Genomic DNA, 140444 nt, shown 5'->3' on the forward strand with positions numbered 1-140444 from the left:
CCCCCAGATGGGTCTGCTTCCTTTTTTAAAATTGTGGTATAATTCATGCAACATAAAATTCACCATTTTAACCATTTTAAAGCGATCAATTCAGTGGCATTTAGGACATTCAGGATGTTGTACAATCATCACCTCTATCTAGTTCTAGAACTTTCTCATAACCCCAAATGGAAACCCCCTACCCATTAATCAGTCAGTCCCCAATCCCCCTCCTCCCATCCCTTGGTGACCACCAATCTGCTTTCTGTCTCTATGGATTTACCTCTTCTGGACATTTCATACATGGAATCCTACAATATGTGGCCTTTCGTGTCTGGCTTATTTCATTTAGCTTAGTGTTTTCAAGGTTCATCCATGTCATAGCATGTTTCAGAAGTTCATTCCTTTTTATGGCTGAATCATATTTCATCGTGTGAGTAGACCACATTTTGTTTATCCATTCAGCTGTTGATGGATGTATGGGTTGTTTCCCAAATGGATTTTTTTTTTTTTTTTTTTTGGTGAGGAAGGTTAGCCCTGAGCTAATGTCTGTTGCCAGTCCTCCTCCCTTTGCTGAGGAAGATTGGCCCCGGGCTAACGTCTGTGCCCATCTTCCTCTACTTTATATGTGGGACGCCTCCACAGCATGGCTTGATGAGCAGTGCGTAGGTCCACGTCTGGGATCCAGCCAGAGAGTCCTGGGCCACCGGAGCGGAGCATGCGGAATTAACCACTACGCCACCGGGCCGGCCCCACCAGATGGTTTTTAAAATGGTTAAAATGGTGAGTTTTACATTATGTGTATTTTTGCTGTTATGGATAGTGCTGTTGTGAACATGCCCCTGTAAGTACATATTTGTTTGAACGCCTGTTTTCAATGCCTTTGGGTATACGTCTAAGAGCAGAATTGCTGGGTTATGTGCTAACTCCACGTTTCACGTGTTGAGGAACCACCAAACTGTTTTCTCCTCCTTCCTTTTTGATTTTGATGGCAAACTTTCTCAACTTGAAGTGTTTTCAGCTCATTTCTGAAACCCCTCCACTCTCCGCAAAGCAGCCAGGGATTCCTTTAAGACAGACACCTGATTTCTGCCCCTTCCCTGCTTACACCCCTCTGATGGCTTATCCCCAGGGCACAGGAATAAAATTCGGCCTCCTTACGGGGCCTATACGGCCTTGTAAGATCTGGCCCTGCCGGTCCTTCCAACCTCACCCCCACCTTCCTCCCTCTAACCATTCATGTCTTATGTCAAAGTCATTTCCTCAGAGAGACTCCTGGGACTTCTCCCACCCACTCTGTCGCCTCATCACATTTATCAAATTGCTGTTTTTTTAACACATCAAGTTAGTTCAAACTCCCGACGTTTGCACATGCTGTTCCCTCTGCCTGAATGCTTTTCTTTGTCTTCAAGTGGCAGGCTCCTTTTGTCATTCCAGGTCTAGTTGAACTGTCAGCGAGGCCTTCCCTGGCCTCCCAATCCGAGGTGGCCATCTGGTCACTCCTGGCCCCACCGCCCTGTTTTATTTCTTTATTTGACACTTTTCTCTATTTACTTATTGGTGTTTGCTTATCACCCACCTCTTCGGTGTGCTTTAGAAGCAGGGGCCTCGTCTGTCCTTCCCGTGCTGTCTCCTGGTGCCCAGAACAGGGCTTCACAATAGCGGGTACTCAAGAAATATTTGTGGAATAAATACTGAAGGGAATAACAATAATTTTTTTCTATCTTGGGGAGATATTTCTATTACAATGCCAAGTCTTGTTCTCTTCTTGAAACATCCTCTTCATTTAAAAAAATAGTCAGTTCTGAGGATGGAATAATCAGCATGATGTGGGGTAGGGGCATATTTGAGTCTTCAAGTGTGTCAGTAGTACTTCATTTCTTTAAAACAAGTAGAGATACAGAAGACCACACATTGTATGAGTCCATGTATATGAAATGTCCAGAACTGGCGAACCTATAGAGACAGGAAGTAGAACGGTGGTTGCCAGGGGCTGAGAGTCGGGTTGAATGGGGAGTGACTGATGGGTGCAGGGTTTTATTTTGGGGTGATGAAAACGTTTAGGAACTAGACAGAGATGGTGGTTGCACACATTGTCAACGTACTGAATGCCACTGAATTGTTCACTTCAGCACGGTTAATTTTGTGTTATTTCCCCTCAATTAAAAACAAAAATAGGGGCGGGCTCAGTGGCATAGCGGTTAGGTTCATGCTTTCCGCTTCGGCGGCCCTGGGGGTGGGCCTGCGCACCGCTCATCAAGCCGTGCTGAGGCAGCGTCCCACATAGAAGAACTAGAATGATCTACAACTAGGATATACAGCTATGTACTGGGGCTTTGGGAGAAAATAGAAAAAGAGGAAGATTGGCAACAGATGTTAGCGCAGGGCCTGTCTTCCTCAAAATACATAAATAAATAAGCGAGTCACCAGAAGACAAACACCGTATGATTCCACTTATATGAGGTATCTAAAGAAGTGAAATTCATTGAACAGAAAGTAGAATGGTGAGTGCCAGGGGCTGGGGGGCAGGAGGAAGCGGGGAGATGTTATTTATCGGGGACAGAGTTTCACTTTTACAAGATGCAAAAGTTCCAAGGGTGTGTGGTACAACAGCGTGAACGTACTCGACACTGCTGAACTGTGCACTTAAAAAGGGCTAAGATGGTGCATTTTATGTGATATGCATTTTACCACAATTAAAAATGTTTAAAAAGCATTTTCAAAAAACATATCATATTCGTCACAATATTAAGGTTTGTCACAGCTGATGCTAGGTGCACGGTGTTCATTACGCTATTCTCCATCCCTTCACGAATGTGTAAAATAATCCACAATCAGGAAAAAATTCTGAAAGTAATTCCTTAGGATACATGGGTAAAAAACTATGATCTAGAACTTTTTTAGCTTTTATGCAAATCTTTAGACTTTAACAGCAGCAGTAAGGCTTTAATTATCTTTTTATTTATTTATTTATTTATTTTTCCCCCAAAGCCCCAGTAGATAGTTGTATGTCATAGCTGCACATCCTTCTAGTTGCTGTATGTGGGACGCGGCCTCAGCATGGCCAGAGAAGCGGTGCGTCCGTGCGCCCGGGATCTGAAGCCGGGCCGCCAGCAGCGGAGCGCGTGCACTTAACCGCTAAGCCACGGGGCCGGCCCTAATTATCTTTTTAAAATTAAAAGCGTATCTAATACATATACACGATTAAAAAAATTCAACTGTATAGGCCAGCCCAGGTGGCCTAGTGGTTAAGTTTGGTGCGCTCCACTTTGCGGCCCGGGTTTGGTTCCTGGCACGGACCTACACCCCTTGTCAGTAGCCGTGTTGTGGTGGCAGCTCACACACAAAAAGAGGAGGATTGGCAACAGACGTTGGCTCAGGACCGATCTTCCTCAGCAGAAACTAAAATAAAATAAAATAAAAATTCAACAGTATTGTTTTGGTTATCTATGGCTGCTTAAGAAACAATTCCAAACTTAACAGTGGCAAACAACCAGGATCTATCATGATTATCTCGCACGGTTCTGGGGGTGACGGCTCAGCAAGGCAGTTAGTCCTTGGATCTCATGAGCTTGGGGTCAGAAATGGCTGGGGAATCAAGACGGCTTCCTCACTCACACGTCCAGCATTGGAGCTGGTTTTTGGCTGGAACCTCAGTGGAGGTTGTTGCCGGAAAACTACCCAGGGTATCTTCACGTGGTCTAGGCTTCCTCCCTGCCTGGTGGCTGGCTCCAAGAGCAAGCAGCCTGGAGAGCCAGGCGAACAGCGCACCCTTCCATCACGTTCTGTGCAGTAGAAGCAAGTACAGCTAGAAGGTGCAGCACCAAGGGCGCGTTACTAAGAAGGAACCCAGTGCCCTCCACCCTCTCTCTGCCTCTCGCCTTGGGCTGGCATGTGGACAGGGTGCTGGGGAGCCACCTCTGACCCTGGGAGGTGACAGGGCACCACGACAGCTGCCCACCTTCAGGGGGAAGAGAATCAACTTCCCCCTTTAGTTTGGGTTTTTGCTTGTTTTTTTTTTTTCTTATGTGGAACAAAAAAAATAGCATAAAATTTACCATCTTAACCATTTTAAGCGTACAGTTCAGTAGTGTCAAGTATAGGCACATTGTTGTACAACAGACCTCCAGAACGTTCGCATCTTGCAAAACTAAAACTCGTTAAACAACTCCCCTCCCCCTGGCCCCCAGCCCCTGGCACCCACCAGTCTACTCTCCGCCTCTGTGAGTTGACTCCTCTAGGGCCCTCTGTAAGTGGAATCCTACAGTATTTGTGCTTTTGTGACTGGCTTCTTTCACTTCACATAATGTCCTCCAGGTTCATCCATGTTGTAGCATGAGACAGAATTTCTTCCTAACTTTTAAGGCTGAATAATCTTCCACTGTACGTATACACCACGTTTTGTTTTCCCATTCTTCCGTCAACGGACATTTGAGTTGCTTCCACCTCTTGGCCATTATGAATAATGCTGCTATGAACGTGGGTGTGCAAATATCTCTTTGAGATCCTGCTTTGAATTCTTTTGGGTATATACGCCGAAGTGGGATTGCTGGAATATATGGTAGCACTGTATTTTTTTTTTTGGTGAGGAAGATTAGCCCTGGGCTAACATCCGTGCCCATCTTCCTCTACTTTATATGGGACGCCGCCACAGCATGGCATGATTAGCAGTGTGTAGGTCCGCGCCCGGGCTCTGAACCTGCAAACGCTGGGCTGCTGAAGTGGACTGCACGAACTTAACTACTACGCCACTGGGCTGGCCCCTGGTGGTAATATTTTTAATTTTTTGTGGAGCTGCCGTCCTGTCTTCCCTAATGGCTGCACCACTTTACATTCCCACCAATGGTGCACAAGGGTTCCAGTTTCTCCACATCCCTTCCAACGCTTGTTGTTTTCTGTTTTTCGGATAATAGCCATCCCAATGGGTGTGAGGTGATATCTCACTGTGATTTTGATTTGCATTTTTCTGATGGTTAGTGATGCTGAGAATCTTTTCACATGCTTGTTGGCCATCTGTACCTCACCTGTGGAGAAGTTTCTAATCAAGTCCTTCCTCCATTGTTTAATCGGGTTATTTGATGTTTTTTGTTGTGGGGTTGTAGGAGCTCTTTATATATTCTGGCTGTTAACCCCTTATCAGGTATATGATTTGCAAAGCTTTTCTCCCATTCTGTGGGCTGCCTTTGCACTCGTAGGTTGTGTCCTTTGATGCACAATAGGCTCCACCTTTTTATGGAGAAATGTCAAAGAATTCTGATATGTTTTCAAAGCCACCACAGTATAAAAAGGATTTTCGGCAAAAGTGAAGTCTCGCCCCGCTCTGCCGGCCCTCCCCGGAGATGACTTCCATTACCAGTGTCTTGTGTTTCCTGAGGTTTCCTGAGGTTTCCTTTGGGGCTTTGTGCTGTAAAGTTTCCATACAAATTGTGCAGAGTGTGTATTTGTGCAACGTGGCCTGCAAAGCAGGCATGTGACAGGTCTCTCGGGACCTCATGATCCCCGTTTGTGACTTAAGGGAGTTGGGGCAGGACCCTGCTTTCTAACTCTATCTGGAGCTGGGGAGGTACTTCCCACACCCTGCGGGGCCTCCTTCCACACGGTTGACGGAGGTTCGGTTTTGACTGGAAAGGTAATTTCTTAAAGGAGAAAGCGTTTGCTCTGCGCGGTGTCTGAGTTGCTGTTCTGCAGGAATATGCGAGTTTGTGTTTTGACTCACTAAAATAAGAACTGAGTTCCTCTCATCAGCTCTGTGTTTGGTGGAACTCTGATTTCAGTTCTTCATTTCTCAGAAATCCCAAAGAACGTGAAATGTGACAACAGGGAGAAAACAGAACTGTGGTCCCGTGCTCATTCTGCTTCAGTCTGAAATTCCTGTGCACAGGCTCTCAGCCGTGGGTGGAGCGAGGCTGCAGGTGGGAGAGTGCGGCCAGGTTTTTAACTGTTCCCCAATTACCGTTTGTCCCCTTTTCCTTTTAGTGTTGGAGCCCCCAGAGTTTCAGCGGGCATATGGCCACCCAGCTAGAGACGATGCTGCCCAGCCTCTGCTAAAGCCAGTGTGACCTCGAGGTTATGTTCTGGACTATAAGATACAGATGGAGGTGAGGGGTCCGCTTCCAGGCCACGTTGTTGCAGAGGAAGCTGGCTGTCTACTCTCTTTGTCCTGCTTCCTTTGAGCTGGAGTGAGGACAGGGTGCTGCTGAGCCAGCTCCCACCCTGGGCGGTGGCGGAGCGTGGAGACAGCAGGCCGCTGGTCCCTGGGTGGCTGCGTGCAGCAGGCTTTCCTACCTGTCTTGCACCACCAGCCACCTCTGGACTGGTAAGTCCAGAGAAATAAAGTTGTTTTTTTTTTTTTTTTTTTTTTTTTGGTGAGGAGGATCAGCCCTGAGCTAACATCTGTGCCCATCTTCTTCTATTTTGTATATGGGACGCCACCACAGCATGGCCTGATGAGTGGTACATAGGTCCGTGCCCGGGATCCAAACCTACAAACCCCAGGCCACTGAAGCAGAGTGTGCCAACTTAACCACTATGCCACCAGGCCGGCCCCAAAATAAATTTTTTAAGACCCTATTTTCCCTTAAAATTGAAGAGAAATAAATTTCTGATTTGTTAGAGCCACTGTATTTTTGGGTCTCTTCGTGATAGAAGCTTAACTTACACCCTAAGGTAGGGGGCTTTCTCCTGTCTGTACAACTTTAGCTTTTATGTTTTTGAACAATGATCTTTACTGAAACGGGGGTTCTGTGAGAACAGGAATTGTGCCTCCTGTTCTCCATTACCTTCCAGCGCCTGCCAGGCACTGGTAGTTGAATGAAAGTGGTTCTCAGACTTCAGCGTGCATCGTGATGAGCTGGGTCGCGGATCAGCAATGCAGAGTTCTTGAGGTCTCAACCCAAACCTACTGAATCAGTCTTTGGACCTGGCTGTAAATATGCAACTTGACTTTTAATGGAAGAAAAGATCCAACTTACAACAAGCAACCATAATGATAAAATATTTAGCAGCAAATGTCCCAAGAAATGTGGAGGATATAAACGTAAAAAGTATTAAAATTCTACTATGAAATGGAAAAGGAAGCTTGGAGGAGTGGCAAGAAGGTCTTTGTTCTTAGAGAGGAAGAATCCGTTTAGGAAAGATGTCAGAATTCCCTAAATTTAGCCAGCAATCAGTGCAATCTCAATTAAAATGCCAACAGGAAATTTGGGGGAATTTGAGAAAATGATGGCTGAAGTACATCCAGAAAAATCTATGCATGAGAAGTTCAAGGAAAATTCTGGAAGTGAGGAATAATAAGAAAAGACTAGCTTTACCAAATATTACATTGAATTACAAAGGTGGCGTATTAGATACAGTTGGTCCTAGAGAAGGAATGGGCAGATTGAGCAATGTCACAGGAGAGAAAAATCCAGAAAGAGACCCAAGTATACAGAAAAACTGGTGGGTGACAGATGGTCACTCCATTCAGGGGGGAAAGTACTGGAAATACTCTGGGTTGGAATAACTGGATCCCTTTCTTATTCCATAGCTGAAAACAAATTAATTCCAAATAGAGCAGAGATTTAAAAATAAAAACACCTAGAAAACACTAGAAGAGAATGTAGATTAAAAAAAATTTTTGGTCTGGAAGCCTTTTCTGAATATAACATCATACTAAGAAGTTGAAGAAAAAGTAAATCTGACCAGGAGAAAACAAAAGTTCATCTTTTGCAAAATATCAAAAATGAAACCAAATTGGAAAATATATTGGCAGCTCTTATGTCAGGCAAAGAATTGATGTCCTTCATATACAAAGAGTGTTAACAAACCAGCCCATTGAAGAGATGATCCCAAGAGGTCAAAGGCAAGTTCACAGAAGAAAAAATGCAAACGGCCAATAAATAAATGAAAACATGTTCAGCCTCATTGATAATGGCAGTAAGTAATTTTTCACCTATCCAGTTTACAAAAATTAAGAGTTTGATAACACCCAACTGCTGCGGATGCAGCAAAAGGTCCTTGCATATACTGTTGTTGGGAGTATAAATGGAGATGCTCTCTTTGGAGAGTGGCTTGGAAAAGCCTTTCAAAATGAAAAAGGGACATACTTTGGGTCCAGCAGACACACAGCAGGGGGTTTAACCCAATAGAAATGCAGTTGGTGTTGGTGGTTGCCCACCGAGCGTCTTTCTACCCCTTCCTCCTCCCAAGCAGAACCCTCTCCCCTCTTCAGTACAGGCGTCATGGGTGCTGATGGGGCCCACACAGTAGGGTGGTGGAGGGGCCCTCCAACAAGGCCCTAAAACAAGACCTTCTGGTGACTTCTAGACAGAGACCGAAGGATGAGCAGAAATTAGTCAAAAGGAGGCAGAAGCAAAAGGTGGTTGGAGAGTCTTTCCAAGCAGGCGGAACAGCATGTGCAAAGGCCCTTTGCTGGAAGGAGAAGCAGCAACAGGGTGTGTGTGTGTGTGTGTGTGTGTGTGTGTGTGTCAGGGTTATATCAGGTTGAGTGATCTTGGTGGCAAGTAAGTAAAAACCCAATCAAAAGTGACTCTAACGGAGCCGGCCCCGTGGCGTAGTGGTTAAGTGTGCCTGCTCTGCTGCTGGCGGCCCGGGTTCGGATCCCTGGTGTGCACTGATGCACTGCTTGTCAAGCCCTGCTGAGGCCGCGTCCCACATAAAGGAGAGGAAGATTGGCATGGATGTTAGCCCAGGGCCAGTCTTCCTCACAAAAAAAAAAAAAAACAAAAGTGACTCTAACGATGGAAACCTTTGTTATCCTGCATAACAAGAAACTAGAAATAAGGCTGCTCCAGCGCTGGTTAATCGAGCATCTGAACATCACCACAAGGATCCAGGTTCTGGTTTTTTCTGTTGGCCCTCAGAGGCACAGAATTGAATTAACCAAAATCCTTGGTTCACACTGTAATCTCATCATTTGGTCCATGCACAGCCTGCTTCTATTTATTTCTTTAAGATTTAATTAGAGTCCATCTATTTGAGATGTCCAGAATAAGCAAATCCATAGAGACAGAAAGTAACTTGTTAGTTGCCAGGGGCTGGGGGTGGGGAGTGACTGCTAAAGGGGATGGGGTTTCTTTTTGGGATGATGAGAACATTCTGGAATTAGACGGTGGTAATGGTTGTACAACATTATGAAAGTACTAAAAACCAGTCAATTGTATACCTTAAAAGCCTGAATTTTATGGTATGTGACTTATAGGTCAATAAAATTTTCTTTTTAAAGAGTTAATTGGTTATTTTAATTTATTCATTCATTTATTTATTTATTTTTAATTTTTATTTATTTATTATTTTCGTGAGGAAGATCAGCTCTGAGCTAACATCCATGCTAATCCTCCTCTTTTTTGCTGAGGAAGACCGGCTCTGAGCTAACATCTATTGCCAATCCTCCTCCTTTTTCCCCCCCAAAGCCCCAGTAGATAGTTGTATGTCATATCTGCACATCCTTCTAGTTGCTGTATGTGGGACGCGGCCTCAGCATGGCCGGAGAAGCGGTGCGTCAGTGCGTGCCCAGGATCCGAACCCGGGCTGCCAGTAGCGGAGTGCGAGCACTTAACCGCTAAGCCACGGGGTCGGCCCCTTAATTGGTTATTTTTAAATAACCCATTATACTAAACAAAAACTGAATCTTTGACAATGACTTATATCAGACCATATATGATCCCCCATCCATCTTATTTTTCCTCACCTGAGCCCACTATCCTCCTAAATCTGTGTCCAGATTGCTTTTAGAAAAATATACATAATTTGATTGCATCTCTATATTTTTATGGTGCTCTCTCCCAAAGAAGTAATTCAAAATAACCCCACGGCCCAGCAGTAAAGGCAGGTCTAATGCCTTCTGATGACCTTCTCGTGCTGACTCCTTGGTTGTGTTTTTTTTTTTTTGCTGAGGAAGATCAGCCCTGAGCTAACATCTGTTGCCAATCCTCCTCTTTTTGCTGAGGAAGACTGGCCCTGGGCTAACATCCGTGCCCATCTTCCTCTACTTTATATGGGACGCCGCCATAGCATGGCTTGACAAGCAGTACATAAGTCCATGCCCGGGACCCGACCCTGTGAACCCCGGGCTGCCGAAGTGGAGTGCGCGAAATTAACCACTAAACCACCAGCCCGGCCCCTGGATGCGTTTTTAAGACATTAGATACCAAAGCCTTTCCAGAATTCGTAAGAGTGGAACCCATGGCTGGAGACAGGTGAGGGAGGGGACTGACTTTTCGTCAAATATGCCTCTGTTTCTCTTGAATATTGTAGAGCTCAGGCTCTGAGATCTGAAGGCACCGGTTCAAATCCAGGCTCAGTCACTGCCTGGCTGTGTGACCTTGGGCGAGTCACTTCCCTGCTCTGTGCCTCAGTTTCCTCATCTGAAAAGTCAAGATGATACCAGTTCTGACTTCAGAGGGTCATGTCGGGAGTCAGTGAGCTAAGATGTAAAGCCTTTAGAGCAGTGCCCGGCAGGGTCAGGGCTCAATAAACATGAGCTGTGCTTATGAGGGATATCTCCTCGGTTGAACCGTGTCCTCCAGAAGGCTGTGTGGGCCCCCACCTCCAGCACCTCGGCGCGTGACCCCATCTGGAAACAGGGTCGTGGCAGGTTAGTGAAGATGGGGTCACGCTGGGGCAGGCTGGGCCCCTGATCCAACGGGACCGGTGTCCTTACAAGAGACAGGCCACCTTCTGCAGCGCCTGCGGTCAGGGGTCTGGGTGCAGCGCCGCTGGGCGCCTTGCTCAGGGCCTGTGATGACACGGGGAAGACGGCCCTGGGACTGGAGACGTGTCTACAAGCCGTGAACCGCCAAGGACGGCTGGCCCCCGCAGGAGCTGGAGGAGGCAGGAGGGACCCCCGAGAGCCTGCAGGGAGCGCGGCCCTGCCCACCCCACGTGTCAGACCGTCAGCCTCCAGAGCTGTCAGAGGGACATTTCTGCTGTTTCCAGTCGCCCGGTTTGTGGTACTTCGTTCCAGCCGCCCCAGGAAACTCCTACAATATCTTTCAGAATCATTCGATAAATTAAACAAAAGCGCTTCTCCAGAGGGTCTCTTCCTCCTTTCCTTCCTGCGTCCGGGGGCGAGGTGGGGGTGTCTGTGCCGAGACCAGAGGCTGCGGGAGGTTTTAAGCTGGGGAGGCCGGTTTCCCAGGGGAAAGCTCCGTCTGCCCGCAGGTGGAGGGTGGAGGAGACGGTGTAGGCCCGGTAGGGGCCTGCCATCCAGGCAAGGTGACAGCGCCTCTGTGGTTCCCGAAGTGTGGTCCCCAGACCAGCAGCATCAGCGTGCCGGGGAACTTGCTAGAAACGTAAAATTAGGAGCCCACCCAGACCTACTGGATTGGGCACTGGGCGGGGGGACAGGGGGACGCAGCACTGTGATTTCACAAACCCCCCAGGCGATACTGACGAGCCCTCACGTGTGAGAACCCAGGGTCCAATCCAAGGTGGTGGAAATGGTGCATTCGTTTCCTGGGGCGGCCGTAACCAAACACCACAAACTGGGGGGCTTAGAACTACAGAGATGCATTTCTCACAGCTCGGGAGGCCAGAAGGTGGACATCAAGGCGTCGGGAGGGCCAGGCCTCCTCCGCAGGCTCTAGCGGAGGGTCCTTCCTGCCTCCCCCAGCTCCTGGGCCTCCAGCGCCCGGCTCCGAGCTGCAGCTCTCCCGTCTCGGCCTCTGGCTCCACAGGGCCCCTTCCCTCTGTGTCCCTTTGTCCTCTCCTCTTCTAGGACACCAGGCCTATCGGACCAGTGTCCACCCCAATCTCGGATGACCTCGTCTTCACCGATCACACCTGCAGAGACTCTAATTCCAAGCACGCTCAGACTCGCGGGTCTCGGGGCTCAGGACTTGGACGTGTCTTTAGAGGGGACACCATTCTACCCACGGCAGATGCAGCGACATGAAGGATTCGAGAAAGATCCACACAAGAGAAATCTTAGCGCTGAGATGGGGGAGGAGGGTGCGGAAGCAGAATGGAGAGAACACTCCCTCAAGAGCCTGCTATTACCTAAATAACAGGGCTGGGAGTGACGCCGGTGTCCTGTTCCCCTGGGAATGAGCGCCTCAGAGTCGCGTTTCAGGAGCCGGATTCGAATGTCTCGGGAGCAGTAAACAGGGCTGGGGGGAGAGGAGCGCGAAGAGAAGGCGCTGTCTCCCCATGGAGCCCGCAGGCCGCCGCATCGACCCCAGTTCAGGTGACACTTTAGAGCCCAAATCAAGTTCAAGGTCCAGGGGCCAGGGGACCTCTGAAGGGGCTCCAGACGTCAGCCATCTCAAAGGAGCGGCGGGGCCGGCCGGCCTGGGGCGTCTCTCACTGAGCAGGGGCTAGCGGCCCGTCAGCGTGGGAGTCCTCCCTCCCACCCCAGGCCTGGCTCAGAGCACTTGTTCTGGAAGATTCTTCTCCTCCATCCTCCCATCCCCCACCTGAGCTGGCACCAGAATCCCCTGGAGGGCTTGTGGAAACAGATCACTGGGCCTCACCGGAGTGTGTGCTTGGCAGGGCTGGGATGAGGATGAGAATTTGCATTTCTATCACTTTCCCAGGCGGCTGGCTAAGAAGATGAACGGCTCTCAGCTCTGTCGCAGGTGATGATCTCACCGGGAGTTGAAAACGGCACCAACGCCATGCCGGCCCCCTGACCCCAGACTCTCCGAGGATCGGGCCCAAGTGCTGCCATGCGTTACAGCCCCCCTGATTCTAACGGTCTGCCAGGTCTCAGGTCAACAGCCCAATTCCTCCTTGTCCATCAGATGTCACTTCACAAAGCCTTCCTCGGCTGCCCCCGACGGGGTCAGGTCCCTCATTCGTTCCTTCATTCATTCACACCACAAACCATCATCCCCCTTGCATGCATTGGGCCCTGCTCTGAGAACAGGCAAGGTCTTTGCCCTCATGATGCTTTCATACCAGCGGAGGAGACAGACACACAGTCAGGCTGGACAGCGTCAGGATGCCATGAAAATAAAACAGGACCACGTGATAAGGAGCGTTACTTTAGATGGGCTGGCCAGGAGAGGCCTCTCTGAGGAGGTGACATTGAAGCCAGATGGCGAGGGAGCTGCCGTGGAGACCTATGAAGAGTGTTCAAAGCTGTGAACACAGCACGTGCCAAGGTCCTGCGGTGGGCACAGCTGAACACCTTGGAAGATCCACAGAGGCTCAGGGGGCTGCATCTCAGGGAGTGAGCGGGGGAGGGAGGGGAGGTGGCCCAGGGCCAGGGCTGCAGGGCCTTGGGGACCCCGGGGAGGGGTCTGGGCTTTCTGTCTGTGCAACGGGAAGCCAGCGCAGGGTTGAAGCAGGAAGTAACATGATCCAGTTTGCTTTGAAAAGGTCCACTCTGTGATCTCTGTAACACACCCTTGCTGAAGCCGGTTCTCTTCCCTGAGAGCAGTCTTCTCAGGTGTCAGTACAGCCTCACTGGTGGGAAGGAATATCTCCGTCCCTGCTGGCCCGGGGCCTGTACGAGGCCGTGGCTAACGCACCCCGTGCCCCCTTGCCCATAGGAAAAGCCCAGTAAACAGAGTTTAACAAACGACCCTGTGAGCGAGGGCCCCATCCCCGCCCAAACGGGAGTTTCGGCTGCTGGCGGCTGCGTCCCGAATGGTGTTGCCATCCATTGCTTGACAAAGAATATTTCTGGAACTTGCTTCTTCCTGGGTTCCAGCCACCCCTGGCGTCAGCGTCAGCCTGGTGCCCAGGAACACTCTCCACCTCGGGGAAGAAACCGGCAACTTGACTTTTCTGCAGTTGAGGGAATTTTTAAAAGGGCAAAGACCTCTTCCATCCCAAAGGGTTCTTTGTACCAACGCTGGCCGTGAGCACGCTCCTGCCTGGCTGCACGGTGGCCGTCCTCTGGCTCTGATGCTGTGGACCGTGTGCCCAGGCCTCCGGGCCCAGGCAGAGGGGCTGGGTGTGGGAGAGGAGGGGGCGTGACAGGAGCCCAAGTTGTCCGGGCAGGACAGAGGATGTTGCTCTGGCAGGAGAAATAGCAAAACAGATGGGACTTGCCACAAAGGGATCTGTTTCCTTGGGCCGAAACACAAAAACTTGGCTTCCCTTTAAAAAGCCAGTGTGCGTCACGCCCCCACACAGTGAGAGGTTAAGTGGTTCTCTTGAGTTAGGAAGAGAAGCCTGGAAACTCAGCCCAGATTTCAACAAAGCAGAGCTCACACACTTTGGGCCTGGAAACAAAAGCCCCAAGGAAGAGACAGAGAGAGAGAGAGAGAGAGAGAGAGAGAGAGAAATTGGACTGTGGGCCTTTGTATACTTTTAGATACTTCCCTGAAAGTTGCTGACATAGTCATGCCACCCTCCCATTCCACATTTCAGCTCCCAGTTCACTCCCACCTCCCACCTCAGGGCCTTTGCACTTGCTGTGCCTTCTGCCTGGAATCCTTTCCCTGGGTCTTCACATGGTTGACTGTTCTTCAATCAGTTCTCTGCTCAAATGTCACCTTCCCAGAGAAGCCGCCCCCTCGCTCACTCTTGATCACACCACTCTATTTTCCCTCTTTCTCGGCATTTAACATTATCCGAAATTGTTCTGTTTGCTTATTCCTGGACTTGCATTTGTGTCTGTCTCCACCCACTGGAATGCACCTCTACACAGAAGGGACCTCTCTCATGATGCCGGGTGCCCAGAGCTGTCCTGACACACAGAAGCGCTCAGTAAACATTCACTGAATGAATAAGTCAGTGAAGCTTTGATTGTCGCTGCTGGCTACTTGCCAGAGGGCTTCATCTCTGTATCCATTGAGATGCTTTTGGCTGAAAGTGCTAGAAAGCACCAACCTGCGAGGTTGAACAATGAAGATATTTATTATTTCCACATGGGGGGACGTCCTGAGACGAGTGGCTTCAGGGTTCTCAGCTTCAGCAGCCAAGGATGGACATCACTGGGGACCCGGGGTCTTTCCATCTCACTGCTCCAGCACTTTCTGCCCTGCACGATGGCTGCCATCCATGCAGGCATCTCATCCAGTGGCATAACACCCAGCAGAAGTGCAGGGAGCATCTCCTCCTGGCCTCCCCTTTTATCAGTCAGACACTTCCCAGAAGTCCCCCAGCACACCACCCCCATGTCGTATTGGCCAGAATTTGGTCACATGTCCACCTCTAAGCCAATCACAGTGTAGGGACTAGTGTTACCAAGACTGGCTCCTGCCTGCTGGGGGCAGAGCGTCCCCTTTTCCGAGCATCTACGGCTGCTTGGAGGAAGGTCGACACTCTGCCGTCAGAAAGGAAGGGGGTGGAGAGAATAAATTTTGGGAAGGCGCTAACGGTCTCTATCATCGCACAAGTCTAATGATTAATTTCAGCCTCATGAAAACCCTGTCAGCAGTGTACCTAATATGGGACCCCTGAGTGGATCATTTTTTGACACTCCCCTTTAAACAATAATTATTTTCGGTAAGAATCATTATTTTCTGGACTCCTCCTTTAGTTTTAAAATGAACACAAAGAGGAGTACGTTTCTGTTTTAGAGATATTTATTAAACTATTTCCTGTGTGTGCCTGAGTTTGTGTGGGGGGCTCTGGAGCTCCCTGAACTAAGCTCCGCGTAGAATACAGCGTTAGCAAAGGGTAAGGAATACAAATGGGCTCATTCGAAGCTTGCGTACATATTGTTGACACTCAACAGTAACCACAGCAATTGTCCAGTACAGGGATTGGCAAGCTGTTTCTGTGAACGGCCCGATAATAAATATTTTAGGCTTTCTGGCCCATGGGGTCTGTGTCACAACTACTCCACCCTGCCGAGACAGCAGCCAGGCAGCCACAGGGGATAGCTAATGAATGGGCGCGGCCGTGTTCCAATAAAACTTTATTTACAAAAACAGGCTGGGGGCCAGATTTGGCCTGTGGGGCTGTAGTTTGCCAACTCTTGGTTTAGAACTTAGACTCGCAGAGGATTTTTTCCGGGGGACTGTTTTGTCACTGACATATTTTGGTGCCTGGGGATAATAAAAAGCAGACTGACTTTGAGTGGGTTTTAAATTGTCTGCAGACAATGCCTTGGGGGGCACTGCATCCACTGTCTGGCCCTTGGTACACCTCTGATTCCTGTTTGACAGAGGGGGCGCCTGGGCTCGGAGGGGATGCCTGGAGCCCAGAAGGGAGACCTGGGGCTCAGAGGGGCGCCTGGGACCATGAGGGGCACCTGGGGCTCAGAAGAGATGAGCAACTTGTCCAGAATCCAGGCGGGTTGCCCCTTGCCCTTTCCTGTGGCCTGGAAACCAGCAAGCCCCCGTGGCTGGCTGGCGTGTCTCCCCTCCCTGCCTCCCGTCAGGAGGGGCCTCTCTTGGGGACAGATCCTCTATCGGGGTCTGTGTTGCTCTGGGAAGCCAGCGGGCTCCTCCCTCACACTTGGCAGGACTTTCCCTTCTGGTCAAGGACGGGGAGGGGAGGGAAGAAGGCCCTGGGGTGGGCTTGGTGACATTTTGGAGGCCCACAGCCTCCATCGAGGCCTTTATCAGCCCCTCACTTCCCTTTTCCCAAGGCTGCAGAGAACTCTCCAGAGGGCCCGCTGGGACCCGGACCTGCTTTTCTCCCTAGGCCCTCCCCCCCACTTATCTCCTGCCTCCCCAGTTCTTGTTCAAAGACCAGCTCGCAAGTCTGCTTCCTCATAGTTCAGTTTCCCTCAAGTCTCCTGAGAGGTTTCTCGAAGCTCTGGCCACAATACCTGCACTTTGTGGGGGACTCCTCTTCTATCCTCTGTCTGCTCCCGGCTTTTCTTGTTGTACGGATGTCTTTCTTTTTTTAAAACCATTTTTAAGTGTACGGTGCGATGGCATTAAGTGCATTCACACTGTTGTACAACCATCACCACCATCCATCCCCAGATCTTTATCATCTTCCCAAACTGAGACTCTGTCCCACCAAAGAGTAACTCCCCACCCCTCCCCCAGCTCCTGGCCCCACCATTCTACTTCCCTTCTCTGTGAATGTGACTCTTCTGGGCACCTCATACAAATGGATTCATACAGTATTTGTCCTTTTGTGACTGGCTTATTTCACTTAAAATTATGTCCTTAAGCGCCATCCGTGTTGTAGCCTGTATCAGAATTTCCTTCGTTTCTAAGGCGGAATCATATTCCACTGTCTGGATGGCCCACATTTTGCTTATCCGTTCATCCGTGGAGGGACACTTGGGCTGTTTCCACCTTTTGGCTGTCGTGAGTAATGCCGCTGTGACCAGGTGTGTACAAATATCTGTTTGAGTCCCTGCTTTCAACTCTTTTGGGTATGTACCCAGAGGTGGGATCGCTGGATCATATGGTAATTCTGTGTTTAATTTTCTGAGGCATTCTGCCCACTGTTTTCCATTGCGGCTGCACTATTTTATGTTCCCATCAGCAGTGCACAAGGATTCTATTTTCTCCACATCCTCACCAATACTTGTTATTTTCTGTTTTTCTACCAGCAGCCATCCTGATGGGTGTGAAGTGGTACCTCGTTGTGGTTTTGACTTCTACTTCCCTAACAGCTAGTGATGTTGGGGCTCGGCCTTACACAGCCGTCCCGTACCTCATACCCCCACTGGTGAGGGCCCCGCAGTGGGTGGGGTGTCTCTTCTTACAGCATGGAGGAAGTGGCTGCTCTCTCTGGGCAGCAGTTTTCCCATCTGTGCAATGGGAACAGGGATGGCAGCACACGCCTCCCAGTGACGTGAGGATTCGGTGAGCTGACACCTCTACGCCCTCAGGATGGTGCCTGGCACATAGTAAGTGCTCCAAAAATAGTAGCTATTTTTTTAAAATTATTATTACTGTGGTTACAGTCCAGGATGGAAGAAATGGGACAGATGTGCCCAGGATAAGGGCTCTAGGGGGTAGAAGGGGGTGGTTAGAGTTGGTCTCCCGACTCGTCTGCAGATCCTGAGAGTCCCCATCTGCTTGAGGAGTTTGGGGGCTCATGAGCCCTCCAGGCCCCGCCCTTGCTTACTTTTCAGCCTCGCATCTCACATTCTCATCTCTCCCTGTCACCAGTTTGTTTGTTTTCTTTAACAAGCGCTGTTCTAAGGGCTCCACAGGTAGGAACTCACTTCATGCACACCACGACCCTCCGAGACAGATATTACTAGGTCCATTTCACACATGGGGAATCGGGGTCCAGAGAAGTATCACGCCCACGGGAGAGCGGAGACTTGAACCTGGTCGTCTGGGGCCAGACCTGCTGTTTTGATGACTACCCATTCTGACCTCCGGGCTTTTGCCCCCCTGTTCCCCCTGCACGGGACACTGCCACAAGGTCTCCCTTCCTCTTTGATTAATTCCTTTTTCACCGAGGAATCACTTCCTGCACCAGAGTCTGCACAGGAAGCGGCCAGCTCACTCAAAATAGGAGACTTTGTGGGGGGTTTAACAGAGGGGCTCTTTACAAAGGTGCAGGGAAAACAAAAGGGGACGGGGGTGAGGGGAGGGTGAGGCTGGAGGGGAGGGAAGGACGATGGGAACCTGGGAGGAGGGGGGACTGCCATGCCAGGGAAGGGCCCCGGCCGGCTGAGTGTTTCAGTTGTCTGAGCTGCGTGACGAATGGCTCCAAAGTGTAGTGACTTAAAACTACACTTTGGGTATTTCTCTCGATATTGTGGGATGAGTAGGCAGTTCTGGGGTGCTGGATGCCTGGCAGGTCCCGAGTGGCCTCCCTCAGGTGCTGGTGCCAGCCGGGAGCTCAGCTGGGCTGTTGGCTGAGGACTTGGTTCTCCTTCTCGTGGCTTCTCCACACAGCCATGGGGCTTCCTCCCAACGTGGCAGCCGAGTTCAAGAAGGAGTGTTCCAGGAGGCAGAGACAGAAGCTACTGAGCTCTTAAGACCCACTCTTGGAGGCTACATGTTGTCACTTCTGCCACCTTCTAGTGGTTGAAAGGTCACAGTGTCAGTCCAGATTCTGGGGAAGGGGGAATCGATTCTTTTTTTTTTTGTGAGGAAGATCAGCCCTGAGCTAACATCGGTGCTAATCCTCCTCTTTTTGCCGAGGAAGACTGGCTCTGAGCTAACATCTATTGCCAATCCTCCTCCTTTTCCTTCCCTCAAAGCCCCAGTAGATAGTTGTATGTCATAGTTGCACATCCTTCTAGTTGCTGTATGTGGGACGCGGCCTCAGCATGGCCGGAGAAGCGGTGCGTCGGTGCGCGCCCAGGATCCGAACCCGGGCCAGGAGCAGCGGAGCGCGAGCACTTAACCAATAAGCCACGGGGCCAGCCCGAAATGGATTCTTAATAAGAGGAGCAGCAAAGGAAAATTAGCAGGCGTCTTTAGCCTCCCGCGCTAAGAGCACAGCTCAGGGGAAGCTGGGGGCTATCTCATGTTCCCTCACTTTCCTTCCTCAGATCTCCCGCCTCCCGTTGAACAGGGCCAGCTAGAGACCAGAGGAGAAGGGACCTGCTGACCTGGTCCCTGAGGGTCATCTTCTCAGGGAAGATGTTAAGGTGAAGAAGCAGATGATTCTGGAGGGAGAGGACGCTATCCTGGTATAGGACCTCCCACTCTCAAGTGCTTCCAGAACTCTCTATTTTTCCTTTCTCGTGCAATCTGTAATTATAGACCTCTGTGATTATTGTCCGCCTCTCCTTCAAGACCGTGAGCTCCAAGGCGGCTGAGACCACGGCTGCTTTGCCCTCATTGGATCCCCAGGCCCAGCACTGTGCCTGGCACAGGGTAGGTGCTCCATAAATACTTGTTGAATGAGTGAGTCCTTCCTGACATGACCTTCCCTGGATGTCTTCCCCCCTTTACCCCCTACTCCCCATCTATCTTCTGGGGCTGTGGCTTCTGTGTCCCAAATGTACCTCAAATTAGTCCAGCTCTCCCTGGCCCCCCAGCTCAGGTCACCACAACCCAGGCTGCTCAGGACAACTGCATCTCGTCATAGCTAAGCCTCGCTTTACTCTTGACGCCCAAGCAGCCGCTGGGGAGATGCATTTTTATTCTAAAAAGGAAAGGAGATTGTCTTAGTCCGTTCGGGCTGCTATAACAGAATACCACAGATACTCGGGGCTTACAAACAACAGACATTTATTTCTCACAGCTCTGGAGGCTGGAAGTCCGAGATCAAGACACCAGCAGATTCCGTGTCTGGTGAGAGCGCCCGTCCTGGTCCACAGGTGGTTCCTGCGTCCTCGCGTGGTGGAGGGGCGGGGGGGCTCTCTGGGGTCTCTTCATAAGGGCACTAATCCTGTCATGAGGCTCCACCTCACGACCTAATCACCTCCCAGAGGCCCCACCTCCTACACCATCACACTGGGGGTTAGGATTTCACATCTGAATTTTGGGGGACACAGACATTCAGCCTACAGCAGAAACAGACACAAAAGTAGAGAAAATCGTACCGTGACCCTCATACATCTGCTTTTCAGATTCAACAATTATGCTTCATTCCTCTTTTCTCTTTCTTTCTTAGTGAATCATTTTGAAGCCAATCTCAGTCATGGGGGGCTTTCTCCCCTACATCTTGCAGAATGCACCTCTAAAAAGTCTGGACATCGTCTCGTATCACCACAAGACCATTATCACCCCTTCAAAATTAGCAGTCATTGGAAAATATTTTGTTTTAATTTATTTTTTGCTGGGAAAGATTAGCTCTGAGCTAACATCTGTCGCCAATTTTCCTTTTTTTTCTCCTCTCCCCAAAGCCCCAGTACATGGCTGCATACTCTAGTTGTAGGTCCTTCTAGTTCTTGTATGTGAGCCGCCAGCACAGCATGGCTACTGACAGACCAGTGGTGTGGTTCTGTGCCCGGGAACAGAACCCGGGCCGCCGAAGCAGAGCTTGCCAAACTTTAACCACTAGGCCATCAGGGCTGGCTCCGGAAGATATTTTAAAACCTCAATCAGATCAAGTTGCTCTTCTGCTGCAAGACCTCCATGGTTAAATTAGAATTCTTTAACATGGCTTAAGGAAAAGGGGGCAGTATAATTTATTGTACAAACTTTGAGAGTAGACAGGGTGCTATCAGTAATAATGTTGGGACAAGAGGTATAAACTGGGGTGGTCCTGCTATCTAAGGGGCCCTCATGGCCCATCTCTGCTTATCTGTTCCTTGAACAAACCAGACACCTCCCTGCCACAGGGCCTTTGAACTCACTGAGTATTTTGCCAGAAATGCCCCACCTGGCTCTCACCCTTCAGGGCTCACCCTCCACCCCCTTGTTTCTCTGTGGCATTACCTCGTTTGTTTCTCCCATTAGCACTTAGCATCACCTAAAATCCTTATTTATTTGCTTATGTGTTTTTTGGTTTGTTTTGTATTTAAATCTCTCTCCCCCACTAAAAAGCAAGGCCAGAACAGAGGGAACCTGCCTGTCTTGTTCATCATTCTGTCCCCAGCCCCTAGCACACAGTAGGCCTGGCACAGAGTGGGTGCTCGGCAGATAGTTGCTACACGAATGAATGAATGAATGAATGTGTACACCCCTTCTCTGGGCAGGTAGGGCAGGGCCAGGTGACCCCAGAGGAGCCTTCTGGGTCCTAGGACAGGAACCGTCCTCATGTCTCCGGCGGCTGTGGGCTGTGGGAGCGAATGGAAGCTGTTCTCATGACTCCGCAGAAAGGGAGCAGAGTTCATTGCTCCCGGCTGCTGGCTGGGTGCCTCCCGCACGCTCGCACCTTTGTCCTGGAAAGCGGTTCTGTGTTGGAGGCTTTGCTCTCGCAGAGAGGCGACATCTCAAGTCCTGAGAGCCGGGGGCAAAGGTGACGATCAGCTGCCAGCTCTAGAGGAGGAAGATGGCTGGAGATGCACAAGGCGGTGGGTGATTTTGCAGGAAGCTGGGGTTTGTGGGGGCTTGGCTGAGTCTCCTAGGGCACGTTTGGGGGTCCGGAGACCTCCATTAATATTCACAGTACCGTCGGGGGCATTGTCACCTACAGAAGAAAAACAGCTCCTAAGAAGTCATTTGCATCAACATAAGAAACTAGCATCTTAATTAAAATCTATCCAGGCACACTCCTGCCTCAGGAACTCTGCGTCGGCTGTTCCCTCTGCCTGGAACTCTCCCCAGATATCTGCATGGCTCATTCCTGCACTTCCTTTAGGTCTTTGCTCAAAAGTCATCTTCTCAGAGAGGCCTTCCCCAACCGCCCCATTTAAATCACAGCCCTGTCCCCACGGGTGGCACTTACCCTGTTCTCTTATTTTCCCCCTAAAGCAGGCATCGTCCTCTAACACGGCGCCGTCCAACGGAAATGCAATGGGAGACACACACGCAAATAAGATTTTTTTTTTAATAGCCGCATTTTAAAAAGTAAAAAGAAACAGACGTAATTAATTTCAATAGTATATTTCATTTAACCCAACATATCTGAATGTTGTCATTTCAACGTGTAATCAATATAAAAATATTGAGATACTGCACGTTCTTTCTTTCACGCTAAGCCTCTGAAACCCGGCGTGTGTATGACACAGAACCTCTCAGCTGGGACGAGCACCGTTTAGAGGGCCCAGCAGCACTCGTGGCCAGTGGCTACCGTATTGGACAGCACAGCTCTGAGCTGCTGTGAAATTTACCAGTGACTGCGTCCAGCGCTGATTCGTCCCGATCCTCTGCTGTACGTAAGATCCACAGGGCCAGGGAGCTTCGTCCCGTTCACGGCGGAGTCCCCAGCACCTAACAGGGGACGCGGCACACAGTAGGTACTCAGCCCACATTGGCAGAAGGAACAAAACGAGGGACCGTGAGCTCTGCTTCCGGCCTCACCCGAGCCGTGGTCCGGGTGGCCGATGTGGCCAGACTGGATTGTTTCCTCTTCCTCCTCGGCTTTCCCTCTGTTCCCGCGCTTTCTCTCACCGTCGCTGCCCTCCACTCCGCTCACTTCCCCTTTCCCCTCTCCCCTCTTGCCCCTTTTCCTCAGCAGAGAGTCGTGATTCACGTCCAGGCTCTGGAGCCGAGTGACTGGTGAAGTCCCTGCTCTGCCGCTAACCAGCGATGGGTCTTTTTAGTCAAGTCATTTAGCTTCCATGCAATACACCACGGGCCTTGCCCCTGGGGGTCATAATAATTCTCCCCGGGCTGGCGTGGGGCAGACAGTGTGTGGCTGCCTGCACGGAGTGGTGGTCCCGTCTAACGGTGGCACGTTGCTAAGTGTGTAACCAGGATTAACTAATTTAGTGCTCATGACCACCCCAGGAGGGGGGCATGTTGGGGTCATCTCTCTGCATAGATAAGGACGCCGGGGCACAGAGAGGTTAAGCAGCTTGCCCAAGGCCACCCAGCTATGTCGCCTGGCTGGAGAGGCAGGTTCTTAGCCACTGGGCTCTGGTAGCTATTGTTCAACCACACATATGGGTTAAGCACCTACTGTGTGCCGGGCACTGTCCTAGGAGTTGGGGACACAGCAATGGACCACAGAGACAGACTCCTGCTTTTGTGGAGCTTCCTTCATTCTGGAGGGGGAGAGAGCCAATAAAATAAACAAATACATGTATGATGTGGTGTGTTGGACGGTGATAAGCGCTCTGGAGAAAAATAATCGGGGAAGGGAGATAGCGATATTGTGGGTGTGGCTGTAATTTAAAAAAGGGATAGGAAGGAAGTCCTTGCTGAGAAGATGACATTTGAGAAGGACCTGAAGGAAGGGAGGGTGAGCCGCATGGGAGTTGAGAGAAGAGAGGTCCAATAGAGGGACCAGTAAGTGCAAAGGCCCTGAGGCAGAAGCAAGGCTTGAGGAACACCAAGGAGGTGGAGCCAGGAGGGAGAGGGGAGCTCGAGGTCAGGGAGATGGTGGTGACCTCATGGGCTGTGGTGAGGACTTTGGCTTTTACTCTGGGTGAGGTGGGAGCCGTAGGAAAATTTTGTTTATTCTTACACCAGCTTTATTGACATATAATTCATACAGCATACAATTCACTCATTTAAAGTGCACAATTCGAGGGATTTTAGTATATCCACAGAGTTGTGCAACCACCACAATAATCAATTTTAGGACATTTTCATCACCCCTAAAAGAAGCCTGGCACCCCTCAGCAGTCACTCCCCATTCTGCCTCCTCCGCAAACACGCATCTGCTCTCTGCCTCCGTGGATTCGCCTGTTCTGGACACTTCACATCAATGGAATCCTACAACACGTGGTCCTTTGTGACCGGGTTCTTTCACTCAGGGTAATTTTCGAGGTTCCTCCATGCTGTAGCAGGCGACAGTACGTCATTCCTTTTCATGGCGAATACTCCTCCACTGTGTGGTATTCCTTACGTTATTTACCTGCTCGTCAGCGGGGGGACATCTGGGCTGTCTCCACCTTTGGCTGTTGTGACTAGTGCTGCAATGAACACGGGTGTGCAAGTGTGTGTGTGCACAGTTTTCACTTCTCTAGGAGCGTGTACCCAGGAGTGGACCGGCTGTTTCCAGAGCGGCTGCACCGCGTCACAGCCCCACAGCAGCCAGCCAGGGCGGCGGTTTCCCCATGCCCCTGCCCACACTCGGGGGCTGTCTGTGACCGTGGCGGGTTAGAGCCGGGGAGGAACGTCACGTGCCCGGGTTTTTACAGGATCCCTCCGACCTCCACGTGGGTCCTATCTCACCGTCTTTCATCTTTCTCTTCCTCTGCCTCCTTGTCATTCCTCATCCTGGCCAGACCTCTCTCCAAATCATGACGAAGTCTCTTCTCCCACTTCTCAGGTCGCCCCCCCCCATCGGAAGTGACTCCTCTCAGCGAGGTCACAGCTGGCCACATGTGTCAAACATCCTTTCATCTCCGCCCGTCTCTCTTGTCAAGTGACGGCACTGTGCGACGCGAGGTCCCTCCCGCCGTGGCCTTGGGGCTCTCTCGGGTAAGCACCACGTACATTCAGACCTTGAAGACTTGGTAATAAGCACTAGTTAGATTGGATGAGATGACCAAGGCGAGTTGGTCCTTGCCGGGGAGGCCAGGCTTCAAGGATGGGGGGCGTCAGGGCCGGGGCAGACCCCAGATTCTGGTTAATTGGTTAATTCCCAAGAACTACAAAAGGGATTATAAATAAAACAGTCCCCACAGCGATGGCTGCTGAAAACTTCGAGGAATTCAGTCAAATGTATTAATTAATTAATCAAAGAGTTACTTGATGATTAATGCATGAATGAATTAGCTAGTTCATGTACTAGGTACTAGGTATTGTTCCAGGGCTGGGGATACATCCATTAGCAAAAACAGAGTAGTTTCTCTCTCTTGGGAGGAGACGAAGAAGTAAACACATCAATGAATAACACAATTTCAGGAAAAATAGGGTGGTGTCAGGGAGAGCGACTGGTGGGTGGGGACTCCTATTTTGGACAGATTAAACAGTGAAAGCTTCTCTGACGAGTAGGTTTGGAGCTGATTCCTAGGGGAGGAGAAGGAATCAGGCCTGGAAGGATCTGGGGAAGAAAATTCGAGGCAGAGGGAACAGCACGTGCAAAGGCCCAGTGGCATGGAAAAGCTGGGGCTCTTCAAGGAATAGAGAGAGGCTGAGAGTAGAGCAAACAGAGGGAGAGATTGGGGGATGGGGGCAGAAAGGTGGGCAGGAGCCAGCTCATGTACAGCCTTGGGACAACACTACCACCACCAACCAGCTTGTGCTCACACATGCTGGGCACTGCCCTAAGCACTGTCACACTTTCCCGGCTCATTTATTCCTCACAATGGCCCTTGGAGAGAGGGTCTTATCCCCATTGTTTTTAAAAAATCTTTTATTTATTTATTTTTGTGAGGAGATCAGCCCTAAGCTAACATCTGATGCCAATCCTCCTCTTTTTTTGCTGAGGAAGACTGGCCCTGAGCTAACATCCGTGCCCATCTTCCTCCACTCTATATGTGACGCTGCCACAGTATGGCTTGCCAAGCGATGCGTCGGTGCGCGGCCGGGATCTGAACCTGTGAACCCCGGGCTGCGGAAGCAGAGCACGCGCACTTAACCACTTGCACCACCGGGCCGGCCCCTCTTATCCCCTTGACAGAGGAGGAAACTGAGGCACAGAGGACTCTGGGGTGGGAAACCCCAGAGTATGAATTTCTTGGACACTGTTCCCATCTGACACCACAGCTGTGCCCTAGCCACCCCCATCTAGGTCAGGGGTTGGGCCCCTGCTCTGGGGCCCTGGACAAGGCTGGGTCTCCCGAGGGGAAGACAGTGCCAGTTCAGGCTTTCTGGCCAGTACACAGGTGGTGTTCAGTAAATGCTGACTCCAGCCAGGCCGTGCTGCTTAAGGACCAGCCTGGGAGAGGGCTGCTGCCTTCCAGGGTTGAGCGACAGTTTCCGAAGGTGCAGCCCTCAGGGGCTGGCCTCCATACCCAGGCGTTGGGGACACTGCCCTCCCATCCTGTGTAACCCTGGGAGAGACCCTTTGCATGCTCCCTAACCCCACCCAGAGAATGAGGGAACTGGCCTACACTGGGGGTCCAGAATTCCGTGTGTGGGGGCGCTGCAGGCTCCAGGAACCAGGCCAGGTGGGGGCTGTGGAGGGCTGCAGGGGAGTACATGTCCACCTCTCTTATTTCCTTGAAGCACTTGTGGTCTGCAGCTATCCATCCTTCATTGGCTCACTTGCTCGCCATCTGTCTCCCTCTTCATTAGAAAGCAGAAACTTAGTTCTGGCGACTTAACCTCTGTGTGTCTGTTTCCTTGTCTGCAAAATGAGGCGACTGTGCGCGAGGCCCTCACGCAGGGCCCAGCATCTAGAAGGCTCCTCATGGGTTCATTCTACTGTTTCCTGTGAGCAAGCACTCGCCCTGAGACAGTGTTCTCGCTGCCGCGCACAGGGCAGGGGGCCAGAGGCGCAGCTTCCTCTTTCTGGCTGGGGCGACGGTCAGAACGCAGCCAACAAATGAATGTGTGCCATGCCAGGTGGTGCGCGTGATAAGGCGAGGGGCGCACAGGGAGGGCTGGCGCTCTCGTGTTTCAGGCAGGGTGGCGGAGCAGGCCTGCAGGAAGGAGCCAGGCAGACACCGGGGGAACAGAACTCCAAGCCCAGGGTGTACAATAGGCGGGCTTCGGGGAGAACGAGGCTGGAATGGAGAGTGTGTGTGTGTGGTTGGGGGGGTGGGGGGAACGAGGTCGCGGCGGCGGGGGCGCGGGCTCCGGCGCTCCTGAGAGTTGGGGAGCTCCCACTGAACGTGAACGAAGATGGTGGTGACACAGGAAGGGGGGCGGAGGGGCAGGGGCGCAGAAGCGGGAAAGGAGGAGGGGTGAGCAGGGAAAGCCGGTGCGGGTGAGGAGGGGGAGCCGGGGAAGGAGAAGGGGGCCAGGCCCAGCCGGCGCGCTGGGACGTGCAGGCGCGCGGGCCGCGAGGCTCCCTCCCGCCGAAGCGGAAGCGCGCGCGGGCCCGAGACAGCTCCGGGGGCGTGTCCCGGCGGCCTGGCCCCGCCCCTCCGACCGTCCGACCAGCGCCCCGCCCCCGAGCCCGCCCCCATACCGACCCAGGCCCCGCCCCGCCCGCTCAGGCCCCGCCCCATACGGACCCAGGCCCCGCCCATCCCGCTCAGGCCCCGCCCCCATACCGGCCCAGGCCCCGCCCCGCCCGCTCAGGCCGCGCCCCCCTCAGGCCCCGCCCCCGTCCGCTGGCGAGCGCCCGAATCCCGGTGCCCAGGGCGTCCCGGGGGCGGGCCCGCCGCGCGGGCGATGGCGCATAAGAGCCCTGGCCGCCTGCGGGGCCGCTTCTCCGTGCACTGCGTTCCGGGGCTCGCCGTGCCGCTGCGGCCCGCGTCTCCGGAGTCGCCGTCTCTGTCGCCGCCGTCCCGGTCCCCGTTCCCCCCGGGCGCGGAGCCTCGCGAGCGCCGGGCGGGCGCCAGGGCGCGCAGACATGGCCAGCCGCACCAGAGCGCGCCGGGCGGCCGCGGCGCTGGGCTGCACCGGGCTGCTGTGCGCCGTGCTGGGCGCCGTCATGCTGGTGATGGTGCCCTCGATCATGAAGCAGCAGGTGCTCAAGGTGGGTGACGGCGCCGGCCGGGGGCGCGCGCGGCCGGGGCTGGAGGGCTCTGGGCGCCGAGGAGGGCCGGCGCGCAGCTGGTGGGCCGGCGACTCGGAGCCGGGATCGCGCCCTGGGCCGGGCCCCTGAGCGCTGGGGAGACCAGAGCGCTTCGGGAGGGGCAGCTGCCCACCTCCGCAGGACCTCGCCGACCAGGCTGAGGTTGGGCGCGAAGGGGGTACCTAGAGGTTTTGCTGGAGGCGCAGGCCGGGGTTGAGGAGGCCTGAAAGAGAGACCAGCCGGGAGCCTGACCTCACCCTAGGGGAATTGGGGCCCAGGACGGGCCCGGAGTGTGGCCACTTTGTGGTGCTGCCCTGGGGAGCCCTGTTGCCTCTTTTCTACAGCAGCCTGCTGCAGTGTCTGCTAAAATTAGGGCTGCACTTTACCTGTTTTTGTGAGCCCAGGACAGGAACCTTCCATTCTGTGCGTCTGTGAGACTCACACGGGCGCCCAGGCCGTAGCAGGTGCTCAGGAGAGCACACTCCGCTGTCCGGAATCTCCCCAGAGAAACCCCTTCCAGAGGCAGAACGCCTGCTGCGTCCTCCCCACACCGCCTTCCCAAGGCCGGCTGGACACATAAGCTGCTTTTCTCCCCAGATTGAGGCAGAGGCAGGCAGGAGCCCAGGGCTGCAAAAGCAGGGTCCGCTGAGAGCCCCCAGCCCGAGGGCCTTCCTCTGATGCTCACCTTACACACCACTGCCCTTTAAACCTGGGAGACAGAATAAGGCGGTCAGCTAGCCTTCAGACCAGCAGACTCTGCCCTGGGTATGTGGGCGGCTTGTTTCAATGAGCCTGGAGTTACAGAAGGATGGAGATTGCAGAGTATCAAACTCCAGCTAAGAGCGTGTCAGAACTTTAAAGCCACTGAATCACCACCTGCAGTGCCGGGAGGGGAAACTGAGGCTCACCTTTGCCCAAGATCCAGCCAGATACGGAGCTGGGATAAAGACGTGGATGTTGTCACTTGCTAGTTGACTTCTCTTTCCCTAGCTCACTTCTTTACGCTGAGTTAAGAATGCTGCTTGCCCATATTTCATGTTGGTGCCCCATGTCCAGCACAGGGTGCTTGGGAAATGAATGAATGAATGAGTGGAGGAATGAAGGCTCCATCTGCTTAGACCCGGCTGCCACTTCAGGGTCCCTGGTGAGCAGTTGTCTGAGTCCTCGTGGCTGTGCCGTGCCTCTTTTGTTTTGGTTCTCAAATGTTGTCCTGTTAAGTCCTGTAATCTGATTGCAAGGAGATCCTGGCTGATGGTGACACTGAACACTGGGTTCCTCTTCGTGGTTTCTGTTTTTTGCCTCTGGGGATGGCAGGAAAAACTTGTCTGGGGAACCTTTGGCAGAACGGCTCCTTTCTCTCCCAGGGCAGCCAAGGGGTGTATCTCTGTTGCGTTTTTCCAAGCAGCTGCTAGAGCTTATCTCGGGGGAAGCTTTCCGTCAGCGCCTGATGACTGTGGTCTCGGTACCGTGTGCACCCTGGAGAGACTGTCACTCCGGGGGTGTCAGCTCGGTGAGCCACCCTGACCCTGTGCAAAGGGCCTCTTGCTTTGGGGGTGTAGGAGTGGGTGGGATTTATAGCCGATGAAGAATCTTGTCAGCCCAGTCGTTCTTGGATTTATTCCAGGGTGTTTTGTTTCTCAGGCTTTTTGATCAGGTTAAGGATGTCAGTTCTGTGTATGTGTGTGTGTGCGCGCGCGTGTGTGCGTGCATGCACCCCCTAGTGTCCCCCCCTCCTCTGGGCTTCCACAGAGAAAAACGCCCTCGTCCTCAGTTGTCCTGGAGCTAAGATTTCCGGGCTTAAAGCTGAGTGAGAACCACCCAGCATCCTACGAGAATATCCCAAAGGCGATTGGTTTGGGGCCGAGTGGCGTGAAGGCAAGCCCGGCCCGGGACGGCCGCTTCTTGGACAGCCCCTGCTGGGCCGGGCCACGCGCCTTCCCGGGGAAGAAGGCCGCCTGTGTTCAGGGGACCGAGTGGGTGGGACTCCAGGAGAGGGAGCGACGGCCAGCTCGTGTTTTCTTTGGCTGCATGGGTCCATGCGCAGCTTGAGTGGGAGGCCGTGTGCTTCGGTTTCTATTTTTTTAAATACTTTTTGGTTAATTAAAAAGGTCCATATATAAAAGACGTGAATTCTTGCTTGTAAAAAAAATTCAAAGAAAAACCAGAAAGTTCCCCCCGTTTTGTTCCCGTCCTCAGACAGCACCACCACTCTCGGTGTGTATCTTTCTAGACCTTTACCAACACGTACACCTCAAGCACGTATTTATACACGTTAATATATAGCGTTTACATAAATTGAATTGTACTATGTATAAACAACCTGCAGTTTGCTTTTCAGTTCACTGATATCGCTTGAAGAGTTTTTCACATCAGAACATATAAATCTATCACATTTTTTTCACTGCTTCATGCACTTACTTCTTTACCTGTTTCTCTATCGACTGGTAATTTTCTCTGTCAGACGCAGCCGTACATACCTCTCTGTGTACGTGTATGAACACTTCCAGAGGGTGGATTTCCGGAAGAGAAGCCTCTGGAGCGGCAGGTGTGCCCAGTTTGGATTTTTGTAGTTGTGGCCACATTGCCCTCCTGAGAAGGTCTAGCATTTGTCCTTCTGCCGCCAGAGTAGGGAAGTCCCCACTTCCCCCTGCTCTGCCATCGTTGGAGGTTACCGATTTATTGTTGTAATTTGGGGCATTCAGCTGATGGGTTTGATTTAATTTTCAGGTTGCTGATGAAGTTGAGTGGGGATGTAAGGCATTTTGAAACCCGTGCCAGTTTCCGGAGCCCGGGTCGCAGACCTGGCTGTGCTGTGTGCCAGAGGGGACCTCGGGCCGCTGACTTCACCTCGGAGCCAGGGCTGCTTCCTTCAGCTCTGTGACGGGGTCAGATCTCGTGTGCCTCCCGGAGAGGTTATTAAGTGGCAAAGGCAATCATATGCATGCGTGTGGACATGCTCTGCATGCTCTGCATTCAAGTTTCTCGCTTGAATCCTACCGCTGCCTTGGGAAAGAGGCCCAGGCGGGGGTATTTTTCCTTCCTGCGGAGAAGGAGACTGAGGCACAGCCGGGGTCAGCCATGTGCCGGTGTTTACACAGCTTGTGAGTGGTGGGCAGGAATCCTGATCACCGAATCTGGGGCTGCCCTTCAGTGGGGACATGGGAAACGAAGTGGGAGCCCTTCAGCCAATGGATTTGTAGGCAAAAATTAGAAAGAAGGAACTGGATATATATGTTTTAGCATGAATAGGTCACAGAAACACATTACTAATTGGAAAAAGCTCTGGTGCTATTTATGTTTTTAAAATAACTCCACCAAACGGTATTTTGTATTTTCAATAGGTTACCATTCGTGCATGTAAGAGCACAGAAAAAAGTGTGAAAGGGTGTGCACCAGACTGACAAAAGCCGTTACCCTTGGGGGTGGGGGAGGGAGGGCACTGGGGGTGTGGCCAAGGGAAATAGGCTTTGTCTGTCAGGCTCTTACTTTTTTTTTTACAAAGAGAATGTATTCACGTATTATGTATTTAATTAAAAATTAATAGTGAATCCATAGCTTTCCCCAAAGAATGGCCCAATGAATTAGACACCCAAACACGGGAGCACTCAGCGAGGGAGCCCTGCGGACTGAGGTCGCTGGGAGAGGCCTTGGGGAAGAGGTGAGACTCATTTCCTCTCCCTTCCCCCATGGGTAGGATTGGACCAGAGGTGTTCGCTCAGGAGCGTAACCGTGAATTACCGTGTGCCAGGCAGGGTTGGAGCATCTTTATAAATGTCATCTCGTTTAGTCCTGAGAATTCTGTGACAGGTCTCACTGTCGTCATCGACAGTTAGGGAAACAGAGCTTGAGAGTAATTTGCCCCAAGTGACCTTCCTGGGGTGTGTGTGTGTGAGAGAGAGATGTCCGAGAGGACGGGGACTGGTTTATCCACTGCCTGGACCTGAGCCTGGCACACATGGCCGTCTGTGTTTGAATGGATAACGAAGGCACGGTCCAGGTCCCTGGGGTACGTTTCCAAGTTGCAGTGTGTCTCTGGTCCCCAGGGAAGCCCCAGGGGGAGAAGATCCCCTCACTGCAGCTGGGTCACAGGAGAAGGGGCTCGTCTGCAGGGCCACCATGTGGGAAGATGGGCCTCGTGGCCCTTTCCACATCCAGGAGGACGCCAAGTCCCCTCTGCTGTCTTTAAGTGGGTTTTCTCGTTAGATCAGCCTTGAGTGCATTATCCACTAGTTTTGCCAGCTGCTGAAGGCTTCCCCTACCTGTGTCCCCATCTCAATCAGTGACACCTCCATGTGTTCCCCCAAGGTGTAGAGGTGAAAACCTTGGGTCATCCTTGACTGCACACTTTTTTCTGATACCCCTGTATCTGGTGTCTCAGCAAATCCTGTTGGCTTTACCTTCAGAACATATCTGGATTCCCACCCCTTCTCAGCGTCTCCACTACAGCCTCCTCCATCCTCTGCTTGGACTGGTGCAGTAGTCTCATGCCTGGTCTCCATAGACAGCCAGAGAGATCCTTTGAAAACACTTGCCAGATCATGTGCCCTCTCTACTCACACCTCTTCGAGTTTCCCTGTCTCACTCTGAGTGAATACCAAGGTCCTTTCAGTGGCCTGAAGTCCCCCCACGATCTGGCCCTCTTCCCTCTCTCATTCCCCTCCCCTCGGCCCCCCTGCTCACCTGCCACATTCATCTCTTTGATGTCCTTGAGCCCACCAAGGCTGTTCCCACCTCAGAGTATCTGGCTTGCTTTCCCCCGTGCTCAGAAGGCTCATCCCCCAGATATCTGCACAGCTTGCCCCTCACACCCCTAAAAGCTGCCCCCAGGATGTTATAGGTTTATGTGTGTGTTCTCTTTCTCCCTCACGAGTGTGGAGGTCTGCTGGGGCAGGGGCTGTGCTGTCACTGCAGTGTCCCCGGGGGCCAGAGCAGTGCCTGGGCTCATGGTAGGACGGCGGAATGCAGAGCTGGGAGGCGCTCTGAGGTTGTTTCCTTAGCCTCTCTGCACCCCCACACCCAGCCTCTGACTCTGGTTGATCCCCTCGTCCCTCAGCGAGAGCCACCAGGAACGAGAGCCTTCGGAAGGTCGTGCCCTGCCCCTGAATTGCTCTGTGCCTTTTGCAAGTCTCCTTGGCCCACCTGTTACAAGGTGGGGTTGATGATGGATACAGTTAATGCCAGACGCCGTTCTGAGGGTTTTACATGTATTAACTCATTTCGTTTAGTGTCTAAATGGCTACCGTTGCCTCTTTTATTGAAGGAAATGGAAGCAGAGTCGTCAAGTCACTTGCCCCAGGTCACACAGGCAGAACCAGGGTTTCACTGAGCCTGCAGCCCCATAGGCCCCGTGCTCCCCTCTCTCCCCCGCGCTCCCGCTCTGCCCCGTCCTCCCTGCTCTCCCCCCGCGCTCCCCGCTCTCCCCCGTCCTCCCCGCTCTCCCCCGTCCTCCCCGCTCTCCCCGCTCTCCCCCGTCCTCCCCGCTCTCCCCCGCGCTCCCCGCTCTCCCCCGCGCTCCCCGCTCTCCCCCGCGCTCCCCGCTCTCCCCCGTCCTCCCCGCTCTCCCCCGTCCTCCCCGCTCTCCCCCGTCCTCCCCGCTCTCCCCGCTCTCCCCCGTCCTCCCCGCTCTCCCCCGCGCTCCCCGCTCTCCCCCGCGCTCCCCGCTCTCCCCCGTCCTCCCCGCTCTCCCCCGTCCTCCCCGCTCTCCCCCGCGCTCCCCGCTCTCCCCCGTCCTCCCCGCTCTCCCCCGTCCTCCCCGCTCTCCCCCGTCCTCCCCGCTCTCCCCGCTCTCCCCCGTCCTCCCCGCTCTCCCCCGCGCTCCCCGCTCTCCCCCGCGCTCCCCGCTCTCCCCCGCGCTCCCCGCTCTCCCCCGTCCTCCCCGCTCTCCCCCCGCGCTCCCGCTCTGCCCCGTCCTCCCTGCTCTCCCCCGCGCTCCCCGCTCTCCCCCGTCCTCCCCGCTCTCCCCCGTCCTCCCCGCTCTCCCCGCTCTCCCCCGTCCTCCCCGCTCTCCCCCGCGCTCCCCCGCTCTCCCCCGTCCTCCCCGCTCTCCCCCGTCCTCCCTGCTCTCCCCCCGCGCTCCCCGCTCTCCCCCGTCCTCCCCGCTCTCCCCCCGTCCTCCCTGCTCTCCCCCGCGCTCCCCGCTCTCCCCCGTCCTCCCCGCTCTCCCCCGTCCTCCCCGCTCTCCCCGCTCTCCCCCGTCCTCCCCGCTCTCCCCCGTCCTCCCCGCTCTCCCCCGCGCTCCCCGCTCTCCCCCGTCCTCCCCGCTCTCCCCCGTCCTCCCTGCTCTCCCCCGCTCTCCCCGCTCTCCCCCGTCCTCCCCCGCTCTCCCCGCTCTCCCCCGTCCTCCCCGCTCTCCCCCGTCCTCCCCGCTCTCCCCCGTCCTCCCCGCTCTCCCCCGCGCTCCCCGCTCTCCCCCGCGCTCCCCGCTCTCCCCCGTCCTCCCCGCTCTCCCCCGTCCTCCCCGCTCTCCCCCGCTCTCCCCCGTCCTCCCCGCTCTCCCCCGCGCTCCCCCGCTCTCCCCCGTCCTCCCCGCTCTCCCCCGCGCTCCCCGCTCTCCCCCGTCCTCCCCGCTCTCCCCGCTCTCCCCCGTCCTCCCCGCTCTCCCCCCGTCCTCCCCGCTCTCCCCCGCGCTCCCCGCTCTCCCCCGTCCTCCCTGCTCTCCCCCGTCCTCCCTGCTTTCCCCCTGCGCTCCCCGCTCTCCCCCGTCCTCCCCGTTTTCCCCCGTCCTCCCCGCTCTCCCCCGTCCTCCCCGCTCTCCCCCGTCCTCCCCGCTCTCCCCCGTCCTCCCTGCTTTCCGAATTTCCGAGCAGCTCAACTGGGCGTTTGGAGGCAGGGCCCTCCTGTATTCTCTGCTTGGGTCGCCCTTCCCTTGTCCTTCTCCTGCACGGCCAGTGGGCTGCGGGGTCCACTCCCGGCCTTTCTCTGCCTGATCGCCTCCCTCAGAGCTGCTGGTACAGAGAGCCTCCCGACATCTCCCTTCCAGGCAGTCTGAGAGGCCCTGGTGTGTTCTGGAATCGCAGGTGCCGAGGGAGGCTGCGGAGGGCGGCCTCTCCCTCGCCCGTGGTCCCAGCGACCCTCGGGCCGCTCCTGCTCGTCCTGTAGGGTTTGCTCGGCCAGCTCTGTGCCTCTGCCAGCCGTCCATCCCCTCACCACCCCCCCCGCCCCGTCCGGGGCTCCAGAAGCCCCCGGGTCAAATCTCGGAGGGCGTCTCGGTGTCAGGGACTGACCGCTCCTGCGCCCGCACAGCTGGGTGCTCCGCAGGCCCCGCATCTGGCCCGGTGGGCAAAGCCGTGGCATTGCCCGTGGCGGCGGGTGGGGGCGCTCCCTTCTCGGCGGGCAGTGGGCATGGCAGTGCGGCCAGTCTGTTTTGTTTGTCGTCGTCTTTCCTGCCGTGGAGCTTCCTGTTCCTCCCGTGCACGAGAGGGCGACTTCACCGCCCTCCACTGCCGTAGCTGGAAACAGGCTATTTTTAGTTTCCCTGAGTCTGGTCTATTTTTGTTTCCCTCTTTGCTTGCAGTGGATTTGCTTCTCTTTGCTTTACAAGTATGTGTATGTGTGTGCACACGAGTGTTGATGTGTGGACACGTGTGCCAACTGTGCAGGCATGACTGGTGACACGTGAGCCTGTGTGGGCACGTGCACGTGTATGTGTATATGTGACCACATGCCAAAGCATGCACACACACGTTGACATGTGTCAGCACGTGCTGGTGCAGAACACACGTCTCCGTGTTGGTGTATATGTGGATACGTGTGGACACGTGCACACGTGCAACATGTGCCCACACGTGGAGACATGACACACGAGTCCATGTGTGTTGTGGTGTGTGTGTACACACCGGGGCACACATACACGTGTCAGTGTGCGCCCACATGTGTTGGCATGCACACACACAGGTGTGACTCAGCACACACATGTTGACACGTGCTTGCACGTTCACATGCGTGGACACGTGCACACATGTTGATGTGTCGTGTGTGTTGGGGTGTGTGCACACCTGTGGCCGTGTGTCCCACCCTGGTCTGGCCTTCCTGCGGCTGGCCCCAGGGTAGTGTTCAGTGCACCTGGCTCTTCACACCCCATGAACTGGTCCCAGTCCCTTCCCGGAATGACGCATACTTGCTGTGCCTCTGCTGAGCCGCTCGACGTGATTAACTAGAACTTGGTTAAGCTCAGCTACCCGGAACCATCTCGTTTGGCCGTCAGCTCCCAGCAGAGCAGACGGAGGTGGGTCGGTGTTGAGGGCTCTTCATTGACGAGTCTCCCTTGGGCATGTCTGGGTCCTGGTGGAGACCTGGCACGGGCATGTCTGCTCCGTTGATGTCTGTGGGTCCTGGTGATGGTCATTCGGTCATTAGTGCCCAGAAGGGTGATCCCATGTGCTTGGTCAGCAGAAGAGAGGCCCCAGGGGTCATAAGCCATCCCCCAAGGCTCTGGGCGCTGGGATATTTTGAACGGTTTCAGCCACGAGGCTGATGCCGACAGACTTTTCTGGTTCATCATCTTAGAACTAGAGGATTCGGTTAAGGAGTGTTCTGCCCCCAGCCTTCTGTGCCATGAAGATCCAGCAGCTTCCGCCCCATAAACACATTTATTGTGCCGAGAATTCAACTATAGAGCTTGGCCAAAAATAAAAAAACAAAACAAAAGGAGAAGTCCTTTCCTGTACCCCCCCTCCCCCTTGTTCAGGCCGACCTTGGCCCCCGACCTTGGCCCCCACTGGCCTGTGGCTGCCCGCCAGAGCTGAAATGCAAAGAGAAACAAAAACAACACAGAAAAGTGCATTTTTGGCTTTAGGGCCTTACAGGACCCAGGAACTGGTGATTTACCGGTTGTCCGGGGTGATGTGATCCTGATTTGAAGCCACCCAGTCTGCTCAGAACCTCCCAGAACCCAGAGCCCCGGGACCTTGTGGCCCAAGGCACGCCACCTTCACTTCCTTGCTTCCTTCTCCTGCCCTCCACCCCCGTTTCTTCCTGGTCACCGGTGGCCTCGTGCTGGGAAGGGGGAAGGAACAGGAGCGGCCTGACCCCTGTTCGCTTCCTAACATTCTGGGTGAAGTTCCTTCCACCTTTTCTGGAATCTACTAAAAGGAGTTTTGAGACACTTTAAATGTCCATTCTCTTGGTTTCCCTCTTGCCTCGCTGGCTGGCCGCTCTCAGTCTCACTTGCCTCCTTCTTTCCCTGACCTCTCGCCACTGGCGTGTCCCAGGGCTTGGAATCTTCCTCGCTCCCGCATTCCCTGGGTGAGCCATTCAGTCTCACTCATTAAACGCCGTCTTTGTCCTGGCCACTCCCACCTTGGTCTCCTGGGCCCAGATGTTTCCCCTGAATTCCAGCCTGGAGCACCAGGGCCAACTCCTCATCGCTCCCCCTCAAGCGCATTCCTCCGGCCGTATTCCCACCGAGGCTCCTCCGTCCTCCAGCTGCCCAGGCCAGGAGCCTTGGCGTCAGCCTTGACTCTCCTCTCTGTCACTTCGTCCATTGAACCATCGGGAAGTTTTATGGCTTCACCTTCAAAGTATATCCAGAATCCAGCCACTTGTCTCCACACCTCAGGCACCTCCCTGGTCCAGGGTGCCATCACTCTCCCCTGGGTTCCGGCGTCCACCTTTGCTCCCTGGCCAGGCTTTCTCAGCATAGCAGCCAAGGAGATCCTATTAACACTGCGGTCAGATCTCCCTCTTCCTCTCTTCATACCTTGCAGTGGGCCCGCCCCACGCCCTCGGAGTCAAGGCCGAGTCCTCACGTTGGCCCTCGAGGCCTGCGCCGTCGCCACTGACCCTCTCTGCCCTCCCTTCACCTCCACTTGCACACTGGCTTTCTGCCCACTCCTCAGACATCTGGCACCTTCTGCCTCAGCTCCTCCCTCTGCCCACAACTCTTCCTCCTGACATGTGTGTGACTCGCTCCCCCACCTCCTGTGGACCTCACTTGCTCTCAGATGTCCCTTTGTCATATTTCAGGCTCCCTCCTCCTTCCCCCGTGCTCCGAACCCCCCTGACCCTGCCGCTTTTCTGTAGCCTGTCACCCGCTGAGATACGAGGTAATTTACCTGTGCACCATGTTTACTGTTTATTGTCTGTTTCTCCCCTTGAGAATGTGGGGCCCACGACGGCAGAGACCTCGGTTTTTGTTCATTGCTGGGTGTCAAGCACGTGGAGCCGTGCCTAGCACATAATCGCAGGTTCTCAAATATTTATTGAATGGATGTTTAGAAGACAAGGCTGGTTTCCCAGGGAGGTTTGTGACTAGTGGCAGGTTGTGGTCCTGTGCAGGGATGTGGGGCCTGCTTCCCTCCCCTGCGCGGACCCCACTCCAGGCTGAGGGTGCAGGGGCTTCCTCACAGGGCTGTCTGCTCCTGTCTGTTCAAGCCACTCTGCTGTCCATGTTCCCTGCTGCAGCCAGAATGTTCTTTAAAAAATGCAAACTGGATTTTGTTTGACAGCCCTGAATAAATCCTTCTTGCATGTGGTATAAAACCCGTTTGCCCCCAGGGCCTGTAAGTCCCTTCTTCATGGGCCCCTATCTGCCTCAACCCTCAGCACTCTCACCCTGCTCCAGCCTCATGGCCTTTCTTTTCCTCCAACACACCGTGTTCTTTCCTGCCTCAGGGCCTTTGCACGTGCTGTTCCTTCTTTTGTAATGCTTTCCCCCTGGCTCTTATGCTTGGTTCTCCTTTTATGTTTCAGCTCAAATGTGACCTCTTGAAGAAGACGCCTGACCACCAACCCCCCCAATGAATGCCACCCCCACCGTCACCCCATCTGTGTTATAACTACTCCATGTTATTCTCTTCCAAGCCCTCACCATTCCCTGAAATTATATTGTTCACTGGCTTGAGGTTCCATGAGGCAGGGACCTTGTCTGACTTGTTGATGACTGTATTCCATGGTTGGGGACCCTGGTCGGGGCAGAGACCTGGCTGGGGTGGGGCCTTGGCTGAGGCAGGGAGAGAATCCCGGTGGAGATCCTCAAAGCCGTGGACTTTGGAGCCAGACTCTCAGGTGCTGGTACTGGCTCTTCCACTCTGTCTGTGCGCCTGGCACAAGGAGCCCCCGGCAGCCTGGTCTCCAGGATGGGTTCGTGGATTCAGGGTCTGCATCTGAACCAGCCCCGTTTGGATGCCGGTGACTTCTCTGACTCCAGTGACCGGGGGCCTCCCCGGGCTGAGTGTTGGTGTCTCTGACGGACCCCTTCTCCGTCCAGGAGGAAGGGACACAGGTTTACAAAGATGTCATCAGGGCCGTCTGTGGGCGGTGGGTAAAGAAACAGCACCTGTCCTGGCTGAGGGGCCCAGGGAGGCCTGGAGGCTGTTCTGGGCCACCTCCCTGCCCCCGGGGGAGCAGGGGTCCTCACGCTGGATGGTGGCCCCCGCGGGCGGCCTGGATTGGGGTGGGGTGCTGTTTCCCTGCGAGCGCGTTCCAGCCCAAGTTCAGCATTCCAGCGGGACCTTTATGCTTCCCTCTCTTGTCCTCACCCGCAGAAACGCGGGGGCTGGCGTGGGGGCCCCGGGTCCGCTCTGCTGGTGGGTTTACTCGGCCTGGCATCTCGGGCCCGCAAGCCCCTCCGCCTGCGCTCAGTGGCCACAGGCGGGCTGGCTCAGCGTGGCCCGAGGGCGCAGGGGGAGCGCGGGGGCTCTTGCGCCCCGCTCTTCCTCCGCGGGTCCCGGAGCGGAGCGTCTGGCGGGCTGCAGCCCGGAGGTGAAGATGCACGTTTTGTGTGCGTGCTGCCGTGTCACTCGCCAGCCGCTTTGTTAACCTGGGGCTCGGAGAACAAACGGCCACCCGCACCACGTGGCGGAGAAACTGGCCGCTGCGGACTCCCCGGCCGCAGCCCAAGGGAGCCTCGTGGGGGGCCTTGGAGGGTAATCAGAGAATTTTCCCATTGGCTGCGAAAAGCCTGGTGTGAACGCCCCCTCGGCTCTGATTGGCTGGGCCTGTGTCACGTGCTCATCACGGAGCCAATCACTGTGGCTCAGGAAATGGACTACTCTGATTGGTCAGGCTTGGATCACATGCTCATCCCTGGAGCTGGGCCGGGGGGTCCTTTTTCCCCCAAACCACTGGGCCGGAGGTGGGATGGGGTGGTGCCCTCAAGGAAAAGGGAGGAGCTGTTAGAGGAGGAGGAAAGGGTGACAGGCAGCAAAGACGGTCAGTGGGCCCTTTGCCCCGAAATAGCTTCCCCACTTCGTCTCATTGCCTCTCACTGACTCTTTTTTTTTTAATTTCTTTTATTTATTTATTTGTTTTTTCCCCAAAGCCCCAGTAGATAGTTGTATGTCGTAGTTGCACATCCTTCTAGTTGCTGTATGTGGGACGCGGCCTCAGCATGGCCGGAGAAGCGGTGCGTCGGTGCGCGCCCGGGATCTGAACCCGGGACACGGGTAGCGGAGCGCGCGCACTTAACCACTAAGCCACGGGCCGGCCTGCCTCTCACTGACTCTTGATGTTACAGCATTAGAGATTACTTTGTTTGGCTCTATTCAGGACCTTTCGAGGAGGTGGTAGCTTATCAGCTAATTGTGCTATCAGGGAAAGTTTATAAACTCTCCGATCGTTAGATCTGGAACTTGGGTTTTACTCAGTTCCATCATTTGTTTTTCATTTGGGGAAACCAAGACCCAGAGGAAGCAGGGATTCGTGTAGGCCGCGGGGCGGATGAGCGGGAGCGCTGGCGGCGGGTGTCTCGGCGAGCGGGGGGAGTGCGATGCTGGCTGCAGCGGGAGGGTCGGCGCAGCGGGGCCTGGAGGAGGCCGAGCAGTGGCCGGAGGAAGATGTTAATTAGAGTCCTTCAGGCAGAAGGTCCCTGGGGTCCCGCGTCTGCACCCCTCCCCGCCCACGTCCCGGTGGCAGGATTGGGCGGAGGTGTTTGTTATAAACTGGGCGAGATGTTGGGGCCGGGTGTGCAAAAGTTCAGGCTTTGTCTGCCCGGGTTGGGAGGCTCCCGGTGTGTGCTGGGGGTGTGGGGGGAAGGGACGGGACGGGACGGATGGGGGGACGGGGGTATGGGGGGACGGGGGGGGGGGGGGGATGGGGGGGATGGGCCTGAGACTGGGGCCTGCGTCAGAATCTGCCCCTTCAGATGCGCAGGGGTTGATCTGGAAGCGTCGCAGGTGGCGAGTGTATTCTGCTGCAGAACCCAGCACACCTGTCAGCAACATTCCCCGGGCGAGTGGTCGCCAGCCTGCTGGCCCTTTTGCCCCGGGAGGTGGGGCACACCCTTTACCTAGGACAGTGCGGAGGTGTGTGGGGGAGGGCCCACTACGACAGTCCGCCCGGGGCCTCTGGGGGCATCTTCTGTGTGCTGGGAGAGGGCCCCGGTGCCCTCATGAGCACCGTCCACCTGGGTCGGGGGGAGCAGAGTGGCACATGGGGAGCTGGAAGGTGGTATTGAAGGAGGTGTCTCTGGCATGTCACCCTCAAGGTCAGGCATGAGTTCTCAAATCCCCAGGCTTCTCTCCAGCCCTTGGCCAGGGTTTCGGCATCCAGGAGCTTAGGTGGACCCAAGAGTGTGGACTTTGGAGCCAGACAGTCTGGGTTCAAATCCTGGCTCTGCCACTTCCCAGCTGTGTGCCTTCGGGTAAGTGACTTAACCTCTCTGTTTTTGTTTCCTCCTCTGCAAAATGGAGTTAATAGAGGTAGCTCCTGTATAGGGCTCTAGTGGAGGTAGAGCAGTTGGCACATACAAAGCCCTGGGAATAACAGCTTGGCAGGTGTCCCATTAGTGTCTGCTGTTGTCATCATCTTGACCTTATAGACACATAGGCATAGGAGGATTCGTCTGTCATCGTGTCACCCAGAGGGGACCACACGGAGCCCACTTCCTGCACCTTGCTTCTCTCGCTCCCTTGTCTCTTCTCTCAATCTTCCTGGTCACCTGGGCACCTCCAGCTGGTTGTCTAGATGACCAAATATTCCACGGTCCCAGCCGTTTCCACGAGGGAGCCTTCAAAGTCGTGAAACAATCCGGAGAGCAGAGGATGTGCTCTTTCCCCCCCTGAGGTTTTAGTTTGAAAAATTTTGTTTTGGAGAAATCGCAAGAATGGTGCATCTCACTCCGGGACCCTGCAGTGCGTGTCTTAGGGACAAGGAGGTTCTTCTCCGTAACCACAGGCCGTGGTCACACTCAGGAAAGCTCGTAATGACTCACTTCTCTGGTCCACCACTCCGTGTCCCTTCAGATTCCCTTACTGTCCCCCTGGCATCCTTTAAGCAGTTTTTGGGTTTTGTTTTTAAGTCCAGGATCTCGTCCGGTGTCTGGTTGCCTCGTCTCTTTCTCCGCCTTTCATGGAGACAAGCGCCCAGCTCTGTTCTTTTTACTGGGTCTTTCGCGACGTTGGCATTTACGAGGGGACCGGGCCAGGTTTTGGCAGAATGCCCCTCGATGTGGATTTGTTTCCTCGTGAGCGCCCGTTTTCTTCCGACAGATCTCTGCACACAGGTCTCCTTGTGTGAGTGAGATGGGAGTGGAGCGCTCCTGGCCGAGCAGTGGGCGTCTGGACTCGCCCCAGCTTGGCAGCCCCACCCCACAGCGGGCCGGGCCCCCGGCTTCCTGATTTCCTAGCTCTGATTCCTTGCCCTCACGCCCAGGTGTGCAGATCCTTCCAGTGGCCCTCGGCCCCCTGCATCCTCCCCTCCCGTCTGGGGATTAGTCCCAGCGCCACGGGGCGCGTGATGATCTGCAGGCTGGGTCGGGTGCCCGTCTCATCCCCTGGGCTCGAAAGGTGCCGGGGCCCCGGGTGCCAGGGCCTGTGCGGTGGAGATGGAAGCCTGAGCGCAGATGGGAGCCTCTCCTGTTTTGCCTCGCCCCGCCCACCCGCTGAGCCCTGCAGGAATTCTTGTGCCCGTCACCTGGCCCCATCTGGCCTCTTGGCTGGCAGGTGGAGGTCACGCTGGCCTTACTGGGCTGAGAGCCGACTGCAGTCACAATCCCTTGGCAGCTTCCAAAGCCTCTCTGAGTTCTCGGGACTTCCTTCCCCTGCCTGTTCCCAGGCTCCCCAGATTCCCCCCTCCGCAGCCTCCCGCGTCGCGCTTTCAACTCCGAGTCTTTGATTTCTTTTTATGGTGAAATAGTGCACACTTCTAGGAAAGTGCCTGAGACTCGTGCAGTTAAATAAATAACTAAAATGAACCCGAGATGAAATGCGATCGCCCCCAGATGAGAAAGCAGAACCTCGTCCGCCCTCCGGAACCCCCTGCAGAGGAAACAGTGCTCGTTCCAGCTCTGCTTTCTGTAGTGTCACCCCATCTAGGTCCCTAAACACTGGGTTTAATTTGGTCTGATTTTGAACTTTACTTGAGTGAATCATATTGCAATGATCTGACTGTCTGTCTCCCCTCAAAATCCGTATGTTGAAGGCCTGGTGTCCAAGTGATGGGCTAGGAGGCGGGGCCTTTGGGAGGTGATTCGTCAGGAGGGCAGGACCCTTATGATGGGATTGGCGCCCTATATAAGAGACCCCAGAGAGCTCCCTCCCCCTTCCGCCATGTGAGAAGTCTGCACCCGGGGAGAGGGCCGTCACCCACTGTGCTGACACCCTGATCTCAGACTTCCAGCTTCTCAACCGTGAGAAATAGGTGCCTGCTGTTTACAGTCCCCCCAGCCTGTGGTATTTTGTTACAGCAGCCCAGCCCGGACGGACAAAGACATATATTCTATATTTTTTGTCTTGCTGTTCTTGCTTCCCTGTATGTTTGTGAGATCCGTCCATGTTGTTGCAATAAGCCGCACCTCATCTTCACGGCTGTGTAATGTTCCACAAGGCTATCGAAGTTTATCCGTCCTGCTCGTGGTGGCTGCGAGGATCTCTGGGTTGTGGACACTCTCAGCCCTGCCCCCAGCGTGCACACACCTGAGTCCGCTGGTCCGTAAGTGGGGCTGCTGGTCCCGGCGTCTGCGTCTGCAGCTTCGCCCGCAAGTGCCAGACTGCTTTCCAAAGCGGTTACACCAGTTTTGACGCCATCATTTGTTTTTTATTTAATAATTTATGGAGGTGAAATTCATATAACATAAAATTAACCTTTTTAAAGTGATCAGTTCAGTGGCGTTTAGTCCATTCGCATTGTTGTGCCACAGTCACCTCTGTCTACTTCTAGAACATTTCCATCATTCCAAAAGGAAACTCCCTACCCCTTAGCAGTCTCTCCCTGTCCTCCCTTCCAGCTCCCCCAGTCCTTGGCAACCAGTAAAGAGGCTCTCTCTCTCTGTGGATTTGCCTATTCTGGAAGTTTCATATAAATGGAATCATTCGAGATGTGACCTATTGTGTCTGTCTTCTCTCACTCAGCATCTTGTTTTCGAGGTTCCTCCAGGTTGTAGCAGGTGTTAGTCCTTCATTCCTTTTCATGGCTGTATAATATTCTTGTGTGCGGATCTACACCTTTGTGTGTTCACCATCTGTTGAGGGACACTCGGGCTGTTTGCGTCTCTTGGCTGCTGTGGCTAGAGCTGCCGTGCGCGTCCGTGTGCATGGGCCTCTTTGAGCATCTGCTTTCCATTCTCTCCTTTGACTTCCTCTTCTTCCCCTCATCTCTCTCGTGCCCCACCCCTCCTTGCCCCAGCCCCCCTCCCCTGGGTGGGCACGGTTTTCAGTAGGACGTGTGTGTCCCCTTGTGCCACATGGAGTGCTGTGGTCTGCACACAGAACCCTGGGCTAGGGCACAGTTCTGGACCCAGGCGGGCGTGGGGTCAAGTCCTGGCTCTGCCTCCTGCCCACTGTGTGACCTAGGGCTGGTTCTTCAGATCTCTGGGCTCTGTGGGCTCCTGTGAGATGGGATACACCACACTTCCACAGGTTGAGGTGAGGATCCAGTGGGCTGGTGGGCGGTAAGTGCGTCGACCTGGGCATGGCCGGGCAGGCCCCTGTGCTTCGGCTGCCCCAGCCTGGGAGAGGGCTGACCCCCGCGCACGGCACGTGACTCCTGCTCTGCGCCCTGTGTGTCTCTCCTCCCAATCTCTGGAATCCGTCCACGTTGCTGTCTGCGGACCTGGCTCATGGCTTCCGAGTTAACATTCCTCACGTTTTATTTATTCTCCCTGTGACGGGCACCCGGGTCCATCCACTCCTGTCTTCACACACAGCAAACATCCCGGAACCCTCCACCTTACAATTCTCGAGAATGCCCTGGGCTGGCAGTGGGCTTGCTGGGTCGTGAGAACCGGGGGGCCAGTTTCCCTCCGTGTCCCGGCCCCGAGGCCTGTGGCTCCTCCCTCCCGCGTCTGCTCCGCTGCCCGATCCCAGCTGGCTTCCAGAGCGTCTGTGCTTACGAGGGGCGCCGTCTGGGGGGTTGTGTGAATTTGCATCTCTGAGTTGTGAGTCCGAGCCTTCTTCCTTTTGTGAGTTAGTGGAGGGGGGAGTCCACGGCTCAGAGAGTTTGAGGGCTCGGGGGGGATCACACCGCAAACGGGCCTCGGGCTTGGTTTCGTCAGAAGCCTTTGGCCCCTGATGGCCGAGGTCGTCTTCAGGGAGTGGACGGAGGCCGTGAGGTTCCTCTCTTCAGCTGCGAGGGCTCGGAGCCAGAGGCCAGTGCTTGTCAACGACGGGGGAGAACGTGCCTGCTGCTCGAAACCAGCCTAAGCAGCCCCTCCTGCGACGGTGAGCCTGTGGCTGCCTTGGTGTGTCACTGTGTGTGCACATTGACTTCCTGGGGCCATTGTCCTCACATGGCCGTCCCCTCTGTGTCCTTCTGTGTCCCCTCCTCTTCTTGTAAGGGCACCTGTCATTGGATTTAGGGCCCGCGCTAATCCAGGATGACCTCGTCTCGAGATCCTTCACTTGGTGACATCTGTGAAGACACTATTGCCAAGTAAGGTCACATTCCGAGGTTCCATCTGGACATGAATTCTGGGGACACTGTTCAACCCACTGTAACGTGTGTGCCCGGCCCTCAGACCCGCAGAACAGCAGGTTCAAGTGCGGGCGCTCGTTCTTGGGTTCTCTGGGACCTTGGTTTCCTGCTGACGGTGTTGCCTCTCCTGCAGGTGGGCCGCCTGTGTCAGCTCTCACTAGCTGGAGGTCAGGCGGCGCGGCCGCTGGTGGTCTCGGCACTCGTGACGGCTGGCCTGGATGTGCTCCCCGGGGCCAGCTCGTGCCCGGACAGCCCCTGCTGCCGTCAAAAATAAGACAAGGAAAGTAAAATATGGGTAGGATTAAAAGAAAATGGAAAGCATACAAAAAAAGCCAACGTGCAAAGCCACTGCTCCCTTGCCCCACGGCGGGTCCTGGCTCTGAAGGTGACTTGGGTTAACGGTTGCTTCCTGAAAAACAACGTCTGTGTCCTCAGGCCCCGGGACGCCCCCTCCAGGCTCACAGCCCATTGCTCCGAGGGTCTTTCTCCGCTTTGGGTTTGGCTCCTCGGGGGGCGTCTTGGAGTCTTTGTTCTGGCACAAAACTCACCCCCATGGGCGGCTGGAGGGGCTCCCGAGGGCGTTGCAGGCAGAACACGGCGGAGGACAGAGCTGAGCAGCGAAGAACAGCGTGTGAGGGAGGGAGGCCTCGTTCCCCGGCCCTGACGCAGGAAGCCCGCAGGTTGGGATCCGTTGTAGAAGAACTTTCCTGCTGGAAATACCTGTGCGTCTTCTGGAGCTTTCTCGGGACGCGTGCTCCTTCCCTGGGGTGGCCATAACAAAGGATCGCAGGCTCCGTGGTTTCAACAACAGAAATGTCTTCTCCCGCGGCCCTGGGGACAGAGGTCGGGCATCCAGGTGTGGGCAGGGCCGAGCTCCCTCCGCAGGCTCGGGTGGGGGGGGGGTGCCCTGCCTTGTCTCTTCCGGCTGCGGGGGCTCCCGGCGTCCCTGGGCTGTGGCCGCATCCCTCCCGTCTCTGCCTCGTCTCCACCTGGCCTCTCCTCTGAGTCTTCTCTCTCTTATAAGGACACTGTCATTGGATTTAGGGCCCCCCCCCACGCATAATCCAGGATGATCCTGTTTTAAGATCCTTAATTACATCTGCAAAGACCCTTTTTCCAAAGAAGTTCGCATTCACAGGCTCCAGGTGGACATATCTTTTGAGGGGCCACCCTTCAACCCCTGCAGGAAGGACGATGTTAACAACAATAGCCCGTGTTGACTGTGCGCTAACTGTGTGCCAGGTGCCAAGCTGCGTGGTCCAGGCGTTAGCTCGTTGGATCCGGTTGTGCTTGTTTTCCAGGTGGAGGCACGGAGGCTCAGTGAGGCTGAGCCACCTGCCTGAGGTCACACAGCTGTTGGTAGATTCGGAGTTTGGACCAGGCCTGTGCTGCCCACTCTTGTCCTGAGGTTGCAGCCCAGCCACTCACAGACCCAGACCTGGCTGGAGAGGTGTTTTGTGTGGCCCTCGCTGCTATTAAAAAAAAAATTAAATCGGTAGCCAGCATTTAAAGATGGGCAGATTTACATCCCATCTAGGTTCCTGGGCACTCGTGACAGTTTGGAAGCCCCCATCGGCCGAGAGCTGCCCGTTAGGTGAGGTCTGTTCTTCAGCAGGCCTCGTTCCCACCGGGGCGATGCTCTCCAGCTGCGCAGCCGTGGGCAAGTGGGTTGGCTTCTCCAGGCCTCAGTTTCCTCATCTGTAAAATGGGGATAATAACAGCCCTGGCCTCGTAGCTGTGGCTGTGAGGGGAAAACAGTTGGTAGACGGGAGGTGAGTGGGCGCTGGCTGCGGCTGTGGGCCGCGAGGGGGCTGTGCCAGGCTGGCGTGGGTGCTGTCGATGCCCAGTCTGTTTTCGGAATAAGTTCAGTTAGTCCATGGAGGCCGTCTGGGGTCCGGGTGGTGGAAAGGCTCTCGGAGGAGATGTGGGCCGTCGGGAGCCCCTTGGGGTTCTGATGTGGCTTAAGGCCCACCGTAAACTTCCTGCCTCGGTTTCTTCATCTGGGATAGCGTCTGTTCTTTCTACCTGGCCGAATGAGGGAATAACGAGAATAAAAATATCATTTATTACTATAATTATTGACTTAATCTAGGTGGTAGTGTAGGGTGGGGATTAAGAAAATGGCCCAAATTCGAGCCATACTTGGGCAGTGACCTAACCTCCCCGAGCCTCAGTTTCCCCATCTGGAAGGCAGGATGATGTTACGTCCACTTCCTAGAGCTGTGGTGAGGATTCAGCGAGCCCCGAGGTTCGAGCCGTGGGGATGGTGATGGCGGGGGAGGCGAGGAAGGCTGGGGGGGACCTGGAACAGCACGGCCGCAAACCCAGGGGGGCCCGGGAGGTGGGGGCGGAGGCGGCTGGGGCCGGGGCGGGGAGGCTGTCCTTGGAGGGGCGGCCCAGCCCCCGCTGTCCTCTCCTGCGAGTGGCAAGGACTGACTGGCCGTGACCTGTGGCTGCGAGCTCAGATAAGAAGCCGTCAGGAGCCGCGGCCACCTGTGTCCTTGGGGGAGGGAGAAAGGCGGGGGCTGGGACGGATCCAGCGGGGATCTGAGATAGCCTTCAACCCTGGGGGTGTGGGGAGGGGGTCCTTGAACCCTGTCGCTGGTTTTGGATGTGATAACAGGCAGCCTTGCATTCTCCGGAGTTTCTCTCTGGAGCTCTCACGGCTGTGGTCTGCTCGACCCGCAGCGGGCGGGGCCGGGAAGCTCAGGGGTCCGTGTCACGTGGACCGGAGTGCGCACCAGCAGAGAGCCCCCGGCTCCGGGCCGGGAGTGACACCTTGCGTTCTCCCCCCGCTTTCTCCGTAGACGCTCCCAAGGGATCGGGATACTTACAGTCCCCACGGGTGAAGGGGACAAACCCCAGTGGAGCATCAGCTCGGGTCAGCCCTGTTGACGACACAGCCGAGGGGTGCACGGGGAGGGGGCCGGGTGCCATGCGAAGGAGGGACCCTCGGGTGATGGGGAAGGTCGCTCGTTCCTTCAGCACGGGTTCCTGAGCGCCTGCTCTGTGTGGGGCGCTGTGCCAGGTGGGGAGCGCCCGTCGTGGGCAAACCAGACCAGGTCCTCCTGTGGGCCGTGACGTTCCAGCGGGAGGGACAGCCCGTGGACCAGCAGATACAGACGCACTCCAGGGTCTCTGAGGACTTGCTTACTCGCAGTAGGCGCTCTGACGGGAACAAGGCAGGCGGGTTGACATCAGTGACTGGTGGGGAGGGTCTCTTTGGGTGGTTGGTCGGGAGGGCCTCTCTGAGGGGGAGTTAGTTAGGCATACGAATGGCATGCCAGGCAGAGGGCACAGCAGGTGCAAAGGCCTGGAGATGGGAAGTGGGTGATTGCCTTGGAGGAGAGGAAACAGGCCGTGGGGTGGCAGAAGTGACAGGGAGGGGCGTGAGAGGAGAGAGGCGAGCTGGGGGCCTTATCGGATGCAGTGAGGAGTTTAGATTTGGTTTTCAATGCCTTGGGACGCCATTGGAGGGTTCTAAGCGGGGAGAAGCATGATCTGATCCATGTCTTACAGAGCCCTCCCTCTGCTGGGGGGAGAGAGGAGTGTTGGGGGGTCGGGGGGAGGCGAGGAGACCAGCGAGGAGGCAGAGAGGACGGTGGCTCGGGCCAGGGTGGAGGCAGTGACATTGGAAGGAGGGAAGAGATTGGAGGTTTCTTTTGCAGGGATAGTCAACAAGACGTGCCGAGGGACTGGCCTTGGCGTGTGAGGGAAGGCGGGGAATAAGGGTCACACAGACTTCTGTGTGAGGGACTTGGTGGATGGGGGATCTGTTTTCCAAGGTGGGAAGATTAGGGAGGGCCGTCACGAGTGGGTGCAGAGTGTGGCCTCAGTCTGTCCTTAAATTCTTGGTAGAACAACTCAACACAAAAACGAAATAACCCGATTAAAAAATGGGCCAAGGACTTAATAGAGGTGCCTCCAAAGGAGACATACGGACGACCAACAGGCATGTGAAACGACACTCAACGTCTCTAGTCATCAGGGAAACGCAAATGAAAACCACAGTGAGATGGCCCCTCAGGCCCACCAGGATGGCCGCTGTCGGAAAAGTAACAAATGCCGGTGAGGGCGTGGAGAAACTGGGATCTTGTCACTGTTGGTGGGGACATAAAATGGTGCAGCTGCTGTGGGAGACAGTCTGGCAGTTCCTCAAAGAATTAAACATAGAATCACCATGTGACCCAGCAATGCCCCTTCTGGGTACATGTCCAAAAGAGCTGCAGGCAGGGCCTTGAAGAGAGATTTGTACAGCAACGTGCCTGGCAGCGCTGTTCACAAAAGCCGCACCCGGCTCTGGGTGTGGAAGCAACCCAAATGTCCATCCGCGGATGAATGGAGAAACCAAATGCGGTCTCTCCAGATACTGGAATATGATTCATCCTGAAACAGGAAGACAATTCTGACACAGGCTGCAACGTGGATGAACCTTGAGGCCGTTATGCTGAGTGAAATAAGCCAGTCACAAATGGACAAACACCGTATGAGTCCACTCATTTAAGGTCCCTCTCGGGGGACTTACATTCATAGAGACAGAAAGTAGAATGGTGGGGGCCAGGGGCTGGGGAGGGGGGTGGGGAGTTAGTGCTTAATGGGGAGAGAGTTTCTGTTTTGCAAGATGAAAACGTTCTGGAGATGGATGGTGGTGAGGGTTGCACAACAAAGTGAATGTACTTAATGCCACTGAACTGTACGCTCACAAACGGTAAAGATGGTGAATTTTAGGTTATGTATATTACACCACAATTAAACAAAATCGCGGTGGGGTTTAATTTGCGGAGGAGCGGGTGCCGGCCTCGCAGTGGCGGTGGCGGGTTTGTGGATGGCGGGTGCGGTGGCCCAGCGCGCTGGCCGTGATGAGATGACACCACGCCGAGCTTCTTGCAGACCAGGCTGGAGGAGGCGGCTCCCCCTGCGCCGCGCGTCTCCGCGCCTGGCGGGCTCCAGGGGTGATCCTGACCCGGGCCGGGGGCCGTCCTCAGAGCCGCGGCCGGGTCGCTACCCCCTGCCCGCTCTGCCCCCGGGGAGGAGCAGGCCCCGCGTCTCCGCGTGGTGGATCGGGGGCCAGGGGAGGCTGGGGTGTGTAAAGGGCCCGGTGGTAGATGGTTTGGCTCTGCAGGCCGCGCAGGTCCCGTTGGAGCCGCTCACGCCTGCCGAGTGCACGAGCCGCCACGGGCATGTGGCCATGCGAGGCCAGGCTGTGCCTGGCAGCCCGATTGTGGACCTGAGCCGTGGCTCTCACTAACTCTCACGTGTCGTGAAACGGTGTTCTTTTGGCGTTTTCCAAACATTTTAAAATGTAAAACCATCCTTAGCTTCTGCGGGGAGGAGAGGCAGGCGTCAGGCCGGGTGTGGCCCATGGGCTGGCGTGTGCCGGACCCTTTCTTGCCTGAGAGCAACCAGCCTTGTTCCTGGAGTGAAGCTCAGGTGTTGGAAGGAGGAGTTAGCCTCTGCCTGGCTTCTGTGGGGAAAGTAGGGCTAGACTCAGCCCTGGGGGAGACCATGTCCACGCCTGTGGCCGCCTTTACTGGGGCAGGAGAATGCAGTGGTGAGAGCCCAGACCTTGGGGAAGACCGGAGTTCCTGACCCTCTGCTGGGTTTGTGCCCATGGGCAATAAGTGGTTTAATCTCACTGTGACTCAGTTTCCTCATCTATAAAACACAGTGAATAATGGTACCTAACTCACAGACAATTGTCAGGTTTAAATGAAAGAAAACATTGCTTCAGATGGGATGTTTTGGGCTGCAAGCAACAGAAAACCTGCTTCCGAGTGGCTGGTATAATAAAGGTGTTTATTGTCGTGTTTCCTAAGAGACTGGAGATGACAGTTGTTTCCAGATTTGTGCAGCAGTTCAATGACTTCAGCGCACTGGGTCAGTGTCTATGTGACTCTCTTAGCCTTGCCCTCATGGTCTCATGATGGCTGCCCCAGCACCAGACGTCATGCTGTCACACACATCATTCAAAGCCAGAAGGAAGGTGCAATGGGAGAGCTCTGTTCAGGTCCTCCTCTTATTGGAAGAGGAATTTTTCCCCAGAAGTCCCCAACAGACTTCCCTTTCCTTTTCATTGGTTAGAACAGAGTCAGGGGCCTGGACTTGAGTCTGGGCCCATCTTCCCTGAGATGTAGGGCTTTCTACCCAATACTAGAAGCAAGTCGGGGTTCTCTTAGCGGAGGGAGGGGATAGAGCTGGCCTTTCGGTGGGCAGCAGCACTGTCTGCCACCGGGCCTGGCACCCGGCCACTGCTGGCCGTCCTCGTCAACATCAGCCTCCTACGTGTTGGGCACCCGGAACTTCACAACCGAACATACCCAAGTTAGCAGCACCCGGATCAGCACCCCGGAACCTCCTTGCGTTCCCCTCCAGGGGCCGTCCCCCCTCGAGGGTGCCTGCTCCCCCGACCTCTCCCAGCGGAGCGGAATCGCACAGCACGTCCTCCTAGGGTCGGGCTCGACGATAGGTTTGAGATCCGCCCGCACTGCACGTGGCTGCGCCTTCTCACGCCGTGTGAGTGCCACGGCACGTGGACTGGGCGTATTCGGGTTGTTTCCGGGTCGGGACTGTCGGGAGTGAAGCTGCCAGGAACGTTTGTTCCGAGCGCAGGGCTCGGAGTGCATGTATGTTTTCATTTCTCCTGGCTGACACCAGGGACTGACTGCTGGGTGTAGGGCTCTGCCCAAGAACATCCCCAAATGCTTGTACCAATTGGCTCTCCTGCCGATGGTGCGTGAGTGTCCGTGCTCGCCAACACACGTCAGTAAATACGTGTGATGCCCTGAGCTCTTTCTGTTGTGTGTCTGAGTCATTTGTGGGTAACACGTCCTCGTCCCCACTTCCTGCTCAGCTCCTGTTTAATTGACTGTCCCCCATAGCACTAAGCACCAGCTTGGAGCATATTAGATGCTCAGGTGGGGTTGGTATGAATGAATGAATGAATGAATGCATGTATGCATGCATGCTTTGCTCTCATCCTGTGTTACTGTAGGACAGGGATCGCAAACCCAGATATCTGTAAGGGCCATGCAGGCAACACACATGAGTGAAGCAGCCTGGTGTGAGGCGACAGGGAGTGGTGGGGCCTGTGGCAACCTGGAGAGCAAACCCTCTCTAAGGAGCAGCTGTGGCTCAGGCATGTGGGGGTGCAGGCCCCCACATCTCCCAGTTTTTCAAAAGAAGCCAGAAATCTGGAATTTTATCTGCTGGTTTTAGGATATTGTCAACAAATTCAAATATATTGAAATACCACGTGATCCGCTGGCAAATCTGGCTCGTGGGCTGACAGTTTGTGGAGTTGGCTTCAGGAAGACAGAAGACCCATCTGTGTTTCTGTGCGTGTGTGGAGGGGTTTAAGAAATTTTAAGTGATTTAAAAATACTTGTTATGAAAATTTTCAAACACTCGTAAAGGTAGAGAGAGCAGTATGCCTGCCGTGTGCCCCTCCCCTGCTCTAACAGACGTGGTCGTGTGCCCCCCAGGCTCATCCGTACCCCCGTCCGTTTCCCCTTCCCTTGTTATCCTGAAGCACACGTCTGACGTGGTTCATCTGTGTCTGTGACACAGTGATTCTGACTGTGGTACAGCAGAGTCCCCTGGAGGCTTGTTCAGACGCACGTGGCCGGGCCCCAGCCCCGTTTCTGAGTCGGCAGTGCTGACACGGGGCCTGAGAACCTGCATTTCCGTCAAGGTCCAGGTGACGCAGATGCTGCTGGCCCGGGGACCACACCTGGAGGGCCACTGCTCCGGCAGGTACCTGGCAAACAGCAGTGACACAAAGCACCGGACCCCCTGCCCCCCGACACTGCGCCAGACTGTTACCCCACCGGAGCGGATTCCCGGGTGTGTGGTGAGGCTTTGAAACGAGGAGCCTGCTAACCTCCCCCCCGGGCCTCTGCCTGGGCCCTCTGTCCCTTGTGGTCGGGCCCCTTTTGGGGGCTGAGGAAGTGTGGCTCAGTGGTTTGGTCCCTGCCCAGCCAGGAAGTTGCCCAGGCCCCCTAGGACCCGCAGGGCGCCCTGACCTAGGGCCGTTGCCCTCCCATCTGCCCCGTGGGGCCCTGTTGGCTTTCTGAGGCCTGCTGTGGCGCGACTCCCCCTGATTCTGCTGTCGCCCCAGGATGGGGGAGGCTGGCCCTCCGGGACCCCTCAGCCCCCTGGCGTTCCCGGCTGAGGATGCAGCTGGCCGAGGTCTTTCTGGGGCTGCCTCTGTTCGTGTGCCGGCCCCCGTGTGACCGTCAAGCCAGGCTGTGCTTTGTTCTCAGAAGTCGGGGGAGGCGGTGGCAGTTGCGCAGCCGGAAGGGGCCTGCTCTGCGATCCCAGTTTCGAGAACAAAGGCCCCCGCAGTGCCACTTGAAAGAAACCCCCGGAGTGTGTCCTGCCCCCGCCCCCCGTGTTTCTTTCAAGGCGGCTCAGGCTGCAAATACAGGGGGGGGTTCAAAAGAGGTGAGGGTGGGCCGAGCGTCCTGGGCGTGGGGCTTCACTGTGGGAGGACCGTGGGCCTCCCGGGGGGGACCTGGGCCGCCTCGTCCGGCCGGGGCCCTGCCTGCTGGCTGCAGAGCGGCGCGCTCAGGAGAGGAGGGGGCGCACGGGGGCAGAGGTCACCCTGCCCCGCCGCTGGGGCGTTCTGGCCGTGGAGGGGGCTATGTGGCAGGAAGCCCCAAATCTCTGAGTGGGTGTGGGAGGCGGGACAGGGGGCCCCCCAAAGACATCCATGTCCGAACCCCGGGACCTGTGGATGTGTTACCTCACACGACAAGAGAGATTTTGCAGATGTGGTTAAATTAAGGATCTTGAGATGGGGACATTGTCCTGGGTTATCTGGGACCCTGACATCTCAAGGGTCCTTATAAGAGGAAGCCGAGGGGTCAGAGAGGATGTGATGATGAGAGCAGGGGTTGGAGTGACGAGGGGCCAGGAGCCAAGAAATGCAGGCGGCTTCTGGAAGCTGGAAAAGGCGGGAAATGGATTCTCCCCGAGGGCCTCCGGAAGGAACCAGACCTGCCCACACCTCGATTTTAGCTCCATTTTGGACTTCTGACCCCCCCAAACTGTAAGATACTAAATTTGTGATATTTTAAGCCACTAAGTTTTTGATAATTCGTTACAGTGTCGATAGGAAACAAACACAATGAGTTTTCTTCCATTAAAGCCAGGGAAGTAAAGTTAGAATAGATTCTGGTTTTGGTTTAAGTAAAATATTTCAACTTAATATTGTACATTGTAATATACACACTTTTAAAAATGTCAGTATGTTTTCAATGACTTTAATGTTCTGGAAAAAATATGAGGGCGCACATTTTCCTTTTGCCTCAGGCTCTAGTGTGACTAGACACGGATTTCATCGTCTCAGTCGCCCTACGGGATAGGTCCTCTTTGTTTTAAATAACTTTCTATTTTAGAACAGTTTTAGATTTACAGACAAATTGGGAAGCTATTACAGAGAGTTTTCCTCTACCCCACACGCGGCTTCCCCTGTTGTTAACACATTTAATTAGTGTGGGCTGTTGGTTCCAGTGAATGAAACAATGTTAATCTGTTAGTATTAACCAAATTCCACACATTGTTCAGACTTCCTTGTTTTTTTTTTTTTTGTGTGAGGAAGATTGGCCCTGAGCTAACATCCATGCCCATCTTCCTCTATTTTGTATGTGGGACGCTGCCACAGGGTGGCTTGATGAGCGGTGTGTAGGTCCGTGCCAGGATCCAAACCTGCGAACCCCAGGTTGCCATAGTAGAGTGTGCGGACTGTGCCACCGGACTGTACCACCGGGCCGGCCCCCTGGATTTGCTTAGTTTTGACTTGACGTGCTTTGTCTGTCCCGGGCCGCTGCCCAGGACACCACGTCACATGTACTCGTCACACCTCCTGAGGCTCCTCTGGCTGTGACGGTTTCTCAGACTTGCCTTGGTTCGGGGACCTGATGTTCTGAGGAGCCCCGATGAGGGATTCTGTAGGATGCCCCTCGATTGGGGTGGTCTGACGGCTTTCTCATGATTAGGGTTCTGGGCTTCGGAGGAAGAACGCAGAGGCCAAGGGCCGCTCTCGTCACGTTGTGTCAACATGCCATCACTGTTGAGGTCGGCCCTGTTTCTGATCCCTCTTTATGGATGAGGAAACCGAGGCACAGAAGTTGTGTCAGGCCCCTGCTAGTAGGAGGAGAAGGGCCGGAAGTCATGGGGCGGGGAGTCAGGGCCATAGGGTCGAGGTCCCTCTGCTTGTAGGGGGCCCCCAGCCGTGTCCTCACTGGTCTCCCAGGGGGGAGGTGGAGAGCTTTAGAAATCAGAAAAAAAAATTAAAGCAAAAAAATTTTACTATGGAGGTGGGTGCTTTAATTTTTTTTCTTTTTAAAAGCTGAAATTTCACACCCACACAGGAAAGTGCCTGACCTTAGGTGTAGAGGTCGATGACTTTCTGCTTGGCCGTGCACGCCGGCCCTGATCGCCTGGATCGTGTGCGGAAGGCTCTCCTGCCCCCACAAATCGGTGCCCCCCTGTGGTCCCACCTCTGTCACCGGAGATTAGCTCTGCCCATTCCCTGGACCGTCCCATAAATGACTCCCCAGCAGGCTCCCCTGCCTGTCCAGCTGCTTTTGCTCAGCACTGTGCTCGTCAGGTCCATCCCTGTCGTTGTGGGTGTCCGTCGTCCGTTCCCTTTCTTGGCTGGTGGTGTCCCACTGTAGGAACGTGCCACCATGTGTCATCCGCTTGCTTGCTCGTGGACCTTTGTGTTGTTTCCAGTTTGGGGCTATGACAGGTGAAGCTGCTGTGAGCAGTCGTGGGCCATCTTTGTGTGATGTATGTTTTCATTTCTCTGGGATAAACACGAGGAGTGGGATTGGAGGGTAGAAGTATGTTCAGCTTTAGCAGATAACGCCAAAATGTTTCCATCGTGATTGCACCAAATTACACTCCCCCCCAGCAGTGTGTGCGCGCGAGCGTTCTGGTTGCTCTGCCTCCTTGCCAACGTTTGTTATTGTCAGTCTTTTTCATGTCAACCATTCTGGTATATGGTGTAGGAGCTCATTTTGGGTTTAATGGACATTTCTCTGATGACCAGGCTGCCCAGCACTGGTGGGGTGGCTCCATGAAGTCACAGGGATATAGTCTCCTATCTTTCTGCTCCACCATCCTTTGTGTGTGGCTTCCATTTTCAAGGCTGCCTCGTGATCCAAAGTGGCTGCTCTAGCTCCATCCATCATGACTGCAGTCCAGGCAGCAGGGAGGGGGACTTGTCAACAAAGACATGGGAATTTCTGATGTTGATAGTGGCAGGAAGATAAACAGGGTGATGGATAGAATGTGGTGGGGGAAGGGCCACGTTAGAGAGGATGCTCTTTTTGTCCGTCTTGTTCACTGTTCTCGTCCCCAGACCTAGAACAGAGCTGACGTGAAGTGGGAACTCAGTAAGTATCGTTGAAGGAATGAAGGATGTTCGGGGCAGGTGGCACAGAGAAGGTGACCTTAGACTTGAGCAGTGAGGCGTGGGGGGCAGGGTGGCCGTGGAGGAACGAGCAGTGCAGAGGCCCTGTGACTGAAACTTGCCTGGTGGCCTCAGGAACAGCGAGGCCAGGGCAGCTGGAGCATGGTGTTAGCAGGGGTCGTGGACTCCCTGGCCCTGGAGACCTGGGGACCTGGCGAGAGATGCTCTTCTGGCCTCAGTGAGCTGAGGTCCTCTGCTCTGGCTGCTGGTGGCTGAGGGGCGGGGGTAAAGGCCGGGGGAGTCGTGGGGCCCCCCTCTCAGCCTCTGCCTGCTCCTCTGCTCCGGGCTTATCTCAGGCACGGCTGGAGGCCTGGCTGGCCGGCCTGGGTTCCCGGGAAGGACAGCCACGTGAGGCCTGGGCCTCTCCCCTGCCTCCTGCCGACCCCTCTGTGAGGCACGGGGCTGGCCTGGGGTCCCCCCCGGGTCTCTCTGTGAGGCATGGGGCTGGCCTTGGGGTCCCCCCCAGTTCTCACTGTGAGGCACGGGGCTGGCCCCGATTCTCCGGGCCACGGGATGCCGCTCTGCCCTTCCCTGGGCAGTGTCTGGGGCTCCTTGCCTCCCTGCCTGGAAAGGAGATCGGGGCTGGCAGAGGAGCCTGTTGAGACCACCGTCGGAGGGGAGGGTGGCCTGAGCCTTGGCGTCCATTTACCTCGGTCCTGAGGCTGCAGCCTGGCCTGTGAGGGTGCAGCTCACTAAGCCAGACAATTTTATTAAAATTGTAAATTTTAATTTTTACTTAATTGAAACATAGGCTAATAGCTAAAGATGAATGTATATGGAATGTTCATTTTTGCCATCACACGTCCGCTGAGCTTCTGCCCCACCCCAAGCTGGGCCAGACGGGCCAGGCTCTCTGTGTGGTTATAATTTTATTTATTTATTTTTTCCCCCCAAAGCCCCAGTAGATAGTTGGATGTCATAGTTGCACATCCTTCTAGTTGCTGTATGTGGGACGCGGCCTCAGCATGGCCGGAGAAGCGGTGCGTTGGTGCGTGCCCGGGATCTGAACCCGGGCCGCCAGCAGCGGAGCGCGCGCACTTAACCGCTAAGCCACGGGGCCGGCCCTTTCTGTGTGGTTAAAGAAAACTCACTCTTAAGGGTGAGCCATTTAAAACATACACCAAGGAGAAAGCAGATGATCACTCTTTGGACGTTTCCATGTCGATTATGTTTGTTCCAGAGCTCACGGTGCTCATTCACGCAGGAAGTGTTTGCTGAGCGCCTGGTGGGCACCAAGCCTTGAGAATACATCAACAAACAAAGCAGATAAGGATCCTGTCCTTGTGGGTTTGTGATCCAGCAGGGGAGACAGGTGAAGAACAATAGACATAATAAATTGATTGTAATATATGCTGGAAGGCGACAAGGACTATGGAAAAAACAGAGCAGGTTAAGGGAGCTCGGGAATTTGGGAGTGGATAGGGTGGGTCTTCCTGAGAAGGGGGCACAGGAGCAAAGGTTAGAAGGGGTGAGAGATTTGACCATGTGGCTACCTTGGGAAGAACACTGAAGGCAGAAAGAACAGCCTGTGCAAAGGCCCTGGGGCAGGAGTGTGCCTGCATACGCAAAGGCCAGCATGGCTGGGCTGAGTGAGTGTCAGGGAAAATGACAGGACGTGGGGCCTGGAGAGGCCACGGGCCAGACCAGGTGGAGGGACTTGCAGTCCAATGTGGAGATGGCAGCTTTTGTGTTAATTTTATTTTCAAGAAGTAAAATGTTAGACATTATTTTGTGTGTTTGAAAAGTTCAGGTGAAGAGGCCAGCGTGGACTGCATCTTTCTGCAGCTTACCTTTTTCCACTCAAGATTCTGTTTTCAGACGTATCCATGTAGGTCTGGTCCGTTCACACCTGCCTGCTGTGGTGTGTGCGAAGCCCCGTGTATCTTTGGCTGAGGACCTGCTGGACTGCCTGTTCTTCTTCGAGATTCAGCAGTTCTTTTGCAGCCCTCTTGCATGCACGTGGAATATCCCTAGGGCAGAGTTTTCAGACTGGGAGGTGTGATCCGATAGTGGTTGTGAAATGATGGGGGTGAGGGGAGACCAGCGTTTGAAAGCAGAGTGGAGTAGGATAGGGCATCAGAGCAGGAAATAGGCTAGTTGGAGCGTAGGTAACAGCGTGCTGCCAAGATGAGTATTCTTTCCTGAAGCTTCTGTTCCCTGCGCTCCAGGTGTGCAGGTGGTGGTCCTGCTGGAGTCGGCAGCATCGAAAGCCAGTGCGCTGCGCCCTGTGCCGAGCAGGGGGCCGCGGAGTCGTGGGCCGAGCTCCCGTTCTCCACCCATTAGGGAGCGCCCACCGCTCTCGGGGCGGGGTGTGTGTGTGTGTGTGTGCGCGTGCGTGTGCGCACGTGTGTGCACGCTTATCCCAGCCGCAAACGGGCGTCTCTGTTTCCCCGCGCCTTTGCCCACACTTGGCTTTCTCTGGTGACTTAACTTGTGTCCATCCTTTGGGAAATATCTCGCTTTAATTTGCAGTTAATCTTTTTTTAAAAATTGTGGTAAGATTTGCCTAACATACAACTCACCATTTAAACCATTTCAAAGTGTGCAGTTCAGTGGCCTTTAGTCCATTCACTATGTTGTGCAGCCACCACCACTGTCTAGTTCCAGATCATCTTCATCACCCCAGAAGGAAACCCAGGACCTGCTAAGCAGTCACTCCCCATCTCCCCTGCTGCCACCAGTCTGCTCTCTGTCTGTGGATTTGCCTGTTCTGGACACTTCACTTGAGTGAGTCCTACAACGTGTGGCCTTCTGTGTCGGCGTCTCTCACTCAGCATCGTGTTGTCAAGGTCCGTCCACGTTGTAGGAGGTGTCGGTGCTTCGTTCCTTTTATGGCCGAGTCACGTTCCGCTGTGTGGATCCCCCACGTCTTATTTATCCATCGCCTTTGATGGACACGTGGGTTGGCTGTCGTGAATAGTGTGCTGTGTACATTCTGGGACACGTTTTTGTTGGAACCCCTGTTTTCAGTTCCTTTAGGCAGATCCTGGGAGTGGAATTGCTGGGTCAAACGGTGATTATATGTTTCAGAATCGCCAGACTGTTTCCCACAGCGGCTGCACCATTTTCCATTCCCACCAGCAGCGTATGAGGGTTCCAGCGTCTCCCCATCGTTGCCAGCACTTATTTTCCTTTTTTTTTTTTTTTTTTTGCTGAGAAAGATGGGCCCTGAGCTAACATCTGTGCCCATCTTCCTCTATTTCGTATGTGAGCCACCACCACAGCATGGCCGCCGACGAGTGGTGTAGGTCCGCACCTGGGAACCGAACCCAGACCGCTGCAGCGGAGCGTGCCGAGCTTAACTGCTAGGCCAGGGGGCCGGCCCCTCTCATTTTCCATTTTTGGTTGTAGCCGTCCTCAGGTGTGGCGCGGTATCTCGCTGTGATTCTGAGCTGCGCTACCGACACGGAGCGTGTCTTCGTGATCTCGTTGGCCATCTGTACAGGTCCTGTGGGGAAATGTCTGTTCAAGTCCTCGGCCCATTTGCAGTTCATCTTTGGTTTTTAAAACTTTCCATTTTAGTTCCAAAAATGTTTTGCTGAAGTGTAGCGTACACATAGAAAGGCGCACTTCTCGTAAGGGGAGAGCACTGTGAATTTTCGCAGAGTGAACACAGCCCCGAGCAACCGCAGCCCCCCAAGAAACCTCCTTGTGCCCCTCCCCCCACCCAGGGGGATCCCGACTCTGCCCTCTGTCTCTGCATGTCTCACCTGTTCTAGAACTTCACGTAAATGAACCCTACGGTCTGTGTTCTTTTGTGTTTGCCTCCTTTCGCTCAATGTGATTACATCATATTTTAAAGGTGGTAATAATACCTATTCTTTGCTTTTTTTTAACCCAAAATATTCTAGAGGTTGTTCCGTAAATAGAGCATGTCCTGGGTGTTTTATTGGTTTTTTTAGTCCCTTTATTGACAATACAGTGCACTCATTTTAAGTGTGCAATTTCATGAGTTCTTAGCTTTATTCAGAATAGAAGCATCCGTGTCCATCGACAGGTGGATGGATGAACTAAGCGGGCGCGTTTATACAGTGGAGCACGGTCGTCAGCAAGAAAGGGACACGTTTCAGAAACCTCCAGTTGAGCCAAAGAAGCCAGACAGAAAATGGAGCATGCTGTAAAGGAGCCCAAATAACACTCTGAGGGCGCTGGGAATGTTCTGGACCATGGGTTTATTTACGTACAATGACTAACACAATAACACGCATCGCTGTTTCAAACTGTTTTATTGAGATATAGTTCACATACCTAGTTTTTTCCCCCCAGTTTTTAAAATTGTGGTCAAATACACATAACATAACATTTACCACTTGAACCATTTGTAAGTGTACGGTTCAGGGACATTAAGTACATTCACACTGTTGTGCAGCCATCACCACCATCCATCTCCAGAGCTCTTCTCATCTTCCCAAACTGAGACTCTGTCCCCATTAAACACCAACTCCCCATCCCCCTCGCTGCCCCTGGCCCCACCACTCCACTCTCCATCTCTGTGAAGGTGACTCCTTTAGGGACCTCATATGAGTGGACTCCTACAGTACTTGTCCTTTTGTGTCTGGCTTATTTCACGCAGCGTAATGTCCTTGGGTTCATCCATGTCGTAGCAGGTGCCAGAATTCCCTTGATTTAAGGCTGAATCACACTCCGTGGAGTGTACAGACCGCATCGTGTCCGTCCAGTCCTCCATCGCGGGACACCGTGGCTGTGGTGCGAGGTGCTGTAATGAGCGCGTAGGCGTCCTTGTTTAACAGATGTGATGAGAATGTTCCATCTCTTGACTTTGGTTGTCATACAGGCGAGGTGTATACATTTGATGAAACTCAACAAACTACACTTGAAAAGGGCGAATGTTATGTGTGAACCTTGAAAACATGACGCTAGGACCGGCCCTGTGGCTTAGTGGTTAAGTGCACGCGCTCCACTGCTGGCGGCCCGGGTTCGGATCCCGGGCGCGCGCCGACGCACCGCTTGTCCGGCCATGCTGAGGCCGCATCCCACATACAGCAACTAGAAGGATGTGCAGCTATGACACACAACTATCTACTGGGGCTTTGGGGGAAAAAAAAATAAATAAAAATTAAAAAAAAAAAAGAAAACATTACGCTAATGTGTGGCCTTTTGTATCTGCTTGTTTTTAAGAAATGAGTATTATGGACACATTTGGAGACTCGTACTGTATCATTCTGCTTATCCAAAAGAGGCAAATCCGTAGAGACAGGAAGGAGATCAGTGGTTGCCGGGGGCTGGGGGAGGGGAGTAACGGAGGGATACGAGGTTTTGTTTTGGGTGATGAGAATGTTCTGGAACTAGATAGTGGTGACGGCTGCACAACTCTGTGAATGTACTAGAAACCATTGAACTGTACACTTAAATGGGTGAATTGTGTGGTATATGAATCAGATCTCAATTAAACTGTCAAAAATGTTAGCGTAATGTTTTCAAGGTTCATTCATAACATTCATCCTTCGTAAGTGTCCCGCTGATGAGTTTTAACAGATGTTTACACCTCAGCTGTTTGGCAAACAAAATCAAGTTATGGGACATTTTAATCCCCCAAGGCGTTTCCTGATGCTTCTCTGCAGTCAGTGCCCCCTCCGCCCCCAGCCCCTCCACCCCTGGCTGGTTTCTGTCCCTGTAGCTTCCGTTTTCCCCAGGGTCGCGTAGACGAAATCACAGCGTGTGGAGGCTTTTGTATCTGGCTTCTTACACTTAACAAGTGCTGTTGAGGGTTGCCGTGCTCTGGCGTCATCAGGAGTCGGCTCCTTCCTGTTACTGAGCAGTTTTCCAGTGTCTGATACACGTGGCTCATTCGTCAGTCGGTGGACATGGGGGTTGTTTGAAGAGCGTATTTGTTATCGATGGACGTTTAGGTCAGTCACGCTCCTAGAGGCTTCCTAGCCTTTGCACAGGCGTGTCCTCTGCCGGGAGCGCCCTCCCGTCTTCCTTTCCCGGGAAGCCCAACTCATTTGTTCAATACCCAGCCACACGTCGCCTCTTCTGGGCAGCCTTCCTGACCGTCCAGGAACGGGCTCGGAGGGTCTGGTTGAGTAAGAGGGAGTGAGGTCCAACGAGGGATTGCCTTGGTCCTCTCTCTCACTCTCTGTGTTCCGGCTGTGATCCTTGACCCCATGGGAGGCGGTGGGGATGGAATCAGCAAAAGGCCGAGCTTGGCCAGGGCCGCTGTCTAATCAGCTGCCTGGTCCAGATGGCTCTGGTCTGGCGTGACCGAAAGGGTGCTGTCCCGCTGATTATACGCAGTGCAAAGTCCGTCCCCACCTGAGCTCGGTCCCTTCATGCCAGGTGACTACACGGCTGACCTTCTGGGTGCCCTGGCCCTGCCAGGCTCTGTTCTAAGCCCTTTCCCTCTGCAAACTCGTCTAAACCTCACCAGCCCTGTGAGGTGGGCGCTGTCATCACGCCTGTTTCACGGATGAGGAAACCAAGGTGCAGAGGGGCCCAGTGACTTGACACCATACCAGGCAGAGGGCAGAGCTGGGTCACTGGAGATGCCCTGTGAGCAAGTCCCCGATGCAGGGGTGTCACCCCAGGGCCCCGAAGCCCCTTCTGTCAGAGAGAGACAGACATGTGGCTTTATCTGGTGACGCATCGGTTTGGCCCTGATTCATCCCCACACCAGGGTGAGCAGGCCAGTGGACGAGGAAAGCACAAGGGGCTCCTGGGATTCTGGAGGCTTCTCTGGGCCCAGCTGCCTTTGCCAGGAAACAGGGCTGGGGGAGGGACGCAGGAACCGGAAACCGGTTTTTTTGATCACTTTATTGAGGTATGATTGACATAAAAAAGCTGTACATATTTGATGTCTGCAACTTGATGAGTTTGGAGATAAGTGCACACCCCTGGAACCATCACCACCGTCTATGCACAGACATATCCATTGCCTCCAAGCGTTTCCTTCCATCCTCTTTATGATTGCTGTTACTATTATTTGTTTTGCTGTGCAAGATGAATAAGTCCTGGAGATCTCCTGTGCCCCATAGTGCCCGTAGTTAACAACTCTGTGCTGTGTACCTAAACGTTTGCTAAGAGGGTAGATCTGACGTGTGTGTTTATTACACACACACAAAGAAGGAAACTGGGATCGATGGGTGCATTTTCTCCTGGCGGCGTGTGCCAGCGGAAGCCAGGATCGTGGGGACCCCTGGTTAGAGCCCCATGAGTATCTTTCCTGTGGGTGAGGGGATGGCGGAGGGGGCGTGGCGGGACGGCCCCCTCTGTCGCTGCTTCCCGTGGGCCTCTCTTGGTTAAAATCTGAGGATTTCCATCCTGGATGACCCCCCCTCCCACAGCAGCCTCCAGGCTGAGGTGTGAGTTCCACTCGCAGAGCCTGTGCCGAAGGGGTCCGGGGGATCACCTCTGGTGTCGGACCTGCTGCGGGGCCTGGGGAGAGCCACCCAACCTTGGTGGGCCTCAGTTTCCCCATCTGTAACACAGGAGGTCACCCCCTCCGGAGCTGATGGTGGTGAAGTGCTCCAGCAGGCCTGGCAGAGGGGCGGCCCGCGGGCCGGCTGTGGCCTGGGATGTGCCATTTGGCTCCTGGGTGTGTCTGATTTTGAAAAACAAGTTGATATAGAAACAATCGAGAGATTCCGTAGAAAGATCTGGATTTCTGGCAGCGCATGAAACATGGGAGGATCTGGAGCAACTGAGCCCCGGGGACCCCAGAGGGGACCCCAGAGAGGACCCCGCAGAGGAGTAGCAGTGGCTGCCTTCGGTTGGGGGTGACCGCGTCGGATCACCACGCCCCCCACCCCGGTGCTCCCCGAATTGCCCGGATGCGTGGGACGTGTCAGGATGGAGCGGGGGCCGGGCCCTCCCCCGCGGCTGTACTTGGGGACACGGCTTCCGTTCCTCGCCCGCTTCCCCGGCCGGCCCCAGGGCCGTGGCCGCGCTGCCCCTGCCGTGCAGAGTGGGGCTGAGGCTGGACACTGACTTCCCTCCCTGCCCGGGCCTGGGGAGCGGAGCACTCGGGCCGGCCCCCACCGGGTCTTGTGGCCCCTTTCATCACGTGGAGGGGTCAGCGGCAATCTGTCCCCTGCCCCCCTCCCCCAGCCCCACTGAAGGGGAGCCTCTCGACACAGGTCAGGCGGCGGGCGGGGGGCAGCCCCTGGAGGCTGCTCGCTCACTCGTGTCTTTGTTACAAGCGGCAGAGGAAACAAAAAACTAAGGCTAAGAGCGGCTGCCTCGAAGGGCCAAGGGCCGTGGTGCTGGTCAGGAGGTGATAATTCAGGAAAGATCTAGAACAGCCTGGCACGCAGCCACACCTGGGAGGTGCTCGCTTTTGTTGCTGTGCTCGTATCCTGTTTATTCGTCGCTTTATTTGCACGTGTTGGATGCTGAGGTTGTGCAAATGGTCCTCGTGGCCCCGCAGCTGGCAGGAGGATGTGCTCATGGATAAACATTGTTACATCTGAAGCCAGGTCTCAGATTTTATGTTAAATCTCCCGGTTTTCATTCTCGGCAGTGAGTCCTACTTTTCCTCTTGTAAATGCGTGTAGGCCAAAGGAGACACGGCTGAGGCCACAGAGTCGCTGGCCCCTTCTACAGACGGGAGGACTGGGGTTCAGAGTTGACCGACTCGCCCGAGTGGCCCTGGGGTTGGCTGCCTCCGCGTCCGCCCCTTCCCGGGGTCTCCGGCCGGGGGCGTGGGGCTGGCTGCCGCCCTCTGCCTCCTCCGGGCCTCTGCCTGCTGGTCATGGCTGTCTGGACAGCGGGGTGGCTGTCCGTGTCCCGGAAGGCCACGGTCAGGGGAAGGTGGATGGTGACACAAGTGCCCGGCCGCCTAGCTCTGCGTCATCAGCGCCTATCTAATGGGCTGGCCACTCAGCCGGGCCGGCTCTGAGGGGACGTGAGCCTTGAGGGGGCCGCTGGTGTGGCCAGGCCAGGTGGGGGATTGGGTGGCACTGGGGGGACCTCCTGTGGCTCCTGGGCAGGGAACTGCAGAGCTGAGGAGCGAAGCTGGGATTAGAGGCCACCGTATCTGACAGACAGCTGCCCGGTGGGCTTCGGGCCTGTTTCCTTCGGCCCTTTAAGAAAATCAGGTTTTTGCCAAGCTTCGTACATCAGATCTCATATAAATTTGTGTATTTCTGGCTTTTCTTGGAAAACTGCTCATCCTCATCTCCTTCTGGTCTCTCCCTCACAGCTCTCGGCACCTCCCTGCCTCAGGGCCTTTGCACTGGCTGTTGCTTCCACGTGGACTTGCCCCCCACCAAATCCGTGTGATCCCTCACTACTCACTGCCTGTGGTTTCTGGCTTGGTTTGTTTTTTGCTAACCTCTCAGCTACCTGACAACGCTGTGTAAAACTGCAACCCTCGTCCCCATCCCTGCTCTGTTCCCACCGTGCTCTGCCACACAGCAGGCATTTTGCACTAGTCGTGGAATGCCTGCGTTTCTCCTGCTGGGATAAGAGCCCCACAGAGTTGTGCGTTTGGGTCTGACGTGTTCACTCTCCCATCCCCAGCTCTTAGCAGAGGGCCTGGCGTGTAGTTGGTCCTCAGTAACTGTTTGCTGAGTGAGTGAATGATCGTTTGGCCACACGGAGCCCACCTTCCTGCAGGGTGCCCCGTGCTGTGGCTGAGTGGCAGCCACCTCCTGGTCCCCCCATCAGGCTACTGTTATTAAAACACATTGAAAAACAACGATGTGAATAGATGACCTGTTAACCTTCGTTATGTAAACCGCCGCCCCAGGAGCCCCCTTCCTGATGTGCCTGTGGGGTCCAGCCACGCAGGCTGGCTCTGGGCAGCTGTTCTGGAGCCATGAGGTGGGACAGGTGGGCATGGGGGCCCTGGTCGCCCTCCTCACAGGTGTGTTTGTCTCGTCCCCTGCAGAATGTGCGCATCGACCCCAGTAGCATGTCCTACAACATGTGGAAGGAGATCCCCGTCCCCTTCTACCTGTCTGTCTACTTCTTCAACGTCCTCAACCCCGACGAGATCCTCCAGGGCGAGAAGCCGCAGGTGCAGGAGCGCGGGCCCTACGTGTACAGGTGAGGATGGAGGGCTGGACCGTGACTCCTGGGTGGGCGGCCCTGGCAGGGTCAACGTCTCAGAGCGGATCGGGGTGGGGCCGCCGTGCTGAGCCCCAGAGATTGTTCCAGAAGCAGGCCAGGCGCAGAGGGGTAAGTGATGTCGCTGGAGAAGTTCTTTATGGAGCGGTGAGCAGTGGTGACGTGAATCCGGGGGACGGTGTGTGCGTGTGAGGGAGACACACACACAGACACACACACACGCACCCAGGGCTGGTCTCTAGGCAGGCAGGGCCTGCTCCCCAAACCTGAGCCCCTGCGGGCTCTGACAGCTCTGCCCTGGACATTCATTCAGCACATGCATTGAGCACCTACTGTGTACCAGCACTGTTCTGGGCATCGGGGAGGCAGCAGGGGACGAGACCGACAAAGGGGCCTGCCTCACAGAGCCGACATTGTGGAGGAGGGGGATACAGGTAATTCATAAGGAAACAGATGTCTCATATGCTGGCAGGGAGTGAGTGTTAAGTGCCATAAAGAAAAGTCCAGCAGGGTAAGGGGATGCTCTGCGTGTGTGTGCATCTGCGCGTGCGTGTGTCTTTGGTAGGTGCTCCGGCAAGGCCTCCTGGCCTTGCATGCAAGGGAGTGAGCCGTGGAGAAAGGTGTCCCTGGCAGAGGGAACGGCAGATGCAAAGGCCCTGAGGTGGACAGAGCGTGATGCGTGTGAGGAGCAGCAGGGAGGCCCGTGTGGTTGGGTGGCATGAGCTGCGAGGAGAGGCCAGGAATGAGGTCAGAGGTGGGCGGCCCCATTGTGCAGGGCCTGGGGCAAAGGGCAGGGCTCTGGAGGGCAGAGCAGGCGAGGGGTTGACAGAACACAGTGGTGATGGAAGGGCTTGGGGGAGCGCAGGTGGGAAGGAGCCGGAGGTCGAAGAGTGGGGAGCTCGTGTGAGACGGGCCTGGCGGGCCACGCAAGAGGTGGTCTTTGGCCTGGGAGCCCCGGGAGGGAGCTGCCGTTGGTGCAAGTTGCTGCCCGAGGGCTCAGGTCGTGCCTTTGTCTGCTGGCCTCGCCTTGTGCTGGCTGTGGCTTCCCCCCTCTGAGCCCCGATTTGCCCGTCTGCGGGCTGGGGACAGTGTCGGCGCAATAGCTGCTTCACGGGGTTATGAGGACACTTGCACGAGATAAGGATAGGCTCCAAGTCATTAAGTCGGCGCCCCGGGACGTGGGGCGCGCATGCTGGGTGGAGGCGCCTTTTGATCCCTCTGTGTCTCATGGAGGCTTTACAGCAGCTCCCCGCCCCCCTTATCACTCCCATTTAGAGGCCGAGGGGTCAGGGCCCGGGGAGGCGAAGTGACGTGCCCCGTCACACGGTGTGGGCACCCCGGGCCCTGCCGCTGCCCTGCCTGAGCCTGCGGACCTTTAACCACGGCCGCTGGCGCCCGGCCCCTCTGAGGGGACACCGGCCCCGCCCTGGCTTTCCCCGGGGGTGGGGGCAGAGAATGTTCCAGCTGTGTGAGGTGCACAGCTGGGTTCTGGGCGGCCTTGGATGGGACTCGGCAGATGTGCCCGAGCTGAGTCAGAGTCAGCTGCACGGATTCACTCATTCACTCACTCATTTATTCACTCATTCACTCACTCATTTATTCACTCATTCACTCACTCATTTATTCACTCATTCACTCATTTATTCACTCATTCACTCACTCATTTATTCACTCATTCACTCACTCATTTATTCACTCATTCACTCACTCATTTATTCACTCATTCACTCACTCATTTATTCACTCATTCACTCATTTATTCATTCTCTCACTCATTCACTCACTCATTTATTCATTCATTCACTCACTCATTACTCACTCATTCACTCATTCATTCAGTCATGCCCTCACTCATTCACTCACTTATTCATCCATTCACTCACTTATTCATCCATTCACTCACTTATTCATCCATTCACTCACTCACTCATTTATTCACTCATTCACTCACTCACTCATTCACTCATTTATTCAGTCATTCCCTCACTCTTTCATTCGCTCATTCACTCAGCAAATGTTCACGGAGCACCGACTGGGTGTCTACAGCTGTCGTAGGCACAGGGGACCCAGACGTGGACAAACAGAGAGAGAGCGCTGGGTGCTTGCAGTCGACTTGGGGGAGTCTGAGGGAGATGAACACGTAGAGTCACGTTAGCACCCAGGGGCCCCCCCCCCGGGGTGTGGAGGGCGTTGGTGCTTTGGCTTTGAGGGGAGCAGGGTGGGCCTCTCCGCCAAGGTGACGGGTGAGCAGACCTGAAGGGGGCGGCTTGGCGGGGTGGGTGTTGGGGTCTGGGGCCCCCCGGGGTGGCTGATGAGCCTTGCGGAGGCCTGGGCGCTGGGCGGACTCGGGGGGGGGGGGGGGCTGCGGGTGGCCGCGCGTGGCGCTGTGGGGGGAGGTGGCAGGCGGCTGGGCCCGCTGACCCCGCCCCCGCCCGCAGGGAGTTCCGGCACAAGAGCAACATCAGCTTCAACGACAACGACACGGTGTCCTTCCTCGAGTACCGCAGGTACCAGTTCCAGCCCGACAAGTCCCGCGGCCTGGAGAGCGACTACATCGTCATCCCCAACATCCTGGTCATGGTGAGGCCCCCGCTCCGAGGGCGCCGTCTCTCTCGCCGCCCCGCCGGGGGTCCCTGGACGGCGGCTGTGGCTCGCGGGCCGGGCCCTCAGCCCCGTGAGCTGCCCGGGCGCGTCCCCCTGTGTCTGCTTTGGGGGTCCTGGCCCCGTCTTTTCAGTCTGCAGGTCTGAAACCTCCACGAGGAGGTGCTCGCGGGGCTGAGTGGCACCCCAGGCCGCGTCGCCGTCTCGGCGCTGGGGGAGGGCGGCAGGGCCTCCGGTCTGTGCGGGCGAGCGTCGCGGCCACAGCTGCAGTTACTGACTGTCATGCGTGTCGGGTCCCAGGACCACCCCAGGGTCGGTGACTGGCCAGGAGGGCTCCCGGGACTAGGCACTTGGTGCTCATGGCTGTGACTTATCACAGCGGAAGGTACAGGGCACGGTCAGCGAGGGGACGGCGCAGGGGTGGGGACCAGGCTCAGGCTTCCAGAACTCTCTCCCGGGGGGGTCACACAGGACACGCTGAATCCCGCAGCCACAGGTTGTGACAGCACGTGTGAAGTGTCGTCCGCCAGGGCGCCCAGGACAGACCCAGCGCCTGGGCTGTCTATTGGGGTCACGTCGGCCCCCTCTGCCTGGCCCGTCCCCACACCCCAGACCCCCGGAAGAGGCAGGTGGTCACCGTGAACCGTGCTGTCTGTACAGATGGTCCAGGTGCACAGAGTCCCGCTCATCAGGGAATGGAGGGGACCCTCTGAAATCCAAGTTTCCAGACGCCAGCCGAGGGCCAGCCTTGGCCAGACCGCCCCTAGAGGGCAGCCTCCAGCCCGCGTGTCAACTGCCTCCTGCTGCCACCGAGCAAGCGTTAGGACTGAGTGTCCTGGGGGCTTTACACGTTTACCTTGTTTACTTGTCAACGAGCCTATGGGGTAGGTTCTGTTATTTTCTCTATGTCTAGAGGAGGAAAACCGAAGAACAGAGAGGTTAAGTGACTTATCCAGGGTCACCCAGCTAGTAAGGAGCAGATTAGGGCTTTGAACCTGCAGAGTTTGGATCAGGCATCCAGCCTCTGTTGCACTCAGCCCTCCACTCGATCCTTCGTCTACCCAGTCGAGGGTCATCGGACATTTGCTCTGGATCAGGGTGAACTCCCCTAGTGAGTCTGCTGGATGGACGGGGTGGAAGAAGCTCAAATCAGTGTAGCCTAGAGGGCTGACCCGGTGGCGCAGCGGTTAACAGTGTGCAGTCCACTCCAGTGGCCCGGGGTTCGCAGGTTCAGATCCCGGGCGCGCACCGACACACCGCTTGGTAAGCCATGCTGTGGCGGCGTCCCATATAAAGTAGAAGAAGGTGGGCACGGATGTTAGCCCAGGGCTAATCTTCCTCACACACACACACCCACAAAAAATGTAGCCCGAAGCCTTGTGGCCTCCTCCCTCAGAGTGAGACACACACATTTTGGCGGTGAAGTCGCTTTCCCCCACCAATCAGGTTGGCCAAGACTGCGTGATAAAGCCCAGGGCTTATGGGCGTTTCTGGAAACACCCTCACAACTGTCGTTAGGAACGGAGCTGGTATGAGCTTTGGAAGACAGTGACCTTCAGTGCAATTTGCACATGCCTTTGACCTCAGAGATTTCACTTGTAGGAATTTGTCCTCTCGATAGAATAACACACATGGGCAAAGATGTTTGTACTCAGGGATATTCATTTCAGCAATGTTGTCAAAGCGAAAGTCTAGAAGCAACTGAAATGTTTACCATGTGGACTTACGTTGTGTGATCTACCACAGCCAGGCCATGGAATAGTATGCAGCCAGCAAAAGGAGGCAGGGCTGCAGACACAGAATAGTATAGTCAGTGAAAGGAGGCAGGGCTGCAGGGAGCAGAATAGTATGCAGCCAGCAAAAGGAGACAGGGCTGCAGACACAGAATAGTATAGTCAGTGAAAGGAGGCAGGGCTGCAGGGAGTGGCACGGAGCCATCCCTAAGGTATATCTAAGTGGAGGAGAAGTAAGATGCAGGACACGTACGTTGATGGGGCTACTACTTACTGTTTATAAAGGAGAAATGCTTGCAGGCACACACCCACTCACACACCTGTGCTTTTGTGTGCCTAGACCAGGGAGGGCACACTTTTCCTGGAGAGGGCCAGATAGTGAGTATTTCAGGCTTTGGGGGCTGCACGGTGTCTGTGCAGCTCCTCGGCTCTGCTGGTGCAGCGCAGAAGCGGCCACAGACAATGACGTGTATGAGAGGACGTGGCTCTGTTCCAACGAAACTTTATTTCATGGACGCTGAGGTGTGACTTGCATATAATTTTCATGTTTTTTGGAATATCCTTTTTTTGTTTTTATTCCACCCGTTTGAAAATGTAGAGAACATTCTTGGCTCCAGACTGTACACACGCGGGTGGCGGGCTGTGCTGGCCCCCATCATGGTTCGCTGACCCCCGCTGTAGATCCTCTCTGGAGGAACCCCCGAGAGCCCGCGGCAGTGGGCGCCTCGGGGGAGGAGGAGGGGAAGAGGAAGGTTGGGGACTGGAGAGGGACGTTTATTTTATTTCACGTCCTTTGTGAGTTTTTCAAACCATGTTTGGATTACCTTTAAAAAATTATTATAACGCTAAGGAGACCCCGGTGCGTTCCCTGGATCCAGACCCCTATAGCCCGTGTTTTAGGAAGTGCTGGCTGTGCTCACTTTTCTACGGGTCGAGATTGGTTTTTGGATGAGGCGCCTTTACAAAATAAACCAGGTGCCGAGACAGTATCTCCAGAGGAAGGCAGAACTTAGAAAATATATTCACCCAGATTTTGGGTAGAACAGATGTTCGAGGCTCTCGCTGTTTGGGAAGGAGACGATAAGGAAGTGGATAGAGTCTTCATTAAGACGCTTGGTTACAGTGTGACAGTGAAAGGTGCTCCAGACTGGCTTAAGCAAAAAGGGAATTTATGGGCTCATGTTCTTGGAAGGATAAGGATTGTTCTGGTTTCAGGTGTGGCTCGATCCAGGGTTCGAACAGGGTTGCCTGGGTCTCTGTTGGTTCCACGCTCTGGCAGACCTGCCCTCAGGGTGGCTATAGCCTTGGTCAAGGCCAGCGGGGGGACCCCCCTCTCCACCCTGCAGCCCCAGCAGATTGTCTCCTTGGCTCTGACTAGGTCACGTCCACATTCCCAGACCAATCACTGTAGGCAGAAGGAGGAAGCTTTCTGATTGGCTGGGCCTGAGCCATGAGCCCTGCTCTGGGGCTGGGGGTGGAGTTAACTTAGCCTGAATCCAGGAGCATGTGTGGTCCTGCCACTGAAGGGTCAGGGCTGGTTCTGGACGCTCCAGCCACCCCACAAGCCCCTGCAGGGCCCTCCTAGGCTCTCGCCTTTCCCGGCGTGGCCTCTGCCTTGAGGCCCGGCTTGGAGTCTGCGGGCGGGAGGAAGGAGCGGCCGTGTCCGGCCTCTGACCCGTGCCGCCCCGCCCCGCAGAGCGCGGCGATGATGATGGAGGACAGGCCCCTGAGCCTGAAGCTGATGATGACCTTGGCCTTCACCACCCTCGGCGAGCGCGCCTTCATGAACCGCACCGTCGGCGAGATCATGTGGGGCTACGACGACCCCCTCATGGACCTCATCAATACCTACCTGCCAAACTTGTTTCCCTTCAAGGGCAAGTTCGGGCTATTTGCTGAGGTAAGTGTGCCCAGTGAGAAGTTCAGGGCTTGTCTCGTCCCCCGTTGACACAGCCTGGAAACTGGATACCAGCTTGCCTTTGCAGCTGGCTAGGGGTCCGGGGCTGTGGGTTGTAAATAGCAGAAAATGTAACTCAAACTGGCATGAGCAAAATACAGAATTTGTTGGCTCATAAAACTGAAAACTCTGGGGATGGGTTCAGGTACAGCTTGATCCAGGCTCAAATGATGTGATTGGGGCTGAGTTAGACAATTGGAGGCTGTGGTAGAAGGAGGAGGAATGGCTGCTGGGGAGGCAGATCACAGATGTTGACTGTAGCATTGCGCTGAGCTGCCTGCTTTTTCTTCATCTTGACCCCTGGTAACCTGGTAGGGTCAGTGATTGGGCTCCTGGGCCATGATCTGATGTAGAGTCTGATCCCTGACCTCTGACCCCTGACCTTGGCTCCCTTGACCACAGGTTTTAACAAGCCCTCTGGGTTGCTTCAGCCTCAACCTCCTCTTTGGGCTCTGCTGATCTGGTGTAGAGTGTTAGGGATGTGGGGATCATGATTCTGCATCTGGCACATGATATGTTTTTGACCAGGATGACAGGTTCTGGGTGTGGGGGTCAGTTGGAAGTTTGGGGTAAGTGACATGATTCTGTAAAAGCATCCTGTAAACTTGTAAACAAATGAAAGTTATTACAAATTCAGTAGCCTACCTATAGTCTATGTTTGACCTTGTGTAGTGTGAAAACCCCAAAATAATAGTCCAGCCATGACTGTTCAGTGTTGATGTGGTGGCTTCATACTCTTTAGGGATCTAGAATCCTACTACTATGCTCTGCTATCCTTAGGGCATGGTTTCCATACTCCAGATTACCGCATGGCCCAAGATGGCTGCTAGGGCACCAGGTATCACATCCACATTCCAGGCAGCACAGCAGGAAGGAAAAAGTGGTGGGGGATGGAGGGGCAGGCAGACAAGTTGAGGACAAAACAGCATGTCCCAGCTATCTCCCTCTTCAGGGGGGAGAAAACCAATTTCCACTTACTTTCCATTGGCCAGAACTTAGTCACGTGGCCACACCTAGCTGCAAGGGAAGCTGGGAAATGTAGCCGTTTAGCTGGGTGTGTTGATGCTCTGAGTAAGGTTTGGGTTTTGTTATGAAGGCGAAAGGGGAGAATGGGTTTTGGGTAGTAACTAGCAGTTTCTGATACACTGCATATTATAATTATTACCTATCCTTTCAGGTGAGCATTTATTAATAATAATAACAATAATAATAAAAATAAAGACCAGCATTTCGAGCTGACTGTGTCCTGGGCCCCGTGCTCAGCAGTTTTTATGCATTAGCTCTTTTCACGCTCCCGACGCCCCTTTGTAGTGGCTCCTGTTATTCTCTCCCCGTGATGGCTGGGGTGTGGGCCCGTGGAGCTCGGGATGGACGGGTCATGTGACGAGGACACCCAGCTCTCAGGAGGCCAGAGCACGGCTTTGAGCTGGGCCCTGCTCTGGAGCCTGTTGGCCTGATGGGTCAGTAATCGATGTAGCCGTGTGGCCAACGAACAGCCCTTGCTGAGTCCTGACGGGGGCCGCCCTGTACAGTTTATGGCCTCTTGAGAGCTACAGCGATGCTTCTGGGTTTGACCCAGAAGTCATTCATTTCTTCGTACACTTTGCATGTCTTTGCTCTGAAGCAGAAACCTGCTTCTAGGAGATACGCTCAGAGTGCCAGAGCCTGGGGCTTCCCATCCGGAAGATGCTCCATAAACCTTGGGTCCTGTATCTGTCAGGCCAGGCTGTGCTGTGCTGCGTAACAAACACCCCCAGAATCTCAGTGGCTAAAACAACAGAGTTTATTTCTGCTTGTACTCCACGTCCAGTGTGGGGGACCAGGGGGTCCTCTGCTCTTTGTGGTCACTCAGGGTCCCAGCCGAGGGCGGCTCCCCTGGCCCCACATGTCCACGGTCCCTGCGGCAGTGGTGGAAAGCCTGGTGAACTGTGCACACATCGGCTGTTAGAGCTTCCGCCCGGAAGGGTGACCGCCACCTCTGCTGCTTTTGCACTGACTGCAGAGGTCGCGTGGCCACGCTTACGTGTATGTCTCGGGTGGTCCTTCCCGTCGCCTGGGAGGAGACCAGACTCTCCTTGAGTCGGGAGGGGAAGGTGGGACACTTCCAGGAGGGACGCTGTCATCAGGGCGGTGTCCCTCCTGGAAAGCCCCCGAGTCCTCCTCCTGGTCCCCAGGCGCTGGGGGTGCAGCGTGAACAAGACCACAAGACCCCTGTCCACCGGGCGGAGGGGGGACACTTGTAACTAAGCGGGCAGGCTCGAGGGCCAGCCCTGGTCCTTTGCCCCCGGCCTGAGGCTTAAAGATGCTGTTCGTGCCGTTGTCGCAGCTCAACAACTCCGACTCCGGGCTCTTCACCGTGTTCACGGGGGTCAAGGACTTCAGCAGGATCCACCTGGTGGACAAGTGGAACGGACTCAGCAAGGTGAGGCAGGAGGCGCGGCCCCCCGCCGGGGGCTGGGCGGGATGAGGCCGCCTTCCTTCTCCCGAAACCCGCGGGGCACCCGGGAGCGAGAGCGCTCGGAGTTGGGGTTCTATCTGTGGTTAAGGCTCCACAGCTCTTGGTTCCAGATGGCTGGGTGGGGAATAGAACCTATTTATTTAGCTCCTACTGTATGCTAAGAACTGAGTTCGTTCTTTCCTTTGGTTCTTAATTTACAAAAATGTTTTAAAAATATTACACTGATGATATAACGATTCATTGCATTAAAAGATATTATTGAGTGAAAAAAAATTACCCTAGAAATTACACAGGAAAACATTCACATTAAAAAAGTAAAACAGAGACAGATATAAAATGCACTGTATACCCCCACCCCGAACCACAGAGGACACCCACAGTTATCAGCATTGGGCATGTTCTTCCCGTCTGTTTTTATCCATTTTCATGCCTGTTTGTACACACAGAAATACGGGAGTGTCTCTTTTTTTCCTTTGGACAGAATGAAATCATACCGTGTGCGTGGTTTTGCAACTGGCTTTGTTCACCTTAGCGGCCTTTTCTCAGTATGCATGAAAATGTGCAGTGTGTTGCTCACACCTCCCAGATGCTCGCCACGGTGGTCCTGCGGAGCCCGAGTGCTGGGGACAGATCACACCCTGGGCAGTGCCCAGAACAGCAGGGTTACCGTTTGCAGCCGGTAAAAACCATTCGTAGTGGGTGCTGTTAGGATTCTCTTTGGCTTGGTTCTTCAGTATGAAAATATACGTGTGCACATAATTGAAAATGTTCCGCTGGTACAGGAGGGTAGGAAGTGAGGGTCTGTTTTCTTTCTGTCGGGGTCTCACTCCCCAGAGGCAACTCCTGTTTCGAGGTCTCGTGGTGGCCGCTGTTATGATTTTCAATATTTTCCTTACTGTGCCACCTCCTGACTTTGTCTGTTTTTAGGAAGCGTCTGGTGGCTTCCTCTCTGAGAGGTGGGGTTGTCACTGCCCCACCTCCCACCTCCTCTGTTCCCTGCGCTCCTTGGAGATGTGGGTGACAGGCCCATTTTACAGGTGAAGCCACCGAGTCGCCGGCGGAGTTGCACATTCAAAGACCCGTAGTTGGGGAGCTGCCCTCTGTCTACACAGCCTGCTCTCCTCCTCCTGTCCACGGATAGTCCTGGGAATTGACGTCTACCCCTGGGCACACGCCCTGTGCAGTCGCAGCTCCGTCGGGGGTGAGCCGGAGAGCCTTTCCAGAGAGGCCTTGCTGTCCTGAGTGGCCGTGTCTGCGTCTTCCCTGCAGGTCGACTTCTGGCACTCGGATCAGTGCAACATGATTAACGGAACTTCGGGGCAGATGTGGGCGCCCTTCATGACGCCCGAGTCCTCGCTGGAATTCTACAGCCCCGACGCCTGCCGGTAACTGCTCGGACACGGGGCAGCTGGGCCTCCTGGGCCGCGGGATCGGCTTCCTGGATGCCGGCAGCCTCTTCAAGTGGCTTTTGGGTGCACCGGGAGAGCATCTTGGCTCTGTGTCTCCATAGCCCATGGCGCCATCTTGAATTCTCTTAGGTTGCACCACGAAGAGCCGAACTCCACTGCTCGTGCCTTTGCAGGGCCCAGGGAGGCTGCTGGCAGTTGTCGGGGCGTGGCGGTGGCCGTGGCCGTGGCGTGGGCAGGAAATGATCAGGGTCGCAGGGGGCGGGCAGATAAGGCACACCCGACTTCCCTGTGGTGTCCGTCTGGCTGCCCCGGTGTCCATTTGGATGCTGCGACATCTGGATGCTGCTCCTACGGCCCCTTCAGTCTCCAGAGTGGTGGCCTCGGGGTCTGCGTGGGGCTGTCCAGGGGCCCCGGCAGAGGGGTGAGGACGGACAGGACCCTAGAGCCCTTCTCTGGGCGCCAGTGGACACCTGACCACCTCAAGTGGGCATTTTCTAAAAACAAGGACACTTTCTTACGTAACCAAATTGCCGTCATCAAAAGGAGGAAATTTAGCATTGAAATAGTGCTAGAACCGTCTAGGCCGGTTCTGTCCAATAAAAATATAGTGCAGGTCCCACCCACAGTTTTAGATTTTCTGGTGGCCACGTTACAGTAACGAGAAACAGGTGGGAATCATTTTAAGGGTGGGTTTCATTTGACCCAGTACGTCCAAAATATAGTCATTTCAGCGTGGATGTGACGTAAAGTATCACTGAAGAGACGTTTTACAATTTTCTGTATCAAGTCGTGGGAACCTGGAACGTACCTTCCACCGACAGCAAATCCCAGCTTGGCCCCGTTTCAAGGGCTCTCGAGCCGCGTGTGATGAGCGGCTCCGTGGACAGCAGGGCGTCACGGCTCTGATCCACAGGCCACCGTCAAATTAGAGGGCCTTTGAGACACACGGCGGGGTGAACGGAGAGAGGGTGAATGGGGTGTGGGGCGTGTCTGCTGCCTGAGGAGGGGACAGCCAAACCACGACCTGAGTGCGGAACTGAAGTCTGAGTTGTGAGGGTGAGGCAGCACATTCCAGGCCGGGGGGAGGGGCAGCAGATACAAAGGCCCGGGGGCAGGAGGGAGCACGGTTGAGGAACAGCACGGAGGCCCGTGGGTGCATAAAAAAGTAGGTGGGGCTAGACCCCACAGACGCTTGTGGGCCGTGGTGAGGACGTTGGGTCTCGTTATAGGTGAGACTGGAAAGGATTGCAGTCTTAAGTGGGGACGTGAGAAATCTGATCTTGTTCTAAAGCCCCGTCTGCGTGTGGAGGGTAGACTGGCGTGTGGGGGGCAGTGCAGGGGAGAGAAGAGGCTCCACGTGGGCTGTTTTCAGCAGGACCAGGTCCCGGGTGTCACTGTCCACCTCGTCTGTCCCCACAGGTCCATGAAGCTGATCTACAAGGAGTCGGGGGAGTTCGAGGGCATCCCCACCTATCGCTTTGTGGCCCCCGACACCTTATTTGCCAACGGCTCCGTCTACCCGCCCAACGAGGGCTTCTGCCCGTGCCGGGAGTCCGGAATCCTGAATGTCAGCACGTGCAGGTTCAGTACGTGTCACCCTCGGGACCGGGACGGGGACGGGAGGGTGTGACGGACGTGCCCAGGGGCTTATCTGCCCCCGTCTGCTTAACCTCTGGCCTCTGTACTCTTGATAATTCCATTAGGCCGCGATAGTGAGGACAGCAGGAAGATAATTTGAGAAAAACATATGCTGTGCGCGAGTTACTGTCGTAATGAATTCCTCCTCACTTAGTGGCTCAGAACAACACACGTGCATCGTCTTGACTGGTTCTGTAGTTCGGAAGTCCCACACAGGTCTCCCCAGCTGCCAGCAGGCTGCGTGCCTCTCTGGAGGCTCGAGAGGAGAATCCGTTTCTCTGCCTTTTCCGGCTTCCAGAGGCCACTAGGATTCCTTGGCTTGTGGCCCCCTTCCTCCATGCTCAGCGCCAGCGTCATCGCGTCTCTGATCCGTCCCCCTCCGTGCTCCCAGCTCTTGCTCAGACTCTCTTCCGCGTCCCTCTGCTAGCGTTAAGGACCCTGGAGACGATATGCGGCCCACCCGGGTAATCTGGGCCACGCTCCTTGTTTTAAGGTGATTAGCAGCCTTAATTGCCCTTTGCTGTGTAACCTGACGTGGTGGCAGGTTCTGGATTAGGACGCTGACGTCCTTGGGGAGGGCGTTACTCTGCCCCCCCCACCCCCGCGATATGTAGCCTGAGGGTGAGGCCTTGTGGGGGGCCCTTCCCCCACCCTGGGAGGAGAGCAGCTGGCAGCGGTCCCGCCGTGCTGTGCCGTAGAATCTTGTTCCGCGGTGGCGGTTCCAGGGCTGGGTGTGATCACTGGTGCTGGCACGGCGTCCTCTGGCACCGCCAGCTTTTCAGTTGTGTGCCAGCTCCCGAGACGCGCCCCCCTCAGCTGCTCAATTTGAACACTTGGCTGTCAGCGCGATTGCCTTCTCCTCACCCTCAGCCGGCTCCTCGGGAAGCCCCGTCGGCTCTGCCCCAGATTAAGTCCTTCCTCCTCGTGACCGGCCGCCTCGTGGTCCAGGCCACCGTCACCTCGTACCGGCCGTCCAGGCCCCTCCAGCTGGCATTGTTCCCGCCCTGTGTACGAGCTGTTCCCCAGACTGTCCCGTGTGGTCACCACTGGCCTCGTGTGGCTGTTTAAACTGAAATTGGTTTGACTGAAGTCAAATGGAAAAGGCAGCTCCTTCAGCACACTGGCCACGTTTAAACGCGCACCACCCGCCGTCCTTAGTGACGACCGTATGGGACGGGCGGCGCAGAAGGGGAGCATTTTCGTCATCGTAGAAAGTTCTGTTGGGTGCTGTTCCAGAGAGCAGCCCAGGGGCCCTTTCAGAAGCGCAGACTGCCACCCAGCTCTCTGCTTCGATGTCTGTATAGCGAGCCCCTGACTGGGGCCTCAGTGCTCACCGCGGTCTGGCCTCTGCCGGCCTCTCCAGCATCATTTCTTCCTGTACTGCCTCCACTAACTATTCTTCAGCACTGCTGCCTTTTCCCTGCTTCTAGAATATATCAAGTTTAGTCCTACCTCAGGGCCTTTGCATCAGCTGTTCCTCCTGTTGGAGGGCTCTTTCCCCAGATACCATCTGCATCTTGGTGGGTCTTTCCCTCACCTCCTTTCCGCTTATTCAAATGCCACCCGCTCCAGGAGGTCTGCTCTGATTTCCTGTTCTAAAGTCCCGGTCCCCGCTCCCAGCTGCTCTCTGTTGCACCTTTGATTGCCTTCTTGGTGCTCATCGTCCTCTGAAATCACTGACTGTGTGTTTTTGTTTACTTGTTTGTCTGTCTCTTCCTCTAGACCGTAAACGCCATAGGCAGGGCTCTGTCCTCAGCTTCTAGAATGTGCCTGGTATGTAGTGGGGACTCACACAGTGTCTGAACATATGGATGTGTGGGGGTATCCTGCACTTAGGAAATTGAGGCTGAAGGCTGGGACGTGACCAGGACACGAAGCCACTCCTCATCTGACTGGGTCTTGGCTTTTGGGGGCCTGTTTGGCTGAAGCCACATTTCTAGCTGGAGATGGGGGTTCGGGGGGGGAGTCTGCGCAGGGTGAGAGGAAGGTCTGTCAGCAGGTCTCCCCAAGTTCAGGCAGGACTGGGGGCTCCGTGGTCTATGGGTTAGGAGCTGGGGTCTGGACACGCCCGCTCTGCCATGGCCTCATCCGGCCTGCCCGGCCTTGTCCTCTGTTTAATCCTGTCCTCGCTGGCGTCTATGGGGATTTCTGCTTGTAGGGGGGTGACGGTGCAGAGACCTGTAGGCCGTGTGCTGCAGTTGCTGTGGCGAGTGGCAGGTGCTCCAGCAACCCGATAGGCCCCACAGGGCTCTTCTTGGTTTGTGTAACGGGAAATTCCAGAGCACGTCCTGTATCAGGCGTGGCTCCAGAGCCCAGCGGGTGTCTGAAGCTGCCTTTCGCCATGTGCCAGCTCGGTTTTCCTCCTTCGCTGCCACGCAGGCTCTCCCCTCGAGGCTCCAGGCTCACCTCCTCCCGCTCTGCATCCTGCAGAAGGGGGCACCTGGGTCCTCTTCACTCTAGCAAAAGTCTCAGGGTTCGCTCTGATTGGTCTGCCTTGGGTCACATGGCCAGCTCTGAACAAATCGCTGTGGCCAAGGGTGGGCTGTGCTGATTGGCCAGGCTGTGTCACATGCGCAGCGCCTGGCTCCACATTGCCAGTGGCTGAGAGTAGGAGAGGGGCTTCATCGTGTTGTGGGTTCCAGAAGAAAGAGGGGGTACCAGGCAGGCAGAAACTACATGTCCATCCACTACAGAGGACTGGGGATGGGGTTTGCACTGCCTCATCTTAGCATGTCTGCCAAAGAACTTCAAAAGTGTGAGGGAATTTAAAAATATTGATGTAAATAAAGTTTTTCTTTTATGTTGAAATAAACATATATACAGAGAGGTGCCCAAATAACCTGTGCAGTTTGGAATTCCACAAAGTGAACACGCCCATGAAACCAGCACCCTGATCAATAAACAGAACAGGAATGGCCCCAGATGCCCCATGGGCTCCTCCCTGTCATTGGCCTGACTTCTAGCACCCCAGCTTTCCTTGTCTTTGGTCTTTATGTGAACAGAATCATAAAGCAGAGACTCCTTTTTTCTTTTTTTCTGGCTTCTTTCGCCCACTGTTACATTGGTGAGGTCCATTCCTGTTGTTGTGGGTGTTGTGGGCACCTTCTTCCTTGCTGTATAGTATTCCGTCATGGGGACACACTTCAGTTTCCTTACGCCTTCTACCGTTCATGGGTATCCCGGTTTCTGTTCATTGACCATTACCCTAGTGTTGCCAGGAACATTCTCCTACATGTCTTTTGGTGTGCCTGTGTCTACCTTTCTGTGAAATTTTATCTGAAGATGAGAAATACCCACACATTTCTTTCTAGGCCTTGAAAATTGCTTGGACCCAGTGACCTCTCTCTCCTCAGACCTCTGTGCTGTGTAAGGCCCTCAGACTTGCTCAGTAGAGCCCCTTAATTGTAATACGTGGTGATCTTGGGCAATTACTTCTGATTAGATGTGCCATAAAACTATAAATTAATTACCACTTATTACCTGGGTGGGTCTCTCTCAGTCTGTTTGGAAATAAAATAGGAAGAAACACATGCACATGCGCATGCTATTAAAAAGCCAGACGGGGGGCCAGCCCGGTGATGTAGTGGTTAGGTTCATGCACACTCTGCTTTGGCGGCACAGGGTTCGCAGGTTCGGATCCCGGGCACAGACCTATGCACCGCTCATCAAGCCACGCTGTGGTGGTGTCCCATATATAAAAAAAATAGAGGAAGATGGGCATAGATGTTAGCTCAGGGCCAATCTTCCTCACCAAAAAAACAAACCAAAAAAAAAATCCAGATGGGCTTAACATCCAAAGCAGGGGTGGGTGATGGCACATTGGTCCAGCCCACTTCAGTCTCCCCCGGCCTTGGAGGCCTGACGGGGCTTGTCTGAGATTCTACACCTTCAAGGGCCTGCCTCGGTGACCGCCTCCCTTACTGAGGGCCTCAGAGTTCTGCCACCTGTAAATATGGGCCCTTGTGTAGACCCTGTTGGTCTCCTTTCACGGGGGAGATGGGTGGATGGCAAACAGGGTTTTCCAGATTGTGGGACATTATCCCTGGGGGTCTCAAGATGAAACCTTCAAAGGTCGAAGGAGGCAGCTTTACATAACCTTGACTTACGCAGTGAGAGAGGGCTTCTGGTTTCCATTCTCTTCCCGTCCTTCCGGAACCTCCAGGAGAAAGTCTCTGTCAGTGCTGAGAGGGATTACACGCCCTTCCGACACTCACGTGTCTCTCTCTGTAACAGAGGAAGAGCAGGACGGGGGTCGAAGCCTGGTGCAGGTATTTAGTTAGAATGTACGACATTCATCGGTTTCCATTGTGTTTATTTATATTTACTTTCTAATTGTGGCAAGTGTTTGCCAGTTATGACTCAGATATAAAGCTCCCCTTTAAAATAGAGCTATTTAAGTAAAGCCAGGGCAGTTGGTTCAGAGAAGCATGTTGTATCCAGATACGGCCAATGGAGGAAGGACCAGGATGGATGAATGAATGTTGAGAAGCATTAAGGCCGTGAATGGAAAAGGCCTGGGAAAAATGAAGTCAGGCCTCAGTAAAATCCCAGCTTTTGTTTCAGACCAATGCTTGGATTTGCTAAGCAAGCGGAAAGAGTCCAGACATTTGAGGTTGCCAGACGCACATAAACGTGAATGCCGGTCACCAGGCTAGCTGTGGACGGGCTGGAAGTTTTAGGGAAGGAGACTTGTGAGTTTTGTGTGTTTTTTCTTTCTCTTTTTTGTGTTAAGGTGAAGTTCACATAACATAATTGTTTTTTTTTTTGGTGAGGAAGATTGGCCCTGAGCTAACATCCGTGCCCATCTTGCTCTACTTTATATGGGACGCCGCCACAGCATGGCTTGAGAAGCGGTGCATAGGTCCACGCCCAGGATCCAAACCCGTGAACCCCAGGCCACTGAAGTGGAACGCGTGAGCTTAACCACTACGCCACCAGGCCGGCCCCTAAAATTAACGGTTTTTAAGTGTACAATTCAGTGGCATTCAGTGCATTCAAAACGTTGTGCAGCTATCACCACTATCTAGTTCCAGAACATTCTCATCATCCCACCAGGAGGCCCGGTGCCCATTAGCAGTCGCTCCCATCTCCCCTCCCCCAGGCCCTGGCCACCACCGTCTTCGTTCTGTCTCTGTGATTTGCCTGTTGTGGATCCTCGTGGGTTGTGAGAGAGGCTCGTTCCTGCCCTCGTGAACTCGTTGTCCGTCAGGCCCGCTGTCCGTTGTCCTGAGCACGAGAGGATGCGCTGGCGTTGGCCTTGCTTGGCCGGTTGATGGAGGGGTTCAGCCTCGCCTGTCTAGGTGTGAATTTCTCCTTCAGAGGGGCCCAGGTCAGTCCCTGTTCACATGAGCTGGCGTCCGCCCGCAGACCGGCTGCCAGGACACAAGGAGCAGAGCAGGTGTGTCTTCTCCCTCCGTGGACGCAGGGAGACCTGGCCGCAGGTGTGCACACCTGAGCCTCTCTGATCATCGCTGTGTCGCCTGCAGAGGACAGTCTGGGTTGCTTGGCTTGGCGATGAAGATGCCCGCCCCCGCCCCCCCAGAGTTCAGTCTGGCCTTGACTCGCCCTTCTGTCCTCACCTCCCGTGCCTCCCCTCCATGCACCATATGCACCGTGCATTTTCCCACCTCGCTGCATTCGCTTCTGCCGGCCCTTCCACCTGGAATGCCGTTCCCTGGATTTCTCTGCCTCGCACCTTTTAGCCTTCTTCTTTTCCTTTGTTTGATCTCTGCCGCCAGAATCAGCAGCGCCTCCTTTCCCGTTCCTGTGGCACAGAGCTTGCCCCTTGCTGGGTTCCAGCGCCCAGTGCCTCTTGGGCACTTGGTAGACATTTACAGCCTGGATGAAGGGACTGTCTCTGTCTAGTTATTGTTGTTTGCATCTTGTCATTGTCACGGGGGTGCTCTGCAGCAGTGGCTGTGTTTCATCGTCTGTGCGTCCCCTTGCCTGGCTCGGGGCCTGGCACGAGGCAGGCTCTCAATGTGCCAACTCAATATCCCTGTCTGACGCTCCCCTCTCTGCCTTCTAGGTGCGCCCTTGTTTCTCTCCCATCCTCACTTCTACAACGCCGACCCGGTCCTGGTAGAGGCGGTGCTTGGCCTCCAGCCTAACCAAGAGGAGCATTCCTTGTTCCTGGACATTCACCCGGTGAGCCCTTGCCTGTCGACCTGCAGGTGGGTGGGGGGTGGGCTGGGGGGGTGTGTTCTGGTTGGTGCACACTTGGCCCTCTCCTCTCCCCCCAGGCACTGAGCTCTTCCAGGGAGGGGGTGATGGGAAGCCTGGCTTTCTTTGGCATTGATATCTTCTAGAATATCAAGCCATCAAAGATCCCTACTTTGCCCTGACTCCATAGTTCAAGAACTTTATTATCTCTTTATAAGGGAATTGTCTGTAAATGGACCATAAGACAGTAAATTAATTAGGAGTTATCAGCCTGCAATTAGCCAGAGGCAGCCTCCTGGCTGTGCCAAGACACCATAAAGATCTTTAGGTACTGATGAGAGCCTGGGACATCATGCAGATAAGGCAGGTTTTGGGGAATTTGTCCCATGTGAAGTTCTGTCTGCGACCAGGGACTGGTGTGTCACTGACGGTGGTCCCATAAGATTAGTGCCATAGAGCTAGGTGTGTGTGAGTCCACTCGATGATGTTCATGCGATGATGAAATCATCTGATGACGCATTTCTCAGAACCTGTGCCGTCGTTAGGTGACGCGTGACTGTATCTCAGTAAACGTGGGTTGATAAATGATCGGGAAGTGAGTAAGGGAGAAAACTGAATTCACACGCAGGCCTTCCGATGCCCACTACGTGACGCCCTGTATTACTATATAGTTAATATTGCCAATTGGATAGTAACTAATTAATAATAATATATTACACGTTCTATATTAAATTCATTCTTGATTAAGTTAGAAATGTTAAGGCCTTTCCCTGTTGTCTTAAAATTTTAACCAGTTTTTGAAAGGTTTCTATTACAAAGTTAATAAGGGGCTGTGCACCTTCTCTCTTTTAGTTCATTTGTGTCCCTGCCTCTTTCTCCCTGCCGGCTTCTGGGGAATTCCGGGGAGAACACGTTCTCGTCCCTGTTCTCAGGGGTGACTCTCATGTTAGCGTGTGGATCCCCCCGCCCCCCACTGAGAAACGGGTGGTGAGGTTGGGGGCCGGGGAGACGCGCACGGCTGTCCTGCAGCAGCCCCTCAGCTGGCTTCTCCTGTGTCTCTCGTTCCGGGTCAGCCCGAGGCAGACGGGGACAGAAGCGGCCCTTCCTTTCGTGGTTGTCGATTGGGGCACTTCGGGGAGGATGGCCATGGGTCTGTTTGCTGCCGGTCAGGCCTTAGCCCTGGAGACAGAATGTCCTTTGGAAGCTGCTGCTGTGGTGGCCACTTTTCTGCCCCTGAAACGGGGGGCAGGTGTGGTGACAGAGGGGCTCCGGGGGCCGAGTTTCTGTTCTCCGAGGTGCAGGGCACAGGCGGGCCTCTGCCCCCTAAGAGGTGGCCCGACCGCAGCTGGAGGAACAGGCCAAGGACGGAAGGAGACAAATTTCCTGGGGGAGGAGGTGGCCCGAGTGGAGCCCCAGAGGTAGAGTCTGTTCTAGGGGGCAGAAGAGGCGCAGGTTGCGTTGGAGTCCCCACGGCCACCCCCCGGGGTCAGTGCTTCGCTAGGACGACTCGCACACGGTGGTGCCCATGGCTGTGACTTATCACAGCGAAAGGACACGACGCACAAGCAGCGAGGGGGAGGGCGCGTGGGTGGAGACCAGGCTGAGGCTTCCAGAGCCCTCTCAGGGGAGCCACACGGGACACACTCGATCCCCCAGCTCCTGGGAAGTGTCGTCCACCAGGGACGCCCAGCAGAGACCCAGCGCCCAGTCTGTCTATTGGGGTCACATGGGCACCTCTGCCTGGCCCGTCCCCAGACCCCAGACTCCCCGAGGGAAGTAGGTGGTCAGTGTGAACCGCGTTGTCTGTACAGACGGTCCCGGCGCAGAGAGCCCCTCACCAGTCAAGGGGTGGGGGACCCTCCTGCAGGCCAGGCTCCCGCCTGTCCGTGGGCCTCTCTAAGGAGGGCGGCCCGGACCAGCTGCGTGAGCTCTCCTCCGCACACGGCGATCTCAGTCCCCTCCGCTGGGTCCTCGAGTTCACACTCTCCCCGCCCAGGGGCGCGGCCTTTGACCTGTTCCCCTGCGCCCCCCGGGCCTGAAGGGCCTGTGAGTGTGGGCCCCACTGGGCGATAACACCCCTTCCCAGTGGGGCACGGGATGGTAACCCAGGCGAGGTGGCCCCGAGAGTGGCTGGCCCGCGTCCCTTAGTTGCCCTGCGGACACTGTGAGACAGGTAGAATTGTCTCCGTTTCACGGAGGAGGAAACGCGTTTCGGCTAAGGAGCAGCCCTCGAGGTCCCCTGACCTCAAACCTGGTTCTTTTCCACGGAAAGTTCCTGACTTCATTCAGAACCACCATCCTGATTTTGGTCCTGTATGTGTGTCGCTTCTCCTGTTATTTATTATTTTAAAAAACAGTCTCATTAAAACAACAAACAAGCAGATTTCTGCACGAAAGAAGCTTCTATCACTGCCTCAAATCGGAAATTACAAAATTCCCCCCAAAAAGAAGGCAATCATAAAGATAAATACGAGGAGAAAACATGGCTCGTCTCTGTGTGAAATGCCGTTGCTGCCCGTGTGTGTGCCGGCCGAGGCCAGCTCCGTTGAGGCGGATTCGGGGAGTGTGGGTTGGCGAGATTGAAGACCAGGCCAGCTCCCCGAGCGAGCCTGCCTTTGAGCCCATCAGGAAAAGTGTGGAGGGACCGAGAACAGAGAGACTGTCTCAACATGCAGATCTGTTTTATTGAATTTGGAGGCGCGAGGGAGGGGCGATGACTAACAATGTCTTTCTGCACTTGGGGAAGCGTTGTCGCAAGAGGACGGACAGAAAAGGATGAGGTTTTTCCGTCTGGAGAGGCCTGCTCTCTGGAGGGGACCCCGGGGGGCGAGGAGGGTGGGTGTTTACCCGGAGGCCGGGAGAGTGGGACCAGGTAGTGTGTCTGAGGGTGTGGCCGGGCCTCACTGTGCTTGTCGCCGCAGGTCACGGGGATCCCCATGAACTGCTCGGTGAAGCTGCAGCTCAGCCTGTACATGAAGGCCATCAGCGGCATCGGGTGAGTGGGGTCCGGGGGGGGCGCCGCCCCACTCCTGTAGAGATTGAGACTCCAGCGGCCCCCTCAGGAACCCGCACGGTGAGGGAGGAGGGAGATGTCCTGCTGCACGGGGGGTCTAGTCCCTGCCCGTCGTCCCCCCGAGGGGAGTCTTAGCTCTGGGACGAGGCCCCACCCACATCCTGACACCCCTGCCCCAGAATCCCCTGTTTCTCTCTTAACATGTGTCCCCCCGATGAGCCAGAATCTTCCATCCAAGCTGTTTCCCACTCAACAGAGTAGCAAAAATTAAATCCTGGCAAAACCAAGTGTTTGAAAATGGAAACTTAGCAAACAGCTTCTTACGTGCGATGCTTTGCTTTACGGGAGGAATTTTTTAAGCACTGATTTTGTTCGTTTGATTTTTTGAATAACAGCTTTATCAAGATTTAATTCACATTCTATAAAACTCACCCTTTTAAAATGTACACTTCAGTGATCTGTAGTGTATTCACAGTGTCGTGCAGCCATCACCACAATCAGAACATTTCTGTCAACCCCAAAAGGAAACCCTGTACCCGTGAGCAGTCATTCCCCGTTTCCCTCAGCCCCAGGCATCTCCTAATCTACTCTGTGTCTCTGTGGATTTGCCTGTTCTGGACATTTCATGGAGATGGACTCCTACAACATGTGGCCTTTTGTGTTGGCGTCTTTCACTCAGCATAATGCTTTCAGGGTTCATCCACCTTGTAGCATGGATTAATACTTCATTCCTTTTTATGGCTGAATAATGTTCCATTGTGTTGGTAGACCATGTCTTGTTTATCTTTTCATCAGTTGATGGACATTTGGGTTGTTTCCACTTTTTGGCTGTTATGAAGAATGCTGCTATGAACATTCCTGTGCAAATTAAATCCTGGCAAAACCAAGTGTTTGAAAATGGAAACTTAGCAAACAGCTTCTTATGTGCGATGCTTCGCTTTACGGGAGGAATTTTTTAAGCGCTGATTTTTAAAGAATTTTTTAAGGAATTTTTAAGCACTGTTAAGTTTCCGCGTGCAGACGTGCTCTCATTCTCTTGCATATGTTCCTAGGAGTGGAATTGCTGGGTCACATGGGAACTCTGTGTTTAACTGTTTAAGGAACCACCAGCCTGTTTCCCACAGCGGCTGGTTCCCACCAGCAGTGGAGGAGGGTTCCAGCCTCTGCAAGTCCTCCCTGACTCCTCTTACAACATTGTGCTTTGATGGGGCTGGTGAGGGAGTGCACGGATTGCTCTTATGTCAGGGCCTGTGTTTCTTAGCATATTTGAAGTAGTTTCATTAAAAAAGAAATTCCCCTGGAAGGATTCCCGGGATGCGGGAATGTGAGCATCTATTCAGCTTCATAAACGCCTCTCGGCTGGAGAGAGTAACAGTCTAGAGCGCAGGGCATCACCAGCACGCTCATCTCCTCCCTCGCACCCAAACTTTCATCTGCACGTCTTGAGGCTGCTCAGAGGGGTGGTGCTTGAAGGATTTGTGGGGGGTGACACGGCGCCACGCGTGCACTAAGCTTCCGCTGCCAGGCTCGAGCTCTGGGACCCACGTCCCTTGGCATCTGGTTGGCTAACTCGGCTGCGCCAGGATGGCAGGTGACATAGATAGAGCAGCGGGGGCAGGCTGGGTGGGGAGGGGGCTGAGAGCCAGCCCCTACCCAGCAGCAGGTGAACGCGGACCCAGTGTGGCCACATCCTACGCGTTTTCAAATGCATTTTTCAAAATCTGGATTTTAGCAGAAACTCTCTCAGTTTTCACCTGTTGGGAGTAAATTCAAATACTTGACAAATGCTGCTCGAGCCAGCAGGATGCCTGGGAGGCTGCATTCTGCCTGTTGGTGGCCTCAGGCCACTACCGAGACCTCTCTGGGCCCTGTTCTGAACGGGGGCTGCACAGCTGGCTGGTCTCCAGGGAGCTGGTCCAGCGTCAGCACTCGTCTCCATCCCCCAGGGCGAGGACCCGTGTGGGAAAGGCCCAGAGACGCAGGCCTCCCCCGCAGCAGAGCTGTTTAGACTTGTGGGAGGAACTTTTGTGCTGTTTGCTCATGAGATACAGGCAGCAGAGCTGCGTGCTATTTGTGTTTAATTTACATCAGTTCTTACAAACTCAGATAAAAGGGGCCAAAGAGAATGGGACCTTCTGTTGCATTTCCAGAGTGTTCCCGGGTCTCTCTCTTCTGCGGGGGATGCCGTGTAAATTCTCTTCACTGCACAATCCCCTGCTTAATGGGCGGCCCGGGAGATTTTTGAGACTTGTGATGGAGGATTTTAGCCTTTTGTGCCGACTCTGGTACCCGTCCCCCGAGTGAGTTCCATCTGCCCCCTATGAGGCTGTGCCTTCTTTAGGCAGACCACGAATGGTGATGCTACAGAATATTTGTTTGTCCGTTTGGTGGCTGGTATTTAACCCCAAAATGACAATAATACACACCAGGCACTTTTTATGCTCGGTATTCTAAGCACTTACTCCTCTTCTTGCATTCAGCCCTCGCTGGAGCCCTGTGAGGGGTTCTGTCAGGAGGCACAGAGAGGGTGCGGAGCATGCTCGAGGTCACACAGCTAGCTAGTAAGTGGCTGTGTCGGGGGGCCCCAAGACCTCTCTCAGATTTGCTGATTCTCTGAACAGGCTCACAGGACCGGCATGGAGCTGTACTCATGGCTGTGATTTATTACAGTGAAAGGATTCAAAACAAAGTCAGCAAAGGGAATGGCACATGGGGTGAAGTGTGGGGGAACCAGGTTCAGGCTTCCAGAACCTTCCCCCAGGGGAGTCACACAGGATATGCTCCAGGAAGAAGTTGTGACAACACGTGTGAAGTGTCGTCTACCAGGGAAGCCCAGTAGAGACTCAGCGCCCAGTGTGTTTATCGGGGTCACGTGGGCCCCCTCTGCCTCGCACACACCCAAGTTCCAGACTACCCGAAGGAGAGCAGGTGGTCAGCATGAACCGTGTTGTTGGTTAGCTGGGTGCATCCCCATCCTGAATAAAATCAGGGCTCTGTTTCTAAGGGGAATGAGTGGCTGTCAGCTCGCCGGCAGCCCCCGCCCCATAGGAGATGTGAGTTTTTAATTAGAAGAGACGTTGCCCGATTGTCAGGCTGCTCCCTGCAGGAAACGCCCACTCCTCGAGCCCACAGCAACCCAGTCATTGCAGAATCCAGTCCCTCCTGCCCCTGGAGTCTGCGACCCCACGTCCAGAGCCGTCGGACCCGACATGCCCTGACAGAACCTCTCACTTATTTCCAGACAAACCGGGAAGATCGCGCCGGTGGTCATGCCGCTGCTGTGGTTTGGAGAGGTAAGGCCGCCTCGCTCTGCCTGCGCCAGGGCGGGGGCGGGGGCGTGGTGTCCGGGGCCCAGCGAGGGGCCAGCGTGGGCATTTGACGAGGGAGGCCGTTGGGGGAGGGGGAAGGGCAGGACTGTGACGTAGAACAGTCCACTAGAAGCTTCACACTCTGCAAGCCTGGATGTCAGTTACCCCACTGAGTTGAAGGGCCCACCGGAGACGGGGAAGATGGAACTTGCACGAAACTGTAAAACCCTGGCCCAGGGTGTAAAGCAGTTCTGTTAGTGCGCTGACCGCTTCTCCTGGGACGAAGGGAAGCTGGTTGTCAGGGTGTCAGCTCTTCACTTGAACTTTCTTTTCTCCCAGCTTTTCAGGGTTCCTTCTGGCCTAGCTCCTTTTAAATCAGGTGCGCTCACGACCAGGACAGCCTCCCAAGGGCGCAGTCTGACGTGGGCTGGTGGGAGCTCTGCCCCACACCATCGCTCAGGGACATCCAGGCTCCTTGCATCTCTTGGTCCTGCCCTCCCTGAGATCCTCAGAATCCATCTCTGTTTAGTGAATTGGGAAAGAGATGGGGAGAATCCCATGGGAGGTTTTTATGGGCCAGGCACGGAAGGTGTAGCATTGCTCTGCCCACGTCCCATTGGTCAGAATGCGATCACATGGGCCTGCCCAGCTGCAAGGGGGTCTGGGAAATGTAGTCTCGTTGTGTGGCCCTGGAGGAAATAGACGCATCCTGAGGCTCCATCATGTGCTTTGGCCAGAGGGCTTGGGATGGGGAAGGGGTGGGGGGGCAGAGGGATGTGGCGTAGGATGGCATCTGCGCCCTGGGCCCCAGGCGTGTGGCCGCAGCCGTTTGTTTGTTCTCCCTCCCCAGAGCGGGGAGATGGAGGGTTCCACCCTCCGGTCCTTCTACAACCAGCTGGTGTTGATGCCCACGGTGCTGCACTACGCCCAGTATGTCCTCCTCGCCCTGGGCTGCATCCTGCTGCTCGTCCCCATCGTCCTCCAGATCCGGAGCCAAGTAGGTGGTGGCCGGAGCATGGCCCGGGCTGAGCAGTCCATTGCTTGCCTGCTGGGGGAGCGGGGGCTCGGATCTGACCCCCCAGCCTTCCCTTCCTGCCGCCTGCGGACGCCCTCCACCTGGAGCCCACCTGGGGCAGCGGGCCGTGTCTGCCTGGGGCCTGGGGCCGGGGAGCTGTGCTGCGTCCCTGCATCGCTCACGTCCTGCGTTGCCACTTCTCTGCCTGTTCTGGGAGGCCTGGGGACCCTCCCTTGGAGGGGCTGCGGGTGCGTTTTGGGTAATGAGAACTGGTAATTGAATGGTCTGTTCATCAAGTCAGCATCTGCTGGGGGCCAGGCTCTGTCAGCGCGGGGCACACAGCAGTGAGCGAGGCAGACGCAGACCCTGCTCGGGGGGAGCGAGGAGGGCTGGCGTTCTAGTCGGGAGCAGAAGAAAACCAAGTAAATTAACAGAAAAGATAATTTCCCTGTGGTAAAGATGATAGAAAACTTGAAGGGCTAGGGCAGTGCTGTCCAACAGAAATACAACGTGGGCCACGCGTGTGATTTTAAGTTTTCTAATAGCCACGCTAAGTAAAAAATTAATTTTAATCGTGTATTTTATTTAACCTGAATGGATCCCAGATATGGCCGTTTCAACATGGAATCAGTATAAAAAATATAAATCCATTATTTTTTTCGTGTTAAGTCTTTGAAATCTGGTGTGTATGCTATGCTCACAGCACGTCTTGATTCAGACTCACCCCATTTCAAAGGCTCTACAGCCACTTTGTGGCTACCGGACTGGACAGCACAGCGTCCGAGGGGGTTGGGGACAAGGATAGAGAGAGGGTCAGGAAAGGCTTCTCTGAAGAGGCAGAATTTAAGCTTAGATGTGAATGCTAAGGAGGCACTTAGCACAGTCACGGAAAGAGTGCTCCGGGTGGAGAAATGGCCAGTGCAAAGGCCCTGAGGCAGGGATGGACGAGGCGTGTTGGGATCCCGCAGGGCCAGGGTGGCAGGAGTGAGCACGGGGGGAGAGGGGTAGGATGGAGTATCTGAGAGGCAGGGGCAGGTCATGCCCGGCTCTGTAACACAGGGTGAGCAGCTTGGAACTGACTCGGGGGGTGACAGGAAGCTGTTGGAGGCTTTTAAGGAGAGAAGTGACTGGGTAACCTAATGTGTGGCGACCAGGTCTTCGGTGGGGAGAGGGGGAGACGGGACCAGTGAGGAGACCCAGGTGAGTGAGGCTGGTGGCTCAGACCAGGAGGGGAGCAGGTATTCAGGAAGGGAGCCTAGATGGAGAAGAGCTCTGAAGAGCCAGGCCTGGGACATCTGATCTCTAGAGGCAGGAAAAAGAGGGGCGACACCAAGCCCTCCTTGCTTTGGTGTCATTCATTCATTCATTCATGCATTCACTGACACGCCCTCACAACTTATTTTTTGCGAGGCACTGTGCAGTGTGGGGGATACAGAAATGACTAGAACATGAGGTCTGGAGAGCAGGGGGCAGGACAGACTTGAAGCAAGTGACTGCGGTCACGCGGTGACAAGGCCTGTGAGGGCGGGGCTCCAGGGGCAGTGGGGATGGGGGAGCAGCCACGTGGTGGGGAGGACCCCGCTCAGTGCTGGGGAGTCTCGAAAGGCTGTTTATGAACCCAAAAGCCACCCTCTGGCCCCCACCTGGGTTGTCCCGGGGCCAGAGGCTGAGCCTTGGGGGGGCTCCCAGCTCCCCTACTGCCCTTCGGGCCGTCTGCCGTGCCTGCTTTCTGCTCTAGCTTTGGCAAACAACCCTCTCTCTCTCCCCTTTCTCGCAGGCAGCTTGCTCACTGCTTGCTTGCTGGGGGACGATAAACCTGCCCAGGTCCTTCACCTTGGCTTCCAGGTCCTTAACCCAATTCCATCCCTAGTGCCCCATCCTTTGGGGAAAAGGTTTGCACTCCTGCGAGGGCGCCAGGGCCTGCCACCTCTCCTCGCGTCGTTGCCTCTGGCGTTTGAGCCCCTGAACTTGGGTGTAACCAGCCTGCGGGCTGCCCCGGTCCTGTCACTGCCCCAGCCAGAGCCAGGCTGAGCGGGGCTGTCACTCCACTGAGCAGAAGGGAATTCCTGACAGTTTGGGGACTGCATTTTGCTGGAGGGCGGAAGGGACCAGAAGCTCCCAGCCCGTGGATACCCCCCCGGGGCGGAGCATCACCAGAGGTTCCACTGGGGAAGACACACTCGGCCGCACGTGGGGGCCAGGGACAGCTGGTGAGGGGCGGGGCAGAGGGGGAGGCCAAGACAGCCCTGCTTTTCTCTCTCCTGGCGGGGGGGGGGGGGGGGGGCGGGGCGGGGAGTGAGGACACGAAACCTGAGGGCGGCGCTCCTCTCCCCCCACATCTGTGCCGGCCCCAAACCCAGTGACACCACCATCGTGTCTGCTGATGGTGGTCAGGCTCCCTCCCCGCGGGGCTCCTCGGAGGCCAAATAATTGAAATTTATCCCATTATGTATTTTTTGGCTTAGCAGAGGTTAGGCCTTACATGTTTGTATGAATTTGTCCTGATTTAAAAAAAGAAGTATTGCGTGGGGGTGAACTCCATGTATTTTAATTTCTCTTCAGAGAAATTTTTCTTCTCCAGTCATTCTTTTTAGAAAAAATCAAGTCCTTTAAAAGAAAAATCTATTTCTGGTTGATTTAAAACGACACGCGGGGCCGGCCCGGTGGTGCAAGCGGTTAAGTGCTCGCGCTCCCCTGTGGCGGCCCAGGGTTTGCGGGTTCGGATCCCGGGCGCGCACCAACGCACCGCTTGGCAAACCATGCTGTGACGGCGTCCCATATAAAGTGGAGGAAGATGGGCACGGATGTTAGCCCAGGGCCAGTCTTCCTCAGCAAAAAGAGGAGGATTGGCAGATGTTAGCTCAGGGCCGATCTTCCTCACGAAAAAAAATTATAAATAAATAAATAAATAAAACGACACGTGCTTCCCGGGCCAGCCCAGTGGGGGAGCAGGAGACTCTTGAGGTGCCAGCTGCTCAGCCTGCTGATCCCTGGCCCATCCGCCCTGCCCGCCACGGCCCCCCGCCCCCGATTCCTCTCCACCGCCTGTTTTCCGTGGACAAACCCTTCTCAGCTTGGCTTCTCCGTCCGGCCGAGCGTGTTTCCCAAAGGCCCTTGTACTTCTGTCTCTGGTGAAGGGCGACGTTACTCCCCAAATCTCAGCCAACGCCAGTCATCAACCGTGTTGGCTCCAAAATTCTCCTCTTTGCTTTCTGAAAATCGAAGAACCACGTGAAACCTTTGGTGTTTGGCTGCAACGAAACTATAAATTAGCTTGGTTATCTTCTAGGAGAAATGCTATTTATTTTGGAGCACTAGTAAAAAGGGCTCGAAGGATAAGGAGGCCGTCCAGGCCTATTCTGAAACCCTGATGACATCAGCCCCCAAGGGCGCTGTGCTCCATGAAGCAAGACTGTAGGTGGGTACCAGGTAACGCCCCACACCCCGCCTCCCTGTCTCCTCTGCCGTAGCAAGTAGAACTCTGGCGGCTTGAAACTTTGGATCTTACACATTTCTTCAGCCTAAACTTCCCCTGGAGTGTCCACAGACTGAAAACACATATTTGCATATTTTGCTTTTGGAGAAACAGCCATTCTCATGCTCTGAGTGAATGGCTTCGATCCCAGGCGTCTTAGGAGATGGAGGGCGACTAGTGATCTGTGGGCTGGTATCTTATTTGCAAGGCTGTATTAGAAAGGCGGGGTCGAGGTTTAGTCCAGCTGCTTCTCGAACCTCTGGTGCAATAGCCTCCTCTGGGCAAGTCTGCTAAAAATGCAGATCCCTGGACATTCTGCTGGACCTCCTGGAGTAGAATCATGGATGGGGCCCGGGAATCTGTATTCTAATGGGCCCTAAGGGGATTCTGGTGTAGATTGGTCTAAATAAATCTGGGATGACTGATCGAGAAAAAAGAATTTAGGCATTAATTGAGCACCAACTGTATATCCAGGACTCTGCGTGGGGGTAAGGTTGCCAGATTGAGCAAAAACAAACGAAAAAACCAAGAAACAACAACAAAAGGATGCCCAGTTAAATTTGAATTTCAGATAAATAATGAACGATTTTTAGCCTAAATGTGTCCCGTGCAATTATGGGGACATGCTTATACTGAAAACCTATTGTTGTTTACCTGAAATTCAAATTTAACTGCACGTCCTGGTTTTATCTGGCATCGCACCTGCGGGAGTAGGCTAGTGCCTTTGGGGGTCCACGTTCTCCTCCGTCATGTTCCCGCAGGTTTGAGGTCCTAGGAGAGCCGAGTCCCGCCGGCTGGGGACGAGACAGGCAGCGCTCCAGGCCTCGGGATTTGGGGTTGGGCCGGGCTGAGTCGCTCTGTGGTTATGCCTCTGATAGTAGCTGTTATTTTGGTTTCTGAAAAATGTGCCGCCCTCACGAGCTTCTGGGGCTGGGCCCGCTTGGGTTTCAATAGCTTTCTCAGGAGCCACAGAGCGAGGAGGCAATGACCCTGCCTTCTGGGGCCAGGCCGCTGCCTCCAGTTCGCTTTGATCGCGGGCTGGAGGGGGAAATAAAAGAGAAAATGCAAAGTGGTGGGCGCCGTGTGTTTGCACTGGCAGGTGCTGCAGTCCTGTGGGGGTGGGGGTGGGAAGGAGGAGGGACAGCTGTGTCCCCAGCCGGGCTCCGGGGGCTCCTGCTGCCCATCTGGAAATAGGAGGGCAGGGCCCGGCCACATCAGGTGCTGAGCGTTAAGGGGTGTCCCCCTGAGGACGTGGTGCCCGGGCTTGAGGGCAGGGTGTCCTAGCTGGAATTCCTTTCCTTCCTGTCTCAGGACTCCCTCTGGGCCACCTCATTGTGTGCAGTCCGGCCCGTGGGCACCCCTGCCCCTTCCAGCCACCACTCCCTTCTGCAGAAACTTGCTTGCTGTTCTCGGGGTGCATGGGGGTCCCCAGGCACAGAGAAGGGGGTCAGTCACTAGCACAGATAGAGCTGAGGGTGGAGAGGTCGGAGCCCCACGGCTGCACCTCCCTGGACACAGCCGGGATTCCTGCGCCCCTCCAAGTAAAACAAGACAAACTGGGGTCTCCTCTCTATTTTGCCAACCAAATCCCTTTTCAAGTTATTAGGGAAGCTTTTGACTTAAAGAGATTCTACTGCTCTGCCTTCTGGAAGGCAGCTCAGTCTCCACCCCGGATGACACCCCTCCCCCCAGTCACGTGTGCCTGCGGAGTGTCCTGCAGTGTCCTGCAGTGTCCTGGAGTGTCCTGTAGGCTTTGGTTGGGGGGCAGGCACCCGGAAAGTGGCCAGAGGTCCTGGAGACCTGGAATCCCTTCAAGGCAGCCTCCAGCCTGTGCTGAGTTTCAGCCTGGGTCCCTGGGGAGGCCCCACTCCTTGCCCTGCACCTGGGTGTGGGGGCGGCCTTGAGGGGCTGCCTGGCTTGGGAGGAGGCAGGAAATGGGGCCTCCACTAGCCCAGAGGGGTGTTTTTATGTGAATAAGAAAAAGACAGCCCTCTGTGCAGACACGGCTGGCTCTAGGGCAGAGGGCTTGGCAGAGTATGACAACCCATTTGCACCCCCTTGGCTGGGTGCCCTTGTACAGTGAGCAGCTTGGACAACTGTGCAGGGCAGCCCTTCTGGGAAATATCCCTGGGCCTTTCTTATCTTCTCATTAATCTGTCTCCCATTCCAAGTCCTCACTTCCTCAGTTAAACGAAAGTAGAAGGGACCACGAGGAGGAGGAGAAATCTGCTTCACGTTCTGGTTCCTTGAGGGTCTGTTACATGTGTCTTTCTTGGGAAAGCAGTTTCCGCTTTCTACGTTGGAGCGAGGCTTTCTCAAGTCGTGGCTCTCTGGGCCCACATTGCTGAGATCCTGGCCAGCCCTGGGTGTCCCATGCTGCCTGTATGTGGTGGTGGTGGTGGGGGGTCTCACTCTGGCCTGGCCTCCCCTCCTGGCCCCTGGCTTCAGTGTTGCTCCACCCAGAAAGCCTTGTGTCCGTCCCAGAGGGAGAGGAGCCAGGAGTCCCCCTCCCCCTGTCCTGCCCTCCGGGGTTTGTGAGCAAGGTGCAAGTGGGGGGCAGGATGCTTGGAGGGGGCAGGGAGGCCCCTCCCCTCTTCAGGTGAAGGAAGGCTGAGGGGGATGAAGAGTTGCCCCCAATTCTTATCATCACTGCTCTCTTTAAACGTTGTTTTGAGAAATTAAAAAATATATGAAACTAGATAAGTGACCACATCTGAGTTCCCTCTCCCCAGACTCAGCAACATTCATTGTTAACATTTTTAATATTAATCTTCACTCTGTCCCACCTCTTCCGGCTGTGACCTTTGCCCCTCTCCAAGTCAGCCCCCTCCCCCGCGCCCCAGAGCGATGCTCGCAGGACGTTGGTGTGGGTTTTTCCCTCTGATTCTGTGTATATGTAGCCATGAACAAGAGACGATTTACAGAGCGACCTCAGTGCTGTCACAGGGTATGTGTCTGCAGCTGGCTTCCCCCTCATTTTTCGGTTGGTGACAGCTGTCCAGGTCGAGTACCGTCTTGTGACAATATTTAGAAATACGCTCTCCCATCGATGGACACTTAGGTGGTTTCCCGTTGCTCTGGGTTAACGGTATTGCACATCAGCCCTGGACCCCTTGCTCTGCCCTACTCAGTGTTTTAGGCAAGTCCCTTTGGGCCTCAGTTTCCCCATCTCTAAATGGGGGGGGCAGGGCAAGATGGTGTTCCGAGAGGTGGGGGGGCCGTTGTCACGCGCCCCAGGGTCTGTAGGTCACTCCAGCTTCTCTCACCTGAGCTCGATAGACGTGACGTGCTGCTGATGGGGACGCGAGGGGGGTCTCCGTGCTGGGGGAGGACGTGGGTGCTGGGCCCGGCGGGGCTGGGTGTGTGGGCGGGGCTCGGGGCCGGGGCTTGGCCGTCAGCTCCCCCTTTCTCCACAGGGTCCCGAAGACGCCATGTGCCAGCCCAGCCTGGCCGCTCAGCCAGACCCGTTCCCCGGCCCCTGCACCCCGCTGCTTCAGGACTCTCTCAGCGGACAGCCCACTAGCCCCCCAGTCTGAGCCCCCACTGCCACACGCACGTCCCCACACTGCACCCCCGGCACGTGGACACACGCGTGCACAGGTGTGTGCCGGCACTCAGGGATGGAGCTGCTGCTGAGAGGACTCGGGGAGACGCTCGTCAACAAGGACTGTTCTGGAACCTTCTCTCCAAGTGACCCACAGGCAGCGCCACAGTGCTGTGGGCATCGGGTCCCCTCCCTTGGGTGGGCTCTTGACAACTCACGCCACCCCTCCCCGGTCGTCCTCTCCATCAGTCTCAAAACAGTGCAGCCCCTCCTGGTGGCCCCTACGGGGACCGGGCTTCACCGCGAGGGCCGGCCACTGTCCCGACGTCCCACCCGCAGCGCAGACTTCCTGTGCCGCAGCCGGGTGGGCGGGGCTGCACTGCCCGTGTCCTGGTCCCCTCAGGACCCGATCTCCCTGAGGCCACCCGGGCGCCGGGTGTGGGTGTCTGGGCCCCTTCCTCCGGCTAAACTGACATCGCCGTGCAGACCGAGCCGGCGGCCCCAGCGGGGGTGGTGGGGGCGGCGGGGACTCTGCCCAGAGCTGCCCCCCAAGGGCCCTCGGCTTCCCGGTGCAGGGCAGAGGTGGGGGGCCGGGGGCCGGCAGCCCCGGGGGTCTGGGCGGCGGGGAGACCCGACCTCTCGGGGCTCGGGGTCTCTGGGGCAAGCCTCTGTCACTTTTCTACTGAAAGAGAAATGAATTTTATTGTCTTTTGAAAATAATTCACTATTGAACTAATAAACCTTTTACAAAAGCTAACGCTCGCGTCTGTGACAGCCTGTTTGCGGGGGGTGGGGGCTTCCTGGGAAGATCTGGGCTCTTCTTTTCTTGGTCAGTAGCTCGCTTCTGGCGGCTGCCACGGTGTCTCTCAGGGACAGGGCTGCTGGCCTGCCTGCCTTTCTGTTCTCCTCAGATTTCAACCTTGTGTCTATTTAATGTTGCATATAAATCCCGCGTGAATGCAGGTCTTGTCTAGAAAGAGCAGGATCCCAGGCCCTTGGGGCCATGCCCCAGCCCCCACGTAAGTGCCTCTGTCCCTTTGGCGTGGAGCCCGCCAGGCCGTTTGTGCGTTTGTACACACATCGACGTGCCCGCAGGACACCCCTAGTGCCGTCCTGGGCTCTTGCTTTTTCTTGTTACAGAAACGGCAGAAAAGAGAAGTGGGTAAGAGAACGGCGCGGGTTGGAATCTAACCTCTGCCTCTTACTGGTTTTGTGACTTTGGGCAAGTCCCTTGACGGCCTTGTGCCTCAGTTTCTCCACCTCTGATATGGAGATAATAGGACCTACCTCTTAGAGTGGCGTCATGACGATTCAGTGAATGAACACATGAAAGGCTCTTAGGACACAGTGGGCCCCTGGTGGGGGCTTATAGGTTTGCCATCCTTATTATCTATTATCGTTTATCATTCTTGACTTTTTCCACCCCTGTTGGACACTGTTCATCTGTTCCTGTCTTGGAACGTTGTTCCCTGTTCCTGTGTGTTGAGCTCCCTTGTTCTTTTTAATGGCTGCGTAGTCGCCAAGGTACAGACGATGATGTAGCCCCCTCGATGGGGTCTGAGTTGTTTCGTTTTCCCGTGTGGCAAAACAGCGTCCTTTCCCTCCTTCCTTCAATACTGAGCCCTGTGATCCGCAGGGCGCTGCCCCAGGAGCTGGGATGTGACAGTGACCGAGACACCCTCAGACGAGCTTCTCTCGGGTGGATACAGAGGGGGAGTTGCACGGTCACTGGGCATGCCCTTTCGGCCTTACTGGACATTGCCTGATGACCCCGCAGCAGTCAGGGGCGCCTCGATGCCACAGGGGCTGGGGGCAGGAGACTGGCCTCGTTTTGGCGCTGGGTCCTCGAGGTGGTGGCGGGTGGACCCAGGACTCCCAGGACTTGGGCTCGAGCCTGCCCCTCCGCCTCTGCGCCCGGCACCCCCCTCCCCCAGGAGTGTTGACATCGAAAAGCTTTTCTCTTCTGTTTAAATAGTTGCAAAGGATGAATTTCCTGACTATTGTCATCACTGATGTTTTAAAATAAAACCATGTCATCACCCTTTTAAATGGGCCCCATGAGATCTGGAGATGATGGCGAGATGGTACTCAACAGCATTTTAAAAGGATACACAAACAAGCTCTTGTAGTCAGAAATTTTAGCCTTCTCCCCCTCGAAACTTTCCTTCTTTCCCCCTAGAATTTTAGCTAAATGTTACATAATCTATGCCTTTAGGTCTTATTAATCATTCTGTTTACTTCTCTGCAGCATAAATAGCTATTTAAGCTGAAACGGGTATTTTAATTTTTTTGCGTGACCCTAAAGGTTAAATGTTTTTTCGGCCTGGATCACCGTTCCACCATAGGAACACAATTGATCAACAATATCAATAAGTTTCACATTATGTTACATATCAAACAAAGAAGTAAACTTTATTGGAATGCATCTCCTTTTTATATGTATTTTATATCTTTTTGAAGTTGACCAACTAGAATCAACGTGTGTGGGCAGTTCTAGGAATTGTAACACGTATAGATCCCAGTGACCACCAACAGCCGAGACCCAGGACGATTCCATCAGCGCCCACGGGTCCTCCACTTCCCTCTCTGGGAGACCCTCCAGGGAGACCTCACCTCTGGCAACTGGGGAGTTGTGCCTTTTCCAGAATGTCATAAAAATGGACTCATACTGTGTGTAGCCTTTTGAGACTGGCTTCGTTCACTGGGCGTCTAGTCTTGAGATTCATATACGTTGTCGCCTGTATCAGTAGCTGGTTTCTTTTCATGGCTGAGAAGAAGTGCATTGCGTGCATTTACCACAGGTCCTTAACCAGTCACAAGTTGAAGGGCATTTAAAGTTGTTTCCAGTTTTGGGTGGTTATGAATACAAAGCTCTGCAAACATTCGTGGACATATATTTTCATTTCTTTTGGTAAAATAGCTAGGAGCGGGGTTGCTGGGTCAGATGGAGACTGTTGAACCTTCCGAGGCTCTGCCCGAGGGTTTTCACAGCGGCTGTGCTGCTCTGCCTCCCCACCAGTCAGGGGGCAGGGTTTCCCATGGTCTGCATATTGGCCGGCGCCCTAATATTTTCACTTTTTAAGAATTTTAATCATTCATAGAGGCATCTCGTTGTGGTTTTTATTTGCTGGGAAATACATTTCATAATGAGATGAATAAGACTTCCTCTCCACCCCCAATTAATTCATGTATCCTTGAATGACTATTCCTTATTGCTAGAATGAGACACGTTTTGTCATCAATTCTTATTTTTGTAGATATGAGAGGAGCCTTATTTACATAAATATGTAGCTGGGAGTGGAAGGACTGTCCCCATAGCAGTGTCACTCAATTCTTAACTCCTGAGTAGACGGAAAAAATCAGATGGTAATCTGTCATCAGCAAGCATCTTCACTCATCTGTCAGCTGACTCCATCTGACCGTGCTTCCCATCTGGAGAAAGCAGCCAAGTGGAAACCACTTACTTGCAAAAGGATTACTCAATCTTCACATTAGTTCTCGAAACCAATATTTGGGGTGTCCTTCCGGTGGGGGCTGGAGGGCGGGGGGGGGGCGCTGCGCCTGCCTGCCGCTGAGTGGGGGGGGGGCTCGTGAAGGGGCCGGAGGAATGGCCCCTGCGGCCTGGACCTGCTCTCGAGAGACCCGCAGGGGAAAAGCTCACGGGGTCCAGGCCCAGAAGACGGTTCCCCTAACCCCCTGTCTGCTCCTCGTGGGAAGGTGAGCGCAGCAGCGGTCCCCAACGTTAGACAGATAACCTGAGAGGATCGGTGACCTCCACGTCTGAGCCTCATTACAGACGTTTCTAACACTTGCATCCAACTCTATCTGCTCACAAAAAACAAAACAGAACAAAACCCACAGAAAACTCCATAAAGCATTCTGCTGTGCATGCACGTGTGTGTGTGTGTGTGTGTGGGTGGGTGTCCCCCAGGGGGACAGAGGGCAGAAGAGCTGAATGTGCCCTCCACGTGTCTCTGAGCATCCTTGTACGGTTTAAACTGGTTTGCGTTTTGCTACGACCTCGGTCCCTAACCCAGCCACTCCTTCATCCGGGGCTCAGCCAGGAAACTGCCCTCTCAAGGCTGGAAGGACGGGCTGCGGACACCTTAAGGGACACGGAGTCAGGCTTCAGCGTGGCATCGGCCTGAGGAGCTCTCAGGAGTGTCCCTGACTCTGAGGGGCCCACACTCTCACTCTATACCCCAACCCCACCTACTGTGTGCCTCCGCCAACTTAATATTTTTCTTTAATTTGACTCAATTTTTTCACTTAAAGAATTTTCTTTTAAAAGAAAAGCAGTTGTATCTGAACTTGTGGGTCCAGTGGGCAAGTTATGTTTTTCCAGGATCCATTAAAACAGATACATCACGGATAAAGATGTTCATCCAGGTACCACTGGACCTGCCCCATTCAAGGACTCTGCCCTGTCCCTTATTGTGTGCTGACTGCCCCATCTTCCCACTCTGCTTGTGGAATAAGTGTTACCCCCGTGTGGACCGTTGCCCTCCTTTCTGTCTCGCTCAGTCCTGGCCATCATCAAAGGCTCAATTCCAGCCATGACCCCTCCTCCAGGCAGCCTCCCTGATTGCTTCCGCTCACTCAGCTTTTCCTTGTCTTGGAATTTCTGGGGCACTGTCTGTACCCTAGATCTTTTAGAATGTTCTAGAATACTAGAAATCCTAACTCCAGTTGCTGTAGTCCCAAACCCCAAAGGCCTGTGATGTAACCCCTAGTACCTGAAATTGTGCCAGAAACTGGAAGATGCTTAACCAAGACGGCGACTCACTTTCCTCGGCATTCCTTTGCCCACTCAGATGGTCATTCTTTCCACAAATGTTTATGCACTGTTCTTCCTCATTTGAGAAAAAATGAGAATAATCTAATACCTGCCCGGCAGGCTCAGCGTGGAGCTCAAAAGAGCAGGTGGCTCCGCGGGAGGGGTTCGGGGTGGGGACCCTGCGTTCAGGCCCCCTGATCTGGAGCTGTCTGATGTCACTGGGGTCTCTCCCCCGGAGGCTCTGCCAGCCCGGGCCCCGGGTCTCCCCGCTCCCCGCGTGTCCTGTGTGGTCCACTCTCCATGCGGTGGCCTGGAAGGGCTTTCTGAAAGTAAACGACCGCAAGGTCCCTCCCGTGCTGTCATCTGTGCGCGGCTCGCCCCACTGACACCAAGACCCCTCTCGGGGCTGCTGGGAAAATCCCTCCCTCCCTCCGCCCCGGCGCTGGGCTTCTGGGCAATTCCCGGCGCGGCCACTGGGGGGCGAGCTGTGCACACAGGCCGCTCAGAGGCCGCGTTTTACGCGGCGCTGCGGGTGACGCTCAGGGTGGTCCTTAAATTGGGGGTGTTACTTGGGGTCACAGCCTGGCTTCAGGAACTTGTAACCCCAAGCAATCGCATTTTATGCGTGTGTCTGGGCATTGTTTTTCTAGGAAGCCTTTCCTTAATATTCAGATTTCCAAAGGGGCTTGACTCTTTTCAAGGGTCTCAAGGGCAAGAGGGACACCCCTCAAATAAAGACCAGGGTCACGTGACGTTTGCCTTTCCTTAGCGTGCAAGGAGGGGGCTCTGGCTCCGAGGCGGCGCCAGCTGCCAATCCCTGCTCTGCTCCCGTCGCTGGGCGGCCTCGGGGAAACCTGCAACCTCTCTGCGCCTTGGGATTCCCATCCATGAAGTGGGATGAAGAGTGCTGCTCCCTGAATCTTCCAGAACCCCCGTGAGGGTGGGATAGAAATGGATGTGTGAGCATTCCTCTGGGGTCGAGGACTGCTACGAGAGATCTCAGATGCTGGGCCTCCAGCAAGCATTTATTAGATACCTACTGTGTGCAGAGCACTTGCTGGGCACTGAGCTCTGAGAGGGCTGTGTTCACGCATCATGCGTTCATTCCTTCAACAGATGTTTTCTGGGCGCCCACCCTGTGGCCCACACTCACGTATATATTGGGAATTATCTTCCGCTGGGTCCCCCAGTTGGAGATGCTGAGACAGATTCCTGGCCACGGGGTGTCCCAGGAGGGCACATGGGGCTCTGGCAGCCTGAGGACAGTTCTCCAAGGAAGGCCAGCAGGTTCTGGGTACCCCGAAGCCGGGGCGCATAAACAGTCAAAAGGCGTCTGTTTGGATCTGTTAGAGCACCAGCCTCATTCACCTCAGAAAACCAGTGATGGACGAAGCAGGTGGGGTCCCTGCCCTCTCAGGCTTACACTCCAGTGGCGGACAGTGAGCAAGTCAATGAGTGAGTAGGGTAACTCCAGAGAGCGACAGGTGACAGGAAAGCAATGAAAGCAAAGTGACATGATGTGAGGAGGTGTGTGGGGGTGCAACTTAGATGAGAAAGTGTTTCTAGAAGTGTCCTCTGAGAAGTGCCGCTTACGCTGACTCCTGAAGGACTTGAAGGAATCCGGAAAGGGGCACTTTAGGAACCGAGAACTGCGTGTGCAAAGGCCCTGAGGCAGCAACATGCAGATGGAAATGAGTGGTCGTGGCTGGAGTATAGGTGGTGGTGGGGGGTTTGGAGGGAGCCAGGTTGGAGTGTTAGGCAGGGCCCAAATGGGGCAGCGCCCTGCAGTTCGGACTTTAAGTGCAATGGAAAGCACTGGAGGGTTTTAGGTTGGGGAGGGAAGGTGACCGCTGTTCCCGCTGTGTGGGGAGTCGCCGCGGGGGCAGGTGTGGATGCGCAGGGACCCGGCAGGAGGCACTCCACAGTTTATAAAACCTCTCTTGCCCCCCCCCCGCTGGTGCCCCCGGCCTTCAGAACATAAGATGGTTGGGGTAGGGGCATCAGAGGAAACTGAGGCACGTTCCGTTCCTCGCCTCTCCTTCCTTCCTGATGCCTAAGTGACCCCTCCAGGGGCGGCTGCATCCCCCTCCTTTCACTGTCCAGGCCCCGAGTCCCTGCCCTGCGCGGCCCGGTCTTCGGTCTTCGTGTCGAAGCACTGGGTCCGGCTCCGCGCCCCTTAGACTCAGCCCCGGGGCAGGCGGCGTCTGCCGTCCCGCTGCGTCCCTGCGCCGGGTCCTAGAGGTGTTTGTAGAATGAATGAACGAACCATCGGGGGAGTCTCGGGGTCCGGGGTGTGACCGCGGGAGAGAAAGCTCGGGGCCCGCCTGGTGCGGCTGCCCTGCCCCATCCCCTCCCCTGCCCTCCCCTTCCTCCCACTCCCCTCCCTCCCCCTCCTCCCTCCCCCCTCCTCCCCCCTCCTCCCCTCCCTCCCCTCCCGTCCCCTCCTCTCCCCAGTCCCTCCCCTCCCCCTCCCCTCCCCCTCCCCCTGCCCCTACTCCTCCCCCCTCCCCTCCCACTCCCCTCCCTCCCCCCCCACGCCCCTGCCCTCCCCCTCCCCGTCCCCTCCCCTCCCCTCCCCCAGTCCCTCCTCTCCCCCTCCCCCCTCCTCCCTCCCCCTCCCCTCCACCAATCCCTCCCTTCCCTGCTCCCCCCCAGTCCCTCCCCTCCCCTCCCCTCCTCTCCCCAGTCCCTCCCCTCCCCTCCTCTCCCCAGTCCCTCCCCTCTCCCTCCCCTCCCCCTCCCCTCCTCTCCCCCTCCCCCTCCCCTCCCCTTCCTCCCTTCCCCCTCTCTCCCCTCCCCCAATCCCTCCTTTCTCCCTCCTCCTCTTCCCCCTCCCCTGCCCCCTCCTCCCCTTCCCCTTCCCCTCCCCCTCCCCCCCACCCCTCCCCTCCCCTCCCCTCCTCCCTCTCCCTCCCCCTCCCCCCTCCCCCATCCCGCGTTCAGGCCCTGGAGCCCCGCCCAGGGCCCGCAGAGGCCTCGGCCACCAGGGGGCGCTGCGTGTCCACGCTCCGCGGGCGCCCCGGGTCCAGGGTCCAGGGTCCTGGGTCCCAGGCTCACGGGGGCGTTTCTGCAGCGAGGGGGCTGAGGCTCTTCTGTATTTTGAGGCTCCGATACATTAAAAGTAAAAGGTGAAAAGGTGACGGGCCAGGCTGCACCTGTGCTCCCCTGTGTGTTTACACTAAACAGGTGACTGCGGGTGAGGTCACCGGGTCTGCAGGGTGTTGATCACAGCGTCCGCGGCCGGCGGGTTGTGGTGCCGGAATGGTCACCACCTTTTCAGTCTGGGTCTGTTCAGCCTCCCCTGAGAGCCGCGTCCGAGTCTGACCGTGGAGATTCGTGGATGCAGGGCCTGGCCACACAGCTGCCCTTGGTCCCCGGGATGGGATCAACCTGGTTAGAACTTCGGATGCCCAGCGGATATAAAATCTCTGATGCTGGCCACTCTTGGCCCCTCGGACTGAGCTGGGCCCCGGTGTACCGGCCTCCTCTCCTGAAACAGGCCATCAGCTGTGTGCCATGCGCTGTTTTAATCCTAGACGTGAGCTCGTTCATTTCCTCATAGCCCAGGAAAGTGCTGTTATCGTCACCATGCTCATGTTACAGATGAGGAAACTGAGGCACAGAGGTGCAGTAAACGTCCAGGGTCTATGGTCGGTGTCGGAGTCCACACAGGAACCTTGGCGGCCGGGTCCAAGGCCTGCTAGCCCGGCCTTTGCTCTGCACGTCTCCTCCTCGTCCAGTTACGGGACTCGCTACTGTTGCTGGCAACTGGAGACCCCTACTTTCTCTTATCTCTTCTGGAATGACCCTGGGCAAACCAGCTTCAAGGAACATCATTTCCAACCAAGGGTGCAGACCGGTCCTGACTCTGGAGAATCTGAGAAGTTGGGGAGACCAAAGGAGATTGCAAGACATTGCCCCAAATGCAATCCCAGTTCCGTCTAGAAAGAGACTCTGCACCCCCGGCGTGTGCCCGGGACTCTGGAAAAGCTCCCGGCAGGGAGCATCCAGGCTCACTCCAGAGAGGCTGAGAGTGGGAGGGGAGGGGGGGAGTAAGAACAAACATTTCTAAAAATACTGCTTGGCTCTCCAGAACCCGCAGCGAGCTTGAGAGGGAGGCAGGCGAGACGGGGGAAACAGCCCAGGACTTCTGAGTAGGGGCCACTGCCAGGGGGGGTTTCTCTGACGTCCCTCTCCCAGGTCTCTGGAGAGGGTTCCAGGCCTGGCGTGTCTCCCCCAAGGGTGGAGGCCAGATGGCAGGAGCTTGGAGTCTGGAGTCGTGTGCGTTTCCAAATCTCAGGGCACATTTGCCGTGAAGCCTTAGCCGCAGCGAACTCGACAACATCCAGAAGTCCTGAGGGGGAAGGGGGGCCTTCACAGGGGGGCTGTTTGTTTTCCACTCTAAGGAACAGATGTTTGAGCAACATGGGCCACGATATGCATTTCTGCAGGCTGGATCTCGGTCACCTCCTCCGCGTCCATTACGAAAGGGGCTCTGCTCCCTGGAGACAGCGTCTCAGCAGATGCAAGGGAACAACGTGGTGTGGAAGGTATGCGTGCGGTGGCCAGGCCTGCGGTGGTTTTCCAGGACTGTGGAACATTCTTCTGGTCTCGGGGCTCTTCCGTCTGTTTCCGTGACCTTCCCCATCTGCTCTCCCCGGGCCGCAGGAATTTGTTCCATTTTTAGGGGATGGAGACTCCCTGATGAGACGCCAGCGTCTCTGGTCCTGCCTCTTGGCGTGCTGGGTCCTGTGGTCTCCGGCTGTGGCAGCAACAGCTGTTTGAGGGAAGGACGTGGATTCTCCATGATAGCAGCCTGGGCGATGGGGCAGGCGGCTGGGTCTGGAAGCCGGAGCTGTTTGCTGAAGAGCCTGGACTCGGGGTGCCCCTCAGCAAGTCTCTGTGACCCCCGTTCTGTGCCCTCCTCTGTCCAGCAGGGAGTCTAACTCCTGCCTCGTTTATTTCCTGGGTCCTCGTGAGGGTTTGTAGAAGGACATTTTATGCACTTCAGGCTGAAAATAGTTTGAAGAAACTGTGAAACGTGTCACTTGGTAGTCTTGGAACAGGCGCTAACCTCCAGGACGCGCCTTGTCTCACCAGGCCTACTGGAGCTGAGCTGTAATACCGCACGTCACCAGGAGGCGTCGCTGTCAGACACACCGCAGGCATTCTCAAGTGTCAATTGTTGTGTGGCTTTCCTTTACGTGTAAATCCAGCTTCTGCAAATGATGCGTGTGGACCAGCGGAGGCGAGTTCAAATGCAATGCAGAGAAGCCTGGAGGCCAGGGTGTGTGCACTGAGGGCTGGGTAGCTTGAGTGCAGCCGGGAGAGGTGTGCCCCACTCAAGCTTAGCCACAGGGCCAATGAGTGTGGGCGGGGTGGCCATCCCTCTGCCTCCCCTGGAGCGACACTTTTAAAGGTACACGGTTGTTACCACTAAGACCGCTATGAAATATGTTCACGTGTAGACGGGAGGCTGTTAGACCTGCGGTTGAAGGGAGCGGCATGTGTGTGGGGTCCTGGGCTAATGATGCCCTCTCTCCGGACCCGGGCACAGGCGGCCCTTCTGTCCTCTGAGAGCCTGGCTTTGCCTCCACGCACGCTGACAGCTGCCTTATGGGACGCAAGTCTTCTTTTTAAAAAAATTTTCAAAAGATGGTTTTTAAAAATGTGAAATCTCCTGATTTTTAATCACTGGCAACAAATTCCAATGAAATAAAATGCTGTGGGGGCCAAACAAAACGGTCTTGGATGGGACTTGGTCTGTCCGTGTTCAGGCAGTACTTGTTAGCTGTGTGATTTAAGTGTAGATGTCTGCGCCCCTTCCTGGAGGCGTGTAGGTGGGTGTCTTTCGCAGATCACCCTTTGGGGTTTATGGATGGTAACGGCTGAGACATGAGTGTCTAGAGTCAGAAACGGGTGTGAACCCTAGATCTGCTCTTTACCAGCTGTGTGACCTGGGGCAAGTCACTTAACCTCTCTGAGCCACGACATTCTCATTTGTAAAAATGGGGATAATAAAAATGCCCATGTGTAGCCATCAGTGGTGTGTACACCAAATATTTCTAACTTTCTGGGCCCAGGGGAGATGGCACCTCCTGCCCCCTTGTGGGTGGGATCGTGTGATTCGTTCTGGCTGGAGAGCTCAGAGAGGAGAATGACTTGTATCATTTCCGCTGCAGGGCTGAGACCCTAAGAACTCTTCCCTCTGCCGGGGTGACAGGCAGTGTCTGCGGTGCTGGCTGCCCCGTCAGCCCGGGCCCCAGAATGTGGACCACACGGGGCACAGCCCCAGGGTGACCTCCGCAGCGCGAGCAGGAAATAAACCTCTGCTGCTTTAGGCTGCCGAGACCTGGGGTTGCCTGTCCTCGCAGCGTCCCCAGACCAGCCTGGCGGGACAGCCCAGCGTCCGTGTCGGGGGCGTCCGTGAAATGTGCACGAGGGGCCTAGCGCCGGTGTGGCGCCGCTTCCTCAGCCAGTCGACACACACTCACGGCGCACCCACGCCGCGCGGCCCGGTCCAGGCCCTGGGGACGGGGTAGAGAGCAAAGCAGACCACAGTCTCCTCCCTTAGCTGGGCGACAAGGGAGACGGAGCCCGTGCGCTCTGCTCTGGGGCCTCGGGGGATTGAAGGCCGGTCTGCAGACACTGTCGGGGGGACAGACAGGGACAGGGGGCCCTCCCTTCCGAGGAGGCAGCAGGCGGGAGGATTGTGGCGATCCTGACACTCTCGGGCCAGGTCACCCACGGGGACGTCATAACTGAGCCCGGCCTTGGGAGGAGGCCAGCATTGGCTTTGCCTGGGGAGCAGGCGAGAGGAGGCTGCAACATGACACCTCGGCGAGAAGGCGGGCAGGAAGTCCCCGCACACCCCAGAAAACCTAAAGGGTAAAGCTGTCCCCTCAGGCTCCACCCCCTTCCAGGCATAAACCGGGAACTGTGGCAGAAACGGGGCACCGGGAATTGCTAAAAGGGCGCTCATGTTTTTCAAGTGTGTTTTTCCGTGGTTGGTGCTTGCCTTATCTTATGTCTTTCGTCCCTACACAAATTCTACAAGGAGGAATTCACCCCATATTACAGAGGAGGAAACCGAGGCTCAGAGAGGTTGAGTGAGCTGTCGAAAGCTGCACAGCGAGGTATTGAGACAGCTGGGATTTGAACCCAGGTCTTCTGCCCCCAAATCCTATGTGTGTCCCCTATGCTATATTCCTGGGAACAAGCGGAAAATACAGATGATACAGTCCTGGGCTCCCTTCCCTTCTGCTGGAGACTCCGGCCAAGGCAATCTTCTATTGTTTGTTCTGGTTTTGATTATTTTTGCCTCTTGGACTGAAGACCTACTGTGTGCTGGGCCCTGCGAAGCGCTCTCCCTGCGTGCCCTCATTCCTCGCTCACAACGACCCATAGGGGCCATTGCTGTCCTTATCCCCATTGTACAGATGAAGAGACCGAGGCTCAGAGAGGCGACCTGGCTTAGCTAGGTAGCCAGCTGGTATGGGGTGGCTTCATGGACCTGGGGACAAAGAGAGGGGTCAGAGGCAGGTAAAGAGTCTGTGAGCCTCAGGTTCACGTCCCCTGGGGGCCAATCGGTGGGGAGTGTCATGGCCTGCGTTTGTGGCCGAGACCCCAGGGCAGGCGAGTTCTAGGGTAACTCCGGGCTGGTGTGGGGTCATCTCCTAGGGGAGAAGAATGGCCTTGGACCAGACGAGAGGGCGCAAGCTAGTGGCCTGTCAACATGTTGACTTTGGCTGACACAGTGTTTAAAAGGGAAAAAGAAAACAACGAAATTAGCAGCCAATATTTAAAAATCGGGATTTTGTGTAAAAATCTGCATTTCAGCTACTCTTGCAAAATCAGGAGATCTGGCCACACTGGGCCCTCGTGCCTGCCTGCCCACAGCTGTCCCTGGGTGGTTGCTGCCGTGAGAAGGCACATCTATTCTCTGGGTGCCGGGTCACCACGTGGGCCAGCCTCGCTCCCTCAGTGCTGCGGGGCCCCGGTGGCCTTTGAGCTGGTGACCCTGTGCTGAGCCTGGACTCTTGGAACAGACTTCTTGTAGAAGCTGGCGGAGGCCCGTCCCGGACGCAGACACAGGAGCGCGTTCTGAGGAGCCCGTCAGCAGTGCGTGGACCCCTCTGATGGTGCACAGCCCAGGGCCCCGCGTGTCTGCTCTGTCGCCATCTGAAGGCAGCCCCTCCAGTCCGAGCGTTTTCTCTTGAGAAGCAACGTTGAACGGTGGGGAGCAGACCAGACGGAGGAGGGAGGCGGAGGTGATGGTGACAATGATGGCTGTGCCCCTCCCCCGCAAAGACAGAGCCCCAGAACGTGGCACCTGAGCTGGCACAGGGGCTCAGGTGTGACTGAGTTAAGGGCCTTGAGACGGGGAGATGATCCAGGGTTAGCCGGGTGACCCCAATGTCGTCACAAAGGGGGAGGCAACAGAGGCAGCGTCAGAGGGGAGACGTGTGATGGAAGCAGAGGTCAGAGTGACACTTTGAAGAAGGAGGAAGGGGCCACGGGCCAAGGAACGCGGGCGGCCAAGAGACGCTGGAAAGGATGAGGCCAGAGCCTCCCCACCAGCCTCCAGGAGGAACCCAGTCCTGCCAACACTGATGGTGACCTCTGACCTTCCGACCTGTAAGAGAATAAGTTTGTGTTGCTTTAAGCCACTGAATTTGTGGAATTTGTTACAGCAGTGAAGAGAATCGAGTACAGCGATGCCGATGCGGCACAGCTGAGCCCAGAGCTGCGTCCTGTGTCAAGGCCCGGCCTCGCCTGTGCCTCTCTCTGTGACGTCATTAGTCTCAATAACCCCATGAAGGAGGGGCCGTTACTAGCGTAACTAGTCTCCACTCTACAGAAGAGAACGTGAGGCACAGAGAGGGTGAGCCCCTTGCCCCGGGTCACACAGCCAGCCAGCCCTCAGCGTGGACTTGAACCTGGGCCAGTGAGCTTCGGAGTCTGCCCTCCATTATAACCAAAGTCAGAAGCGCTGTACGGTCTTTGTGCCTGTGCTGAGCGATTCTTGTCGCAGGCCGTGCTGGTTACTCTCCTACGTAACCAGTCCCACCCGCTTCCATTGCCATCTCCCCCGGGTCCTGGAAAGCGACCCTGGGGACTCCCCCTCCTCGGGCTTCTGGCTGGTTCAGCTGATGGGAGGCGTCGGTGGAGGTGGGAGGAGAGAGGTGGGGTCTGCTGCCTCCAGAGCTCTTGCTGCTCCCGGGTTGGCGTGGCGGGTCCCCCACGCCTGCAGCTCCAGCCTCCTGGCCTGGCGCCCGTCCTGTCCTCTACCTGCGGCCCAGCTCCTGTCCAGCCCTCCGCCCGGCTCCCACGCTCCCCTGTCTCCAGGCGTAATGTTCCTTCCAGCACCCTCCTGCCCGTGGGCCTGGGCGGCAACAGCTCCCCCCGCCCCTGCCTGGCACTGCCCACGTCTCTGCCAATAATTCCCTCGATTAAAACCCTTGAGCCTCTGGGCCTGGATTCTCTTTCCTGCTTGATGTACATGGACCATCTCAGCTCGTTCCCGTGGCAGCAGCCTCACGGGGCAGGTTATGAGCCCCTCTTACAGACGAGGAAACAAGGCCAGAGGGGTCGAGTTGCCCACCCAGGGTGACCAGCTGGCAAGTGAGGAGCCCAGGCTGCCCTCTCCCCCGACCCCTCCGTCTCCCTAACCTCTGCTGTGACTGGGCCCACCCTGGGACCCTCGGTTTCCTCATCTGTAAAATAGAGAGGTAAACACAATAACCACCTCACAGGCTGATGGGAAGATTTCTCTCCTTCTCGGCCGTCGGTTGGCACAAACCTGCCGAGACAGGGTTGGTTTCGATATTTACGGCCTCTCCCCGCTGTCTAGAAGCTTGGCTCGGGCTCCATCTTTAGTGGTTGCCCCTGAAGGTGTAAGCTGCGCACTTGTACATTTTCTTCGCAGAGCTGGCAGCCACGCCGTATTTTCTAGACTCTTCTCAACCACGTCCAGGCTGCTGACTTCTCCAACTCCCTGCCCACCTTCCCTCTCGCAACCACATAGGCCGGGGGTCTCAGCCTCGGCTCCCCCACCTTTGTTCTGGATCATTCTTTGTGGGGGGGCCCTCCTGGGTGCTATAGGATGCTCGCAGCATCCCTGGCCTCCACCCACTAGATGCCACTAGCACCCACCCCTCGGTCGTGACACCCACAAGCCGTGTCCACACGGTGCCCAGTGTCCCTGGGGGTAGTCTCGCTGCTGAGAACGGCTGGGTTGGAGTTTGCATTTTCACTGGTTTGTGTCTGGAGCAAACGGGGCTTTTCAAAGCGTGAATTCACTTGGCCCTTCCTGTCCCAAATGTTAACCTCAGGAGCCTGAGGTGGTTCTGAGAGCCTCGAAAAGCTGTGTCCGTGTCCACACATCCAAGAAGCCGTCCGTGTTTCCTTCTCGAGCCATCCAAAGCCTGTCGCCCCGCCCCGGGGACCCCTCCTTGAACCCGGCTCCCTCTGAATGTGGGCGACTCTCTCTTGCGCTTTGAAGGCCCAGAGGAGCTGCAAAATGGGGTTTCCTCCTGCCGGCTCTTCCCTCGACCTTCCTGCCCCTGAACAGAACTAATTTCCTGATAAAAACAATCGCTGCCCGTCCCCTCTGTGCCGACAGTCGGCCCGTCTTGCAGGACTGGAGTTGGCGGGCTGCTGATGGGTGGCGGGGGGTGACGGGCCCTCTGAGTCTGGACGGTGGAGCCCAGCGGATGCCCTGAGATCCTCGCCTCCCCGCCGCCTCCCCGCCACCTCTGAGCTGTGTCATTGAAGGGGCAGGACACACCCAGGGCCCCCAGATACCCATTTGTCTCCCCTCATTTGCAAGTGCTGAGTGAACCCGTTCAGCACTTCCCCGCCAGGGCAGAACAGAGCTACTCCAAATGAGCCATTTCTGGCCCGTTCTTTTCAGCATTACTTGCATATTATAATTAAGAGATAATGTCAGTGGAATAGAACATTGTCACCGGGTAATGGTCTCCTGCTGCTTCCGAAATGTCAAGGCAAAGTCACAGCATTTATCAAAAATAAATGTCGACGGGAAGACGCGACGTTTGTTTTCGCAGCAGGGACATGAATCCCGGGACAACGGAATGGCAATGTCTTTATTTCTCTTCTCCAGAGTGATGGATGCCAGCTGACTCCTGTCTGATGGGTGGGGGTCTCGCGGGGCGGGGGGAGGCCAGCTGGGGCAGGGGCGCCGGCTGCCGGGCCAGGTGGCCGCGTTTGGAGGGGGTTGGCAGGAGGGTTCTGGCTGCCCTGTCGCTGCCCAGAATCAGCAAATTCACCGACGCGCTGGAGGAGGCCCCCGATTGGGCAGGGCGGGCTTCTGCAGCCAGCGGGGGCCGCCGATGGGGTGGGGAAAGGGCGGACATCTGGCGGAGGTCCTCCTTTGCCACCGCGTGGGTCCCTGGGGAGCCGCTGTGATGACGGAGCGGGACCCCCGGATAACCTCAGTTTCCGCATCGCCACTCACAAGGGAGCCAGCCTGGAAAAGGGCAGCTGAGACAGCCGGGCACCGGTGACCCCTGGCGATCAGGGACCATGCGCACGGCACTTGGGCCAGGGGACCACTGACTGTCCGGGCCGCCTTCCCGGCCGGCCAGGGTTAATAGCATGCTCAGCTGACACCTCTTCCGCCCCGCTGCCCCCGTGATGTTTCCCAAGTGCGCGTCTGATCAGGCAGCGTACGGCTGAATCCCCCGGGCCCTGGATAAAGTCCCAGCTCAGAAATGGCTCTGGCCCACTTCCCCGGTGTCCTTGCCGTTCTTAAAGCAGCCAAGCTCTGCCCCCGCACCAGCCAGGCACCCTCGTTCCCTCTCCCTGGGACACCCCTCCTCTGCTCCTGGCTACACACAGCCCCTGCCTGGCTGCCTCTCACTTCTTCGGGCCTCCATTTCCCCTCCTCCTCCAGGAAGCCTTCCCTGGCCTCCCAGGCCTTGGATACGTGCCCGTCCCACGCCCATCCCTCCTCTCACGGCCCCTGACCTTGAGCCTTTCACAGCACTGAGTCACAGCGTCTTAGTCTGATCCCCTCTGCACTGTGGGCCCCGGGAGGGCCTTGCCAGCAATTCTGTCCCTGGATAGAGCAGGTGCTTAATAAGTACGTGTTGGAAACAGTTGAATGAATGAATGAATGAATGAATGGAGGTCTTTTATGTGAGTTTCTATCAGTTGTCTCTGGGCAAAATAACGCAGCATAACAACTGGCCCCAATATCAGCGACCTCGAACAGTGAGCATTTATGTGGCTCGTGAGTCTGCAGGTCAGCGACGGAGCTGGGCTTGGTGGGGGTTCTTCTGTCTCAGCCCGGCTCACGCACACGTCTGGGGGCGGCTGCTGGTGGCTGATCTGGGGTGGCCTCAGCTGGGCTTGCTGGGACAGCCCTGCTCTGCGCTGCGTGTCTCCTCCAGCAGGCGGCCTGGGTGTCACCTGCGGTGACGGCAGGGGGCAGGAGGGCAAGCAGAGACAGGCCAGCCTCGCAAGGCCCCGCGTGAGCTAGCACACCCGGACTGTTTTGGAGAAAGCCAGTCACCAGGCCCGTTCAGAGCCGAGGGGCGGGGAAAGACACTCTCCCTCCCTAGTGAGAGGAACTGCAGAGCCACACGGCAGGGGGCGTGGGTACACTCGGGTGTGGAGCTGGGACCACCACTGCAGTCCGCCAGCGAGTTCGTCAATGCTTCCAGCAGCCCAGCGGGCACCTGAAAAGTGCTGCACAGTGTGGCAGTTCTTCTGATGGTGACGACGATGATGGGGGTGTCTGGTGGGGTAAAATCACGTAACGTAGCATTCACCATCCTATCTATTTTGGGTACAGTTCAGTAGTGTTAAGTATATTCACCTTGTGAAACAGATCTCCAGAACATTTTCATCTTGCAAAACTGGCCTTCTGTCCCCATTAAAGGCTAACCCCCCGGGCCCCCTTCTCCAGCCCCTGGCTCCCTCCATTCTGCTTTCTGTCTCTGAATCTGACTCCCCTGGCACTTCAAATGAGTGGAATCACACAGTGTGTGTCCTTTTGTGGCTGGGTGGAACGCAACCGCCGGTCCACAGCGGTGGGCCGGGGCTCTGGGTCAGACGGCCTGGTTTTGGGTCCCAGCTTCGCTGCTTCCTAATTGTTTTCTCGGTCGAGTGGCCCTCTCTGAGCCTGTCCCCTCCTCCGTGAAGGGGGTGACAGTGTCTGCTGGCAGAGTGTGAGGCTGAGCGAGTGCGGGGTTAGAACAGCCCGGCACCCTGCACGTGCTCAGCAGACGACACCCACGTGTTGTTTCCTGCAAACTTCTCACCTGGTGATTGGGCCTGTGTCACCGCCCCCGCCGCCGGGGTGAAAGTGCGGTAGCTGGTGGGTGGCTGGGAGTGCTGTCTTCATCTCTGTGGGGATGCACCCAGAGTCTGTCTGCCCCGGGCAAACCCCAGGGACGGGGTGTGGTGACAGGGGCTGATCCCCCTGCTCGGGGCCTCGGGAGGGGTGGGGCTGGCGAGCACGCGGCCCCAGGCGGGTGGACGGGGCGGGAGGGTTTCCTGCGCAGATGTTCAGCTCCCTGATCGAGAGGCCTCGGCCTCGCCGTCTCCTCCCCCGCACAGGCTGCCGTTTCAGCCTCGGCAGGAAGAGAGATGAGCTTGCATAACAGAGGAGCTCGGGTCCTTTGGGTTGGGCCTGGGAGGGGCAGGTTGTGCTGAAGGGGGCAGCGCAGGGGCAGACGGAGAGGCTTCCTGGCTGCCGGGCTGGGGGAGCCTGGTCCACCCGGAGGACGGCCGGGCTGGGGGGTCACGGACGTCGGGGGGGCGGCTCCCCTGGGGAAGGGCACACAGGGAGGGGGCGGGGCCCTGTGACTGCTGTTTTCAAGAGACAGGAAGGAGGCTCCAGGGAAACCACACTGCAGGGATGCGAGGCTGCAGGCAGGGACTCTGGGCCAAGCACGCGGCCACAGCGGCTGGCCCTCTCCCCCAGGGCCTTGGGGCCACTTTCTTGTCACCCCAGAGAGGTCTGTGTCCTCAGCACGCAGTTGGACCTGAACTTCCTGATCCAAGGGGATGGGTTTGAGCCGCCAGGGTGGGGCCTCCCGGGACCACTGGGCGGGCGGGAGAGACGACTGAGCACAGACTGGCCCACCCACAATCGGACCCCTGGCTCTGCTGTCTATCAGGGGGACAGAGATGGGATGGTCACCCCCCACCCCCGGGAGATTCAAGGCCAGGGCGGGGTCAGCATCGTGACTCGGGAGGGCTTCTGTGACCCCCGACGTGGTGTTTGTGTGTCTGACCTGGTTTAGTCCTCAGGACAGCGTCGGGAGGGGGGCAGCTTCTCAGTCTGTCGACAAGTGTTTGCTGAGCGCCTGTGTCCCCGGCCCCGTTCTGGGAGCTGGAGATCCGCAGAGACAGCAGATTGTGTTCTAGTGGAGGAGGCCGACGCGGATCAAGGGAACAGAGACAGTGCCATCTGCTCAGGATGGGGCACAGCTGGCCCCACTCTTCTCCCCTCCCTGTGTCTGCGCCCTTTGCTGTGTGACGGGGGCCCTCTTCCCACCCGAGGGGCAGAGGGCCTCTCCCCACCCCTGGCTTTGGGTGTGGCTGTGTGACCTGCTTTGGCCCAGTGGATGATGTGGAGTGCTGCTGTGCTGGCTCCGTCCCTGCTCTCACGAGACCTGTGCTTTTCTGCACCTTTGCTGGCGTGAGAGAAACACGCCCTGGACTGTCCCACTGATCCGAGGAGGAGCAGAGCTGACCAGCCAAGCCTGGCCTGGATCAGCCAGGCAGCAGATCTGTAAATGATAACGCATGATTGTTTTAAGCCACTGAGTTTAGGGGCCATTTGTCACACAGCGTATTGGTGGCAATAGCTGACAGATACACCAGCTATTGGTAAGTGCTATTATTAACCACATTCTATAGACAAGGGAACTGAGGCCCAATGAGGTGGAGAGGGCATCTTAACATGACCGAGTCTGTGTGGCTGAGCCCAGACAAGAGCCCAGCCGTTTCAACTCCAGCCTGTTTGTTCCTGCATTCAGCACATTTGCTTTTTTTTTTTTTTGCTGAGGAAGATTAGCCCTGAGCTAACATCTGTGCCCACCTTCCTCTATTTTTTTTTATATGTGAGGCGCCAGCCACACATGGCTTGATAAGTGGTGCATATGTCTGTGCCTGGGATTCAAACCTGCAAACCCCGGGCCGCCGAAGCAGAACGCACCAACTTAACCACTGCATCACCGGGCCGGCCCCCATTCAGCATGTTTTTATCGAGCACCGACTGTGCCTGTAACTGTGCCGGAGGCTAGAGACAGCACAATGAGACAGACACTCCTTCTGCCAGCAACCTCTGCTAAAAGAGAACTTCTCTTCTCTTAGAGTTTCAACAGAAGGCCGAGACTCGATCCCTTCCCCCTGGTGTGTGTACCCGCCTTGAACCCATCTGGGCCGTGACAGGACGAGGGGCTCCTAGTGGCCGGGCTAGGACGTGTGTCCATACCCTGCTGCTGGGGGCAGGAATGACCCCACCTGAGCTGCGCGGGCGGAGCATGGAGGGGAGATGATTTTCCCAAAGAAAACGTGGGTGCTGAGCCTTAAGAAGGGGGAGTAGATGCTGGGCAGAGAAAAAAACGATACCAGACCCAGACCTCTGGGGGCCTGATGAAGATCTCCCGGCAGCTCTGTGGTCCTCGGTGAAGCCCCCCAGGGTCCACGCTGCCCCGGGCCTCCCCTCCCTCCGCCGTGCCTCAAGGGAGCTCTGCCCGGCTCTTGGAAGAGCCGAGGTGATTTATTCCCGGATCTGCGCTGCCACTTGCTGCGAGGAGCTTTGCGGTGGAACAGTAAGTTACAGGGCCATTTATCTTGTTGGCGGCTTCTGATAAAACGAGCAGCGTGAGCAGACAGGGCGTTTAACGAACATGATCAGGGCTGTTCATTTAGAAACCAGGAGACCTTGAAATTGGCTTTAATTGAAGGGGTTAGCAGCGCGGGGTTTGGCTGGTTTTCTCAGAGCGGAGACACCCCACCTCCGGGAAGGTCGTAGTGACGGGCAGACTGGCTTCGCATCTTGGCTCTGCCTCTGCCTTTGGCTTTGGGTAAGCTCCGTGACCTCTGCCAGACTTTGTGTCCTCATCTGTGAGACGGAGCTGTATCTGTCAGCACCGGCTCAGTTATGTTGCAGTAACAAACAGGCCCCGAATCTCATGGCTTAAAACACCCCGAGTTCATGTCTCACATGCCACATGTCTGTTGTGGGTCGGCGGGGTGCTCGGCTCTGCACCTCCTCACTCTGGGCCCCCCACTGGTGGAGCATCCCATTCACTGCACGGAGCTTCACTGGGCATGGGGCAAATTGTGCTCTGGCTCTTAAAGCTTCTTCTCAGAAGGAACTTATATCACTTTCACTCACATCTCATTGGTCCAGGCCAGCCACATCGCCGTGCTCACTTCTGGTGGGGGGGGTAGAGAGGAAATACCCCACCACGTGACTGTTAGCAGGAAAGCCAGAGGGTCGTTATTGATTAGAGACAGCCGTTCTGCTGAGCCATCCAGAAGCCAGCGTTTCTCTTCTCCCTGCTGGGGATGCTGATTATCTGACCCTTGTTCATTCTGTGTTTCCCAGCCAGACTCGTCCCTCTCCCCGCCATTGCCACGTCCGTCTGCTGTGCCATCCGTGCCCGCTGCTGAGCATGAAAGCTGAGCAGCCTGGCATTGGAGGAGCCCACGCTGGCGCCTCTCGGGGCAGCCAAATCCGACCCAGAGCTGGCGGGCCCGGGTATTCTTACCCCCACTGCGTCTCTGAAGTCTAGAACAGTGCCTGGCACACAGCAGGTGCTCAATAAGGCTTGTTGCAGTTGTGAGATGACGCGCCCAGCACCACACGCCCTGGAAGGCGTCAGAGCGGGATTCTCGGCGCCCAGCGCCGCTGCCCCACCGTCTCGGCATTTACTGTGCAGGCGTTTACCCGCCGTGTGCCGGGCCCCAGGAGCCGACTGCCCCGCACGCATTAGCCCCTTGATCCTTCAAACAAGCCCCGGGCTAGGCATCCCTGTGGCAGGACTCTCTTTCTAAAACGTTTTATGTTTCCCCCAGTTTTATTGAGATATAATTGACTATAACATTGTATCAGTTTCAGGTGTACAACACGATGATTTGATTCGTGTATATATTGCAAAATGGTCCCACGATACAGTTAACATTCATCCGCTCACATAGTGACACATTCTTTTTTCTTGTGATGACGACTTTTAAGATTTACTCTCATGGTGACTTTCAAATGTACAGTGCGGTATTGTTAACTTCAGGCAGGATTCTTTATTGGGATGTTCATTTGTGTTTATTCACCCCGTCATTTTCCCTCTTCCAATTCCAAGACAGTATGTGTAGCTCTTTGTATTTTCTTGAGTTTTGTTTTTACCAAGTGGAGAGTAGAACCTTCTGGAAGATAGTCATCTATCTGCCTTGTATTAATCTGGGCTCTCTAGAGACTCAGACCAATAGGATATCATTATCAACATCTATATCTCCATATCCTCTATATCTATCTGTCTACCTACACTCTATCTAACTGTCTATCCACAGACATTATAAGGAATTGGCTCACGTGGTTATGGAGGCTGAAAAGTCCCGCAATTTGCCATATGCAAGCTGGAGACCCAGGAGAGCTGATGATGTAAGTTGCAATCCAGGTCCAAAGGTCTGAGAACAAGGAGAACCGATGATGTGAGCTCCTCCTTTCGGCCCTGCATCCAAACTCCAGTCTGACTCGGAGTCCAAAGGCAGGGAAGACAGATATCCCAGCTTGAAGACAGTCAGGCAGAGAGAGTGAATTCTCTCTTACTCACCTTTTTGTTCTGTTCAGGCCTTCAACTGATTGGATGAGGCCCACCCACACTGGGGAGAGCAATCTGTTTTAGTCAGTCTACCAATTCAAATGTTAATCTTGTCTAGAAACATCCTTACAGGGACACCCAGAATAATGGTTAACCAAACATCTGGGTAGCCCATGGTCCAGTCAAGCTGACACATAAAATGAACCTTCACATGCCTTTTGTGAAAACCCTGTGTATTAATCAGGGTAGAAGCTCAGCTGCTGTGACCAAGAAACCCCCAAACGCATTGGTTAAAACAAGAGAGGAGTTTGCTTCTCTCCTGGAAGAGTGCCAAGGCAATGAGAGCCAGGGAAAGGCAGGAGCTGGGCTCTCGGTGTTTGGGGACCCTGGTCCTTCCGTCTCGTTGTTCCAACAGCCCCAGGCTAAGGTCCTTCACGGCCTGAGTGAAGCGGAGTCCAAACCAGGTCCACGTCCAGCTCTCAGAAAGCGGGAGAGAGAGAAAGTGGCGGGCAAGAGCTTCCTGTCGAGCAGGGGTGTGAAAGTTGCACAAACGTTTCTGCGCATCCGATGGGAGCAGGGGAGCTGGGAGGGCGCGGCTCTGGCTCAGCGGCCCTGTCCCCGCCACAGTTCTCTTCCGGCGGGACGGGCGGCGTCCCCGCCTCGCTGAGGAGTGGGTGTTGGCTCTGGAGGGGGAGCGAGACAGGGAGGGAGACTTTCAGGGGCTGGAGTTGTTGGAGGGAGGCCGGCCTGGTGACCTCATTCCGTGGCGGTGCCCCGGGAGGTGACAGGATGTGGAAGCTGCACCAGGAAGGGGACGCCCTGCGCAGAGAGGGCCCCGTGCAGGCCAGCCCCTCCCCCGCCGCAAGGATGCTGCAGAGCTCCACCCCGGGGGCCGCACGGGCCGCAGCCACGCACCTCAGGGTCCTCGGGGAGCCCGTGGCCAGAGGGGCCTCTCGGACATTTGGTCTCTTACCCGACGGCGCGGAAGAGCCCCAATCCTGAGACCGAAGCCGAATTTTCTTGAATCGGCTCTACGTCAACTGGAAAGAAGTAAAAATTGGTTCCCTCTTGCAGACCTGGGTTTTTGCCCGAAATGTACACCCAGTGTGTTAATGTCTCCGTTTCATCAAGTGAGGAGACGAGCTCAGAGCTGCCAGGTCACTCCCCTGGTCACACAGCAAGTCTGTGATCAAGTGGGATTTGGAAGGAGGCCTGCAGTGTGCAGACCCACGTGCATTGCTGCTCCGTCCTGTCCTGCTTGGTGTGCGAGCCCCGTCTGCAGTGTAGACGCAGGGCAGGAAGGAGGAGCTGGGGGTGTGGAGGATTCTGGGTGTCCGAGGAGAGGGCTGTGATGTGATGTGTAGGTTTGCCGGCCTTTCTAGAAAGTTCAGCAGGCCGCACCCTGGGAAGCCTCTTGGAGGCTCTTACATATGTACGTCTCAGAAGCAGCAGGCTGTTTTCTCAAGCTGTCACCTGCTGTCACCTCCCCATGCCAGGCTGGGCTGGAAGCGGCTGGTGAATTATTCAAAACTGCTCCAACACGAGTCCCCTCCCTTGCTGTTCCTGCTTCCAGAAGCATCTCTGGGGCTTGAAGGGGAGTCAGAAGAGGCCGTGTGGACGAGAGCTAAGTCTGGTCTGCCGCTTCTGGGCCAGGCTGGGTAACTCACCTCTGAGCCTCGTGTCCTCGTCTCTAGAAGGGACTCAATAACACGGTTGCAGGGACCATTCACAGAGAAAACAGGTGGACGTTTAGCTCTGCCTGGCACAAGTAGCAAGTGCTCCATATAATGGCAGCATTTTCTGGTCAAGCCGAACTTTCCCATTCCTGTGACTCAGCAGTTTTTCTCTTGGGTCTGTGCCAAAGGGGGACTCTTGCACGTGCCCCAGGCAATGAACGTGCAGAGCAGCCTGTTCACTAGAGCAAAACCTGGAACCGACCCACATGCGCATGGGTGGGAAAATGGATAAACACATCACAGGCGCTCACATATTCCCCAGTGGAATATTACACAGCAGTGAAAATTAGTAAACAGCAGCTCCAGGCCAGAGCTCAATGGCTCTTAGTCACAGTGGACAGCAGGGTTTCTCGACTTGGACACTATTGACATTTTTTCTCATAATTTTTTAATAGCAGCTTTATTGAGATGTAATTCACATAGGACACAATTCACCCACTTAAATCATATAATTCAATGGATTTCAGTCTATTCACAGAATTGTGTAACCATCACCACAATCGATTTTAGAACATTCTCCTCACCCTAGAAGGAAACCCTGTACCCATGAGCAGTCACTCCCTGCTCCCCTCCGCCAGGCCCTGGAACCACTAGTCTGCTCTGTCTCTATGGATGTGCCTGCTCTGGGCATCTCATATCAATGGAACCCTACAGTATGTGGCCTGTTGTGTCTGGCTTCTTTCACTTAGTGTAGTTTCGTGCTTCATCCACGTTGTGGCAGGTGTCAGTGCTTCATGCCTTTTCATGGCTGCATCATATTCCACTGATGGATAGACCACATTCTGTTTACTTATTCATCAGTCAACGGACATTTGGGTTGTATCCACACTTCTGGCTCCTATGAATAACGCTGCCATGAACATGTGTGTGCACGTTTTTCTGTGGATGTGTTTTCATTTCCCCTGGGATGTCACACTCGGGGCAGGTGCTTCTCCGTGGCAGGGCCGTCCTGGGCATTGTAGGATGTTGAGCAGTGTCCCTGGACTCTACCCTCCAGATGCCAGGGGCACCTCACCGCCAACCCGTGGTGACAACCACAAATGTCTCCAGACGGCACCCAGCCTCCCTGGAAGCAAAGTCGCCCCTGGTTGAGCATCCCTGGGTCCGAGTGAAAAACCCAGTCACAGGAGACCGTGTACGACTGGTTAGGAAACTGGTTAGGGAGTTTGACAACAGCTGCACCCTGATGCCGTGTTACGTAGGGCTGTGGGTCCCCAGGTGTGGTCCCCAGAGAGGCAGCAGCGCCCGGGGATGTGTTAGAAATGCAGGTTCTCGGGCTGCTCCCCACCCGCAGAGTCAGCCTCCCCGGGGGCGGGGCCGGGGTCTGCTTTCAGTCCTCGGGGTGATCCTGAGCTCACTCCAGCCGGGGCACCGAGGCTGTAGACGCACCCCCACACTCACACCGGAAGTCGTCATGCCAGGAAGCCAGGGAGTGACAGGCACAGACTCAGGACGGTGTGCCGGGGCTGGCTGAGGACGAAGCAGGTGTTTATTAAGTGGAGATTCGAATGGGGCTCACTTCCGCGGAGCGGTGGGGACACGTGGGGACCTCATGGGTCACACTCTCGTTCTTGCGTGGGGGGTTCACGAGGGTCCATTATGTTACCGGACAACAAATTGAAAAGCACGGAAGAAATAAAGAAACAGGCGAACCTCTAACGGGACAACTGGCCGGGCCTGAGCGGCAGTGGGGCTGAGTCACGGGATCAGGATGAATCAGTTCTGCGCGCCTGAGGCCATCAGAGAACCGGTGCTGGCGTTACCGCCGTGCCCAGGTCCACGTGTTGGGTAAGAAGCCCTGGCCTCTGCCGCGCGGGGCTCACCCCCCTTTGTTCAGACGCCCCTTGGCTCTAGAAATGAGAGGGAGTTGCTGTGATTTACTGAGCAGCTGCTGTGCCAAGTCTACGTCAGCTGAAGCTCTCGCGGCCACGCTGGGGCCCACGGCGGCCCATTTGGTAGACGGGGACACTGAGTCTCAGAGATTAAGTGACTTGCCAAGGCGTTTAGTGGCTTGGGGATGGAGTTCGAGATGTCCTGATTTCTTCGTAAATGGCCCTAATCCTGTTCATTAAACGCCTGGCTCACCTGGGCTGCTGTTTTTCTTGAAGTCCCCAAAAGGTGAGGTCACAGGCCCAGAGAGGTGAAGACATCGCCCGAGATGTAGCAGAGGCAGGATTCGAACCTGGCTCACCTCCGCCAGGAAGCCCTTCATGACTGCTACGTACCCTCCACCCCTGCAGAACCCAGGGCCTTAGGACATGTCCCCAGGGCCTGTTTGTCTTCTAATCCAGCTCACGTGGCTGTCAGCTTCTCACAGGCGGAGCCCAGACCTTTCACTTCTCACGTCCCTTCTGTCCCCTCCCTGCTTCTCTCCCATCAGCACAGGGTGGGCACACAGGAGACACCCAGTAGGCCCTCTGGGTGTGAGCGGGCAGAGCAGGGGGACAGCCCTGGGGATCTTGCAGAGAAACCCCTCTGAGCACGTGCCGTTTCTTCCCCACTTCAAAGGGTCTGGGGCAGAGACGCCGGACTTTGCAAACCGCACTGAAGCCTGGAGCGCCAGTTCCCTGAGCAGCAGGCGGAACGACAGCCAGCAGACCCCAGACGCTGTGCCCAGCCGCCTGCCTGGACGGACACATCCAAGACAATGCTTGGCCTGTCCTGGTGTTATTATCATCCCCATTTTACAAATCAGGAAACAGGCACAGAGAGGTTGAGTGACCGGCCCACAGTCACACAGCTACGGAGAGAAGGAGCCAGGATGCACGCACCTCCTTCGGTGGAGAGGCCCCGGCTAGGGCTGTCTTTGTGGCTCCCACAGGCGAGGACATGAAGGGAGGCCGGGAGGCTGGGCTTCAGGGTTTTCTCCTGGGTCAGCCAGCCTGGGCGGGCAGCTCTACTCCACCCGCCACCCTGGCCAAGGGGCCCAGGAATGTCGCAGCGCTGTGGCTCAGCAGGGCGGGGCGGGGGCAGAGGAGGGAGCGGCGTCTTGGCAGCTGTGACAAATAGAAAACAGATTGTGTTTCCCTCTGCTTCCAGCCCCGGGGGTGGGATGCTCCGGATCCCTCGCCCCCTCACAATGGATGCTCTGTTGGGGGAGGAGGCAAGGTCAGGGGCGGGCGGGGCACAGTGTCCTTGGCACAGCCGGTGGCCGGGCCCTGGCTGACCCGGCTTCCTCCCGCCAGCCGCCACCCCCTCCCGGCCACACAGACCCAGCGTCTCTTCCTGAAGCTGCGCTTTGCTCTCCGAGTAACCCTGAGGCTCTCGCTGCCTAAGACCCCCCACGAGGACACGGATCCTTCTCTGGCACGCCAGACTCTGGAAAGGATTCTGTTATTCATTCATTCATTCATTCACCCATCCCTCCCCCGCCCCCATCTCTCCATTCATCTCCTTAATGATCTGGAAATGTCTGAGCAGCTGGGCAGCCTGGCTTCCACAGAGAGTCATCCACCTATAGACCAGCTGTTTGTTAACACCTACTCTGTGCGGGCACAAAGGACACATCCATTCACCAGCTCTCTGTGGGGCGCCTACTGTGCGCGAGGACTAGAGATACTGCCACTCGTTGACCGAGTATCGGTGCATCCACGGGATCCATGGTTTATCAAATATTTGGGGAGCGCCGACTATGCGCTAGGTGCTGGGGCTGTGTTCATTCACTTCCCCAGTGTCAGGGGGGCACCTACTATGCGTTAGGTGCTAGGGCGGCTGCAGTGAGCCAGACAGACGCAGTCCCTGCCCTCCGGTGGGGGCAGACGCTCAGCAACCATTCGATGGGGGGCATTTATTGCACGCCGACTGTGTGCAGGGCTCTGAGGCCCCTGGAGGCAGGACTGGAGGTGCTGATGGTCTGTGTGGGAAGCAGGGGCGTGAACCGGACTCAGTGAGCCTGGAATCCTGCCTCCATCGCGAACTATGTTTGACCAGGAGAGACTGACTTTCCCTCCAGGATCTCAGTTTCCTCAGCTGGGGAGTGGGCGGTGGGGAGACTCGGCAGAGGGGCTGAGGAACGTCTGCGGGCGGCTGCAGGGTCCAGTCGCTGCTTTTGACGGCTCAGCATCTGTTGCTCCTTCTGGTAGCGGGCCCCTCATCTTCTTGGGGGAAACGATTCTTTTCTCCTCTCAGCACGTGTGGTTCCGGGGGGGCTGACCCCTCCCACCCGCTCCTGGAGGAGCATCAAACCCGGCCAATCAGACCACCCCGTCCCCTGACCACAGTCATTGGTTGGGGGGTGGGGGGGTCACATGATCCAGCAGGGTTCAGTGAGATTCAGCTCTGGAACCATCAAGGAGACAACTTCTTCCTGCTGGGGTTGGCAGCTAGATAGGATGTGGGCCCCTGGCACCATCCTGCCCCATGAGGGGAGAGCCTCCCTGAGAGTGAAACCAACGCAGAAGAAATGGAGACAATGGGTCTTGATGGCGGCATCTGGAGCACCTGGATCCAGCTATGCCTGAAGCTTGTCCAACTCCTGGACTTTTCAGTAACATGGGCCAATAAATTCTCTTTGCTGTTTCAGTCCCTTTGAATGGGGATTTCATCACTTGGGACCAAGAGCCCTGACTCATAAATAGGCCTTTTCTTCCCCTTCATTTCATGAAACAGAAATCCCACTACGCCACCCGTGGAACAGGGGAAATTAATTCCCTCGCTTTCTAAAAAGCTGACGAGAAATGGGTGATGGGAGAGGCTGCAGGAGCACCGCCTCCTCTGGTGCTCGAGAACACCGTTCTCTCGTGGCCCAGTGCTCGCCTCGCCGGGCTGGAGCAGAAATCACTTCACCTTAGGGGCTCAGCTCTGGAAGGTTTCTGATGGACAGCGCTTGGCCGGTGGGCAGAAGTGGAAATTCTCGGTTGTCCAGTCTGTCCCTTCGCACTGCGTTTCCTGCCGGCCCGGGCTGGGAAAGGTGTCGGTGGGTTCAAACTGACGGCTCCAGGGACAGCCGACTTTTTCAGTGAAGGGCGAACAGTCAGCGTTTGAGGCTTTGTGGGCCACAGGGTCTCGGTCGCATATTCTTGTCTTTTGTTTGTTTTGTTTTTTACAACCTTTTAAAAGTTTAAAAAATCATCCTTGGTTCACAGGCTGCACAAAACCAGACCATGGCTGAGGTCGGCCGACTCCCGGATCAGGTTATGGTGATGGGGACCGGAGCGGCCCTTTTCCTTCTCCTTCTCTTGGCTTTGTCTTTTCCCTCCCTTCATCCCTCTTTTCCTTCTTTTTTCTTTCTTTCTTTTTTGAGACAAAACCCTTATTCCCCCAAACCCAGCAAATATCCTGGAAATTCCAATATTTCGGCATGGAAGCTTGTGTTGACAAGTAGCCCCTGTTTCCTTTGCCTGCCGTTTCTCCCACGGCCCTTATCACAATCTGTACCTCTAGGTTTGTTTCGTCTGTTATTTCGGGGTATCTGCTTCCTCATTCTAGAATATTAGCTCCAGGAAGAGGGAAAGCCCTGGCAGGCCTGGGGTCTGGGGCTCCTGGCAATTTGGGACTGAGTCCAGTGACTGTGGGCCGGGCGAGAATGTGGTGAACTGGACAAAGTGCAGAGAGGCTGGACTCTCAGCCGTGTGAGCAGAGCGGGGCGAGCGAGTGGCTGTGGGAGTCCTGTCTACACAGGCAAACCCAGTCTGTGATCCTGAATCGTGAGCTGAGAGAGGAGTGAGCTCCCCGTCCCTGGAGGTGAGTAAGTGGAAGCCGGCTGCCCGCCAGGGCCAGCTTGCCGATGTGATTCCTGCCCCCGAAGGCAGGTCTCCCCCACCCGAGGACGCCCACAGCTCCCTGGGCTGCTTGAGGACCCCTGGCTGTAATTCACCAAGATCCAGATTTGGCTTCTTTAGGATCGGAGAGCTGCCAGGACTCACCCCGGAGCTCACACTTGTCAAGCAGAATCACAGAGGCATGAGCGTTTGGAAGTTCTCTCTGAGCCCAGCTCTCTGGGGAACCCCGGGCTCGGAGAATTCCAGTGGCTGGACCTCTAAACTCCCGAGCCGTCCCCGGGCCTCCTCATCAGGACCCCCTCCCCACTCACACCCCCTGTCCGAGCCGGGGAGAAGCCCGAGCCCAGCGGGGAGCAGGGCCAGGCAGGCCTCAGAGTGTCCCCCGGGTGCGGGGAGCCCCGCCTGGGTGGGGCGTCGAGGGTGCCCCCTCTCCTGTCCCGGGTTTATGGCTGGTTTCATTCTGACGGGTGGTGCCAGGCCTTCGAGCTACTGGAATATTTATAACGTCCCCCCTTGGGCCTCTGTGGGGCAGCGTGACCTCAGTCACTGACTTGCAGATGTGTTTTGAGAGCCCCCATCTCTTATTTGAATTCCTTGTCAGAGCCCGCCTCAAGAAGAGGGCTCAGGTGCACCCTTGTCAAAGTAGGTGCCATTAATACCCCCATCTCACAAAGCAGAAACTGAGGCACACAGGGGGAAGCCCCCTGGGTCGCGTGGTTGCACAGTCACTTATTTCTGTATGTGTGCATCCGTGCCGGGAGGGTGCGGGGGGTCGGGGTGGACGAGGCAGCCCGTCCTCACGGAACACAGGGTCTGACGGGGGTGGGGACACAGCAGGGGACTTGCTAACATCCAGGGCTCCAGGAGGTCTGCCTCGAGGGTCCTAAGTCCCCAGCTTGGTGCAGCTCGGGGTTACACAGCCTGCCCTTGGGGACAGCGCTGTGTGTCTGCCACCTACTACTTATGCTGGTTTCCCAGCTGGTGGGCTTTTGTGAAGATTAAGTTAGGAGTATCTATAACAGGTGGAGCAGAGCCTGGTACATCGAAAGCACTGTAAACATATCATTAATTATTGTTATTAATCCCAGTTGATTAAATAAAAAGCGACATTTCTACCCAGTCTTTGAGCATCCGTGGGAGACAGAGGCCAATCAAAGGTGTAGACAGTGTGGGGAACAGTGTTCCAGGAGGAAGGAACAGCATGTGCAAGAACCCACATTATTGCTGCATCTAAATGCACGGAGACCTGAGTGTGGGGCTCAGCGCAGATGTGGCAAAGGCTGAAGCCTGCCCTGTGGGGTTCACAGAGGATAAACCAGACCCCGTGTAGTGAGGTGGGAAAGGAACAGGCAGGTGTGTTGGGGACGGGTGCAGAAGAGAGGGAAGGACCCCATTTCTCAGATGCCCGTGGGAACAAAAGTCACAGGGACCCTGTTGGTTAAAATGACAGCTCAGTTCTGGGGACCAGGACACTCAGGTCTTCCCGGGAGAGCTTTCGTCCCTCAGCTCCTCTCCTCGCTCCGTGAACCCCACTCCCAGGCCTGGGCCGCCGCCTGCAGCGCGGAGAGGGAGGAGCCTGTTTCCGGCGGGGGGGAGCGGAGGAGCCGCCGGGAGTCTCCTGTAAGAGCCAGGCGCTTCCTGACCAGAAATGACTCAGAGAAACGTGTTGGCGGGTGGCTGCAGCTGCCTCCTGGATTAATCTGGAACTGCCGGCTCAGGACACGGGGCTGCTGGCTGCCCACGAGGGTCAGGCCTTCTCCGAGCCTTCCGTCTGGGCCTCTCTCTGAGGAAGCTGCCACCTCCAGAGAGGAAGTGACTGGCCTGCAATTCACCCCTGGAAAATTCCACTGAGGCTTCTCCCTGCTGTCTTGTTCTTGTGACGGCCGCTGGGGGAGGGCATGCGGGAGGGTGTTTCTTTGTTGTTCAGTCATCGAATTGTTATTCAGTCAACAAAGATTTGTTCAGCACTTCCTATGTGCCGGGTGCTGTGCTAGGTCTGACGATACAAAGTTCAATAAGGTATTGTCCCTGCTCTCAAAGGATTTCAGCCTCAGCTGAGAGGGACATGCAAGTTGGTCCTTACTCGTGACATTCTTACGGGTTGACAGTTGTATCATTCAGGCTCTCTGCAAGCAATAAAGCAAACAAAAACCACAAACTAGCTTAGGCAAGAAAGGTAATATGATAGTCATCGTGTAACTAAGTACAGAGCTTCAGGTACAGCTTGATCCAGGGCTCAAAACATTTGCCAGGATTTATTTTCTATCTCAGCACCCCACTTTCCATGGTTTCGGTTTCTGGTAGGCTGAGTAACGCCCCCCAAAGATGTCCATGTCCTAATCCCAGGGAACCTGTGCATATGTGACCTTACCTGACAAAAGGGGCTTTGCAGATGTGATTCAGTCAAGGATCTTGAGATGGGCAGATTATCCTGCATTATCCTAAGGGTAACTTAATGGCTAGGGTCCCTAGAGTCAGAGGGAGGAGACGTGATCACAGGAGCAGAGATGGGAGCGATGCCATCGCTGGAGGAGGCCACGAGCCATGGAGCGTGGGCAGCCTCTCGAAGGGGCTGGAGAGGCAAGGCCCGGATTCTCCCCTAGAACCACCAGGAGGAACATGGCTCTGCCCACATCTTGATTTCAGCCCAGTGAGGCCCACTTCAGACTTCTGAGCGCCAGAACTGCAAGAGAATACGTTTGCCTTGTTTTAGCTCACATTTCCCTGGGTTCAAGTCCAGCAGAAAAGATGGGATGTCTTCCCCCCATAACTCCTGCCATAGTCCTGCTATTAACTCTGATTGGACCAGCTGGGTCCCATGCCCCTCTCTGAGACAGTCACCAGGCTAGCAGCGCTCTGATTGGCCAGGCTCAGTCACATGCTCATCTCTGAGCCAATCACCTGGCTATAAGTGCTCTGACTGGCCAGGCTCAGGTCACATGCCCCTCTCTGAGCCAATCACCTGCTTAGCAGTGCTCTGATTGGCCAGGTTCAGGTCATATGCCCCTCTCTGAGCCAATCACCTGCTTAGCAGTGCTCTGATTGGCCAGGTTCAGGTCACATGCCCATCTCTGAGACAATCACCTGGCTAGCAGTGCTGTGATTGGCCAGGCTGGGGTCAAAGGCTCCGCCCATGAGGGGGTGGAGCCCCATGGGAACGTCCTGAACTGAGAGTGGGTAGATGGAGGTAACCCAGAGTTATGCTCCCATCAAAAAGGGGAATGAGTGCCGTGTAGCTAAAAATAGCACCCATTCTCTATGGCTGAGGGGGGCATTCTCGCCCAGCTCCAGGGGCATTGGGGGCGTTGGGAGACTGGGGTTCCAGTCCCAATTTCCTGTCTCCTGAGCTGTGTGACCTTGAGTAGGTGGTGCAACCTCTCTGGTCCTCTGTTCCCTCACCTGTAAAATGGGGCTGACGGCCTCGGCCTTGCGACTTCCCCGGGCGGGGATCATCCTCGAGCGACAGGCTGTGGCTTCGACCTGCTCCTCAGTTACTGTCAAACCTGCCGCAGGGTGGACGGCGGGCGTGCCCGAGCGGGGCCGGCTCTGGACTGTGTTTCCCGGGGGTTTTGCTGTGCCGGGGCGGCTGTACCCGGTGACTCAGACTTCAGGGGAGACGCACTTCTGGGCAAGGCCTCGCTGGGCTGTTGCTGGCGTGTGGGGGGCAGACGTGGCTCCTTCCGTGTGGCCTCGTGGTTCCCGACGCCGTCCGCGCGCTGCTCTTGGCGTGGGCGCAGCCATCGTTGGGGTTTCGTCAGGGGTTCCTGTCACGGGCAGGCGCATTTGTTGAGAAGGAAGGGGCTTCTCGAGGGGCAGCTTGCCCCCTGGTTCGACTGGGAGCGGGTGCCAAGGGTCACGCTTACCGCTGCAGATGACAAAAGTCGAATCAAACGGGTTCGACTCCCAGCTCCGCCACTTGCTAGCTGTGTGACCCTGGGCAAGTCACTGACCCTCTCTGAACGTGAGTTTCCTAGTCTGTGAACTGAGGCAGCCCCCTGGGGGCAGCCGGATTTGTTTCCGTTTCCGGGCTGCAGCCACTGGGAATCCCCGTGGACCCCGCCCTGCCCAGTAAATGGATGTTCCCTTACGTGCGACCGAATCTGGTCCCAACCGCACCCCCTCGGGCCTTCTGTCCCCGGGCTCCGTGGGGTGCGTCTGCTGGCCGCGTCCCGGACCCCCCGGAGGCTCTGCGCGCGAGGCTGGCCTGCTCCTGGCGGGTCCCTGCTCTCCGGCCCCTCTCCTGGTCACTCAAGAGCGGGGGCTTCGTGCAGGCCCGAGGCCTTCCTCCCTGGTGTGCCTGCCGCGTGTGATCCCCCTGGAGTGTGCGTACGCGGGACAGGCGCTCCCTGGGTTAGGTCACATCGTGTGTCACACGTGCGAAGGCGTCGTCACCCCGCGGTTACGTTACATAAAAGTTTGTAGCAGCGGACAGGAGGGAGACCCCGCTGGCTCTGAGGGCGGAGGGCGGGCTGTGGGCAGCCCCGGGAGCCGAGAGCCAGCGGCTGACCAGCAGCAGGACAGCGGGCAGCGCAGTCCTAGCAAATCCTGCCCCCACCGCAGGGGGCTCACAGAGGAGCCTGAGCCTCCGTGTGAAGGCGGTCCACCACACCCGGATTTCAGCCGAGACCCCGAGGGGGCCCAGATGCCCCTGTCTGCCCTCCGACCCACAGACCCGGCCATACTCAGTCTGCGCTGTGCAGGCTGCTGGATGTGGGGTGGTTTGTTACGCGGCATTGCGAGCTCAGACACCTGTAAGCTCCGGGAGGGTCCTGGTTTAGAAGGAGGAAGAGGAAAGGCCACTGGCTGGGAGGGTCTTTTGAACTCTGACCCATGAGTCTGTCTTATGTAATGGTCTCGTCTCCCTGTCTAAAGTATACTTCCTCCAACACCTCTGCCTTCTCCTTCTGGAGAAATCCATAGAGGGAGAGAGAGGAAGGAAGGTCAGACTTTGCTTCCTGTGTCAGTTAGGATTGGATCTGGCTGTGAGTAATGGAAAACCCATTTACGAGCTGATTAGAGAAAAGAGATGTTCCTTTTCTCTTCCTGTAAGGAGTCTGGGGGCAGGGAGGCAGCTGAGGGCTGCTGTCTTCAGGGACCCAGGCGCCTCCTATCATTTTGCACCACTGTTCTTATGGTGGCTTCTAAGCGTGTCTCATGGTTACAATATGGCTGCTGTAGCTCCAGTCATCATGTCCACATATAGGCAGGAAGGAGGGGAAAGGGGCAAGGGCAGATCCAATAGATGCATGGATAAATAAACTAATATATCCATACAGTGAAATACTACTCGGCATTGAATAAGAATGAGCTACTGATACACACAGCAGCCTGGATGCACCTCAACTTCATTTTGCTAAATGAAAGACGCTGTATGATTTCATTTCTGTGACATTCTGGAAAAGGCAACCATGAGCGGCTGGCCGGGACTAGGGTGGGGGGAGGTCGACTATGAAGGAACATGGGAATCCTGGGGGGTGACGAGGCTGTTCTGTACTTTGTGGAGATGGATCCACAGACTTTATGATTTGTCGACACTCATAGAACCATTCACTAAAAAGGGTCAAATGTCTCAATTGCATGCTTTTAAGTCAGCTTTTGGGGGTGCGGGCTGTAGCTGGACGTCCCGATGTGCAGTGTTCGCCTGTTTCCCTGGTGTAAACCTCCCCCCACGGCCGATCTCAACGCACCTGAAGACTGTACAGGAATTACGCCTCAGTGAATCTGCCTTTAAAAAAGAACACTTTCCATGGAGCCCGTCCCAACAACTTCTGCCTGTCGCTCGCTGACCACTTGTGCCCAAATGGGAGGCTGGAAACACAATTGCCACCCGGACTAAAACCCGGGTTCTGACCCTTTGTCCAGCCCCCGGAGCCAAAGACGCTTCTTCCCTGCGCCCCTGCCGCCAGGAGTCCCGAAAAAGTGGAACTTCTCTAAGGAAGCCCGCCGAGCCCTCCTGGTCTGACTCCACTTAATATCGGAGTCCCGAGAGCTGAGCACGCTCGGGCCCTGTGGTCACCCTCGCCCGCGGCCTGGGGCGCACAGGCCACCTCCACCCTCCAGACTCTCCTCGTGTTCCCTGAACCCCCTGGTTCGTTCCCACTTCAGGGCTCCGCTCTCAATGCGCTTTCTCCCTGGAACCAGCTTCCCCAGGCCCTTTGCACGGCTGGCTTCTCCCCGGCTTTTCAGCTCAGGTGTCGGCTGCGCAGACAGGCCTGCTCCAGCCTCTGAGGAGCCGAAGGCGTCCGCGGACTTCACCTTCATCCCAGCGCGGAGCGCTGTCTAAAATCAGCCGTTTGGTTTGTTGTTATCCTGTATGTTTCCCCAGGAGAGTGTAAGCTGCCAGCGGGGGTGGGGGTGGGCCGGTTCCTGCTATTTTCTTGGAAACTCGGAGAAGCACCAGGCACGCGGCTGGTCCTCAGTCTCGGCCGGGTGAATGGAGCACACACAGCACCCACCTGTCACCCGCTGCCCACACCCCCCAAACCAGACCCCACACGCCTCGTCCCCTCCCTGAGCGCGCGCCCGCACACAGACCCCCGCACACACGTGGTCCCCTCCCCGGAGTGGCCGTGCCCTTGGCCGGAGGAGGGAGGAGGGAGGCGGGAGGAGGGGGGCGGGAGGAGGGGGGCGGGAGGCGGGTGCTGTGGCCGGGTCACCCCCGCTGCAGCTGACCGTCCTCGCAGAGCTGCTCTCTGGAATGGCCGCGACGTTCCCACAGGGAAGTGGAAACACAGGGCTCTGCGAGCGAGGGAGGGCGGGAGGAGCGGGGGGCGCCAGGGCCGCTGGGCCGTGTTGTGCCGGGAGGACGGAGCTGCCTCTGGCCGGCTCCGCTCCGGGAGTCTCAGCGGGCGGGCAGAGGGGAGGCTGGACGGCTTGAGAGCCGGGGCTGGGCTCCTTAGCTCGTCCCTGATCCCTGCTGTGCCCTCACTGGGCCCACCCGGGGCCCCGAGGGACCTCTGAGGAGGAAGCCTTGGTGTTGAGATGAGGCCACCTGGGCCGTCCCGCGGCTTTCGCATGTCCCCTCAGGCAGATTCTCTCAGGCCCGCCACCTAGATGTTCCTGAGATGGCGGCCGATTGAGCCAAACAGGAATCTGGGAGCCAGGCCGGCCCTGGTGGTCCCCTTGCGGCAACCATCCCTCCCTTCGCTTTCCAGCAGAGCCTGGATTTTATTTGGGGACTGAGCCGCTCTGTCCCAGGGGATTAATCAGATTGGTCTAAGGAAAGGCTGTTTCTTGTTGATCTAAGGTGGGCATGAGACCCAGCTCTAGCCAATGAAATGTTTGGGGAACTCTGCTGGGGGCAGATTCTCCCCCTTCATAAGAGAGAAGCACCCGAGCAGAAAGCTTCTCCTGCTGCCTCCCCCTTCCTTCCTGCTTGGTTCACTGTTGTGTGAGGGAGTGTTGCTGGAGCCACAGCAACCATTTTATGACTATGAGGCAAAACATGGCTGAACCATTGAGGATGGGGGAGCAGAAAGTCGGTAAGCTCCTAGGTTCTTGATTGTGGAGCCGAAATCATCCTGAAACCGACATTTTCCAGATTTCTTATCATAGAAGATAATTAAATGCCCTCATAGCTGTTACTTGCAGCCAAAAGCATCCCAACGCCTTCACAGGCCGTTGTACGTGGACTCCTTTCCCCTCTGGACTTCTCTTCCTTGCCTCCTCTCCCCTCAACCAGGTAGTTCTTACTCACTGTGCAGAGCTCAGCTCAACTGCCACTGCCTCAGAGGAGCCTGCCGGGATTCCCTCCCCCAAGAGCAGAGCACCTTTCCCTGCTTCACGTCTTTCCCGCATCTCAGGCCTTTAGAGCCCCCGTGGTGCAACGGTTGAGGAATGTCCGTCTCAGACACGACACGGAACACTCCCCAGACTGTGCTTGTTCCCCTCAAAGCTGGGCCTGGCGCTTCCTGAGGGCTCGGCAAGTATTTGTGGAATGCGTGAGTGAATATTCCGGACCCTACAGATCTCACAGTCCAAAATCACGCTGAGATACCAGCGCATCCCAGCCAGGACGACTGAAATTAGCAAGGCCGGCAGTGTCAGGTTGATGAGGACGTGGAGGCCCTGGACCGCTCGCAGCCGGAAGGAACGGAAGGGGTGCAGCTGGTTTAGAAAACAGTGTGGAGTCTCTTAAAAGGTTATTCATCCACCCACCACACGACTCAGCAACCCCGCCCCTGGATGTTTACCCGGCGGGATGGAGCCACGTCCACACAAGGACTTGCACACGAGTGTTCACAGTCGCTTCCCTGTAACAGCCCAAAACTGGAAATAAACCAACGGTCCACCAGCAGGTGAGAGGACCAGCAATGGTAGGTAATCCAGATGGTGGAATACTACGCAGCAAGAATAAGGCGTGAACTACTGATACACACACTGCCAATGGCCCTCAGCGTAACTGCTGTGGGAAAGAAGCCCCAGTCCTGACAGTGTCTCACAAGGTCCTCCAGATGGGGTCCCGAGACCCCTCTGATTTCATTTTCTCCCCCTCCCCCATCCACTCCAGCCCTCCTGACCTCGGCCCTGCTTCCCGAACCCACCAGTCACGTGCCACCTCAGGACCTTTGCACGGGCTGTTCCCTCTGCCTGGGACACTGTTCCCCCAGATCCAAACTTGGCTCAGACCCCACTGCCTTTGAGTAATTTGCCCAAAAGTCACCTCCACAGAGAAGCCTGCCCGGATCTCTTCTCTGTCTAAAAGAGCTCAGACCCCTCTACAGTCGTGCTTTATTTATTTATTTATTTTTAGCATTTACCTCCATCTGGTAAAATTATATGTATATACACACAGACAACGCGGATGACCCTCCAAATAGTTATGCTAAATGAGAGCAGACAGACAAAAAAGAGGACCTGCTGTGAGTCCCTTTACATGAAATGACTCTAGTTATGTACATTTTAACTGTCCCTCTGCTCCACCGACAGCTGCTCTGCCCCAGACAACAGCCACGTGTGGCTACGGAGCCCTTGAAGTGCGGCTGGTGAGACTGAGGCACTGAATGTTAAATTTTACTTGTTTTAATTAATTTAAATTTAAAATGAAAACCTGGAGCAGATCTGATGATTGGATGCAAATATTAATGGAAAATGATGTTTTGATCCTCGGCGCTCGGAAGACTTTGAAGTCTCTGTGGCACACGTCGGGGTCGGGGGGGTCGGCCCACCTTTCCAACCGTCGATTTTGTGAAATCGAAATACAGACACGTGTTTCCAGTGGGAACTCAGCTGGTTTGGGCTGCAAAAGCGGAACGCAGTGATTTCCATGTTCATGTGTAAAAAGGACGGTGAATAACTCACTGACGATTTTTTATGTGGATTAGACGCTGAAATGATAATATTTTGGATTGATTAGGTTAAATTTCATGGTTCTTTTTCCTTTTTTTTTAATGTGGCTGCTGGGAAATTGTAATTCCGCGTGGGGCTCACGTGTTTCCAGGGGACAGGCTGCTCGGGAGTGGTCCCTGGGCTCCCGTCTTCATGCTGGGCATCCAGAACCTGGCCCGCTGTGCGCTCTGGGCCCCGATTCTCCCAGGGACGGGGTCGTCCTTGACGTGCTGCCGGGGCCACCGTCCGCAGAGCCCGGCCTGTCCCGCTGGGAGGCGCGGCGGCTGCCGCAGCTCCTGCGCTGGGAGGGGCCCTGGGGCGTCTGCGAGGACCTTGTCCTCCTGGCTCCTTCCCCGGCTGAGCATGCCAAGTGCCCTTCTCCCCGCCTGCCCCCCGCCTGGCTGGAGATGGTTTGCGTCATCTTGTCCCCGAGGCCCGGGGGCACCTGGAGTTCAGCTGCACCGGCAGGAAGGCAGCCTGCGCCGTGTCCTCCCACGACACGCGCATCAGTGCGGCATTCATGGGGGAGCCGCCCTCCTGACCCCACGCCCCGGGCGGGAGCCCCGATCCGCGACGGGGAGGGGTCGGGACCGGCCGCTGGGGGGAGGCTCGGGGGAAGGCAGGTGTCCCGGCCGGACGGGCTTTCCTCCTGGCCTCTCCCCGGAGCAGGCCTTCAGGAAGTGCAGGCGGTCACAGAGGGTGAGTCCAGGACGGCTGAACGCGGGCCGGCTGGGGACGTCCGCGGCCGCAGTGCAGGCTGTTCCCACCCGGGCTGGAGGGGAGGAGGCGGGGAGAGTTCCAGAAGCCCAGCAGGAGAGAGGATGTGGCAGCAGAGCCTTGAGAGGGGAGGTGCCATGAACACAGGGTGCATGTCTCTTTCCCAATTGGCGTTTTCAAGTTCTTTGGATAAACACGCAGCAGTGGAATAGCTGGATCATATGGTAGTTCTATCCTTGATTTTTTGAGGAATCTCCATACTGTTTTCCATAGCGGCTGCACCAGTTTGCCCTCCCACCAGCAGTGTATGAGAGTTCCCTTCTCTCCACATCCTCTCCAACACTCACTGTTTCCTGTCTTGTTAATCATAGCCATTCTGACGGCGTGAGGTGATATCTGATTGTGGTTTTGATTTGCATTTCCCCAATAATCAGTGATGTTGAACATCTCATTTATTTACGTGGAGGTAACACTGGTTTATAACAGCATATGAATTTCAGTGTTCATCAGTATATTTCACCTGGTGGTGAACACAATGCAGTCTATACAGAGGTTGAAATATAATGATGTACACCCGAAATTTATATAATGTTATAAACCAATGTTACCTCAATAAAAAATAAAAAATAAACGTGCAGCCTAAAAGAAAATAAAAAGAGGAGAAGTGGCCCTCAGTGCAGGGAAACAGCCAGCCCCAGGGAGCCTGGACCTCACCCTCCCCCAGCATCCCGCGGGGGCCCCCTGGGCCACGTCCACCGGAGGCTGGGGAGCGAGGGCTGTGGGGTGGATAAGGCGGGTCAGCCTCCGGGG

The 140444-nt window shown here is 55.7% G+C and overlaps 1 protein-coding gene across 2 annotated transcripts; it reads left to right on the plus strand.

Moving 5' to 3' along the window:
* Nucleotides 1-27538: 27538 nt before the first annotated feature.
* Nucleotides 27539-100304, plus strand: SCARB1 (scavenger receptor class B member 1). 2 transcript variants are annotated; one of them, XM_058531251.1, is made up of 13 exons: nt 27539-27846; nt 67062-67219; nt 69679-69820; nt 73271-73474; nt 75858-75953; nt 77259-77374; nt 78818-78984; nt 85065-85183; nt 88120-88193; nt 91453-91504; nt 92370-92516; nt 95824-95952; nt 99426-99498. In XM_058531251.1, exons 1-12 carry the CDS (start codon nt 27721-27723, stop codon nt 95950-95952), a joined length of 1530 nt encoding a protein of 509 aa, XP_058387234.1. In that variant the 5' UTR covers nt 27539-27720; the 3' UTR covers nt 99426-99498. The 2 variants fall into 2 exon arrangements, with proteins under 2 accessions (XP_058387234.1, XP_058387235.1); XM_058531252.1 differs by lacking the exon at nt 95824-95952 and having other exon boundaries at nt 27540-27846; nt 99426-100304.
* The last annotated feature ends 40140 nt before the right edge of the window (nt 100305-140444 follow it).

This window comes from Diceros bicornis, chromosome 35 (assembly GCF_020826845.1).
Source record: "Diceros bicornis minor isolate mBicDic1 chromosome 35, mDicBic1.mat.cur, whole genome shotgun sequence".
NCBI lineage: Eukaryota > Metazoa > Chordata > Mammalia > Perissodactyla > Rhinocerotidae > Diceros > Diceros bicornis.

What these genes read in the sequence shown, in the direction of transcription:
- SCARB1 (XM_058531251.1), top strand. Translation starts at nt 27,721, where the DNA reads ATGGCCAGCCGCACCAGAGCGCGCCGGGCGGCCGCGGCGCTGGGCTGC. An exon ending in TGTTCCTGGACATTCACCCG is followed by an intron (nt 85,184 to 88,119) that starts GTGAGCCCTTGC and finishes TTGTCGCCGCAG; the next exon opens with GTCACGGGGATCCCCATGAA. An exon ending in CGCTGCTGTGGTTTGGAGAG is followed by an intron (nt 91,505 to 92,369) that starts GTAAGGCCGCCT and finishes CTCCCTCCCCAG; the next exon opens with AGCGGGGAGATGGAGGGTTC.